This window comes from Bidens hawaiensis, unplaced genomic scaffold, assembly GCF_021521415.1.
Source record: "Bidens hawaiensis isolate Kalapana, Puna unplaced genomic scaffold, B.hawaiensis_p1.1 tig00014039_1, whole genome shotgun sequence".
Lineage (NCBI taxonomy): Eukaryota > Viridiplantae > Streptophyta > Magnoliopsida > Asterales > Asteraceae > Bidens > Bidens hawaiensis.
The window spans coordinates 514,594-658,772 of record NW_027492209.1 but is presented as its reverse complement, the minus strand read 5'-3'; the positions used below and the strand labels follow the sequence as shown (position 1 = coordinate 658,772).

Sequence of the window (144,179 nt, the reverse complement as noted above, 5' to 3'; positions counted from 1 at the left end):
TCGGCCAGGTAAGGCGCTCTTCGACCCTCGACCCCTCAATGTTGAAACCTCTGCTGGAATTCCTCTAATCGTATGTTCTGATGAGGAATCCGCAGATGGTCCTCCGTTGGTGCGGAAGAAGAAGGCTGCCGGCGGGAAGGGGAAGGAGAAGGTGGCCTCCACAGCCGATCCAGCGCCTCGGTCTGACTCGGAGACCGAGAGCGAAGAGGTGGCGGGGAATCCCGGTGGTGACAAGATCACCATTCCGGAGGCTGTGACAACTGTCACCGAAGAGCCCAGGATGACAACGGTGACCGGCGTGAAGAGGCCGGCTCCATCGGGTTCATCCCCGCCCGTCCGTACTTTCAGGCTCAAGAAAACCCGTAAGTACAAATTTCCTTCAGCTTTTATCTTCATAGCTTAATATCATTTAACACTTTTCTTTGTGCAGGCGTGGATGTTGACGCATTCCAGGGTGGAGCGCAGAGGAGTACCTCCCCGCCAATGACGGTAGGCCCGGTCAGCCTACTTGAGGCGACGACCCAGGCGGCTGCGCCTGCGCCTGCTTCCACTGGTTCAGTTGCTCACTCCGTTGAGCCGACTGTTCCAGTTGTGACGACGTCACCCGCCGGCTGTGAGTGCTATTTTTACAGCATCTTTCACCGAGCCGGCGGTAACTTTTGCTGCGGATTCCGCGGCGGCGACCGCGGCGGCTGCTACCATGCCCCCGCCATCGGCAACGACGGCCGATCCATCAGGTACGCATGGGGCTTCCCGCCAGTCTCTGCCACCTTCCCATCTGCCTGACCTCTTGGATGGATTTCCGTTGGGTTCAGGTGATGGGTTCGGCGGCTATCGGCCTGTAATTGACCCTACAGGTGCGTAGGGTTTTTTTGGCCCATTTATATATATTTTTTCTTTATCTTTTCCTAACTGCTTTATGTTTTTTGTAGTGTCGGATTCCAATGAAGTGTATGTTCCACGATGGAACATTCGCCGAGGAACAACCCTTCGCACCCCTGTGGAGTGCGTGGAGTGGGCTCGTCACGCTGCTCCTAGTGGTGCGTTGGGGGAAGCCATGGCTAGCTACCAGGAGGGTAGGCTAAGCAATGAGCTTCGGGTTCTCCTGGCCCGGATGCAGCCGCGCGTCGAGCTGCTTTGTCGTGAAAACGACAAGTTAAAAGCAGCTCGCCTTCAGGAAGTAGCTCATGCGCGGGCTGTCCGGGAGGAGAATAGGAGGCTTTCCGTCGCGGCGGCGGAAAAGGAGAAGGCGTTCAAGGCCCCTGAAGTCGAGGTTCAGGCCCGTCTCGAGGCTCGCTCCATGGCTGCCCAAGCTGTTAATGAACAGCTTCGGCTGGCTAAGGAAACTGCTAGGAACGCGACTGAAAGGGCCACCAAGGCTGAAGCTGTTGCCGAGCCTCTACGCGTGGAGAATGAAGAGCTTAAAGCCAAATTAGAGGCTCTCCAGCAGGCTCATGATGCTTTGGCGATGGAGGACGCGAAGAAGCTTCAAGAGATCCTGGACCTGAGGGGCGTGCTTGACCATACTGAGCGGAAGCTAAAGGGCGTCGAAGAGGCTGCTGCAAAGGAAGTGTTGCTTGTCAACCTTAATAAAAGTGAAGCCGAACGCGCCTGTATCCAAGCTCAAGCCGCCCTCCAAGAAGCTCTGGTTGCCAAGGAATGGCTTCTTCGAGAAGCGTTGTCTCGGGTAAGTCTAGCTTCATGTCTTCACGCTTTTCTTTATAAATAGAAAAGGTTCTGATACTTGTATTTTTTCTTTGTAGGTTGTGCATCGGGTCTTCTCAGAGAAGTCTTATGACGATGCTATGAGCGCAGCCCTCAACTCTTCTCATGAGGATGGGGAAAAGGCCGGCTTCCTGCTTGGTCTAGGGTTCGTTGAGAAAGGCATCCCGCCTTCCAACTTCCCTTTGTACGATGTGGATACTGAAGCTATTTACGACCAAGCAGTGAACCAGTATGCCGCCTTCCCGCATCCTGTGGTGGACAAGGTGAACGAAGTCGCTGCTGCTGATGATGGGCTAGCTATTCTTAAAGCCTTCCTTGAACCACCACGCTCTACTGATGGAGCGGGTCCAAGTGGAAGTGGTCCTGAAGCCTGATTCTGAAGATCCCTTTCCACCATTAGCGTAGATTTTTGCTTTTGTATAGCTATCTTTGTAATGTTTGAATTTGATGAAATAAAGATTGTGTTTGTTCTTTGCCTTGTTTATTTTACGCATGTTTCGATCTAACTTAGTAATTTCTTTAGTACTTGGATAAGTTAACTTTTTAACGTGGTAAATTATAAGTTTGTTTCGCTTCTTCTTTCATGATTGTGCGGGTATGACCGTCACTTACACTTAGTAGGATGGCTTAACTTTACTTATATCTGACCTGCGTGGAAGTTTTCCTCATCTTTTCCTTTGAAATTTTCTAAGTGTTCAGAATATGTTAACCTTTGAACGTGGTAGATGATAGGTTGAAGTTTTGCTTCCTTGTTCGTGATTGTGCGGGTAAGACCGTCACTTGCACTTACAAGGATGGCTAAACTTTACTTACATCTGACCTGCGTGTAGGTTTTCCTTATTTTTAGCGTTGTGTTTATGCGGGTTTTGCCGCCTTCCACACGTAATGACTTACTTCTTCCCCCATTTATGCGGTGAATACCGGCACCAGTGTGGGAAGTTCATTAGTATAAATGTAAGGCTATCAACACACTGTGAAAGGAGAATCATTTCCATTAGAAGTGGCTCTAGGCCTTTTCTTTACAAATTTGGAATTGATCTACATATAACATTTGCGTAATTGAGCTCCATTCCATGTTCTTGGGATGGGAGTGCCATCGAGCCTTTCGAGCCGGTATGCGCCTTTTCCCAGGACTTCTTTGATAATGTATGGCCCTTCCCAAACTGGGGCCAGCTTTCCTGGGCGTTCTTGGTTCGAAGCCTCGTTGTTACGCAGTATGTAGTCTCCTTCATTGAAGTTGCAGAGTTTTACCCGCGTGTTGTAGTACTTTTGCATTTGTCGCTTGTAGTTCTCTTCACGCACTGCGGCTAAGTCTCTGCGTTCCTCGGTTAGCATAAGATCCAACCGTCTTTCCGCATCATTGTCTTCTGGCTGAATCAAGACCCTTGGTGAGGGTAAACCAATTTCGACCAGGACCATGGCTTCAGTGCCATAAGTGAGACTGAACGGGGTTTCTCCCGTACTGGCCTTCTTCAGCGTTCTGTTTGCCCAAAGGACGTGCGGAAGCTCGTCCACCCAGCCGGATCTGTGTTCCAAGAGTCTTTTCTTTATGCCTTCGACGATGCTCTTATTTGCTCTTTCCACCTCACCATAGCCTTGCGGGTGTGCCACTGAGGTAAAGGTGTGGGTGATTTGAAGTTCTTTCAGCCATTGCTGTAGCTTCTTGTCAGCAAAGTTGGTGCCGTTATCGCTCACCAAATTCTGTGGAAGTCCAAAACGACAAATAATAAATTCCCAAATAAATTTTTTGATATGTTTCGCGGTTGTTTGGGCTAAAGGTTTTGCTTCTATCCACTTGGTGAAGTAGTCGATGGCTACCACTAGGAACTGAACATTTCCTGCTGCTGTAGGAAATGGGCCTGTCACATCGATGGCCCACTTCTGAAATGGCCATGAAGAAGTGACTGGAACAAGTTCATTCTTCGGGCGGTGCGTGTTGGGTGCGTAAAGCTGGCAAGACCTGCATTTTCTGATGTATGCCAGTGCATCCGTATGCATCCCCGGCCAAAAGTATCCCGCGTTGTTTAGCTTAGCTACAACAGCGCGGGGACCTGCGTGTACTCCACAGATGCCTTCATGTACTTCCCTTAGGAGGTAGTCAGCATCTTGTGTAACATCCCGAAATTTCAAAGGTAATATTAATTATATTACTTATTAATAGATGGGAAGTTTACTCGGGTTATCAGGAAATAAATAAAAGAATAGGAGTTGGTATGGGTCGGGCTAGTGTCGGGTAATGGAAGTGGGTTATGGACTTGGGTTAATTGAGATAGGTTAAATGAGAATGGGATTTCAGGGATATAAATACCCCCAAAATCCCAAAATATCTCATTTTCTCACCAAACTCCCTAACACACACTCCTTACACCCTCAAAACACACACATTCTAACCGATCTAGATTCGAAGCCGAGACCCGAGATTTGTTGATAGATCTGAGTTGGTAAGGTAAGAACTAATCTAACAAAGCTATTATTACTGAAAATGGTTAGGATTGGATGGGTTAACCGGACCCGAAACCCAACTGCCCAAATCGGACCCCTAAAACGTCGATTTTAGGCCGATTTGATGGTTGGGGTTTGTAGGCGCCGATCATACGGTTCCGTGGGTACCAAAATCGAGTTATTTGGCTAAGAAACGAAGGAGTTATGGGCAAACAGATCTGCAGCGCGACAACTTCGCCTGCAAGATCAAGTTCGCCTGATGAACTTCGCCTTCAAGCGTAACTTCGCCTTCAAGCGTAACTTCGCCTAAGGTATAACTTCGCCTACGGCCAAGTTCGCCTAAGGTATAACTTCGCCTGAAGCCAAGTTCGCCTAAGGTTTAACTTCGCCTGAAGCCAAGTTCGCCTAAGGTATAACTTCGCCTGAAGCCAAGTTCGCCTAAGGTATAACTTCGCCTGAAGCCAAGTTCGCCTAAGGTTTAACTTCGCCTGAAGCCAAGTTCGCCTAAGGTATAACTTCGCCTGAAGCCAAGTTCGCCTAAGGTTTAACTTCGCCTGAAGCCAAGTTCGCCTAAGGTTTAACTTCGCCTGAAGTGAAGTTCGTTTATAAAATAAATTAAAAACCTAATGGAAAATGTGTTAAGGCAGTTATCGAAAATAAAATTTTTCCAAGCTGACCTGGCAGCTTAACCCCAGCCAGGGGCTCTGCCCCTTGGACCCCGCTAGGGGCTGCCGCCCCTAGAACCCCGCTACCAGGGGCGCTGCCCCCGGACCCCCGTTCGTTGTGGGTCATATAAAGATAGAAACGCAACATAAGTAGTAGTAGCTAATTGATACGTGTAAATATTATACAGTTAGCCGTGCACAGCTCAAGAGGGGAATAACTATTAACGGAGAGCGTAACAGTATTCAGGTGAGTTTCTAGCCCCATTTATGTGTTATGTTTTCGGGGCTGTGTGCATACTCGATGTGTTGTTAATACATTTATCCTAAGTGATAAGTGTATGCCATATGTGATATATGTGATGGATATGAATGGTTGCTTGTCGGTACGCGAACGATCTTCGGATATTGCGCGTACTGTCAGGTCAAAAATAAAGGTACGAATATTATACATCGAAGATGTATGAACATTTCAAATGAATACTTGTCGGGGCGTGAACGATCTTCGGATATTGCACGTATCGACAAGAGGTATGGTTGTTAAATGACTGATGTAAAGTACGCCTAGGGTGTTCTTATGCTATGATGTAATTATTGTATATGTGAAGTAGGTGTATACAGGTACACGAATGGTATGTGAGTTCTACGTTCGACATAGTAAGTTAGGATGGCAAATCCCTCTAGCTTTTGTCGGACATAGACTCGGCTGGTGATGGCGTAGTTAAGGACTGCGGGCCTTATACGTAAAGTAGATGATAGATGTAAACGTAGTTAAGGACTGCGGGCCTTATACGTAAAGTAGATGATATATGTAAACGTAGATAGGGACGGTGGGCCTTATACGTGTTACAGATAATAGACGACAACGTAGTTAAGGACTGCGGACCTTATACGTATTATAGATAGGCATCAGCATAGGAAAGGACTGTGGACCTTATACGTGCTGTAGTTGTATTGTGGTAGCATAGGGGAGGACTGCGGACCTCATACGTGCTATGGTTTAGGTTGCAACATAGGGGAGGACTGTGGACCTTGTACGTGTTGTGGATGTAGGATGGTATAGGGAAGGACAGCGGACCTTGCACGTACCATAAAGGGTGAACATAGGTAAGGACTGCGGACCTTTGTACGTGTTCACGACCTTGAGTACAGGTATAGACGGTGAACTATGAACGTACTCTCGGTAGACTGAGGATAGTGATTGTAGATATGTATGTATGTATGGTAGCAAGTATGTAAGTAGAACAGAAGGGTAACTAGTAAAGTATGGATATGTATCTACGGATATGTATGTATGTGTATGTATTGTATGGCGTTCGATTAACTAGAACTCACTCAGCGTAGCTGACTTTTAGTATGCACGCAGGTGAGCTGATTACAGAGTTAGCATGAGGATGACACACGGCATGGATTGAACGGCTGGCATCTGAAGAAAGAAGTAAAGATGTTTTAAATATAAAGTTTTGTGTTATGGTATCAAAGAAAAGGTTTAACGTTTTGTAACAAATGATTGATGTTTTATATTCCGCGAAAAGTTTTAATAAACTCTGATTTGAAGAACTGTGTTTATGAGTAAATCCGACGCTAAAGTAGGGTTACCGGGTTCGGGGCCTTACATCTTGGTTGTCCACGCATCTTAAGAGTGGGCCAAGAAAGTTACGTCTGTAAAGGATGTCATCGATGAGTTGATAATTCAGTGCTTTACAGCGTAGTTTTCTTGCCTGTGTTTTTGACTCTGGTAGTGTACCTGCCGCAAGGTATTTTATTATTGGTGTCATCCACGTTTCTGTGCCGGTTTGGATGACACAAATTTCCTTGTGCGGGACCGAAGGTGCCTCGAGGAGTTCAATGCGGATGTCCTTTCCCAAGTGGGTGAAGGCTAATGATGCAAGCTTGCTTAACGCATCCGCAGATTTGTTTTCGCTACGCTTGACGTGTATGACTTTGCAATCGTTAAAATCGCGCATAAGGGTTTTTGCTTGTACGAGGTACAGGGCCATTGTGTCGTTCACGGCCGTGTACGTCCCGTTGATTTGATTGGCTACTAACATGGAATCCACGTGGGCTTCCAAGTGTTTCACTCCCATCTTACGCGCAATTCTCAGCCCGGCCAAGAATGCCTCATACTCGGCTTCGTTATTCGTACTTGGAAAATCTAATCGAATAGCGTAAGTGTATTCTTGGCCCGCTGGGTTGGTTAGCTTTAGCCCTGCGCCTGAACCCTCGTTATTGGCTGCCCCATCAGTGTGGAGTCGCCAGACATCATTGATGTCTTGTGCTGGAGAGGGTTGAGCCTCTTCCTGGCACTCTTTTTCCCGCGATGCAGGCACTTCTGCAATAAAGTCGGCCAGAACATGGCCTTTTATGGCTGGTCTTGGCTTATACTTTATCGCGTATTCCCCCAACTCAATTGCCCATTTGGCTAGGCGTCCCGATAACTCGGGTTTGCCTAGAACGTTTGCAAGTTTGAAGTTGGAGAGAATGGTGATTGGGTGACCCTGGAAATATCGTCTTAACCTGCGTGAAGCGTGTATAAGTGCTAAGACTAATTTTTCGAGGGTAGAGTACCGGTTTCTACGTCTGTTAGGATACGGCTGACGTAATAGATTGGCATCTGGATGCCTTTTCGTTCTACTAGCAGGACTGCCCCGGTTGCTCTATCAGTTGCGGAAAGGTATAGGATTAACTCCTCTCCCGCTTTTGGTGCTGTCAGCGTTGGGAGTTCGATCAAGCGTGACCGAATCTCCTGAAAAGCTGCTTCCGCTTCTGGTGTCCAGCGGAAGTGCGTTTTCTTTAAACAGTTCCTCAATGTTGACACGAAGGGAAACGACTTATCTGCGTGGTTTGCCAAAAAGCGATTAAGTGCCACTAGTCGTCCATTCAGTGTCTGAGCCTGTTTGATGGTAGTAGGTGATTCCATTTTGATAATGGCTTCGACCTTTTCAGGGTTCGCTCTGAAGCCATCTTTAGTGACGATGACCCCCAAGAACTTCCCTTCTTCCATTCCAAAGGCACACTTGCTCGAGTTGAGCTTCATGTTTATCTTCCTGAGCGTGTTGAAAGTTTCTTCGATGTCTTTCAACATCGCTTCTTGGTCAGGGCTTTTGATGACCAAGTCATCCATGTAGACTTCCAAGTTCCTCCCAATTTGGGCATGAAACTGGTTGTCCATCAGGCGTTGGTATGTGGACCCGGCATTCTTAAGTCCGAATGGCATCATTTGGTAACAAAATGTGCCATCGGGCGTCCGAAAAGCGGTTTTGTCCTGATCATCAACGGCCATGTGGATTTGGTGGTACCCCTTATACGCGTCCAGGAAGCATTTAAGGCGGAATGGTGCCAACGAGTCCACCTTAAGATCAATTTCAGGTAACGGATAACAATCTTTGGGGCATGCTTTGTTCAAGTCTTTGAAATCTATGCACATGCGCCATTGTTTGTTATTCTTCGGTACCATAACGGGATTTGCAACCCAAGTTTGATATCTACTAACGCGTACGATGCCTGCGTCAAGGAGTTCCTTGACTTGGGTTCTACACGCGTTAGTTTGTTCTGGCCCCATTACTCTGCGCTTTTGTACGATCGGCGTAACAGCCGGATCGCATTTGAGCTTATGCTCTGCCTTACTTCGGGGTACACCAGTCATGTCAGCTGGTGTCCACGCGAAGATGTCAGCGTTCTTTTGTAATAAGCGCTTAAGTAAGGTGCGTGTGGGATCAACAATTGTTGGGCCAATGGAGACGGCCTGGTCCGGGTACTTGCCGTTGAAGGCCCATCTTTCTGGTTCGGTGATGGTTGGTTTAGCCATCTTTGGTTTGGGTTTAGATGAGACAGATGCGATGCATACCTGGGGAATGCCGGTGATCATCGCTACACCCTCAGCAGTTGGCCATCCCATCATGCCGTGGACTGAGGATACCACGGCGTTGAATCTTGCCATCCCGTCTCTCCCGAAGAGAATGTCGTATGTGTGGTGTGGCTTCCTCATCACGACAAAGTCCACATCTTCTGTGCGGGAGTGTTTCCCATCCGTAAGAGTGACGGGGAAAGATAGGATACCCAGGGGGGTGTTTGTGCTGCCATCAAACCCTTCCATCGAGGCGCAGATCGTTTCCAGGCGTTCCTTGTCTTCGTCATCTAGCTTGTCGAAGAACTGCCTGTACATCATCGTTGACGAGGCGCCGTTGTCAGCAAGAGTGCGGGAGGTGATGTAGTGCCCCAGCTGGCTTTTGATGACGATAGGGCCTTCTTTGCTGGGTCATCCTGGCACTCGCGGGAAGCGCACCTCAGCTTCCTTCCACGCACATGGTTCTATCGTTCGCCTTTTTCTTCCTCTGATATTACCATGAACCATGTTGATGCTGATGTCAACGGGCTTCCGTCCGTTGCCTCGATACCTGTTGTCGTTCCGTCCTCCCTTCTTGATTGATGCCACCAGGTGTGCCAGTCTTCCATCCTTGACGAATGCTTCAACAATATCCTTCAAGGATGTACACTCTTCCGTACCATGACCTTTTGTCCCGTGGAAGTCACAGGATTTGCTCTGATCCGCATTAGGTCGCTGCCGGATCATTGGAGCTTTTGGCCACGGTAGCTTTTCAGTGGCAAATATCTCCGTGACGCTTTTGGTGAGTGGCGTCCACCGGTGCTTTTGGCTTGAAGGGTGTGCGTGATTTCTTCCGCCAACAAGAGGGTGAGAGCTGGATGAGGTGTCAAAGTTTACCCTTGACTGCCAGATACCTAGCTTCCTCTTTTTGTTATGCCGGGCGATCCGGACATTGTTCTCTCTTGTCCTCTGCGTGTAGAGGTGTGTACTCTGGGGAAGATCCCTTCCCAGTTGCTTCTCCGTCTCGGCAAAGTGCTTGGCCGCCGTCATGATGGCATCCCATGTTGATGGCATGCCATCCTTACCCGTCAATGTGCGGATAAGCTCCGGGTATTCGGCGCCTTGGATGAAAGCGGCGCGAACAAGATCTTCACTTATGTTGCCGAGACTTAGTTTTTTGGAGTTGAAGCGGGTGATGAAGTCTAACAAAGATTCATCCTCTTCTCTAACGCAGTTGAGGATCGTCCACTGTTCTTCAGTATATTTCCTCTGTTGGCTGAAGTGCTGGCTGAACTTGTTCTGAAAGTCCGCCCAGTCATATATGTGGTGGACCGGTAAACGATCGAACCATGCCCTGGCCACTCCAACCAGGGTCATCTGGAACATATAACACCACGTGGGCTCCGTCCAGTTACTGACGGTTGCCCCCGCAATGAATCTGTTCAAGTGGTCGTCCGGGTCGGATAGACCATCATAAGTGCCAATGTTGGACATTTGTTTGGCACTTCTCGGGGCGATTGCTTCCGCAATGTCCCTCGCGAACTTTGACTTTCCTGCATTTGTAGCAGTTGGCCTAAAGGTTTTGGAGAAGTCACGCGGGTTTCTCTCCGCATTCGTTGGTTTAAAAGCTTCCCCAAAATTCCTTTTCGGCTGGAAGTCCGTTTCCTTACGCTTCCCTTTCGCCTTATGGCGAGGGTTTGCGTCGGTATCGGATTCTTCTCTCTCCTCGTCTGAGTACTCGCACTCGCTGTTCATATTGAGCTGTTGGCGAGTACTGCCGAATTCGTCAGCCTGTTGAACTGAACGCAAGCGTTCATCCAATTCAGCTTGGAACTCTCTCTGACGTGCTTCGGCCCACGCCTTCACTTGATCTAGTGTTTGGCGAGGGGCCCTCGTTCGTTTTTCCAACTGGGCGTCAGTGAACCCCAGTGGAATATTTACTGCACTTGCCCCGGCTTGGGTAGTCGGGGTAGTGTTCGTAAGATTTGTATAACCGCCGGTGTTCCCCCCAGTTGCTGGGGTTGTGGTTACCGGGGTTTCTTGGTCGGTTACTGGCCTTGGGACCGGAGTAACGTTAACCATTTCTTCAGAAATTTTCAAAAAACTAAATTAGTTCTAGCTTTTATGCACGGATGTCGCCAATGAAGAAACACTAAGTGAACCCACGGGCAGATTATAGATAATCTGGGGGTTAAGTAATGTTTCCCACGAGGATGAGGTCCAGCAGAGAAGGTTGTTCTTCAGGGGACCTGCAAAACAGACACCGTAAGCTCGTCACTGAGAAGGGGGGGGGGGTTCCTCCTTGTGACCACCCTCCGGCGTGAGAATCAGACTAGATTGCTCTGAATATAAGTGTATATTAAGAGATTGCTAGATAAGATTGAGATATCAGATGATGTCCTTACCATTCCAAGGTGTTGGAGTATTTATAGCCGAAGGTAGGTTTCCTAGAAGGTACAGCCGGCTGAATAGTATTCCTGTTCTACCAACAGTGGACTACGCACAGGCCATGCTGGTTGGTGGATAGGCTACGGCCAACAGTAAAGGTCGGCTGTATACTGTTCCTTTACTGCCGGCTACGCACTGTTCCACCAACTGTAGGCTGCGCGCGTCCCATCGTAAGGGTTGGTGAGTAGGCAGCGGCTAATAGTGACAAATAGTACTAGAGGGTGCTCCTCTTCGTATTGTTGTCGGTGAGCTGTCACCCTGTGATTGGTTCATGGGCTGCTCTGGTCAAATTGTCTGTTCCGCCCATACCTTAGTAGGTATAGTACGAAAGACCTTCCAGAAGCATACGGACTGGCTCATTTAGGCGGGAGTATTTCCGCCTTGCTCATTCCTTCATGTGACTACTGAAGTAGCGAATGCCTTGTGCGTGTAGCCTTGCTGTTAGTGCGGGTAGCCTTCCCTGATGGCTTGTATCCGCAGCTGCGGGAACAGGCGGGGTACTTCGCCATTGGGAGGCTTTCCCTGTGGGTACAGCTGGCGTACTGCGCGTAAGGTTCTCTGAGCATGGTGGGCCCTGCTGGAGCAGTTGGTTATTGCGCAGACGTCCCTATTCAAGGTGAGTCTTGCGGGTCCAACTGGGCTCTGCTGGGACCTACCTCTTCATTTATAATATATCTATAACCCACTATTTCAACTTTTCAATCAATTCATTTGTCTTGCATGTTGTCAACTCAACTTTTCAATATCATAAATGAATCATATTAACTATTTTAGAATGTGTATATTTAATTAAAGAGAAAATTCTTGAAATAAGTGTTTATAAATTAGTTGTGACGAGTAGTTTATGATTACACACGAGTAGTTTGTAGAACCAGTTAAAACTTGCCACGTGCCCTTAAAATAACCGTAACGAGCAGGTTCACTAATCATTTACTCGTCACGACTAAATAAGTTTCATGCCTCGTAATCAACACACACGAGTGATTCATAAGTCATTTAGTCGTGACGACTAGTTTACATGGTTTACATTCCCTACACGAGTAGTTTATTAGTAGTTAACTTGCTGCGGCTAGTTTAACCTTACGATATACTCTTCGCGATTAAAGAACTTATGAATTACTCGTGAGCGTTGATTACGAGACATAAAACTTATTTAACCGTGACGAGTAAATTGTTAGTAAATCTGCTCGTTATGGTTAGTTTAAAGACACGTGTCAAGTTTTAATTGGTTATACAAACTACTCGTCACGACTAGATTATAATACCTATTTTGAGAATTTCTTACAAATGTCACTTAAAACATGAATACGTTTTCATAAACGCTTATTTTGGGAATTTTCCCTTAATTAAAAATCGACAAGCACAAACGGATGCAAGGCTACTCACAATCACACGGGTTCAAATAAGCTAGGGATGGCAAAGTATTGCGGTTTGGTGCAAACTTCATGACTCGTTTTTGACGTACCTTCTCTATAACAGACGTTGTAGAGTATCAGAAACATGTTAATACAGACCATATACATAAAAGTCTAATTCAAGCAACTTTCGAATTACACCTTGGTGTATTTGGAAAATAAGAAATAAAAAGGCATTCGAAGGCATCATGGTACTCCCCGTTTTGAGTTGGATTCCAACTAACGACCTTCCGAAAGAAGCTTAGTTCTTATCTTCATTGTCATAATTACCAAACTAGGTGTTATTTTATTACTTTCGCGACCTCCCCTTTATATAATTAATTATATACACATTATAACTATTTTAGTTTATTTTGCCTTAATGAAATTAAGACATCAATATAAAACGTTTTACATAATTTTTATGATGAAGAAATGAAGAAGTGGCCGGAGGTGCAATGAAATCCTTGAACTGAACATTTTATTCAAAAGAAGAAATGAACGTCCTTTATAATTAGGCACCATGATGCATTTTGACTAATTAACTAAAACAACTTTGTATTTTTATTAATGAAAAAGAAAAGTTTAAAATAGTTTGATGTATGAGGTTTATTATTAATTTTAATTCAGATGTAGTTCGGTTTGTGTTATATATAAAAGGATCAATATTTTCTCTTAAAAATTTATTTTAATCACATCAAGACTTCATATTATAGTTTTTATTATAGCAATTAAGTATTAGTGTAACAACTTGAATTGATACAAACCAAATTTTCGTTAACTATATTTGATTTTGCTAGTTATTTTAAAAATGTTGTGTTAAAAAAGACTCGAGTTCAAACCCCACCAACAACACTTTAGAGAGGGCTTGTGTAGATTAATGAAGGAAGACAAAGATCTTTGTGATATTCAGTTCGATCCTGAATGCGTCCGGATTTTACCACCAGTGAGCCTTCGGACGGACGAGTTTCCCAGAGCTAGAGATAACTTGAAGTCGCTTAAAGGCTTTGTACCTCTGGGTTGGACCAGCTGACGGTGACCTTTTGCTATTTGGTCATCCCGTACGAAATACCTAGACAACTCTTGCTAGCCGGTTGAGAAAAAAGAATATTTTAGAATACATAATATTAAATAATTAAGGTCTGTCGGTCAGAAGCAGAAACAAAAGGAGACGATCGAGAACTCGAGAAGGATCGAGGATCAGCACAGACATCGAAAGCCATGCTACTGATGCGCTCTACTCATGTGTAATATTTAATATTTATTTAATTACACATGCTGACATGCGTCATTTTATTTATATGTTTCTTTTTTATACATTATCCCCCCTTTTCTAGCTAAAATTGGTTATGATTTTTCAAGTTCGGTTATGAAGCTTGAAGCTGAAATATACCGGTTCCAAGTTATGTCACAGACAGTTCACAGTTGCAGTATAAATTTGAATATATGAAGTTGAAAATAGAGATATAAATTACAGAAATAGAGATATAATTTTAAAACATAAAACGTTCAAGGTTTGGTTTGCTTGCGGTAGTCGGTTGACTATTACCGAATTGTCGATTAATCATATTCACTTAACCATAATCATAATCGTCTGTTTTCTTCATTTATGGTTTAATTTGGTTAACGGTTCGATTTCGATTTCGATTATGGTCCGGTTTTTACTCACCCTTTTTAGTGTGTTTATCCTTTCTTAATTTATTTCCAATTTAGTTTGTCCTTGTAAAACAACCATTTGGATTTTACTTTTAAAATCAAACAAGGTGTATTGTACAACTTGCATACTCTTCATAAGATTACGATAACCTACCTACCGTATATATCTAGGTTAATAGGGTTTTAGATAACTTGATGAATGGTTATCAATAATACTACTGTCACATATGCGAAGGGGGTTAATTATCTAAGCTTTCAAATGAGTGTAATGTTTTAACTAATAAAAAACAATCAATTTTTAACCTTTTTAATAAAAATGTGAGTGGGGGTATTTTATTGGCTGGATTTGTAGTTGGTCCCGCCATCAAACGAATTCACCTCGTCACTTCAATGACGCTTGAGCGCGCATGACTATTGACTAGCTTTGACGCCCCTATGGCCCTATATTAGGGATGACAATGGGTCGGGTTTGGGATGGGTTTAGGTATTCCCAAACCCATACCGATTATTAAAACCCATACTAAACCCGTCGGGTTTTTATCGGGTAATTACCCGTCGGGTTTTGGGTTTTCCCATCGGGTTTCGAGTTTCCTATCGGGTTTTGATAAAATACCCGTCGGGTATACCCGGCTCAAAACCCGTCGGGTTTTGACAAAATATAACTAATCCATTATAAAGATAGTTACCATATATAGATAAAATATCTCAAATAATTGACAAAAACAAGTTTCGACAAATAATATATATGAAATATAGTATGTATATATAATATAATAAGCTATATTGGGTACATAGGGTATATAATCGGGTAAATGGGTTTATTTTACCGGCTATTCGGGTCGGGTAATCGGGTATATTATAAATCCCAAAACCGTCTCAAACCCGTGAAAAATTTTAAAACTAATACCAAACCCGTATCAAACCCTAATGGGACGGGTATTACCCATCCCATTTATGTCGGTTTTCGGGTTTTTCCATCGGGTTCGGGTTTCATTGCCATCCCTACCCTATATCTTCAAGTGTAACCCCCCCCCCCCCCCCAAAATGATGTGGACTAAGGCGGCGCACCACCTTGTATTCATAACATAGTCTAGTAGAAACTCTTTTGAATACCTGTTTTCACAACACTCATCAACACAGGACGATACACGTGTTGTATAGCCATTGTCTATCATTATTTTATTCTCTCATCAACGTGGGACAACATATTGAAGTTTATAGGTTTCTTCTTATTACCGAAGGCTATTTATAAACTTGCCATCAGGAAGTGATTGCAAAAAAAAAAAAAAAGAATATTAAGCAAGCTGTATTGCATAAGATCTAGATATATAAATTTCATCTAAAACATGTATAGGCATAAATTTTGATATAAAATTAACTCCATTAACAATACAACGAGTCGACGATGTTTCGATTATTACTAGTAACAAACCTAGAAAATAGATGGTTATTATGCTACAGTTTGTGTGATCAAATTTGGAACTATAGTCATTGAAACAAGGTTGAAAACGCTCAATCAAACTTAGCTCGAGCTAATTTGGCTCGAGTGGTTCGTATAATTTTCATGTTAAAATTGAGCTGATATTACTTATTAGCTCAAATAAACTATCCACATAAAATTCCAAAAGATGAGCCCAATAAATGTCAGGTTTTAGAGTAACTAAAATTCAAAGCCATGATCTCTCTTTTCAAGTCATTCCTTTTGAGGATGTTTTTGCTCTAATGTTGATTTCAAGATGCTACACGAGTCCACTTATATCATTCTCCATGGTTCGAGCCACTCTTTCCGAATTCCGACTCTTGTATTGAAACAAGTTGTTCTTCAAACCATAAGTTGGCTCGAGTTGTAAAAGAGATGATTTAGAGTCCAATTTTCACCTCGGTGTAGACACCTGGAATTCAAATTCGGAACCACTTGAATATAATAAAGTAAAAAACAAAATCTTCCCAGACATGCTTGCGTTTTTCACTGCGCATGACTTTCCTGTTTTAAACCGAGCTGAGTCGACTTATATAGTTTCGAGTTCGAGAATGATTTAGGCCAGGTTGAGCTCGAACACATATTGTGAATAACCCAACTTAAGGGCCCAACTAAGGGAGCCGCCGCCCTCCACCCCATGAACTGATTTCTACGGCCCATATAATTCCGGCCCACTTCTCTTCTTTATAAGCCCACCGGCCCCACCGTGTGTGTTTTTTTCTTTACACTTTTACAAATATTTAATTTAAATCTTGTCAACTTACTTAATTGAATAATTTCTATTAAATTATTAACAGAATATATGTCAGAAAACATAGTAACAAATTTGCAACATTATTATACATATATTAAATAGGAAATGATACAGGAAATGATAGTTAACTCACATAAAATAACTATTCATGAAATAGTATATATATATTAACCACTTATTTCTTGACATATTACTTTTTTTTATTTCTATAACTAACTTTTGATTTTAACACATTTTATTTTTCTCATACGTATTTTAACAGACTATGTTTTCTAAAATTTTATATATTCCATCACGAACGCTGATTTTGTTTAGGTTTTCACATGAGTTTCGTTCAAAACCGATGTAGGTAAAATATTATATATTTTTTACCTTTTTCGCAACTTAATGTTACTCTAAATTTGAATACAAACGACAACGTTTCTATGTACGCTTCGATATAAATTTGATTTAATACCGAGCTCATCCAATGGATGACCAAAACATGTGTGTCAAATATAATATATTTTTTTCTCCGGTACATTTTAGTTTTTACAAAGATAATCTTAGTTCTACATACGTTTCGATGTAAATTTTTTTTATTAAACCTGGGCCATTTTAACATGTGGACAAACTTTATAAACTTTATGTTTTATCAGTGTCTTCATTGTAATGTAAAGACTAATGTGTAACAATGCTCCCGTCGCAATGTAGAGGATCATTTACTAGTTTATTTTAATTTTCAAAACCTCAAAGATGATATTTACACTTGATAACGACTTAATTTGTTTCCGGACATCTAGTGATTTAATTGTCCTTTCATTTAGATTTGTTACTTTCAATGTAAGATGTAATTTTTAGGCAACCCTGCTGTTAAAAAAATTTAAAAATAATAAAAAAAAAATAGTTCACAAAAGATAGGTGATGGTCTTGAAATTCTAATGTGTTTTATTTATTCAATATTTCAGTTAAAGAAGCAATCTACTCTACACTTATTCAATAGTCCACTTATTTAAGTGCAACAGTCAAGGGTTTTTCTTACGGTTTCCGGTTTCCTTATGAGGAGGTCTCAGGTTCGAATCCCGGGGTTTCCTTATAGGGAGGTCTTAGATTCGAATCCCGGCTCACATGCTGAGCTCTGAAATATGGGTAGCACACTGCAAAGACATGGTTGAATCGAGAGACAACCCTTAATGGACCCCTCGGCAACCAATAGTTAAGCTTACAGGGAAAAAACACGCACGCCATGCCCTATTGGTGATCTAATCTTTTTGAAGATTATAGGCATAATGAAAACCTTTTGTTTTCTAATTTTCTTTTACAATACGAAACGCGAATACGAAAACTTACTATGTATGTATGCATGTAGGTCCAACCGTACCTCTTAACAATTAACATTCATAGAAAATTGCTATAAAACATGGGATGGTGGGATTCTATTTGTTAGCTAAAAATTGAGATAAGAGAATCAAGAGAGAAGAAGAAACCATAATCAATAGCTACCCTTCATTTACAGATCAATTCAGTAGTTATACAACGAACTCAACGAACTAACAACTCACCCAACTATTACAACTATTTACAATTTCAGTCCTTTAACTATTGAACAATGACCAAATGAACCTGGAACTTCTACTTTTATACTAACAAAGCTCCCCTGGTGAAAACATTCTTGTCCTCAAGAATGTAAAAAAAAAAGGAAATCTCAATTGAAATTCATCTTCAAACTCCCAAGTGGAATCAGCAAGAGGAACACCATGCCAATGAACTAATACTTGTGAAACCAATTTAGTACCTCTACGAGCCAATATTTTATCAATAATTGCACGAGGTTGTAACAGGAATCCGGGGCCTGCAGGTAATGGAATGGTAGGTGAATGTTGACCATGAGCTTTCTTTAATAAGGACACATGAAAAACAGGATGCATAGGAGACTCCTGAGGTAAGTCCAGCTTATAGGCTACAGCTCCAATCTTTTCCAGAATCATGAAAGGTCCATAAAACTTAGGGCCAATCTTGGACGGTTTCTGAGTTTTTAAAGAAGTTTGGACAAAAGGTCTTAACTTCAGATAGACCCAATCTCTAATGGTAAAACATCTTTCACTTCTATGTGGATCAGCATATTGTTTCATCCTATTACGAGCATCATTCAGAGTTTGTTTCAGACAAGTAATCATAGCCTCCCTATCTCTATGCAATACCTCTACAGCTTCAACCTTAGTGTCATTAGGAATGTATGGAATATGCAAAGGAGGATGATACCCATATAATGCTTCAAAAGGAGTAGTTTGAATAGAAGAGTGATAGTTGGTATTATACCACCATTCAGCCAAGCTTAACCATTTCAACCACTGCTGAGGAGTCTGCATATACATACATCTTAGATAGGTTTCCAAGCATCTGTTTAGAACCTCTAACCATCACTCTGGGGGTGATATGCAGTGGAATATGCTAACTTAATGCCCTGTAGTTTCATGAATTCTTTCCAAAACTGACTTACAAAAATTGGATCATGGTCAGACACAATGGTAAGAGGATTACCATGTAGTTTAAAGATGGTATCAAGAAAAATTTGGGCTATTTGAGGTGCAGTAAAAGGATGAGCTAGATGGGTAAAATGGGCATATTTGGTTAGTCTGTCAATAATAACCAAAATAGTGTCTTTACCCTGAATTTTTGGTAATCCGGAAATAAAGTCCATTGAAATGTCAGTGAATATATGAGTAGGGATTGGCAGAGGTTGCAATAAACCAGGAGTAGCAACGGGTTCATATTTAGCCTGTTGACACTGGTGACAATCTTTAACAAACTGATACACATCTTTAGAACATCCTTTCCAATAACAGAAATTTTGTACCTTTTTCAAAGTTGGGACATAACCTGAATGACCTCCTACCGCCGAAGAATGAAATAATTCCAAAATATCTTTCTTTAACTGGTTGTCATTGCCAATCCACAACTTATTCTTTCTTCTTAGCAGACTATCAGTCCAGGTAACATGGAGCATTGATTGTCCCTGTACCAATTTCTTAATAATGACTTGAAGGTGTGCATCATGTTCCCAAGAAGTTTTAATCCTCTGTAACAACATAGGATCAATAGTACTCATACCCAATTCAAATAAGGCCAACCCCTGCATTCTTGATAAGCCATCATCCACTAAATTTTTGGTTCCTTTTTTATACACTATATCATAAGTGTAACCCATTAATTTGGCCAACCAAGACTGTTGAAGTGGAGTAGTAATTTTCTGGGTTAATAAGAACTTTAGGCTTTTATGATCGGTTTTAATTAAGAACCTTTTCGCAATCAGGTAATGATGCCACTGCTTAACAGCCATCATAATTGCTAAGAGTTCTTTCTCATAAACTGAAAGAGGAAGCTGTCTTACAGAGAATGCCTTGCTAATAAAGGCCATGGGATGACCTTCCTGCATAAGAACCGCACCCATACCCTTGGAGGACGCATCGGTTTCAATCACAAATGTCTTTGTGAAGTTAGGAAGAGCTAGAACTGGTGCAGAAGTTAAGGCAAGTTTTAACTGATCAAATGCTTCTTGTGCAATATTAGTCCATATAAAAGATTCATCCTTTTTCAATAATTCAGTCAAAGGTCTTGCACAAATGCCAAAACTTTTGATAAACCTTCTATAATAGCCGGCTAGTCCCAAAAAAACCTCTTAATTGTTTGAGATTTTGAGGAACAGGCCATTCCTTAATGGCTAAAATTTTCTTGGGATCAGTTTGTACACCTTGGCCAGAAATTATATGACCCAAATACTCCACTGTAGCCCCCACAAATGAACACTTGGACTGCTTGGCCATTAATGGATGTTTTCTCATAAGGCTTAGAACTTGTTCAAGATCGATTACATGTTGAGACATAGTGGGACTGTACACCAATATGTCATCAAAGAAAACCAGTGTGGTTTTCCTTAATAAGGGCTTGAAGATTTCATTCATTAAAGACTGAAATGTTGCAGGAGTGTTGGTCAACCCAAACGGCATTACCATAAACTCAAACAACCCTTGGTGTGTTCTAAAGGCTGTTTTATGGATGTCCCTCTCGTCCATTCTTATTTGATGGTAGCCAGCCCTTAAGTCTAACTTAGAGAACACGGTAGCGCCCCCTAATTCATCCAATAATTCTTCAATTAATGGAATAGGGAACCTGTTTTTAACAGTAGCTTCATTAAGTTGCCTGTAATCAACACAAAATCGCCAGCTGCCATCTTTCTTTTTTACTAAGACCACTGGTGAGGCAAATGTACTCTGACTGTTCCTAATTGTACCAACATCTAATAACTCTTGAGTCAATTTTTCTAGCACATCTTTTTGACCAGCAGGATATCTATAAGCTCTTTGATTTATTGTGATGTTTTCATCTTTTAACAATATTCTATGATCACAGTTTCTTTTAGGTGGTAATGTAGTTGGTACCTCAAACATATCTTGAAACTGTTTCAATAAAGTGTCCAACTGAATGTCAGGGGTAATTTGGGAAATGGTGGTGTCATGTTGAAAAGAATCACCACCCACAGTTTGCAAGCTATATAATTGTGCAGAAGCCACCCCTTGTGCCAATAAACTTTCTAATTTCTCAGAAGAACAAAGTTGCATACCATTAGAATCTATGCCTTTTAACTCAAACATCTGATCAGCCACCTTAAATTTCATGGTCAACTCTTTGAAATTCCACATAATGTCATTGAGAGTTTGCAGCCATTGTACTCCCAAGACCATGTCATAGTTGCTCAGTGAAATCAGCATGACATCAGTGGTGAACCAGTTACCTTGCATACACCATTTAAATTTTTCACATAAATGAGTGCAGGGTAATTTGTTGCCATCAGCTATGGTGATGCTCAGTTCTTTAATAGATTTGACAGGGCATTTCATCTTAGTAGCCAGGCCACTATCTAAGAAATTATGTGTAGACCCTGAATCTATAAGGATTTGTAAGGGTTTTGTGCCAACTGACCCTTTTACTCTCATGGTAGAAAAAGAATTCATTCCCATGATAGCATTTAAAGAAATACAAGGATCTTGTAATTCTTGTCTTAAGATTTCCACAGGGTCATTATACTCCGCCTCTTCCATTTCCACTATTTCGATAGAGAACAACTGTTTATTTTTACAAATGTGAGTTGGAGTGTACTTTTCTGTACATCCAAAACACTCACCCTTAGCTCTTTTTTCTTCAATTTCTTTATGGCTTAATTTCCTAGCATTAGGGAGTTTAGACTTCAAAGATGGAGCAGGTAACAAAGGTAAATTCACACCACCACCGCTTCTATTGCCATAATCTGTGGTTCTATAATTTGGTAAAGAACTGGATGGCTTAAAAGATCTAATGGGCTGCACTAGAGACATATTATTATCATTTTGAACCCTTGCCAACATGTAAGCCTCTGGTAAAGTTCTTGGCCTAATCAACTTCACTGGATTTCCAATCTCTGGCTTAATGGCTCTTAAGAACATGCTCACAGCATATTCATCACAAATATCAACCCTAGTCAAAGCTAGATCAAACTCTTTACAAAATTCTTCAAGAGATTGATTAGTTTGTTTCAAATATGCTAAAGAACCCATAGCATACTGATTTAAGCCTAAACCAAATCTGGAAACAATAAATCCTTTGTATTCATACCACAACATTCCTTCAATACTACCACCCCTAGATCTAACAAATGATTGATGCCAAAGTAAAGCTGCATCCTCTAAATGAACTACAGCATAACGAGCCTTGAGGTTTCAGGAGTGACATCGATTTCAAAGAAGTGTTGGGCTCTGCACAGCCACCCTTCTATGTTTTCACCATTGAACTTTGGAAAATCTATCTTGGTCAGGCGATTATGGCTGTTATGGAAAGCATGTAGATGTGAATTGTCAGGTTGTTGATTCACACCAGCTCCATGGTTATGATGATTGTTGTTTTGATTATTGTTTAACGCCTGGATACTTTGGATGAGCTCGTTCATTTGATTTTCCATTTGTGTCTTCATTGAAGCAATATTCTCGGCGTTGTTCGTGATAGCCGATTCCATGCGATTCAAGACTACATCATTTTCTTGTACTCGTTGATCCATTGACATATTACGAGTGGTCATGGCTAATTGAAACAGAGTCGAATTTAGGGCAAAATTGATTGAAATTGGGGAAATTTGAATTGATCGAACAATTGATCAATTCTTGAAGAATTGAAACGAAATTGAACAGATTTTGAATGTAATGAAGATTGAAATTAATCAAGCAATGATCAACTTCAAAGAATTGAAACAGAAAGAAAGAACAGATTGAAGGATTGATGATGAAATCAAACGTATTCCAAGGAAGAACAACTTTGATACCAATTTGTTAGCTAAAAATTGAGATAAGAGAATCAAGAGAGAAGAAGAAACCACAATCAATAGCTACCCTTCATTTACAGATCAATTCAGTAGTTATACAACGAACTAACAACTCACCCAACTATTACAACTATTTACAATTTCAGTCCTTTAACTATTGAACAATGACCAAATGAACCTGGAACTTCTACTTTTATTTTATACTAACACTATTAAGGTCAAATATCATTTGATGCAATCAAGATCGGTGTCCTAAAATTCCAGGTTTACCTAACATTTGTCTACCCTTTAGGGGATGGTGGTTCATCTATATATGAAAAGGATGAACTCAAGACGCTTTCAAAACTCAATTCAAGTGGTCATGTTCTTGTCTCTAATGATCTAAGAGCTGGTTGCGAGCTATTCGAGAACAACTTGATAAAGGTTTGATTTGAGAACTTAAAATGAGCTCGAGCCTAATTTAAAGCTAACTTGATAAATGAGTCAAAGCATGACTACACTTGTGAGCCTAAATGAGCTTATTATTTATAAAAATCTAACTTGAACTTCATATAATAAATATATAATAACATGATGAAATGTATTATATGTATAACTGTGATAAAAATAACTAAATGATGCATATAATGCTATATATAAGTACATATGTACATTTAGTAGAATAGGCTTTGCGATTCAAAAGGGGATAGCGGCGCAGCTTGTTGCTCGCTCACCCATTATCCAGATGTAGTTCGGTTTGTGTTATGAGTAATTAATAAATAAATAAAAAAATATACCACATTCCTAAATATGTACATAAACAAAACATTTAAATACTTAATAAATAGTAAACGAGATCATCCCAAGCCGAGCACATAAAAATTACTCATGAGTCAAGATCGACCTTTAGTAATAAAGCTTGAAACAAGTGTAGCTCGAACTGTCGTAAGTTAAATAAGCTGAGACCAAGCTTGAAAAATTATTTATTAGTCGAACTCAAGCATTAGAAATAGAGCACGGAACAAGCTCGACTCAAACTCTCATCAGTTAAAGAAGCCAAGCTCAAGCTTAACTCGTTTATACATCTGGTTAAATAGATCATATAAAGACCAACTAAAATAGTATTAAGTTCAACGGGTCTAGAATCCCTTCAAAAGTGTATATTTAATGTTTGAACCTTCTAAAGTCTAAATTGTTTTATTAAAAATTTCAGATTTACAAGTGGAAGATTCATTTGAGAACATGTAAATATGTAATCCACATGTGAACCCATGCATTCATATTTGTTTGACATGTGATCAATGTCTTCAATCTTAGCCATTCATTTCTTGATCCAGGGAAAAAAATGTTCATTCGTTCTCAAGTAATTTTTTTCAAATAAACACTCAGTTTACTATCATAAACATAAACACTTTATTTAATTATCTTTAGTGCCTTAATTAGTAATTACCCACAACACTATCTTACAATTTTTATTTTTTTTTACATCAAACCATTTTGACATGCCCTGAAAAATTATTATCCATTTTGACACAAACCATTTTGAAATGTTACATTTTTTGTAATACAAAATTAAAATTTATAATGATAGTGCAAATCCAATTACTTGATAATATATGATTAAGGAAGGATTAGTGGGGTCAAAGAAATGAAAGAATGATTATGATTTATGAAAGGTAATGAGATAAGCAAATATGGGTTAAAATGGTTAGTCATTTCCTGATTGAAGTGGCAACATCTCCTAGATATTTCGTCGCCTTTTTATTAAGGTGGCAATAATGGCATACGTCTTCGTCTATGATGATTTAGTACAAAAAGCTACCATGATCATAATTCATACATAGGAACCGTGTCATAATATACAAGAATAGCAAACCCCCTTTTCTTTTAATTACCTTTTAATTATGTGCCTCCGTTTTGGAAAAACACCATCTGCATACACGTAATTATCTTCTATAGAAAACACCATTAGATTGTTTTTATCAACATTTAAATTACCAAACCTTGAAGAATTGAAGAATATATGCATTGAGACACGAGGTTCTTTGTTGAATTCATGAATAAAATAATAATAATTACACGTTATTCTAGTAACAACTAACAAGTTTGTTGACAAAATTGATAACTGGGGCACATCTTCATTTTGGAGCAACAAGCTAGGCTACCATATAAATGTGCAGTGTAAATAACATGTGAAACCAAAATCCCCATTAATTTTATCTTTTGAGCACTAAATCCATGTCAGAGGCACTATTCAAGAGAGATTGTCGTCATAATTATTGTCGAAGCACGAGATGAATCTGACCTGATCCATGACGATGTTTCCACGGATTTCGAGATGAACGAACCACGTCTTGATCTTCTTCTCCGGCTGGTTGGGATCTGCAATGACTTTTTGGGGGTGTGGAGGTGACCGCTAAGAAATCTCCAGGATCTCTTGTTCACAGACACAAAAATATGGTGGTGGCTCTTATTGAGAATGACCAACCCCTAATAAGGAGGTGAAGACTCCTTATATAGGGAGCCTCATGGCTACCATCATGGTACCCTAATGGGCCTAGCCCAGTTAGGGTTACCTCCACAAAACCCCCTCAGCCCAATAACATTGTATTAGTCCATATAATAAAATAAGCCAAACATAATAAATTTATGGTCGTAAAACCGGGTTTAGTACCATACCCCTACAATTATTATTGTTATTATTTTTAGTATTAGTTATAAACTTATAATATAGCTTAGTTTTAGATTACTAATGGAGATTATTAATTTTCAGTACTAGTCCTATAGTATTGCTAGTTGGTAGGCAGAAATGTTAAAATAGTAGGCAATAGTCTAGTAATTAAATTCAACGTAACAGACAGAAAGCAAATCAAGTGTGAAATTTGAATGTAACAAAGATAATATCAAGGGTTCAATATCCCTGTAAAGTGTAAACAAAAGTCATTCAAAAAAAATTATAGTTTAATCTCGGATGACTAATTGTGATTTTTAATTGTACTTGTCCTAAAGTATCACTAGTTTGTGAGGTAGAAACCTAAGAAACTTGGTTTCTATAAATAACATTTTAGTTGACCGTTCAAAAAAAGAAAGAAAAAAAAAAGAATATGTAAGAAATGCAAGGTAATTGTCTGATTAGATTCATCTAACAGATCAATTGTGAAATCTGAATTGATTAACAAAGATAAGATCATTTTATTGTTGTTATTATTATTATTATTATTAGTAGTAGTAGTAGTATTATAGCTTAATCTCATGACTAGTTGTGATTATTAATTGTCACTACTTGTCCTAAAGTATCACTAGTTAGTAGGCAGAAATGTAAGAAATATTAGGCTATTGTTGAAATAAACTGAACTTAAAAAGACAGAAAACACATCAAGTGTGAAATTTGAATTCAATGAAGATAAGATATTTTACCTTGAAATCATACTAAGCTCACACACCTCCAAACGGTAGTGAAAATGAGGCCACTCAGATTCCATTTACTGCTGAAAATGAAGGCATAAAATCCCTTTAATAGTCTCTCTTTTAACGCGTATCAAAGCATTACTAAAGCATACTGTAACTTCATCGTATCGTATTACAATTTTCAATCAGATACCACAAGTGCTCCACGCCATGTATTAACTAACGGTCAGGAAACAAATCAATATTACAGTACAGACAATTTATAGTGGGACAACTCGGGATGCTGCACTATACTTTGCTTTACCAGTTAAAAAAAAACTAGACCGTTCTTTGTGTTTTTGGAGTAGCATTGATCTCCCTTCTGATTTATATAAAAAGTTACTTGAACTTACTGACCAAACTGTTGTATCTTTATAAACAGCATTAGAGGTTGAGAGTTCAGTTCGGATAATGCAGCAGATTTAGTAGCTGTCATCTTTTATATATATATGCTCGTGTAGTCGATATATGCGTGTGTGTGTATTTAAGATAGCAAGATGTGTCGGTGGGGTAATGGGTCCAACTAATCTTTTTTAGTACGGGTCAAAACAGATTCTTAATAGAGGTTTTACACATCAAAAAGACACTTTGGGCGATATTGACCCGCTAAAGATAAAAACATAACCCAAAAATCGACTCAATCATAAGTAAATAGGGCAAAACTGTCACATGTAATTACATATTCATGTACTTAATACACCACATATCAAAATGAGATAAGCACCATGAATCCCAAAAAAATCACAAACCGATTACCCAATGTAAAAACCGCCTTTAAATCACTTTAGTCTCACTGCAATATACTATTAAGAAATGACAGTAAATTTGAAGGAATTGAAAAGGTAAATAACTTTTCTTCGGCACTAGTCATACCAATGGACATGCAAAATTTCAAATTACACTTAGTGACATTATCTTTTCACTCATAAAATCAAACCCAAATCAAATCAAAAGCTTGGTACTTGAGCAATTAGCATATATCACTTTGACTTTGCTGAATATTGCACTAAAACATTTTGTGAAAAGACCATTAATGCGTCCACTTACTGACAATAATCTATATTTCATCAATGTGATTGGTCAAACCGGGAGAATTGCCACGAGACAGATATCGACTTTGGCACTTATGTTTCATATCTAATGAAAAAATTTCATGTATATAAGTTCCATCTCCACAAATCAATTCACATAATAAAGTTTTGGTAAAACAATTAACTATGAGCACCATTATAGATATTCCAAATGAAATAAACTCTCCTGACTACAAGAAACAAAAGAAACTACATTGTGTTCATATTTTATCATCTTTTATAAAAGACCCGTGTGAGCAACATATGCAAAAAGTCATTCATAGCATCAAGGTTGGGATTGCTTTAGTTTTAGTTTCACTTCTTTATCTACTTGATCCACTTTTTGAGCAAGTCGGTGAAAATGCCATGTGGGCTATCATGACCATTGTGGTGGTATTTGAGTTCTTTGCAGGTTTGTGTGTTATCAGTTATTTAGATGCACTTATATATTTACAAACTTGTTTACCATGATAATTGATACATATGCAGGTGCTACATTAAGCAAAGGGTTACTTCGTGGACTTGGAACTATACTCGGAGGTGCATTAGGGTGTTTGGTGGGAACTTTAGCGGACGAATTAGGAAAGATCGGGAATGCAGTAGCGATTGGTGTTTTTGTGTTCATTTTTGGTAAGGATACATGTTAACATTGATATTATTGTAACCAAAATTGTCATTGGTAGCATAGCACAACAAGCGCAACATGATTTATATCACACACACACATATGTATATATGTATGTATGTCTCCGTGCGGCGTGCGTGTATAGGATCAAGATCATTTCACAACTTTCAAATAATTTAAAACTCTTAACAAGTAGTCATTTTATTTATTTTATATATTTAGTATTATTTGAGGGCAGTTTTGTCATTTATTATATGTATTTATTATCACATTTATGTAAATTGGTTATTAGTTATTGCACATAATAATTAAGCTATTAGGAACATTAACAGTATTTAGTTTATTAATGCATCTTCTAATATCTATATATATTACATACAATTAATGCATCAAATGTGCATGTGACAAATGTTTTGTGAAGTGTAGGTGCTGTCGTGACTTACTGTCGATTGATTCCAAGCATAAAAAGGAAATACGATTATGGATTCATGATCTTCATCCTTACGTTTAATCTAGTAGCGGTATCTGGTTTGCGTGCGGACAAAATTATTGAATTAGCCCGTGAACGTCTCTCAACAATTGGCATGGGTTTTGCTGTATGCGTATTCACTAGTATACTCATATTTCCAATGTGGGCTAGTGATGAACTTCATCGTTTGACATCCTCTAAGTTTGACAAACTAGCTTGTTGCATTGAAGGTAATTACAGCCACAAGAAATGAGCTTTCATAAACACTATTATTATGGTATTATTATCTGAAAACATGGTGAATTGCAGATTGCATGAAAGCTTACTTTAGTGTAGTTAGTGAACAAGAAAGCATGCCAAGAATTAGTGTCGGGGATTGTAAGTCGGTATTGCACTCCAAATCAAGTGATGAATCATTGGTAATGTCTCTTACTAATTATAGTTTATGTTTGTATGCACCTATGCTTAATTGTATAAGTAATATGATGTTTCACTTTTGAGTGTTAAGAATCAAATAATCTAGAGATATTTATAAAAAAGTTCAAATACAGCTAATCATGAGCAGCAGGGAAATGCAGACAAAAACAAAGCGAAGGTTTTCGATTTATTATATAAGATTATATAACGAAGAAACCTACACTCATTAGCTTATGTGTTGTCATACTAGACACATAAAGTGATAAAGCTTTGAAATTAAAATTCAATATTTTCATAACCGGACCAAACAGTGAACTGGGGGGCTTACCAGTTCATTGGTTGGACAGTTAAGACCGCATGGCGTCATAATTAATTTAAAAAATTTTAAATGTTACATAAAATTCAGATGCTATAAAAATTAAAATTTAAATGAAACTATGTTGTTATGTTATTTATATTTAAAAAAAAGGTATTGGTTTATTAAGTAAAAAACAAAATATGAAACATTTTTTAAGAAAAAAATTAAAGCATCAGAAAGGGTATTAAATTAATATATGTAGAAAGAAAACATTAATATTATCTTAAAATGGTTACATGTTGGTTTCTTTTAGATAGAGAAAGAGGTTAAATTTTCATTAATTGTATTTTTGTTAACTGATATACAAATCTAAGTACACAAGTTAGTTGGAAGGAACTAACTAATTCAAAGTCAAAGACTAACTAACTCATAGTCAACATATGTCATGCCGGTCAACGCACTAATATAAGTCATCAATCTTTATCACTTCTAAATATTATGAAACACTCGTACGAAAACTCCTGGTCACCTAGTGCAAGAAATATTCTAATGATCCAATCCTATTTGATTCTTAGGCAAATTTTGCAAGGTGGGAACCCTGGCATGGCAGATTTGGACTATTTTACCCTTGGGATAAATATATACAGATAGGCGAACTCATGAGAGAAATGGCTTCAATTATTATGTCAATGCAAGAGTGCCTTAAATCACCATTACAGGTTCTTAATACTCATTATCAATTTGACTTGATATATATTTAAGGCAATTAATCGAGTGATCGACTTACATTGCTACTTTCTTGTACACAGCCCTCAACACCGTTACAAAATATAATCAAAGAGCCGTGCAAAACAGTTGGGCTGTCACTCGGACTAACTATGCGTGAGCTAGGAAAAAGTATCATGAATATGCAAAAATGTCAAGCAAAGGTTATAACAGTGCCACAGTTGCAGTCCATTAAACTAGAACTTATATTCCTTTCATCTTCATCGAAGCTTAAAGGGACCGCAAATATTGAATCTATTGCAATAGCTAACTTCTTGTTTATTTTAATGGAGATTGTTGATAAAGTGGAAACGCTAGCAAAAGAAGTCGAAGCACTTGGAGAGCTTGCCGGTTTCCAACCCAATGCAAATAGCCTAAACTAATGTGTGTGTGTGTGTGTGTGTGTGTGTATAGCTTAAAAGAGACTTGTAACCTAGCTAGAAATTTTACTAGTATGATGAGGTAAGTGTCTACATTATACTTGTAGAATGTACCGACGAAAAATAACTACTTTATCGACAATAATAACAACTTTCAGGTTATAATATAATAAAAAATGACATCTTTTAAATCTGCTACTTCATGTAATGTGTTACTACAAATAGCATCATATATCTAGTCAAAATAAAGGATGAATAAATATAAAGATAAATTGTATTATTGAGCATTGTCCCACATGCATCAAGTCTATATAATATAATACAAAGGTGTATTCAGCAGTACAAAAAAAGACAAACCAAAAGAGACAATAAAAAGAAAACAAGGTGGAGAAACCAATAGATACTACATCCATATAACCATTTTTATATCTCATTTGAGATAAATCAGCAGATAAAGCATGGATTTTCTCCAAACTAAGACGATGATTATCACGGTTTTGCTAATTGGATTATGCAGTATAAGCAACGTTGCACAAAGTGTACCGAACACGAACATCACAAGTGTTCTTTGTAATTCAGGAATTTATACCAGAGGCGATCCATTTGCTATAAGCCTAGCGTATGTTCTCAATGAACTGACAACAAAGACTCCTGCTAAACAAGGTTACAACTACAAAAACATCTCTCCTTATCCTAACGCTTTTGCCTACGGTCATGCTACTTGTAATCAAAACCTCACGAGTACAGATTGCAAAAAGTGTCTTGATGCAGCAGAATTTCAGATGTTGAGCAATTGTAATGATAGGATTGGTGCTAGAGCTGTGCTTAATGATTGTTCTATTAGGTATGAACAGTATCCGTTTGACGATTAATTGTTAGTGCTTAGAAGTCAACTTGTTACCTTATTGTTGTCATGTATTGTGGCTTTAGTTCCACTTTGTTTATGTAATGTAACTGCAATTTCATTTACTAATTTTGCACATTAATGAGGTTCTAATATTTTAAAATTTTCAATTTTAAAACCTGAAATGAAATAACATAACCACAAGTTCATCTCAAAAGAAATTTTAGAGTAGAGATGGAGGTATCGGATATGAAACTCGTTTTAATCCAAAAGTTAGATGTAGATGAACTGAAGCTTACAGATGGTCCGTTGAATTTCGGCCTAATTATGAAAAATTGGTGCAGCAGGGCAATAGGAGATTGAGTTTTGTATAATTCTGTCGTCGATTTGGTCACGTCCATCGTAAATACATCAACTTATATCCTTCAGATGAATTATAAGATGGTTTTTAAAGGCGACTCGCTAAGCTGCCCGCCTAGGCTTCTCCTCAAGATAACTATCAGGATTGGTAAACACTTCAATCAAGTCAAGGAACAGACTAAATGGCAGGACATGAAGTTGATGCAAATCAATTTTCAAATTATCTTAAGATTTGGGAGTTTTGGCAAACGTCTCACAAATGCCTAAAGAAATTAAAGTTCAAATGAAGTAAGTTTGTCGTTTGAATAAAAACCAAATCTCGGAGATCATTCTACAATATTTGGTCAAAAGTAACAGATTCTAAGATCGAACGGATTCAATAATCTCTGTTGTTCCAAATCAGTAAAAACGTAAATTGTGTAACGAGTGAAGTATACAAACGATAGTTAAAATGCTGCTCCATGAGGCATGGCAACAAATAAGGCTAGCATGCCCCATGATTTCAATTGAAGGAAGAAACTATCTAATTCTAGATTCCTAAAGCTTCATAATTCATCATGAAGTTTCTACAACAATTAGATGTTCCATCGACTCGACTCATACATATTCAAGAAATCAGTAGTAAAGATAATATTATTATAAGACATTTGAAATAAATATCCAACAGAGTCAAATAAAAAGAATGTTACAACTTACAAGAATCTTTGGCACTTCCACCACATTAGCAGCTACAAATAACTTATTCAAAGGGTGGGCACAACAGAAACAAAATCACATCCAGTTATATTTTAGCTGGTACAAACTTAAGCTAGCTATTTACACGGCTGTAACCATGGTCCAGTTAGGTTAAAACACCTACCAAAAACCATCTTTTGCCATTTTCAGAAACTCACAAAGCGTGTTGGTTGGGAGCTCATTTTTACCCGCTTTCTTCTTCTTGATTTTGGTCATCTTCAACACCTTTGTACCTTTGGTCTCGGTCTCAGTTGTTGACACCAAATTGTAAAACTGTCAATAATAAAGAAAATCTATGAGCACATTTTAAAAGTAACCATATGAGTTATGACACTAATTAAGTTGAGAACATTCAAGACTAAAATTGGTAGGCCTGTAAACGAACCAAACATTAAGTGAACCATTTGGTGAGAGTTTGTTTATGTTCGTTTATTTAATAAACAAGCGAACATGAACATTTTTTTGTGTTTACTTAGTTAAACGAAGAAACATGAACACATTTCTTGTTCTTCCATTTATGTCCCTTCATTTACACTTGTTTATGTTCGTTTGATTACGTTTATTTTTGTTCGTTGGCTTACATTAAGTTCGCCCATTTATATATTCACTTAATTTTTTATACTCACTACAATTTAGTCTAGATTTAGCTAATTAATCAGGCCAACAGATCGATGTTTACATTTACTTTTAACTGATTATCGCACGGTTATGTTCGTTCACCTATGTTAAGTTATGTTCGTTTGTTTACTTTTATTAACCATTCATTTATACAATTAACAAACGAGCACAAACATTTATTAACGAGCGAACACAAGCAAGAAGCCCATGTCCGTGTTCAACTGTTTTCTCGCTTAAAGTTAAACAAACGAACTCGAACTGATAATAATTTTAGTAAAAACTTTCTGAAAAAGATCTATATTTACCTCACAAACACCATGAAGTAACAACCTATGAAACGGATCTTGTGCATACATCACAAGAACCTCCTCATTAGCTGCCTCTGATACAAAGGCACGTATGTTCACCTGAAAACAGTAAACGTATCATACACTATGATTATAAAATATATATGATTTGAATGATAGTAATAACAATAATAATAATAATATAATTATTTCAATGTAAAATACCTCATAACCATTAACGAGTTCTGGAAGAAAACTCCGGCGAAACGCCTCTCGAGTTCTGCAGTCAACCCTATGCCATGCGGTCAACGCAGCTATCTTATCAGCATCCACATTGCTTTTCTTCTTTGATGATAAACCTTTAAGTGCCTCTAGTGCACCAGCCTACATAGACAAACATTAAAAGATGAAACATTAAATACAGATATAACGAAACATAACGTGTCAGGTCTTTGTGAATTTTTTCTATAATAATGAAACCGTACCTCTTTATCCATGTCTATGTTCCTGAATTTGTCCCACTCTCACACATTTGTCATGCTAAATGCTGAAGGTTGGGCCTCATCACCTGTAAAGTGAACCATAAACGAACATCATGTTGCCAGGTAAGCAAAGAAAGAGCATAGCATGGAGATTAATATTAAATAAAGGTGTATTTAACTTTACTACACATATCCTATTATACACATATTAAAGTGTTATACCAAAAGGCGGTGGAGCAAACAACCCTCTGCGTGTCAAACGAGGTACAAGTTCCAGCAATATACGATCATTTATCCATCTACGTGTCCGTCTGTTGCTAACCTGAAAATCACAGTTTTCAGAAACAGGGATCAATCATAAAACTTACTAAAAATTACACACAACGTATATCTAACTTATGAAACTCAGATTATGTAAGTTACAATAAGAAAGGATATGAGCGAAGAGTTAAAAGCATATCATATCACATAAGTGCAAAGTATCTATCTATCTATGAAGCAACAATTTACTATACCGAAACGAGATCAACAACATCAAACTTCTATATCAGGTGCAGAAACAATCAATAACTAGTCAACAAGATGATAGATTTGCAATCAGATTAGAAATTAAAACAGTTCAAATTCATGTTATCAGTACATACAGGTTTGTTATTTAGGTCAATATATCAATTCAATCAAAGAATAAAAAATATATAAAGATCTATAAATTAAATCAAAATTACTCTGTCGTTCAAGCTCTCGAGGTGTTCGATTTTCTTCTCGAGCGCCAATCCTCGTGATTTCGCATCGCCTGCAACCGAATCGTTCAATTGAGCAATTAACGATTAAATTATTTAGGGAAAATTGTATATAATAATATACCTTTAGTGTGATCAAATTAATGATCGTGTTCGGCCTGCACAAAAACATCAGGAGTCGCCATTGATTGAGAATTGATTGAATTGTGCAAGCTGAACCTTAGGGGAATGTGAGCCCTAGAAACGACCAGAATATGCTGTGATGCGATGCGATGCGATGCAGTCGTATGCGGGATGCTTCTTGTGTGTCTATGTATTTCGGGACTCGGCCGTTTCGGTCCTCCAATTATGAAAAAATTGCAAGTTTTATAACCCTGTTAAGTAAATAAGCAGTACCTGGTTCTTACCCACTTATTTTGTCTCAGCTTATCTTCACCATATCGTTTTTTCTCTTAACTCATAAAAGTTTCTGAATACGTCACCAGAGTCGTCGTTGTACTTTACTCAACCTTTTATGTCATGTAAATAACAACGTAAATAAAATCATCTTCTTTTTTCACTTTGGAAAAAATATGGTATCGAATACGTATAACACTTGACGGATCCTGGTTGGTCTGACCTGGTGTGCCATCTGTAGTCTATCCATAGTGTTTAAAGATATGTACTTTTGTAATATTCCTTCGGAATAAAACAATGATGGGAATTTATTTCAACATTTACCATTGTTGGAATCTTAAAAAGTGTGCGTTATTACTTTGTTCTACATTTAAACCCCTTTAGTTAATTAATTGCATGAAGAAAATAAGGATGAATACACGCCGTAAGCATGATCTTGTTTTATCAAACCCATTTTATCCTGACTTGTTTTCATCATACCAAATTTTTCCTTGATTTAGAAAAGTTTATGAATCTGTTACCAAATTGGTTAGTAAAATATCATTTTTCGTCTGTTGATGATAGGGTCATAGGATAAAACTTGAATACATGCAGAGATCTCTACCTTGGTCAGAGAAGTTTTAGTGACCATCATTAGGTTTAGTGATAAGTTTTACATGGTGATCTCTATTTATTTTAGATGGAAATTAACAATCAAAACATGTCATTAATTCAATATCAAAGAGTGGTGTAAACATCCACACGAATCACTATACTTCGTTGTTTTATTGTGATAGCATCTTTCTGTAGCTTGTTTATTTATATATCTTGCAAATACTATTTGAGTTGCTATTAAAAAAAGCATAAGTTCAAACCTCTTGGTTCATGCAATATTATTGAATGTAATGTTGTCCCAAACCTACTTTAGTGTTTTAAATCATTGAATATAACACACGTTATTTTTATTTAAGATTCACTTTAGTCTTTTTAACATAATGATAACACAAGATTTTTATTAAGATTTAAAAAAATAGAGAGAGATGAAACTTAAACATATTAAAAATAAGTTTTGCTAAAAAATTTACATAACAAAGATTTATAAACTTAAAAATTCTCTCTTTAGATATTTTGAAAGAAAGAAAAGAAAGTATAATAAAGAAAAAGAAATAAATACTCCATCCGTCCCATTATAAGTGTCGTAGTTCGACTTTTCAAGTCTTTCTTTTGCAACCTTGACCGTAAATATTTTTGTCCGTGTCATATAATATTTGATGAAAATTATATCAATGTAAAATACATTTAAAACTCAATCTATTCATATATTTTACATCAAGTGTTATATAACACAAACAAAAATATTGTCGGTCAAAGTTAAACAAGAAAGACTTGAAAAATCAAATTATAACACTTATAATGGGACGGAGGGAGTAATATGTCAAATAAAAGAATAATAAGAGAACAAAGACAAATAAGCGTAAAAAGAAAATACAATGAAGAGCCACACTCAACTCCTTGTTGGCCTCGACTTTATCATGTTTAAGTGTTGAATGTTGTCTCATATGACTTGTTCCATTTCATTATATTCATCTTTTCGCTATAGAAATTATATATTTTGTGTAGTTTGGGTACCTTTTCTAAACCATACAATCAATTTCATATTAAAGCAATTCATTTTTAAAAGAACTAGATATTATTTTCCATAAAATTTGAAGTATGAATTCGGTATCTAAAGTTAGACAAAAGTCACAAAATGATTTCCTTTTATAGGTGTTGAACCGACAAGAAGGTTGGGTGAAACATCGCAATATTACAATAGTGATGTCGTTAGGGTATAACCATCGCATTTACATTTAGTATCAAAAACTATATTTTTAGTAGCAAACTTAATAGCTACCAAAGTTCCAAAGCCGTTACCAACCTTTAGTTTTACTACCAAACCTTAAAGTCAATATTGACCTTTAGTTTAGTACAAAACTTTAAAGTCACTGCCGACTTATAGTTTTGTAACACCCCGACCTGGTTAGGGCCGACGTGTCACCATTACAGATATCGTAAACAAAATTTGAAGAAGCCTAAGTCAAATTATATTCACTCAAATAATCGAACATGGAAAGTCTTTAAAAAAAATTGAACTTCATTAATCTCTCTCATCACTAACTTCCCCGAGTCCCGGATTACCTGTAAACAAAATAAGAAAAACAAAACAAGAAAATACGGCTGAGCCAAAAATTGCCCAGTAACAGAAAGAACAATAGTACATGTAAATACGGACATACGTAAAGAAAATATATATATAATGAACTGAAACTAAACTAAGTTGACACCAAAAACCGATTTGAATATAAACTCGGAACCAACACCAAATCAGAAACATAAACTTAATAAAATTCGGAGGTATGATCCGACACTTGGACAGAACATAATCAAACGCATACGGAAATATATCAGAACTATAACAGAAACACCCAGAGCCAGAAACATATAACATATAACTTGTAACATATGACATGTAACATATAACGTGTAACATATAACTGAACTAGGATCGATCCATACGCCCCTAAATGGCCAAAGTACTACCAAAGTACTAGTTAGAGACGCCGTGAACTTTTAAAACACACTGCCACGAAAAGTGTTGCTCGGGTAACAGAGTACTAAAACTAAAAACATATAACTAAATAAAATAACTGAACTCAAAAATATAATTGGCGCGTAACAAAAATCCGTACTACAAAGTAACGGATCAGAATTTATATTATAAGTAAACGAAAACAGAAACCGTATTACGAAGTAACAGAAATATAATTTATACTATGAGTGACGGAAACCAGAATCCGTACTACGAAGTAACAAGAAACAGAATCCGTACCACTACGAGAACGGTGAAAACAATATAAAGCTAAAAGAAGAAAAACACGGAATCCGTACCTTATATGATTATAAGCAAAGCAGACGGGGTCGAGTTACCCTCAAGTAATGTTAGAACCTACACTTTAATTATAATTTTATATTAGATTCCAGGGATTCATTATATGATTGGGTTGAATTCCTTTTCTTTTATTCATATTATAACATGAATTATCTACTGATGTGTAATATGAACCCAACGTTAGATTTATTATGTATTCAACTAATGAACAAGAATTTGATTTTAGTTACTGAGTTAACCTCTAACTAAAACTACCCATCCCTTTCTTTTGCAAATTAAAATAATTTTCCAATGACTTGGTGAAAAATAAGTTTATGACACTTTCGATCACAAAACTAACATATACTCACTTTTATAATCTTGAGGGATGTCCATATTTTTAAAGGAAACCATGTTTTAAAGTAACAGGAACCAAATTCATCAGGGTAATGGCCATATCTAAACACTTTAAGCATAATAATGGATTGTATTTTAACTAGCAGAAAATCAAGTCATTACCGCAATATGTGAACAGCAACTATACTTAATCAGGGTTCCGGTGGCGGCTTATCTCGGAGGAGCAAAGAGCGGAGGTTCCGGTGATTCTTGAAACCAAAGGCGACTGCTACGGTGGCGGAGGTGATGACGGCAACCGGCGGGGTTGTGGTGTTGTACAGAGAGAGATTAAGATTTAAAGTTTGATGAATCGATATCATTGGAACTTTATCGTTTATATATATTAAAAAAGTTATAAACACAATCAAATTCCTAAATAAGTGGGTTGTTTTGTTGCTCACGTTTGGAGGTTACATAGAAGTTTCACCAACTAATTTTGACGCCACCTTATTATTATACTAAATTTTGACCATGCACTTATTATCTTTATTATTTAATCACATGTTGATTAGATAATACTTATATTATATACAACGTTGGTTAGTCGACATATTTTTATTTTTATTTATTTTTTTGGTTTTACTAGTTATCGATACGTTTTATTAATTCGATATTTAATATTCTTGGCTTTCGATTTTCGTATATTACAAGTTTACTACTGAACTGCAATAATTTTCAAGATCATTTTCAACCAACTTTTAGCCATTCACACCGGTCTTATGTGTTTCAAATGTTGGCCAACCTCTTAACCCTACCACGTTGCTACCCCGGAACCCGTCATAAGTAGCGAGACACATGGGCGAATCAAGGTTTATAAAATGGTGAGAGTGATTTGACAATGAGAGTTAATGGGTTTTAAGCATTATATATGAGACCCAATATAGTGGATGCGGGTAAGGTGAGACCCGCATAGAAACCCATCGGATTACCATACATGTGAAAATGGTTCTGAAATCCGAAGGAGCAACGTAGAGTGATACATAAGCAAAATGTTGTAGTCTTTTATTAAGAGTATATATATGAATAATAAAGATAACAAGAAAACTACTAGAAAATTAATCACAATAAACTGCAAAAATAAGATAACCTATCAAGCTTTAAATTTGATTATGTTTATAATTGGTATATTTAGCTCTTATACTTGGTGTAACATAAAAAAAAAGAAAAAACAGGCCAATCAGTATAATGAAGATGATCGGGATTCGGGTGATCAGTGACCCGTTAATAATCCAAACATTTGTTAATAAAAAGTTGACAAACTTTAATATAAAATATTAATATTAATCTTGGAGGGCCCAAGTCCCAAGCTTATAAATACATCGTTTCATATTCTTATTCTTATTCTTATGAAACAAAATAATATAAATCTATCTTCATCTCAATCTCATCTCTCGTAGGGTTTGATTCTCAACAGAATTACGCGATCAAAGGTAACCAATCACTCGCACCTTTCTTTATGCTTTCTGCATTTTATAAATAATAATAATATTCCCACTTCTTTTTATCATCTTGTAACAACTTTCCGGGCTTCAAGAATCTTACACTTATCTCATTCAGATATATATTTTGTATGTTCATAGTTGATTGATCTAGCTTTATTTTGATAGTTGTTTTGCATGCTTAATGGATAAACCATTCAACTGTGATCATTAATATTGATTTTCAGGATATTTGGAAGATGGGATTCAATTCAGTTTTTAAAGTTTTACAGGAGCTTTTTCCACAGGTACTATCACTAATATTTGAAACTATTACTATATTATTATAATTAAATTGCTATGTATCTTTGTTGGAATTTTTTAAACATATACTAGATCTTTTCTAGAAATAGTAAGTGTTTAGTGTTTATACAACATACCTTTTCATGCATGACTGTTTCAGCTGCAATAAGATTGTTTATCATATTGGGATACTTCAAACATGAATAATGATATGTAAACTGGTGTTTTGACTTTTTTTTAGCTAATTAATTTATATAATTTTTTCTTAGTTTTTTAATTAAAATTGTGTGTATAACATAGTATGTATTATTTAGTAGTTTTTATAATAACTTTATATATAATAATAAATATCATATAAATGTTTAGTATATGAAGCTTGTTCTTGTTTATTAAACAAGCTTATTTTGAGGCTCGGGCTTGCTTATGCTCAGCTCAGTTCGAGTTTTAAGGCTTAAGAAGTAGTTCACGAGCGTTTATGTGCAGCTTGATTCTCGTTTCCTAAAAGCCGTGGCTTTAGAGTACCCTGATGTTGATTTAGCTGCGGAAGCAGTTCTTGTTGAGACCATGCCTGTTGTTCATGAACAACCACTTACAGTTGGTTCTTCAAGTAATAGCCAGAGTTCACTCGGTTTCGTTGATGGTAATAGCTTTGTTACAATTTATTTGTAGAAGTCTTTATTATGTTAGCTATTGTCTTTGGTATGTATTTTTGATTTGCTGGTTGTAGATAATGCCAAAGCTGGTGAAGTTGTGTCAACAACGGATCATGTAGTTGTTAATCCATTTATTCCTGAACATTTAACTGAAGATCATGCTCCAAACGTTGATGGACGCGTACTTGGTGCAACGGAAGGTAGCCTTGTCGTATATACTTTACTTAATTAAACGGTTATTTTCGTAGTTTTAAATGGTCAAGGTTATTTTGCTAATATATCATCTATTAAAATGGATATTTTTGTGATTTTGTTTTTGTTATATTCACCCTTTAATGTTTGCATGCTATGATTCAGCTTCTTCTGGTTATCTCAGTCTTTTGGATTCAAACATTTTATACTAGCCGCAGTAAAACAGTTGATTTATAAATATTTCTGCTTATTTTTTTAAGCAACCATCTTCTGTAATGCATTTTATCCGTTTAATATCACATGATCATTATATTATTTAGTTTTTTTTATTGGTATTGACACTTACAATTTTTTGTTCTAACCTGGCCTATCTATTTTGTAACTTTAGATGCTAGAAAGAGTGATGCTGAAGCTAACTATGATGGAGAAACCAATAATATTAATGCTGATACCGGGTCACCAATTGTAGTTCATGAAAATGTTTCTCTTGATGACCATGATCAAGTACATGCAAAATATGGTGGTGAAAATATCGATGACGAAACGTTACTTGTTTCAGAAAGCAACCAATTCGTAGACATTTCTGAAATGAGTTTAGCTGCAAAAGACTTCGAAAAAGATGACTCGGCAACCAACTTTGTTAATTCAGAAGATGAGTTGGTTATGAGTTCCGCGCTTACTAGATCAGAGCAAATTTGTAGCACCGAATATCTTGATGAAGTTATTGAAGATGCTAGAAATAACAAGGTAAATTTGCAACTTCATTAATTTCACATGCTTATTTAGACTGCATAAAATCTATTTTTTAAATTTATTAATTAATGAAGTATATAGTTATTTTAATAAATATCTTGTGCTCAAAAGTATAATATTTCAAATTATGTATGGTGCAGAAAATGCTTGCGTCGGCTATGAACTCAGTTATTGATTTAATGAAAGTAGTAGAATCTAAAGAGAAGGCTGCTGAACAAGCAGAGGAGGACGCCACTCGAGGTTGTTCTGATATTCTTGTCAAGGTGGACGAGGTTAAGCACGCACTTCTAAGGGCAAAAGAGGCAAATGAAATGGTTGTTCATTGTTTGTTTTAATTTGGTTTAATAGTTTTTTATCAGTATGCTTATTGTTTTGTTCTTTATTAGCATGCAGGAGAAGTTAATGCAGAGAAAGCGATTTTAGCTACTGAATTGAAAGAACTTCAGCTTCGCTTGTTTAATTTGTCGGACGAGAGAAACAAAGCGCTTGCAGTTCTTGAGGAGGTATGCTTTTTTATTTATGTTTGATTTCATGTATATGTTTGTTTTGCTTTGAGTTGGCAAAATGAGTGGTCAGGTGTTATATAGTTATATTGGTATCATGGTATGGATTGGAACTTTTGGCTAGGGTAGTGCATGGTCGGTTTTGCGCTCAAATTATACTAAAATTTGAAATTTCGGTTTTTGAGTTTTGAAAACCTTCGGTTTTGGATGTTGACATTTGGGCTCGAATTTTTAGGGTAAAACACTGGCCCAATGCATTGAATTTGGGCTTAAATGTTGTTGTTAATCAACAATTAACTGATAATTATACACGTGGGCTAAAATTTATGAGTTACACACTTAATACAATTTATTAAATTAATTAAAATTCAAAATTAAGAATCAAATTTCATAAATTTGGTTCGGTTTTTTCAGTTTTAATTACACCAAAACCGAAACCAAGCCAAAAGTCTGTTTTTATGAAAACATGAATCCAAACGATCGGTTTTGTTCACATTCAATTTTTGTTTTGGTTTTTTCGGTTTCATGCACACTACTTTCAGCTTGTAGCCCATTTTGTAAGAAATTTTAGTGTGTGGATTACATGGACAATAGTACTTTTACCATAACAACTTTTCTTGCATGTACAAAAGTAAATTTAGTGCCACTTGTTTTGTATATTGGCCAGCTAAATTTAGTTTATTCATGAAACATGAAAGGGCCGGCATGTCTTTCGTTGAGTGGTTATTTTGGTGGATCGGAGTGTACTATTTATAAATTTCTTAGCCGATTCACATTATGCAGTATTTTCTTAGCCGATTCACATCATGCAGTATTTTTGTTTGGTTGGTGTCGCCGCTAGGGAATGTTTATATTTTAGTAGCCTTAAAGTCCAATTTTTTTTTTTTGCTCAAATTTAAGTGAGCCAAAATGGGTATTCTGTTGATTATTCCACTATATAGTTATATGGTATGGGCTGGAACATTGGCTTGTTTTTGTAGCCCAATTTTTAGGAAATTAGAGTATGTGCACATGTAAAAAGTAATTTTACTAACAAAGTTACATTTTGAATAAATGACCAAGTGTATGTCCATGTATCTTTTTTCATTTTAGATGCGTAGAGCGTTAGAGGTTAGAATGGCTGCCGCTTTAGAAGAAATTGCATCGGCAGAGGAGAAAAAGTTAGAACGAGAACGATCTGCTAGAGAAGCGCTTTTGTACCAAGAAAGCCAAATGGAAAAGGTGGTTGAGGAGTCTAACAAACTCAAGCTAGAAGCCTTGGAAAATTCTAAGGTTTGTGAATTAAAGCATAAATACCATTAAAAGTATTTTTATGTTGTAGACTATGATTTTTTTAATTTGTGTTTTTTAGTTACAAGAGTTTCTCATGGACCGTGGCCATACGATTGATATCCTCCAGTAAGTCTCAATTAATGTTACGAGTAATCTTTTTAGTTAAGATAATATGAGAAAACAAACGCGAACGTGGTGTGTTTTGCAGAGGAGAGATTGCGGTCAAATGTCAGGATGTGCTACTGCTAAAAGAGAAGTTTGACAAACGAATCCCGTTATCACAAATACTTAATTCTAGCCAAACTTCATCAATCTTTGCCTCTTCAAGTTCATCTTTCGTAAGCACCACAACACCTCTTGAGGCCGAGGCAGAGGTAGAGACATACGAGACCCCAAAAAAGAATTTAGAACAATATGATTCTTATGCAATTTTTGACAATAATGGTGAAGAAAAAACTATGAATTCTGATAATGGTAAAGAAAAAAAGGTTGTTAGTGAACTTAAGGGGGTTTCGGATGATGATGAATGGGAGCTATTTGATGGTGGCTGCTGAGACGAGTGGAGGATTAGTTGTTTATTTTTTGTTTTGCTATCCTTATCGGGTTTTTATTATTAAACACGGTCTTTGTTAACGTTATTATGATGTTTACTGTCGGAGACATCGTTTCCCGTTTTTGTTTGCAAATTACCATGAAGAATGGAGGGAAAGATTTATTGGTAGTTTTGATGTTATTATGCCGTTTACCTTTTAAAATATATATGATGTGTCAAATATGATTAAAGGTATTGTAATAGAAGTGTTATAACTTTATAACTTTATTATGCTAAATGGATAAAAAATCACTGTAACTTTATAACCATATTTAACATTTGATTGTTTATAGAAAACTTTTTGGTTAAGGGTGTTTCAAGTTTACTAAACGTTGTGAAAACCCAAGTTAAAAAATTGAAGGTTTGCTCAGTGGCAAATTTAGGCCTGACACAACATGAAACTAATATTGTTTTGGGTTGTCATATCAAGCCCGTTAGTTAAACAAGTGGTGTTTTTGTTGCTCAATTTATTTAAACATGTCGTGTTTAAATTGACATGTTTAATTACAAGAGGGCAAATCCGAATCGCTTAACCAAACTGAAACCGATTATTAACCAGTATAGTACAAACTACTTTGTATACCAATTTGACAATTTGGCAAAAATTTAAAGATTTGGCTTTTGGAGTACAAACCGCTTTTATAACAATTTGGCGATTTATCAAACTGAGACAAAGATGATATAAAGATTTGGCTTTTGATTTCCAAGTTCTAAGGAACAAATCCATTAATATAGTTTAAACTAAATATAAACTGATTCTTTATACTTGCATGTGAACATGAAAATTGAAATTGACTAATCATTTGTGTACTTGCATATAATAATGTACTTGCTATGAGAATGACTAAATAGTTGTGTGTACTTGCAACGAAAATGACTAAATACTTGTGTACTTCCTATGAAAATGACTAAATGTGTGTGTACTTTCTAGAAAATGACAAAATATATGTGTAGCAACTTTTGTACAAGCAATCTTACAGAATCCAATATCATAACTGACAAACTTGTTACTTGTCCATCTTTATATCAGCATTATCAGCCATTGTTCCCATCACAAAATCCAATAACTTAAAAGTGCAAGAATAATTAAAAACACATGAACACAACATGCTTCACTCCAAATATGACCAGATTACATTCACAGCCAAACTACATAGTTTCTATTCAACTAGTTTACTATATGTTCATTTTTAATAGTTGGATCAAGGTAATAACTTGCTTCGAAAGTTTGCGTAACTGATAATCGTGGTTTAGTTGAAAAATGAAAAAATAATTATAAAACAAACCCAAAATTCAAGCTAATATTCATAACACACTCCACACATTAACAAATATTTACAAAACTAGCCAAAAATGAATAATCTAACCTACATTACTAAACCTGAATAAGATTCTATAATAAACTCTGCAGCTGCACCCATTGCACCCACCCCACCAATCTCCAACAAAGCCAAAGCCAACTCTTCCTCATCCCACTTCCTTAACCCCTTACTCAAACTCCTCAAAACCGCCACATCAACCTCACGGACCCACTTCGGCATACACGAAACCATTAAACTCACAAACCCCGACACATAAGCCCGCCAAGTTTCCTTATTACAACCAAGTGAAAACTTACCATCAAGTGCACTTGCCATGAACTCAAGATGGGCCCCGAGGATAACAGGCCGTTTTTTAGAAGCCAAAGATGACGAGTCGACACCCCACGCGAACGCACCCGAGAGGATAGTGAAGTAAGCGAGAGCATAGCCTTTGAGCATACCAATCATCCCACCTGAGTCAACTTTATTCTGGTCTGATCGATGGACTGATATGAACCACGAGGGTAACGTTTCTTTTATTAACATTTGTACTAGGTTTAACCCGCCGGTTATCCAAACGAGTGACGCACCGAGTGAAGCGGCTACTTTGATACGAGTCATGACTGAAGAAAGAGAGACTTCACCGTATCTTAAAATTGTTGTGCTTTTGGGTTTTTTTATATTTTCGATTGGGATATTAGTGGTTGTAATATCTTTGACTGATTGTATTAATAGAGAGACGATTTCCTCAGTCATGAATAAGAGGTCTCGGACACTACGATGGACTCGCAAGTAGAGGATTCCGGGAGCTACAGGTGTCATCCTGCCTAAACAACGGGACCCGAATCCGTGACCTAGTAGGCTACCTGTCAAAAAATGTTGGATGATCAGATTCTCTTGTCATTATTTTCTATGCACTACTTACAATTAAAAGTGTATTTTGTAATTTTGCAGACTACAGTTCTAACATATGATTTGTTCTGAAATAAATGTGCCCCAATATATATGTATACAGGAGAAAGATCATGTCTCCCTTCGGAAGAAAACGCGCGAGAACTCCATCTAACCATTGATTTAAATGTAGATTTTTTTTCTAAGGTTTAGAATTTAGGATTTAGTAATGGGAGAGATAACTACACAGAAGACAGTTTTTTGCAAGAACAAAAGGAACAAAATAAATCATTCATTTTTTCAATTAAAAATAAATAAATAAAACAAAAGAGAATGGTTGAAAACCAATATTTATTCATCCCTAACATTTTAAGATATATAAATAAACAAAATTCGTATACTTATGGAACCTACACATGTGGGAATCACATGTAGGTGTATTTTCTGTACATAGCCTACACATGTGTAGGTCAACGTTTAAAAATTAAAATAAAAACATAAGAACCAAATTAGTTTAATTGTTATTTATGTACATAAAATAGACATTTTTATGTAAGAAGTAAAAGTTTTTAAAACTTTTAACCATTGATAGAAAAACTAAACGAGATGATTGGTTGTTTTCGTTCTCACAATAATTTCGCCTTTTGTAATGAACCTATCCCTATATAAATATGCATGTATAAAAACGTGATGTAGTCATTTTGTAAATATATGTGTAAGTTTGTGATTTACCAACTCCGCCGGTGTTTGTGATGACAGAAGGAGAATTCAGGTTAAGAGTTGACTGGAAGCAGACTCTGAGAAGCTGGACAAAAGCATCCTTTTTGTGGTGGAATATGGCTCGGGATGCAGAGAAAACAAGATATTCGGTCCAACGTTTGGCCTTTTGGGTCCAGAGAGCGACTATGATGGGCATGCATGGCCATTTACAACATGCACCCAGGGTGGTCAATGCCGGGCCCGCCAGGTTCAGCAACGGTTCTGTTATTCTATCAACTTTGTAGGTTATTGTTAGGCTCACTAGAGCAGCTAGAGGTAAAGGAAGAGTAGCTGAAGATGTCCCACCTACAAGAAAATTAAACTATAACTGTAAATTTCACTTTTGTAAACAGGCAGAAAACTGTTTGCGGGAACCTGGCCAGGACCACTTTTGTAATCGACTATTACACATTTAGACAACCATTTAACAAATTTCTATAAATTACTTAAAACCGGTTTTTTGGTTCAGTTCAGTTTTTTTAGTTGATATCAAAACCAAAACGAAAAATCAGTTTTTTAAAAAGCATAAACCAAATGCGGTTTTTTAATTGGGTTCAGTTGCGTCGGTTATTACTAAAATTCAGTAGCAACATTAGACACTTAACGAGTTTCCAACAAGACATACCTGCAAAAAGACTTGGAACATCAACTCCTGTTGCAGCCAATATTTTATTTATATTTTGTTCCACCATGGACAAGTTTGCAGCAGGACTTGGCCAATCGGTTCCGTTCATAGATGCAGGTTTCCAGAGACCTCTTGTTGTTTCAGCTGAAAGATAACTTACAATAGTTACCATTGAAGCAGGAAGAAAGTCAGCAAGATCTTTTAGCCCTGAAATAAACATCACCATAAATTAATTTTAGGTACCAAAAACACTAAAGATAACAATAACTCTAATTGACCCATTAGTAAATGAGTTGAAATTGCCATGTCAGACAGAAAACTAACCAGTGGTGAGTTCACGGGGCGACAATCTTCCATGAGCACAGGCGGTCAATGCAGCATCAAGTGCAAACGGAACAGCTTCCAGAATTTCCCAAGCAGGAAGTTTAAGACAAAGAGTATAGTCATCAGTAACCGAACCAGATGAATTACTACTTCCAGACGTTGAAGAATTCAAACTTTTACCACCTCTCTTTATCTTTCTAAACATCGTGTTCAAAAGTGCATCAAAGATCTGGTGAACCGAAGTTCCCGGTTTGAGATCAGATAAAGTCGAAGCAATACACGCTTGATGTTGTCGGTACCAATGTTTCAACTTTGGAAAAGAATCCAAAAACACAGGACCCGCAGATGACAGGTCAGATTGTCTATATAACCTCTCTCTTTTCTTTTGTGCTTCAAGTGAATTGCGTGCCAGTAACAGGAACTCGGGTGTTAGTTGAGACCCAACAGGGGTTAAATCTCCCACATGCTCAAAAGGCGATTGATCAAACCGCCATAGTTTCAACAAAAGTGTAAATGCATTTGAGAATACAGCAAGTGGGCATAAATGTTCACCAGCTGGTAGAGTCCATGATACCGAGGGTGACCATGACCCAAAAACCTCACATATTGGCATTAACACTCCTGCAAGATGTGGGACCTACAAACGAGCATGCATGTTTAAATAACAAGAACAATGGTCCCTTTGGTTTAACCAAATTGCAAGTTTGGTTTCCAAATTCTAAAAATTGCAAACTTAGTTCAAATATTTGTGAGAGTGTTGCACGTTTAGTCACCATCATTAATCCCAGTTAGATATTAACGAAAGAGTAATGTCAAGTGCCAATTCATGTGAGGCTAACTATGTCTTTTTCAAATTTAAAACTCTAAGATAGTAGTCTTTCAAACTTTAAAACTCCTAGTGTCAACTTCATCACCTTCGGTTTTAAACCGAACCTTTGATCATCTTAAAAACCTACGCATTTTGCCTTGTGCTTGAAGATGATGTTTGTCGAATGTGATGAAGGTCAGCGCCATATCAAAGGTTCAGTTTAAAAGCCGAAGGTGATGAAGTCGACGTTAGGAGTTTTGGAGTTTGAAAGACTATCAGGGTTACAATTTTGAAAAGACACAATTGCCCTCACGTGAGTGCCACATGACATCACTTTTCCGTAAAAGCTAACTGGGATTAACAATGGGACTAAACGTGCGAACCTTTCACAAATGCTTGGAATAAGTTTGCATTTCTTACGAGTTGGGGAGCCAAACTTGCAATTTGGTCAAACCGCAGGGAACATTTGTGCAAATTTCTCTTAAACAATATACAGAAAGAGCACACGGATTGAAATTTATTTACCAAGCCATGCAAGGAAAAGATCTGAATACAGTCAATGAATGATATCCCCAGAAGAAGAACGTTTAGAACCGGAGCACAAGCTAACAAATGACTCTCGGTCCCAGAATAATCTTTTGGAATCGGAGGTGATAGCAGCTTAATGATGAAAAAACCAGTATGTTCCTGCAAAATACAGCCACAATATATTATAATAAATATATTTTAATATAGTTAACTACTGGAAATACTAATAAAATATGTGTTAAGCGTTGATGATAAAAGAAGTGTATGAAATAAAAAATATATGCATATAATAACAATAACAATTAACAAGAACAACATTAATTTTAATAAAGGGTTCAGATAAGCAAGACTCACTTGTATGTTCCAACCGCGAGTTAATGACGCGCCACATAGAATAGTAGCAGCAGAAATCTTGTCAGCATTTGAACCATCAGTTGCAATTGCATATAGTTTTTCAATTTCAGCTAAGCTTCCATCAAATTCAAGAGCTTAAATTCAGTTTCCATAGAACTGATTGATTTTAAAAAATACTAGTGATAATACACGTATACTGATTAACACGTTATAAGGACCAATACAGCATACCTTGAAGCTGGAGTTGAAACCAAAGCATGCACCATTGAAGGAGTTAAAGGGGACCCCTTCATCAATGCTGACCAGCCAGCAATCTGGCCCGTGATGGGGTGTGGTAATTGACTAGTATGCCCCTTGACATACCCGGGCCACATATATGCTGACGTGTCCAATAGCTGTCGTGCAATACAAGCTTCTACAATCAGATGTCTCAGATCACCAGCTGCAAACATTAGAAAAACATCACTTTTAATTGAAAAAAACATATAAGGTGAAGAAATCAAAACATACAAGTAAATATAAGTATAACGAAAGAGATTTACTCACAACAAGTGACTGGCATGTCATTCAAGCTTACACCATCTAGATAACCATTTCCAAAACCAAGACCCGAGAAAAAGAACATGGCTTTCGCAGCTGCTTGATTTGCTAAATTAGTTACACATGAAGGCGGGGTCAATAAGCCCTCAAAATCAGCCAATTGTTGTAGACTTGAAACTAAGTTCTTACGACAGTCTCCAAACACCTGTCTTTCACTCCTCATATGCATATTTCCGTTCTCATTTTCCTCAATAAGAGCACTCTCCTCTTGATCAACGATATTGACAATTGCAAGTGTTGTTATACATAATAATAAGACTAAAGATGTGTGGCGAGGCACGGGCCCCTCAACAGCACCCTCTCCCTATGAAATCAAGTGTGAAATAACATGTTTTAGGTTCATCCGTGTATCGTTTATACTATAAACAAACAAACATAAACGAACACAAAGACATGTGTTCATGTTCATTCGTTTAACTAAATGAACAAAAATGTTTGTTAATGTATGTTCGTTTACTAAATAAATGAACATTAACGAACATCCTGCCCAACAGTTCATGAACCTTCGGTTAACTTAGAGGCCTAGTTTACAAACAAATGTTGATTCTGGTTGTTTACAATTTATAGAAATTATATACATGTGTTTACCCTTTGAACAAGACGTAAAGCTGCGATCCACAACCCAAGAAACACATCCTGCCATGAAGCCTGAGTAATTGCTTGTTGGGCTTTTAGTAAACCTATGATAACAACTGAATTGTTTAGAAATGAACGACATTTATTTATGTTAAACTTATGACAAATTCATAATAAACTGATTATACCAGTAAGGGTTTCAGCAGCACTTGTGGTGGCCACAATTGTTCCCTCCATAAGGTCTTCAAGGAACATATCAATTGGTAGACAAATTGCTGAATGACTAGCATTATGACTTGGACCTGAAGATGAAACAAGCGATCCAAAAGCCATTACTGCATGATACTGTTGTAAAGATACTGTTTTGCATTTGTGTGACACTAGTGCGTGATTATCAGATGTTAAATGCAGAAGAGCCTCAGGAGTAATATCTTTGGAATTTCTCAAAGACATCGACTTTGTTGCCAGCAGTCTCAAATTATCAATAAAAGATCCCCAATGTACAGGCCTAAAACGAGAAATTCGCAAAAATTCATATCAGAGTTGATCAAGGTTAATCATGTGTATGCGTATAAAGAGAGGTTCATTACAAATGACTAAATTATTGCGAGAAGAAAAAGAAGAAACTTAAATCAATTATTTTTTCTATCAATGGTTAAAATTTTTTAAAACATTTACTTCTTGCATACGAATGTTATGTTATATACATAAAAAAACATTAAACTATTTTTTTCATATGTTTTTTTACTTTAAACCGTCTACCTACATATGATACGCATAACCTACAGATGTGTAGGTTTTATAAATAAACAAGTTTTGTTCATATATTTTTATAATGTTAAAAAGATGTATAAACATTGCATTTTAACCATTTTTATTTTATTTTTTGTATTTTTAAATTTTTCGAAATAGAATAATTGTTTTCTTCTTTCTCTTTTCGCAATAAAACCACAATTATCGTATATAAGCCCTACGCACTCACATATTTTGGCGCGCCAAGAAAAGGATCCTGGAAGTTACTTTATTTCGGTAAAGTTCTCCAATAATCTCAATGGCTAAAGTGGTATTACTTTTGTACAATCTGTCATTGAAATCAAGTTTCTTTGGTCCAATATTTTGATCATCAATTTCCATATCGTGTGATTTGATTGACCAAGTAAACTTCTTTTCAGGTACAAGTTCCAACAATCCTTCATCATCTAATGATGCATCAAGCAACTGCCACACCATCATGAAGATAAACTCAACTAAAATGACTCCAGGTTCACTAGAGACAATGCCAAATCTTTGGGACAGGTGAAGAGCATCATCTACAGATTTCATGATTCTGCAATTGCATTGTTAATATATGTCAATCCATCTATATCCAAACAAACCTAACCGATGCCATGTTCCATATACAATCTCAGATAACACAAGATAGAAGCTTACTTGTGAAACTTGGGAGCATTCACTTCAGAAGCCAATGGCAAAACTAGTCTTCTAAGTAGCTCCAGATAAAGCCTGTATGCAGCAGGTTGGCTTCTACGACTCGGGATTACACTATAATCATTTAACAACTTCGAGTCAGTTAAACGAAAATCTAACAAACAGATAAAAGATTATACAACATTATCCAACTCAAAATAGCGGAGACTGGAAAAGATAATTTTAAACATGACAGATTGACAACTAATTAAAAAACTTTCTCACCACAATTTAATATTTGAGTTCAAATTTGATAGCAAGTTAGCAACATCATTAAACCTTATACAAAAAGACTATGCTTTTGGATGTTTAATTTTTGCAACTATAAACTTCTGTTTCTGCTAATTAAGCATTAAAAACATCAGTAATTGATCCTAAAGCATACAACAACAACAACAAATGTACCCAGTAATTCCCACAAATAACAAAATTTATCGGTAGGGTCTAGGGAGGGTGCGATGTAGGCAAACCTTACCTCTATCCATGAGGATAGAGAGGCTGCTTCCAAAGAGACCCCGGCTCCAAAGCAAAACAGCATACAAACATTCATGTACCAGTAACAAAACAACTTGTGAACTAGTGACATAGTAAAATACAAACACATATGACATTATACAACACAAATAATACAAACTCCACCTAAAATGTAGGAGAATCTAAGCCCGTGAGATAAAGCCGACACACAAAAGTGTCATCCCTAGAAATCTTCCTTAATCATACGTCTCCGCTAACTCCTATCATGCACCGTGTAATTGTAACCAATTAATACACTACTTATCATAGGATTAATTACTAATTATGAGTCCTTAATAACTTTCTTATAAGTTTTAGCCCTAATTAAGCCCCGGTATTCTACATGTAGCTTGCAATACTTAATTCTAGTGTATTCTATTCTATACCACTCCTCTGTTCTAGTGAACTATTCATCATACAATATTACAATATAACCGCACCAAGCCACCAAAACACATACAAATTCAGCACTAAAACCTGTTAGAAAGAAGCGCGAGAACGAGCAATGGCGGAGCGAGCCTAAGCGCAATCGCTCTCTCTAAATACTTCCAAGCAATCGGCACATTATTACACCAACAGATATTCGAAACCAGCAACTTCGCCACCTCCTTCGCCGGCACCGAAACACCAGCCGCCACTAAAACCGACGATAGCTCCGCCGCCCAAACCACAGGATCCGTACCATTACTCTGAGCAGCATTCGTCATTTCCACCACTCCATCCCACACAGTCTCCATCGCCATTGTTAGGCTATATTAATATTAATAACGGTCCTAACAAACTAACTAACTGATTCGACCATGGAAGAATAATTAGAATTAGAAAACTGTTCGAATTAGTTGCAGTTGTTGAGGCCATTTATTTATAGTGAAATTATAATTAGAGGTGGTATCAAATAATAATTTGAAAATAACCACGCAACATAATATTATTCTTATATTCGCCTTGAGGGGCTCGGATATTGACGTCCTGGATATCGGGACAAGAGTTGTTTTCAAAAAGGTAATAGTTTTTGGATTATTGCATCATGGTGTGTGGTTATTTTTCTTCATGGGAGCACACGTGAGAATTTTAAAATGGGCACACTTACGATAAAGATTGTAGAGATTTATCGGATCTACTGATTATATTTTACCAAACTTTTTGTTTCTGTTTAATATAGTATATTTAATGTTTAAAGGTGTAATAGATATAGATCATAGATGTTTCTTTATAGTTCTCTCTTAGGGCTTATGCAGTTATGTGTGTAATTATGTTGTTGGAAACCTTGATGCTGTGGTAACGAGTGAGTCAAGTTGGTGGAGATATGATCATACTCGAATCGGATCAAACAAGTTGTTTTATAGAAGTGTCAAATTAATTTGGGTCATAATATAATCTGAGCAAGATGGTTCGTGAAAAAATAGGTGCATGATGAAACAAATAAATTTAAGGGAAAATACATATAATGTCTATTCTCTCTTAACAAGTCAAAATGTCAAAGAAATGTCCATGAGCTTGAGAAATTCCAAAAATCTCTACCATCAACACCATCGGACGCCTGGACATTAGTGTCACCAGACTTTTTATTCAGCCAGCCATGTTGCAACTGCTCCAAATAATAATAAGGTTGGTTTCGACATAGACATGGTCTCTGATTGTATGTTCTGACGGGAACATGTTAACACAATAGAGTCACTTCCTCGCTTGATAGCCATCAGTTCCGTTGGTTCCGGCGTTCACCAAATAATAATAAGGTTGGTTTCGACATAGACATGGTCTCTGATTGTATGTTCTGACGGGAACATGTTAACACAATAGAGTCACTTCCTCGCTTGATAGCCATCAGTTCCGTTGGTTCCGGCGTTCACCTTGACATATGTTGCAACATGGCTGGCTGAATAAAAAGTCTGGCAATAGTAAATATCCAGTCGACGGTGTTGATGGTAGATATTTTTGGAATTTCTCAAGCTCATGGACATTTCTTTGACCTGTTAAGAGAGAATATCAGATGATTTAATATAGGTATGTTAGCAATTACACTCGTTAAGATCGTGATGCGCTTAACGTTTTGATGTCAGTTTAGTTTATTAGATTTTTTTAGTATGAAGATGGTGACAGTGAAGATTGATATGGAGAAGATGAAGAGAACGTCTTTTTGGCTATTTAATTCGTGGTGGTCGTTATGACAATGTTGATAGTGATAACGGTGATGATGATAGTGGTACTAAGGGCATGTTTGGCTAAGTTTATGGAGAGTTTTTTATGACTTATGGAGGGGTAAAAAGACAAAAATGCCCCTCCATAAGTCACTATAAGTTACAAATTTATAACTTATAGTGACTTATGGAGGAACATTTTTGTCTTTTTACCCCTCTTTAAGTTATAAGGAGCTCTCCATATGTTTAGCCCAATATGCCCTAATGGTGACAGTTGATTTCTCTACTACTTATGAAAAGTAGTGTTCATGGAAGAGTTTGATAAGTACAAGAAGAATTTTAGCATAACCTTACCAAATACTTTATAATATAATATAGTGTGTGTTTTATATATATTCTTTTTTTTCATAGGTTTTTTTTTAATATATTTTTCATACTTCTATTTTATAATTAAACAATTTATATTAGTAATATAGCATCTGTTTATGGACATACAATAGCAAACAGGCATTTGGCCTAATGGATGTGTAATATATGGTCTAGACTTGGGAATAAACCCGTTTCGGACCGGACACGCTGTAACACCCTGGTTCGGAAGGGCTAACGTGTCATAATAATATGGTTTCTGAACAAAAGACATAATTTTTTATATCTACTTGTCAAAAATATAATACATTAGATAAAGCAAACTTAAAGTTAATTTACACTAGCGTTTATTAGGACACTGATGTTTTATCTCTCGCTCTTAATCCCGCCCAAAGTAACTTGTGGACCAGTATACCAAAAATATAAATAACGAAATGAGCCGAATGCTCAGTACGGAATAACAGGCTCAAAGAATTAATGTTTTAATGCAACGAAATTTAGATTGAACTTACGATAATTAATACGATGCAAAATAACTTTATTAAATAAATTAAATCGTACCATATGGATGTACTCATGAGTGAACATAAAACGTGACAATATACTGGTAGCTACTCCTGCATATTTATCACATAAGATGGCGAGTTGGCATACCCGTTATCCATCTCCTTAATATTAATCCTAAGATCGATCCATACGCCTCCTAATAGCCATATGTACCACACTTGTACTTAAGAGACGCCGTGAACTGATCTCACCGTCACGGGTGGTGCACATGTTGTCGATGCCGCAACAACATGCTCGTGGGACACTCCACGAGAAGCGGCACTCAGAGTATCGGAATACATAATCTTATTCACATAACTCATAGTAAATATAAAAACGTAACATATATCGGAACATGAGATAATGAGAATAACTAAACATAATAATATCACATGACATGAAGCTAAATCCAGTTATAATCAGAACTTGAATCCAAAGGACAGTCAAGTGGATTGATAAGCTAAAGACGTGAGGAGTTTTAAAAAAATATATAAACTCAATGGGTTTGTTATCAGTTGAATATGAAGTAACAAGGAGTGAGGGTAAGGATCCGTACCTTTAATGCTCCAAAGCGACGCCGATTTGTTTATAAGCGTTCAAAAAAATCTACATACGAGTTATATTTTTTTTAGAAATATATTTGTTGTATTTAAAGCATGTATTACTAATACTTAATTCTATAAATTCAGTTTTAAACATTTGGTGTTTTATATATGAAAATTATGTCTTCAAGTTTAAATACTTCTTAACGTTTGTGACATTTTTATAATAATCTATCTATAAACTGATTTAAGGTTCATTGTTATTTGTACAACAGTTAGTTTAAATTTGTAGTTTATGATTAGACCTCGTGGGATTTGAAGAAACGTGGATCGGCTCACTGGTAGACGATCAACTTTCCTCGGGTATGATTATGCTATTTCACCGATGGTTCTCCGGAGTATGAGTTCTTCCACCTACAAAACGAGCAGCACCGTGAACTTACCCCTCAGAAAGGGACAGAGGGGTCCTCTTTGGGGTAACCCTCCGGTGTGAGAATAAGAGTTTGTAGGAGAAGATAATAATAATCTGAGAGAGAGTAATGAATTGGAATGTATTTTCTTGCTTACTGTTCCCCCTCCTCCTTGTGGAGGTGGTGTGGTATTTATAGTGCTAGGGTTTCCAATGATTGGGCTCAGATCCCATTAGGGCCTTTTTGGCCTCCTCCTGTTGCTTTGCGCCACGTGTCCTTAGGGCACCAGGTGCTTTTTCATTGATTATTCTCTGACCCAGGTATTTCACCTGACCCATGTGCAATCACGTGGTAGCACATGGGTTTTGCTGAGTTGTCCACCTTTCATTGGTAGCTGTCAACATCAGAATATTCTTATTCCTTAAAGGATACCTTCTGGAAGGTTTGCTGACGAGCACAATCAAGGTTGTCCTTATCCTGATTTGGATAAGGACGAGGTTGATTATGTGCACGTGTGATATGCGCCTATCCTGAGGATGCGCGAAGTCTTCTCTTTATTCTCACGCGCAGATGTTTCATGCGCTGATGTGGTATGCGCAAGCATATGTAATATGCGCCGCGCGCAGATGTGATATGCGTGAGCATATATGATGCGTGAGCATGCGATATGCGCCACGCGTAGATGTGCCACGCGCAGATGTGATATGCGTGAGCATATATGGTGCGCGAGCATGTGATACGCGTGAGCATATGTGATATGCGCCATGCGCATAGGTTTTGGCTTTGTGCCTTCATAATATCTTGATTTCAAGCCTCTTGTCTATATCTTGTGGGTTGACCCGCCTCGCTCGATGTTGAGGCGGGTACATACCTCTTCAAGCCCCCCCAGTCTAATGTGTGTCTTGTCTCGCGCGAGCGAGGTAAGATAGATATTAGACTTAATAGTTTGCTCTTTTAATAGGGTTTGTCTTTTCTTTTTATTTCTCATCGTTGCGCGAAATTCTATCCTTTTGGTTGAAATGAATCGTCCATGTACGTGGTTGGTTGTTGCTGACATGCGTCAGAGATGGAGACGTGTCAGACTTTTCGTGTGCTCGAGGTGCTACAGTTGCCTTTCATGTCCCCTCACACAGTGTCAGGAACACGTGTCGCGCTCACGTTGGCCTGCACCTGCGAGTGGGGGCGCGTGAACTCTGATCAGTGCCTGTTTCGTTCCCTTTCATGTCCCCTCACACAGTGTCAGGGACACGTGTCGCGCTCGCGTTGGTCTACACCTGCGAGTGGGGGCGCGTGGACTCTGATCAGTACCTGTTTCTCTCTCCTGGGCCTATAAAAGCAAGCCCTTTGAGTTATTATTCTTCATCTTCCTTGTTATTTCAGAGCTTTTCTTTCCTTCCATTTTATTCCGATTAAGGCCTGTCTTCTGCTTCCAGATTTCCATTGTTGAAGTAACCTCTGTCTGATTCTCAGTTGTATGTCTGATAGCCCAGACACCACAATCTCCCCCAGCAAACGCCGTGTAAAGTCATTGGTGATGTCTACTTTGAAGAAGACCGGCAAGGGGAAACGGGCTGCCGAGGCCTCATCGGAGGAGGTGGGGAATGTCAAGGCGGTGAAGAGGTGGGATGAGATCCCCTGCAAATTGAGGCAGTCCGATTTTGACAGTCTCATCGCCTCTCAGGGTTTTCTCCCTGAGTATGGCTGCATGCTCCCGGCGGCCGGGCAAACGGCGGCGGATCCGCCCACCGGCTACTTCTCCCTGTACTGCCACTTTTTCACCCACTGCAACCTTCGTCTCCCGATGACAAGGTTTGTAGGTGCGCTGCTTCGATTTTATGGGATTCACATATCCCAAGTCCATCCGTTTGGACTTGTGCGCATGACTCATTTTGAGTTCATGTGCAAATCTCAGCGCGAGGAGCCCACCCCTCGGCGCTTTCAATATTTTTATAAGCCGAAAATCCAAGATTCTTGGTTCTCATTCGTTCCTCGCAGTCAGAAGGTCAAGTGCTGCACTGTTTCCTTCAAGAGCCTTCATGACTGGTCTGAGAAATTTTTCTATATTAAGGCTGGTGTGATTCCCATCCGCATGACCCTGCGCGCGATCACTTCTACGCCCGCGGATGTGAATGTTTTTAAGAACCCAACTGGCGCATGGGTTAATAAGTTGACTGCTGAACCATCCCCCGCCAAGAATATTTGCGAGGAGGCGCTGGTGGGGGTTGGCATGAGCAGGAGGTGGGCCGACAGCGCGACTGAGCCTGTTATCCAAGTTGACGGCTTGTGTAAGTTATTAACTCATTGCATTACTTCTGCGCGAATATAATTCGTTTTGCTGATATCATTTGTCTTGTTTTGTGCAGTAAGCAAGGAGTATGTCCACGCCGCCTATGATGAGCATATGGAGGGTGGCTCTGTCGCGCTGGGCGCTGGGGAAGTTGGCTTCCCCGATCGCTTCGATGACATGTTCATCCCTGTTGATCTGGGATTTTGCTTTGACAGCGACGCGCCTGGTAAGCCCTTGTACTTATGCTTATGCCTTTAGAATACCAAATTTGGTTAACATTCCTGTTGCACGTATTGTAGATGCGCTCGAGAACTACGAGCTGGAGCTCGCGGAAGAGGAGGTGGAGGAGGAAGCTGAGGTGCCCCAACTCAAGCGTAAAGCTAAGGGGAAAACTGGCGCAGGGGCCAGTAAAAAACAGAAGAAAAATGATGCCCCTGTTGCTCAGGATCCTCCTACTCAAGCGAAGGGACTTGAGAAAACCCAGGAGTTTACCTCCAAGTTTTCCTTGTCTTCTTTGCCTCAAAATGTGGGCAGACCTCCTGTCCACACAAGGTATGGTGCCGCCACCTCCTCCCTTCGCGCTGCGGAAAAGGAAAGCGGCGCTGCGCCTGCTGTTTCCTCTTCAACAGGTATACTTTGCTTATATTTTATGGTGTTATGAGCGCGATTCGGATAGAATTATTAATGAATCTTTGCTCACTCAAATGTTTATAGAGCCGGCGACCTTGGTGGATCAACCTCAGGCACAACCAGGTACCGAGGCTGCGCCGGAGGTTGCTTCGAAGTCCCCCGTTTTACCCTCAAAAAAGGGGAGAATGGACTTCATGGCGATGTTTAACTCGCGAACGGCGGTGCGCTAAGGTATGTATTGCGCTTTTATTTTCTGACTTTTTTCTTTTAGATCAAGTCATGAACCATTTCTCTTTGTTGATTTTTTCATAGGAGTCATAGCTGGCGTACAAGCTGCTGGCGGCACTGCTGGCGCCGGTGCCAGCGCCGTTGGTTCTGCTCCTGCTCCTGCAAGCACTGAATCTCCCCTCATTGGGATTACTAAGGAGCAGGAGGCTGTTTTACGCGCGGATCTCGCGGCGTCGAGACCTCCCTCACCTCCTCCTGCGCGCAGCCCTCCTCGCGAGGCTGATTTTGATTTTTCCAGGTCGCAGGAGAAAAGGCCTGTTACAGAGGAAGATGAGGAGGTCCATTTTGAAAACTCCGATGGCGGCCGCGCAAGCCCTGTAGCGCCACGAGATTTCGCGGCGCAGTCTTCTCGTGGGGCTGGCGCTGACTTTTCTGCTTGCTCCCCGCAGGTATAAGTTCGTTTTGCTCCGCTACGCGGACTTCCATATTAGTGTTTAGATGACTTAGAACATTACTTTGTGTTTGTAGGAAGCCGATCACATTTATCGCCCGAGATGGAATATTACTGAGGATAGCTCATTTCAGTCCATGGGTGTGTGTGAAGACTTCTGGGCTCATTCTGTGCCTCCAGCTGAAAGGAGGTTTCAGGAGGACCGCGCTCGCGTGGACTTGCTCAATGACCATCTTTTCGCTGGGTCGGCTTTCTTTGCTGCCTCTCAAGAGCTTCGCTATGATTACGTAAAGGTACGTGATGCTCTTGCGGAAGCCAAGCAAGAGGCTAAAGTATCTGCTTGGAATCTTTCTGATGCTCGAGAGAGAGCTGAGAAACTCCAAGCAGAGCTCAGCGAGAACCGAGCAAGTGCCAACGCTGCCTTCGTGAAGCGCGGGCATGAGCTACAGGCTGCGCGGGAGAAGCTGCAGGCGGCCGAGGCGGACGCGGCCAAGTACGCGCGGCGAGTGCGCGACTTGGAGCTGGACGCAGAGGCGCGTGACCAAGCTCTTGTGCAGTCTATCACTGAAAAATCTTCATTAGAGAGTGAGGTTGCGCGCCTGAAAAAGGAGCTAGAGGCCGCGCGGGCAGAGAATGATGAAGCCCTGGCGACGGCAGCGTCTAGCCAAGAAGCGCTCGATGCTGCGCGAGCGGAAAGGGAAGAGGCCTTGGCGGCAGCAGCGTCCGACAGAGAGGAGCTGAAACAGACCAAGGAAACTGTTGAGTTGTTAAACTCTCAGATTCCTGCTCTTGAGACGTCTGTTTCTTCCCTCGCGCAGGATCACCAATGGCTAATCTCACAGGGTATGACTCGTTGCGCTTATGCGATGAAATACTCAGACGAGTTTCAGACCCTTGTGATGGATTGCAACGCTGCCTCGCGCTTGGTGGGTCGAGCTGAAGGGTTTAAGGATGGCTGTGAATATAGCATGCTGAAGAAGAACCCATCCGACTACCCTTATCAGCTCGACGTTGTCTGCGCGGACATGGCCGAGATGGGGGAGAAGTATTTGAATACTCCCATTCCCATCCTTGCGCAGGTATTTTAACCTTAATGAGTTTACCTTGACTTATTTTCCTAGTCTTTTTGTACTCATATTTTTCCTTATGATTTGCAGATAGCCGCGCTTGCTGACCAGCCCGATCTCGGCGCGCTAAAGAAATTACTTGACGAGTGCGAAGGGGCTGGTGGCGGCGATGATGGCGCGGGGAATGCTGCCCCTGCTAGCGGCTCTGGCGTGGCCAAAGGACCCGCTCCTGACAATATTGTGATAGAAGACGACTCCATTCAGGACGAACATCTTGACTATGGTCAGTTTGGAGATGACGAGGAGCGGGCTGCGCCAGATGCTGAGGGCGGTGATGAGGAGGGCGATGAAGAGGCTGACGTCGACGTGGAGACTTGAGAAGCCCTTCATGTTTTTTTTTATTTGTAGTTTGTATCTCATCATCTTGTAAACTTGTAAACTTCAATGCTTTGGAATGAAATTTGTTTTTCCCTTATTCGCATCTTGCGCATTCCCCATTTATCTCTTTATATTGCATGTTTGCTTATTGAATATAAGATATGCTTGCACGTTGAAATAAGAACAAGGTTGTAAGGAAATTATTTTACTTAATCCTTGTCATATTGTAAGTGATTTTGCAATATCCTGACTATGTTGACACGTGCTTTGGCGTTTCATTATTCCTCTTTTGCGCGACGTTATCGCGCATTTATTATAGGGAATTATGAGTTTTTTTAGCCTTTACGTGTCAGTGTGTTACTCTGATATCCATTACAATTCCATGCGCGACCTCGACCTGAGACCTTAACAACTATGTTTTGGCATGTGCTTTGCCTTAGTTGTGCTTAGGTATTTTTATGGTCAGGCTGCGCAGCATGTAGGATGGATGTTGTGAGTGATTTGAGCTAAGGCTCACATTATTGGGCTAAGGCCCTGAGCTAAGGCTCATATTATTGGGCTAAGGCCCTGACGTTTTAGAGTTAAAACTCGTTAACGCGTTTGAGCTTGAAGCTCGCGCATGTATGTTTTACTTCGTTTTATTTTTGTTTTGATGTCAATACAATGTTGTCATATTGCTCAAAATTAATAAAGGGAAGTGTGAAACATGTATGCAAAAAGTAATAGAACACACATTAAGAGAAGATAGCGCGTATTATTATTCATAATGGCTTAAAAAGCCTTGATTACAAACTTGACAATTTTTACATGAAACATTTTCTAAGCTGTGCTGCGTTCCATGCGCGCGGGATCTTCTTTCCATTCAAATCTTTTAAAGCGTATGCGCCTTTTCCCAATTCTTCCAAGACTTGATAAGGTCCTTCCCAATTGGGGGACATCTTTCCCGGGGGTATCGCGCGGCTAGCTTCATTGTTTCGAAGGACAAAATCATTCTTCTTGAAGTGGCATTCTTTCACGCGCTGATTGTAATATTTTTCCAGTTTTTTCTTGTATTTGGCTTCACTGATGATAGCCGCCTCTCTGCGCCCTTCAAGCAAGTTGAGATCCAACCTCCTTTCGCGCTCGTTATCAATCTTGTTCATCATGAGCACTCTATGGGATGGGCATCCAATTTCTGCTGGAATCATAGCCTCCGTTCCATAGGTTAGGCTGAACGGGGATTCGCCATTGCTGGTTTTGCTTAATGTCCTGTGCGCCCACAGGACATTAGGTAGCTCGTCGACCCAAGAATGGGATTCTCCCTCCAACCTTTTCTTCAGCCCATTTAGCAAGCTTTGGTTCGCGCGCTCCACTGGGCCATTCCCCTGAGGGTGGTATACTGAAGTGAAAATTTGGTTGATGCGCAATTCCTTGAGCCAGCTGGATATCTTCCTGTCAGTGAATTGTTTGCCATTGTCGCTCACAATTTCCATGGGAAGGCTCTTAACCACGTGGTCGTGGGTTCGAGTCCCACGGATGGCGCCAATGAAGAAACGTGGATCGGCTCACTGGTAGACGATCAACTTCCCTCGGGTATGATTATGCTATTTCACCGATGGTTCTCAGGAGTATGAGTTCTTCCACCTACAAAACGAGCAGCTGCGTGAACTTACCCCTCAGAAAGGGACAGAGGGGTCCTCTTTGGGGTAACCCTCCGGTGTGAGAATAAGAGTTTGTAGGAGAAGATAATAATAATCTGAGAGAGAGTAATGAATTGGAATATATTTTCTTGCTTACTGTTCTCCCTCCTCCTTGTGGAGGTGGTGTGGTATTTATAGTGCTAGGGTTTCCAATGATTGGGCTCAGATCCCATTAGGGCCTTTTTGGCCTCCTCCTGTTGCTTTGCGCCACGTGTCCTTAGGGCACCTGGTGCTTTTTCATTAATTATTCTCTGACCCGGGTATTTCACCTGACCTATGTGCAATCACGTGGTAGCACATGGGTTTTGCTGAGTTGTCCACCTTTCATTGGTAGCTGTCAACATCAGAATATTCTTATTCCTTAAAGGATACCTTCTGGAATGTTTGCTGACGAGCACAATCAAGGTTGTCCTTATCCTGATTTGGATAAGGACGAGGTTGATTATGTGCACGTGTGATATGCGCCTATCCTGAGGATGCGCGAAGTCTTCTCTTTATTCTCACGCGCAGATGTTTCATGCGCTGATGTGGTATGCGCAAGCATATGTAATATGCGCCGCGCGCAGATGTGATATGCGTGAGCATATATGATGCGTGAGCATGCGATATGCGCCACGCGCAGATGTGCCACGCGCAGATGTGATATGCGTGAGCATATATGGTGCGCGAGCATGTGATACGCGTGAGCATATGTGATATGCGCCATGCGCATAGGTTTTTGCTTTGTGCCTTCATAATATCTTGATTTCAAGCCTCTTGTCTATATCTTGTGGGTTGACCCGCCTCGCTCGATGTTGAGGCGGGTACATACCTCTTCAGGATTCATTTGTATCATTAGTGAAGAATAATAATTTATGCCATCTCTTATGAATTAAGGGTGCAACCAACAATGTGGTCTATAATAATCCTTTTTATAAATAAGAAAAGATGACATAGAAATTTAATCCCAGTCCATATTACCTATTTACAAAACTTTCACTAATTATTTTTTTAATTATTATTATTAGTAGTAGTATTATTATTATTATTTTCTTTTTCTATCCTTTTTTTATAAAGTCATGATGGTAAAAGTTTGTATTATCCAACTACTTTAATAACCATACCAGTTTAGTAGATAATTTACTTAATGAAGTACGAGTTTCAAATTTAAAAAGAGGGTGCAACAGACGAGTGTCGAACCCAGACCAAGTGTTTAATGGAGTTTTGACTTAACAGTTTTAACTAGCTAGGCTTTCACTTGTTATTGAAATAATAACTAAAATATACCTTGATATTACTTCATCTTCATCATCGTTCGTCGGGAAAACGACCGGGTTGGCCGGAAAACCGTTTTGAGTTCTACGAGAGGTGGCAAAGTGACCGAAAGTTATTAACAAGGTGAATATAGGTAGCGTGATTATCTTGTTGATGTTTTAGTCTGTTTTTGGCTCGCCGAATATCACGAAGTATCATCGGAAAACTTGACGAAAATATATTTTAAGTAAATCTATATGTATGTGTGTATATATACAAACATGTAAGTAAACATAATATAAGTGTGCGGGATTGCCTTATATTAGAGACGAATAACGGTTTGTTGGTGAACTTTGGTTGCGTCATGACTTCGGCTTCGGGGGTTCAGAGGTGGTTGCCGGGATGGCTATAGACTGGAGAGAGTGGACAAGAGTACTATTTTGGTGTTTTGGTTCGTTTCGGTATACCGGAATGGTAAACGGCCGCTGGAGTTATTTTCTGAATGTTTAAATAAATGTATTTACAGCTAGTTTCCTTCGTAGCAAAGGTTTCGATATAAACGAACAACAAACTTGAAAGATAGCCACGTTTGTAAAACTTTGAACCACTATTGCCTTCCTTGGATAAAACAAATTTTGAATTGTGTCTATCCTAAACTTAACTCCCTCACTCTTATATGTTTATTTCTAGTTTCCTTCTTTTTTTTCTTTATTATTACGGTTACATTTAATTATAATATAACATGTAAGATAGAATGAATATACGTATATATATTAATTTGATTATTCTTATTTTAAAGTTTTAACTATATTAGTGTTTAAAATATATTTAATAAATGATTTAAAATTTTGGTTATTACACCCGTCCTGCACAACCCATGGGTACAAACCAAATCAACCAAGTCCCGGTTCCTCTAGATAAACCGTGCCAAGACCCAAAAGCGAAACCTATCCCACCTCTACCCAGTCAAAACTCAGCCCTGACCCAGCCAAAAACCATAAAACCCCGGCCAAACTGGTTGAAAACCAAACCATACCCGAAACTGATTCCTACCCGGGCGGTTCTTGACTTTGTTGACCAAACACATAACTGGTTTCAAAAAAACTTTTTTATAGTTTGTACGAAGCATAAATGCTTTTGACTGCTTAATAATATTAATTTTTACTAGTTTAAACATTAATTTTACTAGTTTAAGCATTGCATAATGAAGAAATTACTTAGAATTTGAATAACAAAAAAATTCAAAGTTGTGCATCAAATAACTAGTTAAAATTGCAAGAAAAAATACAATGCGTATTTCTAACCACCTCTAGCTTCTCTTCTAGTGGCATCGTGGAGCAACTCGATGTCAACTCCGTCAGGCGGCAATTGCACGTATCTCACTACTGATCCTCTGATGAAGCAGTTCCTGACTGAAAGCTGCAACCAAATGTAAATGACACGTTTTATATAGAACCAATTTTAAGTACACCGCCATGAAAATTGCATAAACACGTATAATTGTGCTAGTTACTAGTTAAATAAAGTTGGTGAAAGAACGACAATGGGGCGGGTATGTGGTTTGTTACATAACCACCTTTAGAATCATAATTACAACAATATGTACAAGTGTTTATGCAGTTCTCACAAACTAGTTGGATTGTTTTAAAAATTATGGCATCATTAATCAATTTCAATCATCATGGTTAAACATAAAAGAAAACCCTAAAGTTAACATCATTAAGGTCAAAAGCTAGAGGTCGCAAGTCGTGCAGGTCAGTTAACAAGAATTGGGCCAAACGGGTATCTTTGGTACACGTCAAAACGGGTCACGTTTACCACATTCGGCCCAATCCATTTTCTTGTTAATAATCACTGTGGTAAATAAGATGACATAAATAACGCCTTCCATGTAAATATGACAGCATACGGTTTTTAGCACACTATATAGATCTAAACCATTAACTGCTTCCTAGGCTTCTTAGAAAGCTATGTATTCTTATAATAACCCTACACGTATGCATTAAACATACAGCTCATTTTCGCTACTAGTACATTTGATTCTACCCGTTTAATCTGTTTGATACTTTAAACATATCACTTTCAGTTTATTCGGCTATAATATTTGTTGATTTTTTTATATAAACCAAAAGGCGAACCGAATTTGGGTAATTCAAAACCGAACCGAAAACCAAATCAGAATTCGGTTTTCTGTTCGACTGATTTAACTCAGCTGATAAAGACACTACAACCTTCTTCCCCAATTTGGAAAGAGAAACAAATCCCCAATTACAAACCCTAATTTGGGTTCAGAAAGTTCAATTTTGACCTAAATCGCAAAAAAGATAACGTAAACAAAATTAAAGAGGCGTACCATGTGAGGAAACTTGTCTTGATCAACGACTCTGGTCTTCTCGAGCTTAATATTGAGATATTGATCGACTGAATGAAGAGTCCCGCGTATCGCTAAATCGTTCTTGAGTTCCACGGTGACTTCTCTACCAACCAAATCCTTGAAGTATGAGAAGAACAACTGCAACAATAAGAACACGAGTGTAAATTCGTCATCAAATTCACATAAAATTTTGAAGATCAAAGAGAGATTGGATGGATATTTACCATTTTTTTCTAGGGTTCGTCGTTAGCTCAGATGTGTAAACCAAGGTAATTTTAAATCGAACAGCCAACAAAAGTCACCGCTAAAATACTAAATACCAAATCTATTGAATTGGGTTATTTAAATCAAACCATCAGCACCTGGGTTAAACTTACAAGTTCGTTACGGTACCGACACTAAATTCAAAAAAATAAATTAGTAGACATTCAGAATAGTAATGGCACGTGTATATCCTATTACACAAAAAAAACTGACATATTTAGAACGACATTTGTTTAGTCGGTAATACACGGACGTTACGATGGCAAGTCGATGCGAATTCAGTTCGGGGTTAGGTTCTTTACGCTTGAAAACAAAATCATAAAATAAGTTCTTTAGATTAACATATTTAAAGAAAAAAAAACTAATAGAATAAATTAAAAATAATTGTGATTCGTACCATGGATAATTATTATGATTACAACTTGTTCATAATCAAAATAATTGTTGATTTAATCAATGAAAAATTCCCAAAATAATCCTTTTTAGAAGAGAGATTCCCAAAATAATCCTTCAAAATTGAAAATTCTCAAAATGATCCCTACAAATTCGTCTTCCACGATTCCGCGTGACATTAGGAAATTCCCTGTGAGATTTCTAAAAAAACCGACGCCTATCATTGCTCCCACCTACCACGTGAATTTCCAATTCAAATCCGTCTTACACGTATTTCACATGAAAACTTACCTGATGAAAACAATCTTTATCGTGTATTAAACCCATCTGTTCTTTGTTTAATTCGGCTTGTGTGTTTATTTGTATACATTCCTAGTGACGAGCTCTGTAATTGGTTCCGTTTGGTCTAACAGTCAAGTAATTTAATATACAACCAAATACCAATTGTAAATCTAGAACTGATGTGAAGACATGTACTTGTTGCTTTTAACATTTGATACACATGTAATCATAATAAAACATTGATTATGTTTTTAAAATTGATTTAAGGGAAAATTCTAAAAAATGATCTTTTTAGGAGAGAGATTCCCAAAATAAAACACTGATACACGTAAAATTCCAGATTTTGATGCACGTAATCAACCACATTTGTTAAAACCCACGTTGAAGATAAAAACCGGCCTTGCATAAAGCATATGAAGATACAATAATATGTATAAAACTCGTCATTCATAGAGTCAGAAAACAAACAAAACGAGTCTAAACCTTTTCTCACAAATACATGAACAATAGTTAACCAAACAACGGTTAACAATTTCTACAACTAGAACAAACAAACAGGCTTTCTACAGTTACAATCTAGGTTTCACCCTTCTACCATGAACATCACTTCCATCAAATATGATCGCGTTTGGTTGAGCAGATACAGCAAGAGAATGCTCGTTGTTTCGAGCTACATGTTCCAAAAGCTCGGTCAACACATCTGGGCAACTTTCTTTCAAGTAGTCAAACCCGTCGGTCTGCATCACAGCTGATCAACACAAAAAGTTTATATTCAATTAGATGGGGATTCAAATGATTTTCATACAACGGTTATTAACCGAACGGGTTAATAGTAAACATGGTCAAAACCAGTCATGAAAAGAACCACTTTGAGGATGTCTAGAAACATAACACGTAAAGCCTATTGGGTAAAATATTTATTGACCAGAATAATTTTCAAAATAATAGAAAATTTCAGTTAAATACAACATATATATGATATAAACTCAATAAAGTTAAATTTCTATACATATTGGGGGGGGAGCCGGTCCAAAAAATACATTCTATCGACTACATGGCCATTAAAAAACAACTAGATTTTTTTTCCAAACATTAATAACTGGTTGACCGGATTTTTTAAGCAACTAAACAGTTTTCGGCTCATCGGTTCTATACAAACTAAAGCCCCTAACCGGTCCCTAACCTATGGTTTGTATTGGTTAAAAACCGATTTCTCAATAACCTGTTTTCAGTGTCATATCAGTTTGGTTGATAATCAGTTATGATTATTGTTACCGATAGGTGCAAAAAGAACTCGGTTATCAACCGAAACGACCCAACACTCAAACCGGTCACTAAGAAATCAATATCAAACTGATATCGAACAATAGGTTAGGGAGTGGTTAGTGGTTTTAATTGGTGGAATCGGTTAACCATAAATCAGTTATTTTCTCAGGTTAAAAACCGATTAACTTCTTAACGTTGGGGGGGGGGGGGGGGATCAAGTCATTTTTAACAGCTATATAACTGTTGGAATGTACTTTTTGGACGGCTTTACCCCCATGTGTTAATATAAATAAAAGAACTTTGAGATTATTTATCATATCTGGTATTTAATCAACTTTCTCTGTTATTTAATCAAAACGCTTATTTCAGTTAACAACTTAATTGGTTTTATATGTTAGGTTTTTAGACATCCTCAAACCGGTGTCATATCCATAACTAATTTTGACTATGTTGACCAATAACTGGTTTGGTTAATAACCAGTATACAAACAGACGGTTAAAAGATGTTTGCACCACCACTTACAACCTTCTATTGTTATATTCTGGCTTCAAGAATCAGATTAGTATTTAATATTTTGAAATATATTTTACTTGTACTTAATACATTTTCAAGAGAGAAACAAAGTATTCCAGAGCAATTGTAAGTCTGAGCTCATTTATAACTGTAACAAAACAGAAATAATTTACCTCTGAGATTTTCAGGCAAAGCAACGAATTTAAGACACACTGATTTTAACTGGAGACAATGGTGTTGCTCAGCCAATGCTAATGTTGTTGCAACCGTATTGATAGCAACGTCTTCACAAAGATTAGATTCACATAACATCAAAAGCCGCTCTAAACCGTACCGATCAGCAGCTGCAAGCAGATGCTGATACATTAATGTTGAAGCCCATTTTGTATTCAGGCCCGTTAACTCTTCCATATCAGGCAGTTTGTCCCAATACATAAAATGAATCAATGCCTGAAAGGAAAACAAATTTGTAAAATAGTTACAAGAACCAAAAGTTGTTTGTGTCAAGGCCAATAATAAGTTTGAAAAAATTGGTCCGTTAACTTTAATAGAGCAAACGATCAAACACATACAATTAAACAAACGGGGTAATCTTGTTCATGCTCATTCATTAAGAAACGAGTTCGTGTCCATCTGTTAATTAGTATATAAACAAAAGGTTCATAAGCGTAACAAACATAACTGAACATAGAGAACATGGATAAACGAACATAACTAATCTAACACCAATTAGAAGTAAAAGTCAACATCAATTTGGTGGACCAAAAAAACTAATACAACCAGACTGAATTCTGACAGGTGACATTTCGATTTCATAATATTATACTAAATTGTAATGGACCTAAAATTTTGTAATGAATATATGAACAAACTTATACAAACGTAAACAAAGAACATAAACAATTTTCAATGAAAGAACGAACAAAAACGAATTTAAATGAACACAGAAATGAGACATGATTTCATGTTCAGCAAAAAGTTTTGTTACGCTTGTTTATTAATTGCACGAATATAAACGAACTTGTTATTGTGCGGTTCACTGAATGTTCGGTCGTTAATCCTATCAATGTTGGCAACAATCTATTTCAGTGTTATAACTTTCATTAAACAGTTCATATATTTAAACAAACCTTAAAAACAGGGGCTTCAATGTCTTCAACTTTAATAGATTTAACATTTTGATCTTTCATCGGGCCAAAAAGTTGAGCCCTAAAAACAGGTGACCGGGCAGCAAGAACCAATTTATGGGCAGCAAATGTTTCTCCATTTACTTCAAAAGAAGCATCAGTCCACTTTCCACTTTCCAGAAGCTGCCCAAAATGCTGCCCGATATCTGATGGTGGTACATGAATAGAGTAGGATTTAGGACCCTCTGTGTGAGACTTAACTACCCCAACACAGCAATGAACTTGAAGACAATCATCCTTTAAGTAATCTGATGTTTCTAAAGCAGATCTTCTAAAAAACCGCTTGTAACCCCTGCACCATGTCACAACCAAAAATCCATAATCAGAAAGAATTGTAATTTCAAAAAATTTAATAGAGGTGTGCATAAACCCGAGACAACCAAACCGATATAATCCAACCCAACCAATAACCAATGGGTTGGTTTTGGCTATTCATATTCCAATAACCAACAAATTCAAACCGACCCACAATTAAGTAAAACCACAGTTAATCGATTTATTGAGTGGTTAAAAAATATTTCCATAACCGACAAAACCAAACCAACCCAAAGAATTTTAAATGGTAAAACACTAACACTCAAACTAATCAATCCCAAATTTCCAATAACTTATAAAGCGGTTAAAAGTTTTCAAACCCAAGCTTTGAGGCCCAATCACATTGTTTTAGGCTATTTTAGTCACCAACAAACATTCAACAACCTATTCTAGTTCACAGTCAACCGGCCCATAACAAAATTGAATCAGCATGTAAAACCAATTAACCATAACCAATGGTTGTCAACTTATTATTCTCTGATTAGCCCATAGTTCGGTTAGGGTACCCCTACAATTTACATGAAAATGGGACAGTTTTGAGTTTATTATACTACCAACTGATCAGATGGATCATATTACTAACAGTATGCAAATAATAATATTCCTTCACTATCCAAAACTAACCCTAAACAATAATAATAACAATAACAATGATAACTAGATCACCGAAAACACAACCATTGCTCACATAAAGATCAATCATTTAGCAAAACCGACTCATGTGCACCTCTACAATTGGGTTCATTACATTTCCAACAGATCAGAAAGATCATATCAACAATATACGCAAATCATAATATTCACATGAAGATGAGATAATTGGGTTCATTACATTACCAAGTACCAGCTGATCAGATGGATCATATTATTAACAGTATATGCAAATAACAATAATAACTAACATAACAATTCAAAACACAACCATCTATTAACACAAACACAAATAAAGATCATTCATTTATCAAATAACAACAACAACAATAATAATAATAATAATAATAATAATAATTACTATCTTACCACATACTACCGCGGTACTTAAGCGAATACGGTCCACTCTCCAACGCTCTTCCAAAATGACTATGAACCTTATGCCTCTCATTCCCACTCTGGTCAATCAAAGTCAACTCAAACAACGCCCTAACATCCGACCCATCACTCGCCAACGCAATAAACAACGACACATAACTAGCGTTATCCTCCGTACTCTTCCCATCCGGGTAAAAATAAACCGCCCACGAGTACCCGCCGACATTAAACGTATCAGACGCTATGTATTTACCGATCCCACTGCCTTTGGCCAACGAATACCCGGCGATCTTGAAATCATGCTCGCCGTTAACGGTTTCCGTGATCGACGTTGATGTCGTCACGGCTGACGTCGGCGATGATGATGACGGTTTTGATGGTGATATACACGCTCGGCCCATACCCGATTGATGGCCAATTGGTTTGATTTTGGTTAGGGTTTTGATGGGAAAGTGATTAGGTGTTGAAGATTGTGTGTGATCTGGATGGATTTGATGATTTGGGGGGAAATTGATGAAATCTAGGGTTTGGGTTGTTGGGGATCGATATCGATATAGATATAGAGAAATATATATTCTTTCTGTAAATGTGAATGGGGAGTAATTGTGGGGTTTAAATAGGCGATGGGTTTTCTGCTGCAAATGGAACAATTTTAATAATTACAAATTTACAACTGGCTGATTTCATTCAACTTACATAAACAAGTGGCATGGGTTAAGGAAAAAAAAAGGTAATAAGATGCAACTGGCTTGGGTTGCATCAGAATTTTACTGGTGTCATTTTCCACGTGTGTATTTACAAGGGTGTCAACTGTCAAGCGTAAACGAGTCGGGAAGAACCCAAACTCAACTAAGCTCGGGCTTATTTGTTTATTTTACGAGAGTTGGTTTGTTTCGAGTTTTACTCCTGAAACTGAGCTTGACTCGTGAGTGGTTTTTCACTTTTTGTGTCACGTATTAGTTATTGAGTATTACATAACATCTATATATTATTCAATTATTTGTATCATATTTTTGTATATACTAAACTAGTTTAGATACTCGTGTTTTACACGGGTTTAACAATTTGAATTATATAAGTAATACGAAACTCAAGATACATGAAATGTGCAATAAACATGAATACACTCAAATTACATTTGAATCATAAATCACTTCAAAATAAGCATAAAAGTCTTAATTAATACACAATTCATAGCATATTTGAAACAAAAAACCACATTCTTTAACATATATGAAAGTATGAAACAAAAAATCGCAAATACATAACGTACTTGAAACAAAAACCATAGAAGCAAATTATAACATTCATTCAAAATATTAAAACGGGTTATGACGGACATGAGTGAAATGTCGTATATAAGTATGCCTTTAGGTTTAGGACTTTAAAAGTGTATATATATATATATATATTTAAATTAAAAAATCTAAACAGGTTACTAACATGTTAACAGGTCTTTTACATGTTATGACACGAATTTTAACATATATTAAACGTGTCGACATGTTTAAAACACGAAACCTATTACGCTCAAACCCAAACCTGTTAAAACTCGTGTCGTGTTAACATGTCCGTGTCATAAATTGACAACCCTGGGTAAAATGACCAAAGAGAACATTCTTTTATAAATCAATAAGTTGTTTTCTAAAAAGTGTTTGGGATTGCTTAGTTGTGAAGTGAGGATGTATGGGTTTAATGAGAATATCAAACCCAATAAGTTTATAAGTTACAAATTCATAACTTTTCAAAAGGCTTCTTCATAAGTTAAAATTCATAAGGCCTTATGGTTTGCCAAACACCTTATACAGTTTATTAACTTTTCAAAAGGTTTATAAGTTATAAGTTGATGAAAATAAGGAATCCAAAAACAATTAATTAGTAGACACTCGGAATAGTAATGGCACGTGTATATCCTATTATACAAAAAATGACATATTTAAAACGACATTTATTTGATCGGTGAAACACGGACGTTGCGACGACAAGTCAATGTGAATTCAGTCGAGGTTAGGTTCTTTACGCTTGGAACTCAAACCATAAATAAGTTCTTCATATTAACATATTTAAAGAAAATAACCAATAGAAAAAACTATTATATATATATTAAAAAGCATATGACATACTAAAAAAATACTATTCATCAAAACTTCTCAGATGTCCTTTTTCTCTTTAACCAGCTCAGATGTCCTTCACTTCCTGCACATCGGTACATTGTACTGATTTCTTAAAATTAGTGATCTGTAATTAATTAGAACACTTTTTTTTTTGTTTTAGGTTGCTGACATTGAGCGATTTGATACCCTTAGTGATCCAAAGAGAGAGACACCATAATTTTCGCTTGAGGTAAATCAACTAAACATTAGGATACGTAGATTTTTATGAGTATTTTAACAATCATTATCTGAGTAAACCGGTGTATTTTCTAGCATCTGATAGAATGCGTTCGGTATTTGAAAGGAATAGTACAACAATTTGAATGCTCGTGCCAAGGTTAATGCCCTAGGTAACACAAAAACCATTAACTTCTTGGAAATTTATTTTCATTTTAATAAGGTTTATAGTTTGAATTTTCATAAAATGATGAGTAATCTGCATGCAAAGTCAAAGATATGTTGGTGTTGAACTTTTTACTCAACAAAAGATTATCTTGAATAAGAGGAATAGAGGCTAATTGCAATATTATCTTTTGGATTTGTGCAAATAATACAGCAAAGCCATCAAAGAGGTTTTTAAGAAACAGACATTTAAAGTTACAATAATGGCAAACTTTCACAAAGGGCCTCTGCTTCAATTGTTAGATTTGCTTGGAGGTATTTTGAAGGGAAAATCTTTGGAGCCAATAGAGACGGATTCTACCCGCAAACTGATCAATACGATAAGACTTTCTAATATTTTATATATTATATGATATACATCTCTAGACGGAATTACAGAAATTGTCTTTTATGTAACAAAATAGTTGTAATTTATCTTTAAAAGTAACATAAATTGTACTTTACGTTTCGAAATGTTACACTATTTTCTCACAGATACATGAACAATAGTTAACCAAACAACGGTTAACAATTTCTACATCTAGAACAAACAAACAAGCTTTCTACAGTCACAATCTAGGTTTCACCCTTCTACCATGAACATCACTTCCATCAAATATGATCGCGTTTGGGTGAGCAGATACGGCAAGAGAATGCTCGTTGTTTCGAGCAATATGTTCCAGAAGCTCGATCGACAGATCTGGACAACTTTCTTTCAAGTAATCAAACCCGTCTGTCTGCATCGCAGCTGATCAACACCAAAAGTTTATATTCAATTAGTTGGGGATTAAAATGATTTTCATATAATGGTTATAAACCGAACGGGATAAATTTAATATATCATATGTATGTACTTATAGTCATAATTTTATACATAAAAACAAAATATAAAATATAAAATATACAAATTATAAATTATTTATAATCATAATTGTATATCTTTATCATAATTTATATATAACACTTTTTATTATATAAAATAGTAATTACTGTTTTATAAAAAAAATAGCCTCGATTAGCTCACGAAGCCTTGTAGCTCGAGGAGTGACTCTTACGCTCGAGTTGGTGTTGCTCAGCCAATGCTAATGTTGCTGCAACCTTATTGATGGCAACATCTTCACAAAGATTAGATTCGCATAACATCAAAAGCCGCTTTAAACCGTACCGATCAGCAGCTGCAAGCAGATGCTGATACATTAATGTTGAAGCCCATTTTGTATTCAGGCCCGTTAACTCTTCCATATCAGGCAGTTTGTCCCAATACATAAAATAAAGCAACGCCTGAAAGGAAAACAAATAAAATAGTTACCAGAACAAAAAATTTTGTGTCAAAGTCAACAATAAGTTTGAAAGAATTGTTCGTTGACCTTTAATAGAACAAGCGATCGGACACAAACAATTAAAAGAACAGGGATATCTTGTTCATGTTCATTCGTTAAGAAACAAGCGTGTTCACGTTCGTCTGTTAATAGTATATAAACGAAACATCAAACGAACGTGTTCGTTTGTTAATAGTAAATAAACGAAAGGTTCATGAACGTAAACAAACATAAACGAATGAACAAAACTGAACATAGATGAACACAGATAAACGAACATAACTAAGCCAAAACCAATTATTAGAAGTAAAAGTGAGCATCAAGTTGGTGGACCTAAAAACTTAATAAAACCAGACTGAATTCTGACGGGTGACATTTCGATTTCAAAAAACTAGATTAAACTGTAATGGGCCTAAAATTTTGTAATGGATATAACGAACTTATACAAACGAAAACGCAGAACGTAAAAAAAATGAAAGAACGAACAAAAACGAATTTTAATGAACACAGAAATGAGATACATGCTCATGTTCAACAAAATTTTTTGTTCATGTTCGTTCGTTGATTAATTTTGCCAACAATCTATTTCAATTTTCTAACTTTCATAAAACAGTTAACATATTTAAAACAAACCTTGAAAACAGGGGCTTCAATGTCTTCAACTTTAATAGATTTAACATTTTGATCTTTCATCGGGCCAAAAAGTTGAGCCCTAAAAACAGGTGACCGGGCAGCAAGACCAATTTATGGGCAGCAAATGTTTCTCCGTTAACTTCACAAGAAACATCAGTCCACTTTCCACTTTTCAGAAGCTGCCCAAAATGTTGCCCGATATCTGATGGTGGTACATGAACAGAGTAGGATTTAGGACGCTCAGTGTGAGAATTAATTACCCCAACACAGCAATGAACTTGAAGACAATCATCCTTTAAGTAATCTGATGTTTCTAAAGTAGATTTTCTGAAAAACCGCTTGTAACCCCTGCACCATGTCATAACCAAAAATCCAACCCACAATTAAGTAAAATCACGGTTAACCGATTTATTGAGCGGTTAAAAAATATTTCCATAACCGATAAAACCAAACCACCCACAAATTTCAAATGGTAAAACACTAAAACTCAAACTTATCAAGCCCAAATTTCTAATAACAACTTATAAAGTGGTTACAAATTTTCAAACCCAAACTCTGAGGCCCAGTCACATTGCTTTTGGCTATTTTAGTCACCAACAAACATTTAACAGCCATTCTAGTTCACAGTTAACCGGCCCATAAACAAATCAAATCAACATGTAAAATCGATTAACCACAACCGTTGGTTATCCTTATCTGGTTAAACCATAGTTCGGTTATGGTACCCCTACAACTTACATGAAAATGAGACAGTGTTTATAATACTACCAACTGATCAGATAGATCATGTTATTAACAACAGTATGCAAACAATAGTATTCCTTCATTATCAGACACTGACCCTAAATAATAATAGCACCACCACCACCACCACCACTACCAACTGATCAGATAGATCATGTTATTAACAACAATATGCAAACAATAGTATTCCTTCATTATCAGACACTGACCCTAAATAATACCACCGCCACCACCACCACTAATACGAATAATACTAACAATAATAACAATAACAATAACAACAATAATAATAATAAAAATAATAATTACAATAACTAGGTCAACAGTACACAAATCATAATATTCCTTGCAAATAATAATATTCCTTCATTATCCAAAACTGACCCTAAATAATAACAATAACTAGGTCACCCAAAACACAACCATCACACATAAAGATCAGTCATTTAGCAAAACCGACCCGCGTGCACCGTTACAATTTACATAAAAATGAGACAATTGAGTTCATTACATTACCAACTGATCAAATAGATCATATTCACAGTACATGCAAATAATAATATTCCTTACTTCATTATCCAAAACTAACCCTAATGGGCGCGTTTGTTTCACGGAATGGAATGGAATTGGAATTGGAATTTGAAGGAATTGGATTTGGAATCTGAACATTCCAATAGAATTGAAATTGGAGGGAATTGAAATCCAATTACATTCTCAATGTGTACGTTTGACAATTGAATAGGAATCAAGAAGGTTTTTTATTGCGTTATGATTTTTTTATAATTTTTTTTGAATGTTTTTATTGGTTTTCTATTAAGATTAAAACCCCTCAAAAAAAATTCAAAATTAATAATAAAAAATTCAAAACTCAAAATATAAATTAAAAACAAAAAAAGTAAAAAAGCTAACATGTTTTGTTTGTTGTCCTCGTAAAAAAAAATTGAGATAAGATTCCAATGAATTTTCTTGAATCCCTCCACATTTTGGAAGGATTTGAAATCCCTATATTTAAAGGAATTTGAAGGAATTGAATTCCAATTCCGATTCCAATTCTTTGAACCAAACACACCAAAATGGAATTATGATTCCAATTCCAACAAAACGAACACGCCATGTCATGGGATTTTAATTCCAATTCATTTGTATTCCCACGAATTCCGTGAAACGAACACGCCATAAATAATAACAACAATAATAATAATTATTACTATTATCTTACCACATACTACCGCGGTACTTCTCTTATACGGTGCACTCTTCAAGGCTCTACCGAAATGACTATGAACCTTATGCCTCTCATTCCCACTCTGGTCAATCAAAGTCAACTCAAACAACGCCCTAACATCATACCCATCACTAGCCAACGCAATAAACAACGACACATGACTAGCGTTATCCTCTGTACTCTTCCCGTTTGGGTAAAAATAAACCGCCCACGAGTACCCGCCAACATTAAACGTATCAGACGCTATGTATTTATCGATCTCACCGCCCTTCGCTAACGAATACCCGGTGATCTTGAAATCGTGCTCGCCGTTAACGGTTTCCGTGATCGACGTTGATGTCGTCGTCGGCGAGGACGATTATGGTTTTGATGGTGATATACAAGCTCTACCCATCACCGATTGATGGCTAATTGGTTTGATTTTGGTTAGGGTTTTGAAGGAGAAGTGATATAGATATGAGTAAAGTGATGTTGTCCAAAAAGCTTGATTTTTGCATCTGGACAATCGTTGTCAATGTCGTCCAACTCGATAAATCGATAACTCCATTAACTTTTGACCGTTAAATTAGGGGCAATTATGTCTTTTTATATATTTATTATTTGAACAAAAAAAAGTCAATAAAAAACCAAAACAAAAATAATAATAATAATAATAATAATAATTATTATTATTATTATTATTATTATTATTATTATTATTATTATTATTATTATAAATTGGATGTGGCTCAATGGTAAAGCACTCACTTTACTAGTGAGAGATAGGGGGTTCAAACCTCACTATCACCAACTTATATGGGAGATATGAGGGATAACCCTGGCTTGACAAGTTCGAGTCCTGATCTCACCCAGTTATACCGGCTCCTCGCTGTCATTCCATTAGGCGGGTGTGGGGGTCGAGTTTTATCCGGTGAATCCCTCAATAGGGTGGACCGCTAGGGGCGTCGTCCGTCCGGAATAGTGGCCGACTCGGGCTACCTTTGACCAATGGGGGCCGCGTACGAAGTACCCGGCGTTACTTAGTTAGTCGTTCAAAAAAATAATTATTATTATTATTTGTTATTTAAATACATATCCATAAATAAAACCTCAAGAAGCACAATTGGTATCATCCTCCTCCTTTTCAACCCCTAGCGACCAACCTTCTTCGGCCACCACCGACCGCCCCTGCCTTCTTCGGCCAATCGATAACCACATTTTCCGGCCACTACCACCAACACCACCTCTCTTAAAAGGACTTGGGATGCACCAAGATAAAAAAACAGCGATAAAAAGGATTCATCTTCTTTATTACAGTTTAATCCTGGAATCAACTTCCACAACTACAATTTTAAAATCCGAGTACGACAGTAACAACGCATGGTCAAGACCATAGGGCTTTGAATTGGTGAATGAAAACGAACATATTGACATTAAGCTTACCTTAAAACGTGTCGGACTCGATGGCTGGCGATCATGGCCGAAAACTTGCGGCGGCGGACAAAAGTCGATAACATGGTACAAGTGAGGTGTGTCTTGAAACGAGTGTGGAGAGTCGGTATTTACAGGCTCAAACTCGATTTCTCGTTTTCCCTAACTCCCGCTCGATTTATGTAGCAATAATTATACATTTGAATGTTCAAATAAGTTTCATTTGGTTCAAATTCAAGTTTTTAGTCAAGAGGTGTAGTTAGTTGATTTCGATTAGAGCGTTTAAGGCTCGCCGAAGTTGCGGGACAGTGCCAGAGATGGTGTCAGAAAGATGAGGCCCGGGTGACAAAAAGGAGACAAAACATTTCATGTTAACCCATTTAACTTTGTAAAACATTTCTTGTTACCCCAAGGGTCCAGATGCAAAAAAAAATATTTTGGACGAAACTCGCAAAACCGACTAAACCTCAGGGACGATTTTGACACTTTACTTTATAGATATAGATATATTGTTTCTGTAGATGTGAATGGAGAGTAATTATGGGGTTTATACAGGCGATGGGTTTTCTGTTGCAAATGAAACGAAATTAATAATTACGATTTGGCTGATTTCATTCAACGTTTTTAAACAAGTGGCTTGGGTTGCATAAGATTTTAGTTTACTGGTGTCACTTTTCATGTGTGTATTTACAGGGGTGTAACAAGTCGAGTCGGAGTTGGACTTGTGTAGACTTCGGCTTAGTTTATTGGGAAAATTCTTAAAATAGACCTATTTTGAGAAGAGGTTCCAAAAATGTCCCCCAAATTTTAGAATTCCAAAAATGTCCCCCTCTAACTCATCTCTGACGATGCGTTAGGAATAATATCTTTAACACATCGTCAAATATGTGTTAGAGTTCCTAACGCATCGTCTGAGATGAGATAGACTTCCTAACGCATCGGCAAAGATGCGTTAAGACTTCTTAACGCATCGTCAACGGCGTGTTAGTCTCTTGTTTGTTATTTTTAATATTATATTAATATAACTATTTATAATTATATTTGTTTTTTATAACTTTTAATATATAAAATTTTATATTATTTCAAATATACCGATAAAACATGCTTATTTTTATCTACGGACCGACATAAATTTACCTAAACTCGAGTCATGTCAAATTAATATTGAAATATTCAATAAAATTTGACCCGCACGGTTTTAAATAAAATTTATGCCAACATATAGATAAAAACAAGCATTTTTTATTGGTATATTCGAAATGCTATAAAACTTTATATACTAAAAGTTATAAAATCACAAAAACAAGTAGTATTAGTTATATTAATATAATATTAAAAAAAACAAACAAGAGACTAACACATCGTTGACGATGCGTTAAAAAGACTAACACATCTTTGCTGATGTGTTAGGAAGTCTAACTCATCTCCGACGATGCGTTAGGAAGTCTAACGCATCTTTGACGATGTGTTAAAGATAGACTTCCTAACACATCGTCTGAGATGAGTTAGAGGGGGCATTTTTGGAATTCTAAAATTTTGGGGACATTTTTGGAACCTCTTCCCAAATAGGTCTATTTTGAGAATTTTCCCTTAGTTTGTTTAACTTACGAGAGGTTGGTTTGTTTCGAGTTCTATATCTGAAAGACTGAAACCGAACTTAGCTTGTGAGTGGTTTTTTAGATCGATGTTAACTTGGGTTGTTTATTACTTATTAATTTTATACATAAAAATACAAATATTTAAAGTTGAAAAAGAGATAACTTATTAATAGTTAAGGTGAATAGGTTGTGATTAATAAATGATAGACAACTAAGATAAAACTAGACTTTAATAATAAACAATCTATTTAAATAAAAGAAACTTTATTCATAAGGTAAATGATGTAAAAGATAAATAGTTCAAATAGGAAATAATCCAATGCCATAAAGAGACGTTACAATACGTAATTAGGAAACAGACGAGATAAATTAGGATGGATAAAGAAAACGGCAAAAGTCTTGCATGTGTTGCAGGCGGTCTAACATAGGTTAAACTACGAACAAATGAAACTGTTTGTATCTTAAACTAACTGACTTGCTTCGATTTAACGATTCAATTGTTTTCAACAATTTATAAACATTATGGTCATTCATATGGATAGGCAAATGGAACTAGGTATCAAGTTTTTCAGTACCGGTATAAAGTTTTTAAGAAAATCAGGCAAAGTACCGGTCGGTACTTGTATTTACCGAAATTTTGCATACGGTACCGACACCAAATCAAACACCTTCGGTACCGGTATCAAGTTTTTGGGATTTCCAAGATCGGGAAATTTGGCATCATCTCTGGTTGTTAGCTGTTAGTGTCATTTATGTTCCAAAAGGGCTAAATCCACAAACATCAAGTTAGTAGAAGGAGCATCTCCCCCATAAAATTAGCGACCACCTACACGTAGCGACAAACGACAAGTTGCACCAATTGTGTCTGTCGTCATTCATTCAAAGGCGGACTTACCTGCCACACAACTGAATGAATTCTTCAACAAATCCCACCTCCATTATAATAATTGTATTATTATAATAATTGGATTAATCCTCAACGCCGTGATCTTTCTAGAGAATCGGAATCCACAACCTCATTGAATTACAAACAAAATAGATGTAGCCATTTGTGACCCACACACACAGTCGACTCAAGAAACAAGATTTAATATCATATCTTCTGTTATCTGTTTCTCCCGCTTATCATCATATCATATTTAAACCCTTATCTTTATGGCTTCTAATGGGTATCTTCCTACCCTCATATTTGGTCCTGAACAAGGCTTCAATAGATTACCCAAGGTGACTAATTCATTCATTGTTTGTCTAAACTGGCTATGTTGAATTTGTTCGATTATTATTCAAATCTCAACTGCGTATGTTGGTTTTGTTCTATTAGTCTTCAAATTTCAACTGGGTATGTTGAATTTGTTCGAATTTCAATGGGTATGCTGAATTTGTTCGATTATTAATCAAATCTAAACTGGGTATGTTGAATTTGTTTGATTGTTGTTCGAATTTTAACTGGGTATGTTGGTTTTGTTCGATTTGACTTCAAATTTCAGTTGGGTATGTTGATTTTGTTCAGTTATTCTTCATATTTCAATCGGGTGTATTGGTTTTGCTGAATTATTCTACAAATTTCAGCTGGGCATGCTGATTTCGCTCAATTATTCTTCAAATTTGAGTTGGGTGTGTTGAATATGTTCGATTATTATTCAAAATTTAGTTGGAGGTTATGTTGATACAACCAATGTTTTAAAAATCGGTTTTTTACTCATACCGGATTGGATTAAAATATGATATCGGTTTTTTACTCATACCGGTTTTTTACTCATACATGTTGAAAAGCTTACGTTGTAATTTGATATAATTGCAACTTCAACTAAAATATATGTAAGGCCCCGTTCCCGGTAGCCCTACTTTAGCGTCGGATTTACTCATAAACACAGTTCTTACAAATCAGAGTTCATTAAAACTTTCGCGGAATATAAAAACTTTCATGAAACGTTACAGCAATCCAAAACTTGCCTTAACTAAACATTCTTGTCTTTCAAAATAAATGTCAATTACATTAAAACATCTTGAGTCTTCAGATGCCAGTCTCATATTCGCCCACCATGTGCCTGCTCAAGCTAGCTGTCTCATTCTACTCACCTGCGTGCATACTAAAAGTCAGCTACGCTGAGCGAGTTCTAGTTAATCGGACGCCATACAATACATACACATACATACATATCCGAAGATACATACCCATACTTAACTAGTTACCCTTCTGTTCTACATACATACTTACTACCATACATACATACATATCTACAATCACTAACCTCAGTCACCGAGAGTACGTTCATAGTCCGCCGTCTATACCTGTACTCAAGGTCGTGAACACGTAAAAGGTCCGCAGTCCTTACCTATGTTCACCATTCATGGTACGTGCAAGGTCCGCGATCCTTCCCTATACCATCCCACTTCCACAACACGTACAAGGTCCACAGTCCTTCCCTATGTTGCAACCTAATTCATAGCACGTACGAGGTCCGCAGTCATCCCCTATGCTACCACAGCACGTATAAGGTCCACAGTCCTTCCCTATGCTGATGCCTATCTATAATACGTATAAGGTCCGCAGTCCTTAACTACGTTGTCGTCTATTATCTGTAACACGTATAAGGCCCACCGTCCCTATCTACGTTTACATCTATCATCTACATTACGTATAAGACCCGCAGTCCTTAACTACGCCATCACCAGCCGAGTCTATGTCCGACAGAAGCTAGAGGGATTTGTCATCCTAACTTACTATGTCGAACGTAGAACTCACGTACCATTCGTGTACCTGTATACACATACTTCACATATACAATAATTACATTATAGTATAAGAACACTCTAGGCGTTCTTTACATCCTTCATTTAACAACCACACCCCTTGTCGTTACGTGCAATATCCGAAGATCGTTCACGCCCCGACAAGTATTCATTTGTAATATTCATACATCTTCGATATATAATATTCGCACCTTTATTTTTAACCTGACAGTACGCGCAATATCCGAAGATCGTTCGCGTACCGACAAGCAATCATTCATATCCATCACATATATCACATATGGCATACACTTATCACTTAGGATAAATGTATTAACAACACATCGAGTATGCACACAGCCCCGAAAACATAACAAGGAATGGGGCTAGAAACTCACCTGAACTCTGCTTCTTCCTCCGATAGTTGTAAATCCCTTCTTTAACTGAGCTCGGCTGACTGTATAAGTTACACGTATCAATACTCGCCTGATCTAATCTGGTGGCCTAGTATTAGCTTACTTTTACTTATCGTTTTTAATCTATTTTCGAACTTAGCTTTAGGCGAGGTTGTCATCAGGCGAACTTAGCTTTAGGCGAGGTTGTCATCAGGCGAACTTAGCTTTAGGCGAGGTTGTCATCAGGCGAACTTAGCTTTAGGTGAGGTTGTCATCAGGCGAACTTAGCTTTATGCGAAGTTAACCTTAGGCGAACTTAGCTTTGCAGGCGAAGTTAACCTTAGGCGAACTTAGCTTTGCAGGCGAAGTTCATCAGGCGAACTTAGCTTGCAGGCGAAGTTGTCGGCTGCAGCTACTGTTCGTTCTTAAATCCTTCGTTTCTTAACCAAATAACTCGATTTAGGTATCCACGGAATCGTTTGACCAGCGCCTACAAACCCCAACCATCAAATCGACCTACCATCGATGTTTAAAGGGTGCGATTTAGGCATATAGGTTACGGGTTCTTTTATCAATCAATTAACCCCTCAAATCATAACCATTTTCAGTAAGTGTAGCTTTGTTGGATTCGTTTTTACCATACAAACACAGATATATCATTTCTATACTAATCCAAACCTAAACGAACAAGTTCTCGATATAAACGTACCGTAAATGAGTCAAACTACGAACACGAGCTGGTCTTGTTGCTTTGGTTCGTCACGACGATCTAGCACCAACAAGCTCGGGTCCTCGCCTTTGGATCTTGGTTCGGGTTGTGTGTGTTTTGGAGTGTGTAGAGATTAGGATGGATAATGGATGGAATGGAAAGGATTGGGGTTTAAGGGGGTATTTATACTCTCTTAAGCCCATGGGCCGAAGGCCCATATTTCCTTTTGGTCCATATCTAATCCCATCTAATTATCCTACTAAGTCTTCATATTATGTTGTTCCACTAACTCGTTTATTTCACCCGACAAAATAATATATTAAATATTACTTTTAGAAATTTCGGGATGTTACAATATAACTCAAAAGCATATGGTTTGATAATAAAATATAATCTAAAAGTTAAATCGTTATAACAAAATAATACAAAAGCACTTGTTTTTCAAAAAATAATACAAGAATATACGTGTTTCAATATTAATCGCTAGGTTAAAAGTAATTTTAAAAAAAAAAGGCCGCAAAATATCAAAAATCTTTTGGGCTATAAACAGATTTGACTGTTTAAACTGGAATTTTTGAAAAAAAACTGCCGGTTTGATGTTCTAGCAAACCGTCCAAAAAAATCGGGCTCAAAATACCGGCCTAATATGTGAAACCCGGTATTACTGGTTCAACCGGCCGGTACGACCCGGTATTTAAAACACGGGATTCAACTGTTTTGTTTGTGTTGATTTTACTGCTTTTGACTTTTATTTAATTCAATTTTGCATTGGTTTGACTTGATGAATATTTCACTTTTTGATTGAATTTTTGCATTATTGTGTAAAATTGTTAGATTTGTTGAATTAGGGTAGGATTAGATATTAAGATTGTGGTTTATATAGTTTTTGTTAGGTAATTTGGATGTTTTGTTATGACTTATCTATCTATACTATATATAATACACCAAACAAAGACAAATTAAGACACTCATTTTTAAGTAATTTACAACATTTAAAGCATGAGGTACATGTGTTAGTAAGGGTAAACTTGTCTTTTAAACACAATCCATTCAACTTACAAGTTTGGTCCCTCATCTTTAACCATATTATGTTTTTAATTTAACTTGTAAACTAACTTCTCACCCGTGATTTTTAAACGACTATAGCTTTTTCATACGTTAATATTTTTATAAACAAATTGCACCGTAAAAACGAGCATTTTATTCTCTTTAATTTGGATATGATATTGTTGTAATTTTTTTTTCATTTTAAATAAATTAATATGTTACGTAAGGGTGTTCAGTGTCGTTTTGATGGTTTTTAAGTAAAACTTGTGAGTCCAACCGTTAATACTGATATTTTGTTGTCCAAAACCAAACTCAACCATTGAAAGTTGAAACCGAATCGTTACTAACGGCCTGGTTCCAGTTTGGTTTCACAGTTTAAACTTTAATAATAAATTTAGTTTAAAATAATTAATAATTTAAACGCACCACCAATTTTAACTAAAAACCAACATAATATGATACTTGAGACGATCATTATAAATAAAAAATGATAATTTTAGCCACAAAAATGATAAATATTAATGGAAGATCTAGGATGTGAAATAATAACAACAAAGATTACAGAATCATATTACAATTAGGTTAATTTACAGTTTTTTCTGGTTTCATATGGCCGGTTACTGATATAAACCGTGAACCAACCGTTCACTACGTTTTGAAAATTTTGAAACCGACCAACAAACCGAAAGTAAAAAAGAAAAAGAAAAACGAAGTCAAACCAATGACCGATTTAAATGATTTCAAGGTTTTAACCGAACCATAAACACTTATATTTGTACGTGATTAACAAGTTCAAACACTCGCTGCATCGCGCAGGCACCCGTCTAGTATTAGTTTACACACTTCACTTTCATATTAGCTAGGGGTGCAAATGAGCCGAGCTGCTCGCGAGCTACTCGAGATCGGCTCGTTAAAAAGCTCGTTCGAGCCGAGCTTTATCGAGCCCGAGCCCGAGCTCAAGCCTAAAAATAAGCTCGTTTAATAAACGAGCCCGAGCCCGAGCTTTACTTATCGAGCTCGAGCCAGCCCGCTAGCCTAATTGAGCCTGCTAATTATATAATTATTTTAAAATATATATTTAATAGTTATTAATTAATAAGTATAATGTTATGAAAAAATAAATAAATATAATTAAATAATATATATTCGTTTATACATAAAATTATAATAGAAAAATATATAAAATATTATAATTATATAAAAAAATAATTGATAAATGGTAAATGAGCCGAGCCTGAGCCGAGCTCGAGCATCAAAATCCATTCACGAGCCGAGCTCGAGCTCGAGCTCTGTGTAAGTTAAACGAGCCGAGCTCGAGCCTAGTCGAGCTCGGGCTCGGCTCGTTTGCACCCCTAGTATTAGCAATTAATTAAATGCATACATAATTATGACTTGAGTTGTTCTATCAAAGTTGGATTTGAGTTCCTGTAAACTCGAAGTCAACGCCTCTTTATGTTTCAAGATTATATTTTTACTTGAATTCAAACTTGATGGATTAGACACGATTGGACTGAGATCGCTTAATAAGCACTCGGGTCACTTGCAGCCATACCATTTGGATATACTTGTGTGAAAAAAAACATTTAATTTATGGGAAATGAATGAATTATTGTCTTAGGGAACCATATAATTCGTAACATGTCAAAAGAAGTTAAACTTAACATGGTTATTTTTCATGGTTGATTGTTTTCCGAAGGAAAAATCATTTTTACAAAATATGTTTTTAATTTGTATATTTGCAAGAACAATGGTTTTATATGCCCAAAAAAACCTGTATGATGGTTTTAAAAGTTTTCAATATATCATTGTTACTAAATGCATGTATTTACCATTTTGCCATTTAAATTCTTCAATGTTATGTCCTTATTGCAGGACTCTCAACATATTTTGCCTATTCATGGTTTACGCGATGATGTAATACGTTCAAGTCCCCTCAATATGAGCCCGCAACAGAATGTTGGCCCATGGAAGCCGATAAACGAGTTATTTGATAATAAACAAATTGTCATGGTTAACCCGACTATTCCAAAGCCTGCACTCATCGACATCCAAGGTTCACCAATCTCTCTCTTTTTGAAATTCATTATGTTATTGTTGCAACATTAAATCTTAGTAATCGGTTTCTAGTGTGTTTGTAAGCTACTTTTACTTAGATTATCTGATTATTAGTTTACAATTTTATATTAGCTGCAACAAAACCAATGTCAAATGGTAGAGTAAAATTACTTATGTATTATTTCTTTATAAAATTCAAAAAACTGGATGATTAGTGTTTGGATTATTACAGCCACGGTGTAAACGAGCAGAACCGAGCCAAGCTGAACCGGAGCTTGTTTATTATTTAATTGTGTTATTGATCTACAATTATTTTATATTGTATTAATAACTATAGTTTCTGTATATAACATAATATATGTTATTTACTTAGTTTTATCCTAATTTAAATATAATAATGATTAGTAGCAACATAAATGTTTAACATAATATATGTTATTGGTCTTTACTTCTGAAAAATCACACGAATGGTCCCTTCTATTTTGGAAGCATAACGCGAATGATTCTTTGGAATGGATGGCGTTAGTTTTCCCGAAAAGTGTATGTGAATTGACCAAACTACCTTAATCATTAGAGAACTAATAATAAAAACTAAGCCCCTAGACTTAGCATGTCAGTAACAATAATCTTATAATTTCACAACTGTTTTTTAACAGATTATTGCCCGAACTCGACACATTTCAACTTCAAATTTCCAATGTCGGGTTTAATTGAAGTGGAGAAAGATGGGCTGGATCTATTATCACTTTCGGGCGTAACGGGCCTTCAATCCATGAAGACAGATTGCAAGCCATATATTCCTGATATTGTTCACATGGATTCTCAGCTTATATATCAAAATCTAGAACTTGATTCCCGGAAGCCATTAATCGATTTTGTTGGTGATTTGGTTCGAAATTCTGAAATTACAATTGATGAAGATGGTCATGTGTCATTGACCGGCACTAAAACCGAGATGAAGGACATACTTTCGATTCTTTCTGAGTTTTATTTGTCAAAGAACTCGACTACTTGGAGGAAGTCGTTGGTTCCCCATTTTAATAGGTATGTATGCCCATGTGAATGGCAAAGTGAGCCCGTTGGGTAGAGGTATAAACGAGTCGAGCTCAAGTTTGACTAGGCTCTGGCTCTGGCTCGGCTCGTTTTACCAGCGAGAGCTCGAGCCCAATTCGTTTCGATCTCTAATTCTAAAACTCGCCCTCGGATCTTTTATTATTTATAGTTAATTAATAAATATTTATAATTAAATTTTAATATATATTTTAAGTATATAAAATATATATGAGTTTTAGAATATGGTTCCTGTGGTTTGCCCAGGTCATGGTTTTCGTCCCTAAAGTGATGGAGATTAACTTTTCTGTTAAAATGTTCAATAAATTACCAGAATACCCTTAGTCTGAAAAGGTAAAAAAAAGATTAAAAAAATACACAATTGTTTATGTGATTCATAAGTTTTGTAAAGAAATAAGCTCTACTTCTAAAGCTCGAGGTCGGTTTGTTTGTCATAAACAGACTGGATTATGGATCAGCATGGGAGCTTGAAACCGTGATCGTTGCTCCTCTGAAGAGGTATGTCTATTTATTTTATATCATAATATGTGTTGACCAGTCAATTAGACCCGTAACGTCATTATGCAATTTTTTGACTTATAAGAGGTCAAATGGGCTGTTCCTCAAACTAAACGCATGTTACTTTGTCAAAATTTGTGTTGACCAGTCAGTTTAACCCATAACAATATTGTCTAACAAAGTCCCGAGAAAGTCAACAACAAAGAAGAAAGGGTCCCGTCACAAGACGACAATCCAACACAGAACCAACAACATTCAAGCCTGTGAAAGCCTACTATCAGTAATATACGACAAAGACCGAAACGGGAAATCAGCAATTCCCGTGTTAAAGAAATCGGGCCCCGAGCTACCGAGTCTCCTAACTCAGTTCTCAGCCAGCATTGCAGGAACAGGAATCGCGGTTCTATTTTCGGTTGTGTGTAAATTAGCTAGTGGCAGAGTGCCATTTTGTTCATCAAAACTCCTCAACACGGGCCTCGGGCTGGGCCTCGTGTGGCTTTCGTGGGCCGTGAACGGGCTGAGGGATACGATCATGATGATTAATAGGAATTCAAGCAAGAAAAAGGGTTTGAAAGATGAAGAAATTGGATAAAAGTGTGAAGGAAATATACTTTAGAGCTGCAACAATATTGGCAGTGTTGGTGTTAAGGCTTGCTTAAAGAAGAAATAGTGAGCTCATGTGAAGATATATATATATATATATATATGATGGTGTATATCAATTGGGGTAAAATAGGGGAATTGATGATTAAGCAACTTTGGTCATCTGATTTGGATTTTAGAGTTGATCTTTGTTTGATCAAGTTTTGCATAAAATTTAATATGTGGATGTGTAAATTGCAACAACAATTTTGCGAATCACTGTATTATATTGTGTCGTCGTCTCGACGGGTGTTCATTGGGCTAGATTTTGTGTTATTCGAATTTGAAAATCCGAATGCAAGCCTATTTCAGTTAGAAATCGAAAAATTGATTTGAATTCAGATAGATTTGAACAATACGAATTGTGAGAAAATAATCAACGGAAACAGAAAAAAGTTAATATATTTGATTATTTAAAAAGTAATACAAATTGAATTTGATTTTCCGAGTCGAACCAGATGATTATTACAAATTTGAATTGATACGAAACCCAAATTTATGCAAGTTATTTACGTTAAATGTAAATAGGATGTCAACCATGCCAAGTTGACGGGTTGAAGTTGAACACAACTAATACATTTATTCGTATCGTGTTTCTGAAAGCTGGTTCAGTTAATTCTGCTAGCTTGATGTGGTCCAATTTAATCGATAATTCAAGAGTTAATTACTAAGTCTGTGTACGACTGCCTCCCCTTTTGGTTGATTAAAAAAATATAAAAAACAAAAGCAAAATCTTATAAGCAAAAACAATCAAACAAACTCCAATTCATAATTAAATAACTCAAATCCCCCTTTCTCTCAATGTGGCTAGATGCATATATATCCGCCGACCCTTCGACCTCTGCATACTTACGATGTTACACATATTCCGTCTAGAGCTAGAGAAATTTAGCATTCAACAACTCAGGCTCGATAAACACCCTACTCTAGTTGATAGAGAGGTTTACAAAGTCCACTAACAACCCAACTACCCAAGAGAGATTTACAAAGTCAATTGATGAATGCTGGTTTTTTCTCAGTTGCTGCAAAAAAAATGTCTGTAACATGGTTGGGGTTGTTCTGCAATGTTCTGGTGGTTGGACAGTTAAACAAGATAAGAGATAGACTAGTCACGTTGGTTTTATTTTGTGCACTAAATAAACTGGACCATTGTTTTTTTCAATTGATTCAATTTAGCTAGGGCTCAGCTATTCAACATTTCAAACATGTAATGCAAACAAGTTGCACTATGTTATTAACAAAAGGAACTTATTATTTTAACTATTACTTTTCGCTTTATAGGTAAAAAACTTGCAAATCAAACCCAAATTAACAAATAACAGGTGGATTGTTAACTTGCTATACCATACAAATAATCCAAAATAATTAATCAAGGCTGTAGTTGCATAGTGAAACTGCTGTTAGACAAAGACAACAAATAAATGTTGCAAAATTATGTTTCTTACCTGTTCCTGATAACCAAGTGGAGACAAATTTCAAAAAATTAAATAAAAAGCGGCACGTTTATCAGCTTATCACCTTTGAAACTACCCCTGCACCAACTGTCCGACCTCCTTCCCTAAGGGCAAATCTTTGTCCTATAAACCAAACATCAATACGTTTAAGTGCCATTTTTTTTTATAAAAATCAGCTCTGTAAAATTCAACAAGATAGCATAAAAACAATATTTATCAATTATCTCGTATAAGAATAAAGAAACGAACCTGGTTCAAGAACAACAGGGGTAATAAGTTCAAAAGCAGCAGTGACATTGTCTCCGGGCATAACCATTTTAACATCTTCAGGTAACTCCACTTTCCCAGTAACATCAGCAGTCCTCAAATAGAACTGAGGTCTGTAATTTGAGAAAAAGGCTGTGTGACGCCCGCCTTCATCCTTTGTCAAAACATATATTTCTGCCTCAAATTTGGTGTATGTTTTTACACTATTAGGTTTCGCAATGACCTGTTTAAAACCATCAAACAAACCGATATCAACATGCATTTATATTTATATAATACACACACACACATGTTCATTACAGAACCAAAGTTTAAGTACAGAACCGCAGTAACCTCAACAAATGTGCCTACCGTTGTAAACAAGACGAGACAATCCACGGTGAGTACGGGCTAGGCGCGTATACAAACCAGAACTAGCCGTCTCGCCTCGTTTATCTCAACAAGTTAAAACATAGAGCTCACTGCTCGGTTCATCAAAAGTTCAAGCTATCACGTGGCTCGTCGTGCATGCTCTTTTGTTTTCCGGATTTTGTTCTTTAACATGTGACAGTAATGCAGCTTCTTTTTTGTATTTTTAAACTTGCCCAGTTGGACCCATTGAAAATAATATGTAGTCTTAATCAACCCATGGGTCTGTATTAAAAGTTCAAATACACCCATTTTATATGTTTAGGTTACAATTGCCAGGTCAAACAAACAAAAAAATATGGTTTTAGCAATGAATACCATTTCTAAAACAGCTTGTTTTGACCCATACCCATTTCTGACGTGAACCAAAACAAGCATTTGACTCAAACCAAAACGACTATATTTAACCAAAACTCGTTCTGACCCGTTACCCTACACAACCCGACCTAACCGTTTTGCCAAGAATAGGATGATAAACCATAAGCCAAATTAACATAGAAGCTCAATAAGGGATGCAGAATTAAGTTGTAGCTTGAACAATTTTTAATTACCTGTCCCCGCTGGATATCAGTCCTACTTATGCCACGTAAAAGGAGACCAACGTTATCACCAGCCTGGCAAATAAAGAAAAAAAATATACAATTAGTGTCACATGGAACCTTGGTAAGAAAAAGAATTATCAAAGAACAAACAATCACTTACTTCTCCATGATCTAAACTCTTCTTGAACATCTCAACACCAGTAACTGTTGTTTTTTTAGAACCCTGAAACAAAAACAAAATAAAAAGAAATTTATATTAAGCCATCACTAACACATGCATGATTATTCACAACCAAAGGCAACAAATGATACATTTTACCTGCATTAACCCCATAATCTCAACTTCCTCACCAACTTTAATTGTCCCTTGTTCAACACGTCCAGTGGCCACAGTGCCACGTCCCTTGAACGAGAGAGAAAAAGCAAAAATGTTACAACTTACAAGGTATATCAACTGATTTGGTTGAAACTTGAATTAAATAAAACTTTTTTTAATCAATAATACAAATTGTGGCGGTTGGCAGGTTGACGTGTTAAATTGCTAAACCCAAACATAAACCATATTCGTGTCAAAAACCATCGACCCTAGCACGCGCACTGAAAATCGCGTAACACACTTATCTAAATGAGTTGGCTGATAACAATCAAGTAATAAACATGTTAAACGATTTGGCAGTTTGTAGCAATGTGAGTAAGACAGATCATCAAAAAAGTTGAGTGGGTCAACCTTAACACACACACACACAATTAAAAGTGTGCAACCCATTTAGGGTCGGCAGGTAATAATCAAGTCGTCAACGTGTTAATAGGTTTCTGGTCTGTAAAAAATGGGCTGGACGGATCATAAACGACTTAGTTGGTCACCTTGCTTAATTAAATAAGTTCAACAGGTCAACCAAGCACGATTTGTTTTAACTAGACAGATCAACACGAACAAAGCGCGTTTATTAAATTAGTTGGATATGACAATCCAAAACCTTATTATTTTCTTGCTTTGTTCATGCTGTGTTGAAAATTAACACACAAAACATCCTAGATACTATTTATTAAATTAAAAAGATAATGCTGTTACAATAATACTTGTAATCATATTTGACACAGCTAACTATTATCAAATTTGAAAACTGGTAGACAAAACTGTTTCTGGGCAACCAAGCCCAACGAGGCCCAATTAACTACCCACTTTAATAAGGCCTCTTTATGATCATTGAAACATATATGTGCAATGTTGTTTCTTATGTTTATTATGATTTAAAAAAATTATACGGTGCTTTAAATAGATAAAAACTTAATAACATAAAATATCATAGTTTGAAATCAATGTAAATACCGCAATTGAGAAAACATCTTCAATCGGCATTAAAAATGCCTTCTCTTTTTGCCTTTCAGGCGTAGGTATGTAATCATCTACAGCTTCCATCAATTTCAAAATAGCATTCTTTCCAAGTTCATCGTTAGTGCCCTGTAATGCTGACAAGGCAGAACCTCGTACGATGGGAATTTCATCCCCTGGAAACTTATAAAAGCTAAGAAGCTCTGCCATTATCACAAACATATATTATGTTTATATGAAATATATCAAAACCGTCATAAAATAATAAAGTGAACCCTAAATGTGAATAAGTATAAAAGGGACGACGATTAACATTTACCTCGAAGCTCTAGCTCAACGAGTTCTAGTAACTCAGGATCATCAACCGCGTCACATTTGTTCAAAAAGCACACAAGTGATGGCACACCCACCTGTACAGTGACATGGACATTGATTCTAACTTTTTGAAACTTCAAATTAATATTATGCAAAAAGGATACATCAAAATTATCTGAAGCTACCCAATCTCTCAACAATCATAAATTTTTAGCGTTTAAATAAACTGAAAAAGTGATCCTGGCTCTGATCATTTAAAGATTAAATGATAAATTTTGGTTAAATCAACTTCATACCAGCTGCAACAAACTGATAATTTAGAATTAAAAAAAATAAAAAAAATACTGGTTTATTTATGGTATAAACATTTTATCCGCATATCTCTTAACAGTTCTTACTTAGATAAAAAATTTATACAGTAGATAAGAAATAAGATATTAATATATTTGATATACGGATAACAATCTAAAAAATGCCCCTCTGGTCCTTTTCTCATTATTTACTTTAATAATCAAATTTGTAAGCACAATTTTAAACAAAAGAATACGTCTTAAAAGTAATTATCTACCTGATTATTCAATAACACACAACGAGTTTTAAAATATAGGTCTAAACACCCCCTAAAAGTCCTAGTTTGGTATCCTCATCCGACAATTTTCCCCATGTTCATATAGAACAAGACTATCATACGGATGCCAAAAAGCTATATAAAATAGAAGCTTAAACACAAATGACTATTAACCATTTAAAAAAATTTATTTCTTTATGAAACAAAAACATTCACCCGGCATAAATTTATCATCTGCCGCAATACAAAATTCAAAAAGTATAACCAGGTGAAACCGAAACAAACCTGACGTGCAAGAAGAATGTGTTCCTTAGTTTGGGGCATGGGCCCATCGGGTGCAGAGACAACTAGAATTCCACCATCCATTTGAGCAGCTCCAGTGATCATGTTCTATATAATATAGCAAATTATAAGAAACACGACAACTAAACAAAGCCATATATGTGAAAAACTCACATGACTAAACAAACAAAACTGGTTAAATATAAACCCAACTAAAAAACAAGATGGTCAACTGAGTTACGAAAAGTTCAGCTACGTAACTATTAGGGCAATTTGAGTTTCGTCCCATTCAATAAACACCTAGTTGTTAGTTTCCCAGTAGCTATTAGTTAAAGGTTAAAAATCATTCATCATAGCATAACTTGTAACATAAACCATCTTGTACCAATAAAGTTATAAAACTAGTATATAATAAATGTCTTACTTTAACATAATCAGCATGTCCTGGACAGTCGACATGGGCATAATGCCTTTTAGCAGTTTCGTATTCAACATGAGCCTGCATAACCAAACAACGAATAAAAAATAAATAACAACGTATAACATTAATTAAATAAGCTGAAAATAAAATAGAATGATACTAAACCGTTGCAATTGTGATTCCTCTCTTTTTCTCTTCAGGAGCCTTATCAATTTCATCAAAGGCTATAGCCTTAGCCTTCCCTTCATCCGCCAACACCTAAAAGAAACACAAAAAATTAAAAAAACTACATTTACTCCATGAATAAAAACAGAACTTATATCAAAGAATAAGAATACATGAACTATATGGCAAAATCAAGCAATCAAACCTTTGTAATTGCAGCAGTCAATGTAGTCTTTCCATGATCTACGTGTCCAATTGTTCCGACATTAACATGAGGCTTACTGTCATTAATAAAATACAACAAATATTCAATAACAATTTGATTAACTTCCTACAAAATTACTCAACTTATAGATATAGTTTGAACAAACAATAGCTTCAGTGTTTATAATGTACTATGATTTTATAACTGGTGGAGCAAAACTTAGTGTATTCATCATTAATACTCATTTCAAGCGTCAATAAATCAAAACCTAGTTAAATACTACCTCTATTCCATGTATTAATCAAATTAATCTCTAAGCTTAAACCTAACAAGTCTAACATCACATGTCAACATGAAATCAGCCAGATAATTATTGATTATAGAGCGTAATCATTCAACTAATCAGATTGAAATCAAACGAATAGATAATGAATACATTATATTTACAATTTAAATCAACGTAAAACCTAATTGTGTTAATTAATATAAACAAACACATTATCCGTAAAAAGAGCTTACGTTCTGGTGAAAGTGGCCATGGATCTCCACCACGGATTAGAACTAGCCACGGCGTTATCATTTCCGGAAATCGAATCAGTGATTGGAATAATACCATAAGTAGATATGACGGATCCTCGAAGACCAGAGCGTAATTGGGGAGATAGTTTGAATAATCGGCTCGAATTAGAGTTTCTAAAAGCAACAGACGCCATTGATGGAATGGAAGAGATCAAGGGGGTTTTCGTGGGTTTTACCAAGGAATAATCGATCACTTGTGACTGTAGCAGGGTTAAGGGTTTTGTTTCGGCGTATTGAAATGAAATCATATGGGCTGGGCTTGTTTATGGGCTTTTAAGGCTTGGGTAGTGTTTGATATGTAGGAACGAGATAGGGGTGAGCGCATTTCGATCTGGGCCGAAAAAAACTGAAACCCGACCCTAAAATAGACCGAAACCAAACCGAATCTGTTTATATTGGTCAGTGATCAGTCCCTGGTTCTTCAAATTTTCGGTTTCGGTTTCGGTCTCGGTCTCGGTCTTTGTCTTGAAAAATCCAAGGTGGCCCGACCCGACCCGACTGGACTGAAACCTGTAAAACGCAGCTTTGTATGCTTATGAACACAAGTAGGTGGAGATGAAGAAGATGGAGTGGAGTGAGGGTACAACCCAATAACATATACAACGGTTAATAGCTTGCTTTCTTGAAAAAACTAAAATGTACTTTAGATATGAAAAGCTGCAGAAGACCTGCAATAAAGTATGTATTATAAAGTGAACACGACTTTATTACCACCCTCTTATTCCAATGCATTTAAAATCACATATTTTACACATTAATAACAATTAATAAATTACTTACCTTTGTTTTTCACTGCAATAACATTTAATGTTGCTGCAAAATCCATTAACATTACTCTTAAAAAATGATTATTGTTTACACATGTCTTCGTATTAACATTACTTCTCTATGAACTTTACTCGATCTCACCAAGTCCATCCAAGTTTTTGAAATTTCAAACCATGATGGTCACCACTTACCTTTCATCCCCAGCCATGTAAAACACAATCTAATATCTCTAAGGAACGATGTAGTTGAGGAATCCAACAAAGGCGATGCGGTTGAGGAAGGTTGTGTGCTTGTCATCCTCGTACTTCTCTCTATAAAACCTTCAGAAGATGTATTTGAAACACATCCACATGGTTTCTACAAGTTAGACAACAACAATTCATACCTACAAAAGAGAGCTATATACGGTCTCGGTTATGTTGCAGAGGGACCGATGAACCGACCACATGTAGGACCGAACCCGATTATCCCTATCTGGTCCAACTTCGGTCTTCATAATCAGTATACTTCGGTCCTCGGGTCGGGTATGTAAGATTAAATATATAATTATATATATTTCTATATGGTCATTTTAATCATTTATATTATAATGGATCAAAATATTAATTATACCTTATTATATATTAGTTTGGTAATTGTTGATGTACCATATTACCCTTACTAACTAATAAAGGGTTTTCCCTTGGGTGTATATATCAAGAGATAAACATTAACATTATAACCTAATCACACACAAATAACAATTTTATGTGCCTCCTCTCTCCTAAACCGGGTTCCTCTCAAGAACCCTAACACCATCCTTAACTATACATCCTACAGGGGAACTCGACCAAGCTGACAACCATGTCGTCTACATCCTTCTATGTTGCGGTTATTACTCTCCACGCTGTAACAGGTTCATAAGTTTAATATTTATAATGAATTATATTGCTTACATGAAGAACTGATCAACAGGGTCGGGTTTCTCTCGGGTCGGGTTTTGAACTTTGCACACCCCTAGAACGAGATGTGAAATAGAATGGACCAATGTTAAGGAATGCAAAATAATGTGTTTGGTACTTTGGTTGGTAAATGAAATGGAATGATTCGTTACGTAGTTCATTCTGTTCCCTCTAAAATACCTCAAATTCATTCCATCCACCCCTTGTTTTTTTTAGCCCATCAATCACCCTACATCACCTCCACCACTCTCTCACCACTACCGCAACCGCCACCCACCACCGTCGCAATCATCACTGCCGGTCCGCTATCACCACTACCACCGCCCGCCATCACCACACCACGTGTCACCACCAACCACAATTACTGACTGCCACCACTAACCACCGCCAATCACCGCCACTCGCCACCAATTTTATTTTATTCATTCGTCTTTTCTTGCCTTAGAAGCAACACAAAGTATTGATCCATTCTCATGTGAACCAAAAAAGACAATGGAATGTTAATGATCAATTTCATTTCATTAAAATTAACTCGTCCATTATATTCTCACCTTCATTCCATGGTTTGTAACTGGACTTTGGCAATTCGTTCTCACCAATCAATCTTTGGCATGTGATTGAAATCAATCCTGTAAGAATGTAATATGAAACACTGTGAGTAGTGATGCATAGACTGGTTATTTCAAAACCTGATGGTTCCGATAACTCTACAATGGAATACAATCTATCATTCGGTTTTAGGGTCTATATAACATGTGTTTTTGAATTATTAGATTAAACAAAAAAAAGAAAAACATTGCTAAGCCTACTCATTCTCCATGTTTTTTTATGGTTATACTTTCCCATAATTGATGAATCTTCATTTCTTTTACTTAAATCTATTTTGTTTCACATATAAGTATATCATACCTTTAATTATTTTTTAATAACTTAATATATTCTCTTGTTATGTCAACTCAACAAGTTTTAAGTTTTTTTATTTTGTTTTTAAAACGTGTTTATCTATTTTGTATAAACCAGTTCAGGTTCAAATATGTTCGGGCTGGTCAACAAAAAGTTAAAACCGGGTTGAGTACAAACAGTTCAGTTACTTACCAGGTTACTATGATACTATCGGTTTCTTGATTGTTTTGGACGGCTTTTGACTTGTTAAAATAAGTTTAACCGGTTTGAGACATGTTTCAATGGCAAGAATTACAAACTGTTTATTAGTTCCAAACCTATTTCTAAGATTATCAACTTCGATTTGGGTTGCCGGTTCAGTTTAGAAACCTTTTTTTTTTGCACCTCTATTGCCAGTACTTTCTCTCTCTTCTATGTGCAGTAGTTACGTGTTTCATGTCACGTTAAAATAAATCTTCTTTATTTGATTCATTTTGTTATCATAATCATGACAACCTAATCATAAAACACTACACACCTTTTGGCCTAGTCAGAAACGTAAGGACATAAACACAAGTACACAACAGAAAAGGGACCAATGCTGACTACAAAGAATCCGATACAAAGTTTTAAAAGGAGAACGTTTTGTTGGGTTGCTTCTTTCTTATTTTTCACCAAAAAAATCTTATTATTATTACTACCCAAAACCAACTATTTTTTTGTTTATGAAAAATAACATGTCTTTTTAAGCGTTTGCCTCACTCTCTTTCGGTCTTTCTACAACTACTTATATAATTCTCATAGTTCTTTACTTAAAATTTGGTTTAAATTACATAAAAAAAATATGTGATAAAAATCTGAATACTATGAACGTTTAATACATAGGAAACCACTAGTAAAAGTGTCCGCGCGTTGCGGCTGGGACTCGGCAGGAATTTGGTCGATAGTTGTTCAGTTCGTTATGGTACCCCTATTTGCTATAGTTAAATTTAGATTCGATGCAGTTTATGCGAAAATGCATATATACACCCAATTATATATCATTAGCAAGAAATGAATTAAACACAATTATGTATTTAAGGTTTTTTTTAAATCAACGAACGTAACTGAGGTAGTTGACACAAAGATGCATAGACACACAAGATTGTATGATGAATCAAAATACAAAGGTTTTTTTTTTAATATAACTTATTGTTATATATACTAACATGCATAAACTAAGAAACATTTCTTTCTTCAGGAATTTCATATTCACTTTTTATAACATAGCAGCTTCTTACAGATTATACCCTCTGCAATGCTATTACAACATTGCAAATTCACTCATCACAATGAAATAATTCCCATTCCCAATACCCATTTTTTATCACATAAACCGATGAATCACCACGAGCCAAACCACGAGAACATGACCGAGCCCTACCAGGATGATCATAAACTGAATTCCCATGATCTAATGGCAAACTGTTGTGTTTTCTGAGCATCGTTTGTCATAAACGGGTAAGTTTTTTTGGGGCCGGGGTTCGGGTTTCAATAGACGGAGGAGGCTCGTCTCCATCTGGGATCACGTAGCTATATTGAACGGGCAATGGGTTTGACCCGTGTTTGTAGTCTGGGTGAAATGGCTGTTGGTTTTGGTACTGGTAGTTAGGTTGTTTCTTTTTGAAACCCGGGAAGATATTTGACAAGATATCTAAGAATGATGACGTGGCGTTGGCCGCAAGTTTCCCGAGAGATGCAATGAAACCTTCTTGTTTTTTTGGCTCGTTTTCTGACGGGATCAGTGGCGGCCTTAGTGATGTTCTCTGGTATGGCGGTGTTGGAGCAATGTTTGGTTTCATTATTGTATGAGGTTCATCCTGCAAGAAATATATCATTAGCATTTAGACATAATGATGTTTTTAGCATCAAAGTCAGTGTGTTGACCTTTGAAATCAAACATAGATAGTTTCAACTTAAAAAATGACATGATTTTTCAAACTTAAAGAGATCGAATGCTACGTATACCAACTTTATAACAGGTAACAAAAACAAGAAGATATTGGTGGCAAATAATCAAAAAAATCAAACAAAAATTGACATTTGAATAATGCTATATCTGACCCCAAAAAAATCAAGAACCCAGGACTTACCGTTTGAATGGAAATCATGCTACCAACTCTGCGTTGCAGCAACGCAAGTGTGTAACCAAAAAAGGCTTCTGCAACCAAAACTGCAATCCCTGCAAATGTCTACTAAATTATTAGTTAAAAAAGACAGTTTTGTTATTTTAAAGAAAAAACAATTCAAGACAATTTAATAACCGTTTCAGGGTTAATAATTTCTCGTTAAATTAAACCCTTTTAAACGTTCAATTTCGACGCATAGCCCGCTAATAAAACCAAACATTTACACGTTACGGGGATCATTTTAACTCATTAATAACGAATATTGATGTGGCCCGTAACCTTTTAATAATACCAAATTTATACCCGTTACTGGGATAAATTTCACCAGTTAATAAAAAAATATTACCCATTTCCAGGTTTCTTTTACTCGTTAATAAAAACATTTTGAACCGTTCGGTACCAATACGTAACTCGTTAACAATACCAGGTCTTTAAACGTTACCGGGATAAATTTAACCCTATAATAACAAAAAACATTTTGGCCCGTAGCCGAGATAATTCTGACCCGTTAATAATAAAAAAAATATATATTACCTGTCATCGGCTAAATTTTTACTCGTTAATAAAAACCTTTTGACCTGTTTTTGAGAAACACGGTTTCGATCCACAGGATACCAAACCCTTTGGCCCGGTCAAAGTGCATGGTCAACCATGTATTTGAACATTGACTATGGCTCGAACCACCTTTAAAACCACATAAACATGTTATAAAATGACAGCCAAAACAAAATACAAATTAAACAATGAATGACGCCCGTGTTTTTTCTCTTACCTGGTTCCCGTCTTTTTTGGTTTTCTTCCTTTATCACAAATACACATTCAATCCCGATACTGAAACTGATTGCAGCCATGTGTGCCCAATTTCCCACCTCCCACAATTGTTGTCACACCTATAATACCAGAACAAAAATAATAATAATAATAACAATAATAATAATAATAATAATCACTTTACTTGGTAAAAACAGTGCACTTGTGAGTTTAAATTACCTTTGTACCCTTACAGCTTGTATGACATGTTCCCAACCTCCCCTTTTCTTTTTAAGTATTTGTTGACGCATCTGTACATTGAAATTTGCTGCATCATCTTTGTTTTCATCAGCCGAGTCAGCAACTGAATTCTTGGGTAAGTCTTCCTTCCGGCCCGTTGCCTAGCAAACACTTTTAATCGGTGCCACTTCAAGATTCCTATATTTGTAATATGCGAGTATGCGACGACGATTTAAAACATTTAAAAATATTATAAGTAGATTTCAACGTTTGCCAAAAAGTCATGCCTTTTAAAAAAGTCTATTTTCCAAAGGATCAACTTCCACAGAAAGGCATAATGGTAATTATATGAAAATCTCATTCATAGTCTAGTCACAAACCTTTGACCAAGAGAAATTAAAAGAGTTCTTGTTGACAACATAAAGAGCAAGCTTACGGGACTTGCCTTTCGGGTGGTTCATTTTAGCTTCTCTAATCCTCCCGTCTACATGTCCGGAATACCCGTCAGCTAGCCCGAGCCCAGAACCGATATAATCACAGAAGACCTTATATCAGTTTAAAACCCTAATTTGAAACTCGTCTGCAAGCAAAAACAGACTCCAAATCAATCAAGTCGCATGTAACAACAGTATTACAGTATGAAGTTAACAGATCAGAAACGTAAAAGTCGATAGGTCTGGGGTTTTTTTAATTCCAAAAACTGACATAATTGTTACATTCCTTATCAACAACAATATGTTTTTTATTTGGTTACCATAGGCATGCCTTCCTATATAGATTGGTGTCTTCCACCCCTGAAATTAATGCAAGAGAAAGAATTAGGCTTCCGCCAAGCATCCATGGTATATGTTGAGGGTGGGAATTACATATTACCTGTAATGGAACCATCCTTTGAACATTCTTGCACGAAAAACCTTCCCTAACATCAACAATGTCTAATTAGTTGGAAATTTTCACCAACTATAAAACTTATATACTGAAAGTGGTAAAAGGAAGTTGTATGTGAACAAAATTGAATCAATTGTATCTAAACCCTAACTCCTCCAAATCCGAATAAACTCAACAAAATCATTAGGATGACCAAACTGAAAGCAATATTACTGATACAAATAAATGGAGACAATTGAGGTCGAAAGCTGAAGGGATTAAATATTATTGAAGCTATAACTGAAAGCAATTATTGGTTAGCGTTAGAAAATTGAAGGTAGACAATTGAATAGGTGAGAATTGAATATAATTATTAATATTGAATCACTAGCCGTAAGAGAGGATTAAATGTTGCCGGACAATTGATTTGAACTGGACGAATTCATGGAGTATCATCGCCGACGGTGAGCATACACAGCTTATGGCGGTGTCGTTTTGGTGTTGCTTCCATTGATTGGCCTTCTTTGGTCGTTGTTTTGGCAATTGAGTAACAGAACCTGAATATAAGTTTGAACGGCGATGAGGAATTTAGGTCAAGATATATGTGTGTGTCTTGAAACAGAATGGATATGAATGGGTGAAGCCTAACTGCCTTAGCAAGCAGATTAAGGATAATCTTAGTATTAAGCAGATGTTTCCCACGAGATTAGGTCCGGCAAAGATGGTTATTCTTTTCAACCTGTAAAACAGACACTGTAAGCTCGTCACTAAGAAAGGGGGGGTTCCTCCTTGTGACCACCCTCCGGCATGAGAATCAGACTAGATTGCTCTGAATATAAGTGTATATTGAGAGAAATAGCTAGAGAGAAGATGATGATACAGTTCCAAGGTGTTGGAGTATTTATAGCCGAAGGTAGGTTCCCAAGTAGGTACGGCCAGCTGTATATAATATTCCTTTTCCACCAACTATGGGCTACGTTCGTGCCACGATGAGAGTTGGTGGGTAGATAGCGGCTGATAGCGACATTTTGTACTGGAGCGTGCTCCTCCTCGTACTATTGTCGGTGAGCTGTCACCCTGTGATTGGTTCATGGGTCGCTTTTATCAGATCTTGTCTATTTGTCCATACCTTGGTAGGTATAGTACAAAAGATCTTCTGGAAGCGTACGGACTGGCTCTTTTGGGCGGGAATATTCCCGCCCTGCTCATTCCTTCTTCAGGTGACATTACTGAAGTATAAGAGTTAGTGCCTTATGCGTGTAGCCTTACTGTTAGTGCGGGTAGCCTTCCTTCTTGGCTTGTACCCACAGCTGCGGGAACAGGCAGGGTACTGTACCAAGGGAGGCTTTCCTGCGGGGACAGCTGGCTTACTACGTGTAAGGTCTTCATCTCTCTGAGCATGGTGGGTCTTGCGGATCCAGTTGGTCTTTGCGCAGACGTACCTCTTCAAGGTGAGTCTTGCGGATCCAACTGGACTTTGCGGGGACCTACCTCTTCAAGTCCCCCCAGTCCATTGTTCTTCTCATGAGTTTTTAATAAGTGAGGTGAACTTTTGGACTTTAAGCAAGGGGTTTTGAAAAGGGGGTTTTCGTTTTTTAAGGTTTTCCGTGGGGATTCTTCCCGCAATTTTCCTAATGTCACTTGCAGAAGTTCCTGACTTTTCTGCCTGATCTTTGGGTATGATGCGGGTAGGTGTGTAACCTCTTCGCAAGTCGGGAGCGTTGAATTTCACTTGTGTAGATTCTCCACGGGGTATTGGTAGTTTTAGACATAGTGATCAGTTATGTTAAACAACCAATTCCACCTTGAAGCTTCAAACAATCTAGTTCTCAACGTTCCCGCCATGCGGGGGTGTTATTTCCCTTTCCGCAAGCATGACCCATAAGATCCATCTTGGGTTCAATTCCCTACAAGTGCTGAGTATGTGAAGGGTTTCGCCTTGACACTGTACCCGCACTTGTCTTATGGTTTCTTGTTTTCCAAGGTATCTTCTTGGCTTCAATTCCCTGCAAGTGCTAAGTATGTGAAGGGTTTCGCCTTGACAATGTACCCGCACTTGTCTTATGGTTTCTCGCTTTCCAAGGTAAGGGGGTATATTCCCTCTTATTTTTGAATCTTTTTGAATCTTTTTGGAATTCGGAGAGTTGGTGAAAGGATAAGGACAGTCCAAACGGTTGAAGGGACGTTGGCGTCTTCTGACGGTTTCAGGACGTGCAGGAAGTTATGACGACGTGACAGCATGTGGTCAATCAGGACGCTTTTTCAGGCGCGTGGGCGCGAGTTTCATGACACGCGCCATTCCGACACCTGTTGCCAGCTTACTTTATCCACACGTGTCGCCGTGTCATTGCGCCTGCGCTTTCTCTCTCATCCGCATTAAATTCATCGCATTCATTACGATGAGTATATAAGGGGGGAGAGCGTGTATCTCGTCCCATACCTTCACTTCACCTTTCTTTTCCTTTTAAGCGATTTCCGGCGAATACTCATCTTTTCCGGCGAGCATTCTCCTGAAACCGCTTTCTTTCATAAAGATTTAAAAAATGTCTTCTTCTACTCATGACCCCGAGGTTAACGTCGAGGAGTCCGACGTTTACCTCGAGAACCCGACGTCCACGTCCAATAAGGACGATAAGAGTACTGCTGGCGAGTGCCAGTGTACTCTTTCTGTCGATGTATACCATTACATCGTCAAGAAGTTCATGCTGGAGCCGTATGAGCCAGAGTTCCCGGAGGCCAACCAGACCGTATACGACGCCCCTAAGGGCAAGATGGGGGTCTACGCTTCGTTCTTCCTATATGGGAATCTAAGATTCCCATTAACGAAGTTCGTGTACCGTGTTCTGAAGAAACACGGTGTTCACTTGACGGAGGTGCACCCAATGGGTGTGCCGTATTTTGGGTATCGAGCCTCGCGTCGACCGCCTGATGACCTTCTACACTTGGAGGTGCATCCAGGGTTGGTATACCCTTGTTACTCGAATCAAGGGTTTGAAGATTTGCGCTACTGAGCGTAGTCTTCGTTCTTGGAAGCGGGAGTTTTTCTACATTTCCGCTCGCGTCGTCCCCATCGCGATGACGTTCAAGAATGGGAGGGCACTTCCTAACCTTCACGCCTCCAACTACCAGGAGACGGAATGGTTCACCAAGATCTCCCAGATTCAGACTCCGGTTTATCGCTTCGCGGAGTCTGGGATGGTGATGCTTGGGATGAGCCGCGTGTGGAAGGATGCCGGGTCCGGGACGCCGCAAATACCCATCGTTCTCGAATACGGTTTGAACTATCTTCCTTTTGGTACCCGTCTTTTGTGTTGGTTTAGGGTTTTCCTTCTAACATTTTTATTGTTTTTCATTTCAGAGGGGAACGACTTACAGTTGCTCTTGCACCCGCGGGAGACTGGTGGTCCCGCACAGTTGGGTACTCGTGATCTCGATGAGAACGAGTTGCCCATTTTGGAGCAGACCGCGAATAGATTTGTAGAGGTCTACCCGCCAGGCCACGAGATTTTAAGCGCCACTCGGCCAGGTAAGGAGTTCTTTAATCCTCGTCCTCTTCATGCTCAAACTTCTGCTGGAATTCCTCTGATCTTGTCATCTTCTGATGAGGGATCCGCAGATGGGCCTTTTATGGTGAGGAAGAAGAAGGCGGCCGGCGTAAAGGGCAAGACGAAGGTTGCTACCTTCGTTGACCAGGGGAATCAGTCTGATTCCGAGACTGAAAGTGAGGAGGTGGGGGGGAACCTTGGTGGTGGTGACGAGGTTATTGTCTCAGAGGTTGAGACAACGGCTGTCACTTCTAAGCCGCCAAGCGTTGCGAAGATAACAGGCGTGAAGAGGCCAGTTTCATCGGGTCCATCTCCGCCTGTCAGGGCTTTCAAAATCAAGAAAACCAGTAAGTATACTTTTTGTGTACCTTTTCCGCATTTCCTTCCGCTTTTGTTTTTTATCTTTGGTTTTTCTTTATGCAAGAGTGGACTTATCTGCTTTCGAGAGCGATGTGGGAGGAAGCGGTTCAGGACTCATGACGATAGGTTTGGTCAACCTATCCGAGGCGATGACCCAGGCGGCTGGGCCTGTTTCTGGTACTGGTTCAGTTGCTCATACTGTTGAAGCAACTGTTCCGGTTATGGCGTCATCTGTCATGGCTGCTGTGCCGACGATGGCGTCCAGTTTCGTTGCTGCGTTGAGCAGTTCAACTTCTCCGTCGCCGTCAGTGCCATCTTTACTACATCATTTACCGGACCGGCGGTGACTTTTTCCACGAGCTCATCTGGGGCGGCTACCACGGTTATGAGTTCATCTCAAATAAGTTCATCTCCGATGGTCTCTACCTCAATGGCTTCTGCAGTGTCACATTCGGCGTCAGCGACTACCTCGTCCTTGGCCGGTTCTTCAGGTATGTTTGGAGTTGGGGCCTCTAGACTTACCTCTGTTGATGAGGGGGTCCAATCTTTGCCTCATTCCCATCTCCTTGACCTCTTGGATGGATATCCTTTAGGTTCGGGTGATGGGTTTAGCGGCTATCGGCCTGTTATCGACCCTACAGGTGCGTGGGGTTACCTTGGCCTGTTATCCATTCTTGTCATTTTTTCCTAACTGTTTTTTGTTTTCGCAGTTTCGGATTCCAATGAGGTTTATGCTCCAAGGTGGAATATCCGCCGAGGAACAACTCTCCGGACTGCCGCAGACTGCGTCGACTGGGCGCGCCATGCCGCTCCAAGTGGTGCATTGGGGGAGGCGATGGTTAGATACCAGGAAGGCCACTTGTCCACTGAGCTCCGAATCCTTCTCGCCCGGATGCAGCCGCGTGTCGATTTACATTGTCGTGAAAACGACAAGTTAAAGACTGCGCGTAGCTTGGAGGGGGCTCAGGTGCGATCGCTGCGGGAGGAGAACAAGAAGCTTGCCGCCACCGCTGCGAAGAAAGAGAAGGCCTTCAAGGATCTTGAGGCCGAAATTCAACCTAGGCATGAGGCCCGTTCCAAGGCTACCCAAGCTATTAACAAACAGCTTAGGTTGGCTAAGGAAACTGCTCGTAATGCAACTGAAAGGGCCACCAAAGCTGAAGCCGTTGCTGAGCCTCTGCGCGCTGAGAATGAATAATTAAGAGCTAAACTGGAGAAGCTTCAGCAGGCTCATGAGGCTTTGGCTTTGGAAGATGCCAAGAAGCTACAGGAGCTCTTGGATCAGAAGGGTGTGCTTGATCGCACTGAGCGCAAGCTTAAAAGCGTTGAGGAGGCTGCTGCCAAGGCAATGCTGCTCGCCAACTTAAACAAGAATGAGGCTGAACGCGCACGCAATCAAGCTCACGCTACCCTTCAAGAGGCTCTGTCCAATAAGGACTGGCTTCTACGAGAAGCGTTGCCGCAGGTACGCATAGCTCCATAACTCTTTGCTTTTTGCTCTTTTTCTTTATACTTAGAAAAGTTTTTTTTTTTTTTTTTTGTGTAGGTTGTGCATCAGATTTTCGCGAACACATCCTATGATGATGCCATGAGTGCAGCCCTCAACGCTTCTCATGAGGATGGAGAGAAGGCTGGTTTCTTGCTTGGTCTAGGATTTGAAGAGAAAGGCATCCCGCTTTCCAAATTTCCTCTACATGATGTTGATACTGAAGCTGCCTACGACAAAGCTGTGAACCAGTATGCTGCTTTCTCTCATCCGGTTGTGGAGAAGGTGAACGAAGTTGCTGCTGCTGATGACGGGCTAGCTGTTCTCAAATCTTTCCTTGAACAGCTGCAACCAACTGATGGTGCGGGTTCAAGTGGGTTTGGAGGGAGTGATCCCGAAGCCTGAATCTTGAGATTCCTCCCAGCCGTTAGGATAGATTTGTATTTTTTGTAGGCGGGTAGATACCTGGCCATTTTGTAATGTTTGAACAGCTATTAATGTGAATATAAATGTTTTGTTAACGCCTTGCCTTGTAAACATTATATGATTTGTTCATGCATATTTTAGTTTAACTTAGCAATTTTTTAAGTGTTTTGAATAAGTTAACCTTTCGACGCGTGTCAGATAATAGGTTAATGTTCTGTTTCCTCTATCATGATTGTGCGGGTAGGACCGTCACTTTCACTTAGTAGGATGACCAAACTTCATCTATGTCTAACCTGCGTGAAGGTTTTCCTCATCTTCCCCTTAGAAATTTTTGTTGTTTTTGTGTTTAAGCGGGTTGGGCCACTTTTCACACGCAACGACTTACATCCTCCCTCACTTATTTATGCGGTGAATACCGGCATATCAGTGTGGTCAGTTCATAAGTATAAAGGCAAGGCTATCAACATCAATGTGATAAGGATAATCATTTCCATTAGAAGTGGCTCTAGGCCTTTTCTTTACAAGTTTGGAATTGATCTACATGTAACATCTGCGTAATTGAGCTCCATTCCATGTTCTTGGGATGGGGGTGCCATCGAGCCTTTCGAGCCGGTATGTGCCCTTTCCCAGAACTTCTTTAATAATGTATGGCCCTTCCCAGACCGGGGCCAGCTTTCCTGGGCGCTCCTGGTTTGAAGCCTCGTTGTTACGCAGTATGTAGTCTCCGACATTGAAGTTGCAGAATTTCACCCGCGTGTTGTAGTACTTTTGCATTTGTCGCTTGTAGTTCTCTTCACGCGTTGCGGCTAAGTCTCTGCGCTCTTCGGTTAGCATAAGGTCTAACCGTCTTTCCGCATCATTGTCTTCTGGTTGAGTCATGACCCTTGGAGAGGGTAGACCGATCTCGACTGGAACCATGGCTTCAGTGCCATAGGTGAGGCTGAACGGGGTTTCGCCTGTGCTTGCCTTTTTCTGCGTTCTGTTTGCCCAAAGAACGTGTGGAACTTCGTCCACCCAGCCGGATCTATGCTCCAAGAGTCTTTTCTTTATGCCGTCGACGATGCTTTTGTTTGCTCTTTCCACCTCACCATTACCCTGCGGGTGTGCCACTGAGGTAAAGGTGTGGGTGATTTGAAGCTCTTTCAGCCACTTTTGTAGCTTCTGGTCAGCAAAGTTGGTGCCGTTATCGCTCACCAAATTCTGTGGAAGTCCAAAACGACAAATAATAAATTCCCAAATAAAATTTTTGATATGTTTTGCGGTTGTTTGGGCTAGGGTTTTGCTTCTATCCACTTGGTGAAGTAGTCGATGGCTACCACTAGGAACTGAACGTTCCCTGCTGCTGTGGGAAATGGGCCTGTCACATCGATGGCCCACTTCTGGAATGGCCATGAAAAAGTGACTGGAACAAGTTCGTTCTTCGGGCGATGCGTGTTGGGTGCGTAGAGCTGGCAGGATCTACATTTTCTGATGTAGGCCAGCGCATCCGTATGCATCTCCGGCCAAAAGTATCCCGCGTTGTTTAGCTTAGCTACAACTGCGCGTGGACCTGCGTGTACTCCACAGATGCCTTCGTGTACTTCCCTTAGGAGGTAGTCAGCATCTTGGTCGTCAACGCATCTGAGGAGTGGGCCAAGAAAATTATGCCTGTAAAGTATGTCATCAACAAGTTGATAGTTCAGTGATTTACAGCGTATCTTTCTTGCCTGTGTCTTTGACTCTGGTAGTACACCCGCTGCAAGGTAATTTATGATTGGTGTCATCCATGTTTCCGTGCCGGTTTGGATGACACAAATTTCCTTGTGCGGGACTGATGGTGCTCCAAGAAGTTCAACGCGGATGTCCTTTCCCAAGTGGGTGAAGGCTAACGATGCAAGCTTGCTTAACGCATCCGCAGATTTGTTTTCGCTTCACTTGATTGCACAACTTTGCAGTCGTTGAAATCGCGCATAAGGGTTTTTGCTTGTGCGAGGTATAGGGCCATTGTGTCGTTCACGGCCGTGTACGTCCCGTTAATCTGGCTGGCTACTAGCATAGAATCCACGTGGGCTTCCAAGTTTTTCACCCCCATCTTACGCGCAATTCTTAATCCGGCCAAGAATGCTTCGTACTCCGCTTCGTTATTCGTACTTGGGAAGTCCAGCCGAATAGCGTAAGTGTATTCTTGGCCTGCTGGGTTAGTTAGTTTCAACCCTGCGCCTGAACCTTCGTTGTTGGCTGCTCCATCAGTATAGAGTCGCCAGACATCGTTAATGTCTTGTGCTGGAGAGGGTTGAGCCTTTTCCTGGCACTCTTTTTCCCGCGATGCGGGGACTTCGGCAATAAAGTCGGCCAAGGCCTGGCCTTTTATGGCTGGTCTTGGCTTGTACTTTATCGCGTATTCCCCCAACTCAATTGCCCATTTGGCTAGGCGCCCCGACAATTTGGGTTTGCCTAGAACGTTTGCAAGTTTGAAGTTGGTAAGAATGGTGATTTGGTGACCTTGGAAATATCGTCTTAGCCTGCGTGAAGCCTGTACAAGCGCTAAGACTAATTTTTCCAGGGTAGAGTACCGGGTTTCCACGTCTGTTAAGACGCGGCTTACATAGTAGATGGGCATCTGGATGCCTTTTCGTTCTACTAGTAAGACTGCCCCGGTTGCTCTGTCTGTGGCGGAGAGGTAGAGAATTAATTCCTCCCCCACTTCTGGTGCTGTGAGCGTTGGGAGTTCGATCAAGCGTGACCGAATCTCTTGAAAAGCTGCTTCCGCTTCTGGTGTCCAGCGGAAGTGCGTTTTCTTCAAGCAATTTCTCAATGTTGACACGAATGGGAACGGCCTATCCGCATGGTTTGCCAAAAAGCGGTTAAGTGCGACTAGTCGTCCATTCAGTGTCTGAGCCTGTTTGACGGTAGTAGGTGATTCCATTTTCATAATGGCTTCGACCTTTTCAGGGTTCGCTCTGAAGCCATCTTTGGTAACGATGACTCCTAAGAACTTCCCTTCTTCCATCCCAAAGGAACACTTGCTCGGGTTGAGCTTCATGTTTATTTTTCTGAGCGTGTTGAAAGTTTCTTCGATGTCTTTCAACATCGGCTCTGGCTCGAGGCTTTTGATGACCAAGTCATCCATGTAAACTTCCAAGTTCCTCCCGATTTGGGCATAAAACTCTTTGTCCATCAGGCGTTGGTATGTGGATCCGGCATTCTTTAGTCCGAATGACATCATTTGGTAACAAAATGTGCCATCGGGCGTTCGAAATGCGGTTTTATCCTGATCGTCAACGGCCATGTGGATTTGATGGTACCCTTTATACGCATCAAGGAAGCATTTAAGGCGAAACGGTGCTAATGAATCTACCTTAAGGTCAATTTCGGGTAACGGGTAACAATCCTTGGGGCATGCTTTGTTTAGGTCTTTAAAATCTATGCACATGCGCCATTGTTTGTTGGATTTCGGTACCATGACGGGATTTTCAACCCATGTTTGATATTTACTAACGCGTACGATGCCTGCGTCAAGGAGTTCCTTGACTTGGGTTCTACACGCGTTAGCCTACTCGGCACCCATTACGCGACGCTTTTGTATGACCGGCGCAAACGCCGGGTCACACTTGAGCTTATGCTCAGCCTTACTTCGAGGTACACCAGTCATGTCAGCTGGTGTCCACGCGAAGATGTCGGCATTTTTTTGCAACAAGCGTTTGAGTAAGGTGCGTGTGGGATTAGTGATCGTTGGGCCAATGGTAACAGCCTGGTCAGGGTATTTGCCATTGAAGGCCCATTCTTCTGGCTCAGAGGTTGTTGGTTTAGCCATCTTTGGTTTGGGTTTAGATGAGACAGATGCGATGCATACCTGGGGAATACCCGTGATCATCGCGACGCCCTCAGCTGTTGGCCATCCCATCATACCATGGACCGAAGACACCACGGCATTAAATCTTGCCATCCCATCTCTCCCGAAGAGAATGTCGTATGTGTGGTGTGGCTTCCTCATTACAACGAAGTCCACGTCTTCTGTGCGGGAGTACTTCCCGTCCGTGAGAGTGACGGGGAAAGATAGGATACCCAAGGGGGTGTTTGTGCTGCCGTCAAATCCTTCCATCGAGGCGTAAACCGTTTCTAGGCGTTCTTTGTCTTCGTCGTCTAGCTTGTCGAAGAATTGCCTATACATGACCGTTGACGAAGCGCCGTTATCAGCAAGAGTGCGGGAGGTGATGTAGTGCCCCAGCTGGCTTTTGATGACTATGGGGCCTTCTTTGTTGGGCCCTCCTAGCACACGCGGGAAGCGCACTTCAGCTTCCTTCCACGCACTTGGCTCTGTTGTTCGTCGTTTTCTTCCTCTGACGTTGCCATGAACCATGTGAATGCTGATGTCGACGGGCTTTCGTCCATTGCCCTTGTACCGATTGTCATTCCTCCCTCCGTTCTTGATTGACGCCACGAGGTGTGTAAGTTTCCCATCTTTGACGAATGTTTCGACGATATCCTTCAAAGATGTGCATTCCTCCGTGGTGTGGCCTTTTGTCCCGTGGAAGTCACAGGATTTGCTCTGATCAGCGTTATGACGCTGTCGGATTATTGGAGCCTTTGGCCATGGGAGCTTCTCGGTGGCAAATATCTCGGTGACGCTTTTGGTGAGTGGCGTCCATCTGGGATTCCGGTTCGACGAGTGCATGTTGTCCCTTCCGCCTAAGAGAGGGCTAGAGCTGGATGAGGTGTCAAAGTTTATCCTTGACTGCCAAATACCAAGCTTCCTCTTTTTATTTTGTCGGGCGGTACGAACGTTATTTTCTCTTGTTCTCTGCGTGTAGAGGTTTGTGCTCTGGGGAAGATTTCTACCCAGTTGATTCTCCGTTTCGGCAAAGCGTTTAGCTGTCGTCATGATGGCATCCCACGTGGATGGCATGCCATCTTTACCTGTCAACGTGCGGATAAGCTCTGGGTACTCAGTGCCCTGGATAAAAGCGGCGCGAACAAGATCTTCGCTTATAGTGCCCAGACTTAGCTTCTTTGAGTTGAAGCGAGTGATGAAGTCTAGCAAATATTCGTCTTCCTCTCGGATGCAGTTGAGGATCGTCCATTGCTCTTCAGTATATTTTGTTTGTTGACTGAAGTGCTGGCTGAACTTGTACTGGAAGTCTGCCCAATCATAGATGTGGTGGACCGGTAGACGATCAAACCACGCTCTGGCTGCCCCCACGAGCGTCATCTGGAACATGTAACACCATGTGGGTTCCGTCCAATTACTGACGGTTGCCCCCGCTATAAATCTGTTCAAGTGATCGTCCGGGTCAGATATGCCATCGTAAGTGCCTATGTTGGACATCTGTTTGGCACTCTTTGGAGCGATTGCTTCCGCAATGTCCCTTGCAAATTTGGACGTTCCCGCATTCGCAACAGTTGGTCTGAAAGTTTTGGAGAAGTCACGTGGGTTTCCCCCCGTGTTATTTGGTTTGAAGGTTCCCTCGAAATTTCTTCTCGAGTGGAAGTCTGCTTCTTTACGCTTCCTTTTCGCCTTATGACGAGGGTTTGCGTCACTGTCAGATTCTTCCCAATCTACATCATCCAAATACTCGCAATCATTGCTCATGTTGAGCTGTTGTCGAGTGCTTCCGAATTCATCATTGGCCTGTTGGAGTGAACGTAAACGTTCGTCCAACTCGGCTTGGAATTCTTTCTGACGTGCTTCCGCCCAAGCTTTAACTTGATCTAGTGTTTGTCGGGGAAGCCTCGTCTGTTGTTTCTCCACCTGGGTATCAATGAATCCCAGGGGATGATTGTTTACTGCACTTGCCCCGGCTCGGGTAACCGGGGTAGTGTTCGTAAAAATCGTGTATTCACCGGTGTTCCCCCGGTAGCTGGGGTTGTGGTTACTGGAGTTTCTTGGTCACTCGGTGGCTTTGGCATCGGAGTAACCTTAACCATCTTTCCAGAAGTTTGAAAAAACTGAGAAAAAGAATAATTAGTTCTAGCTTAATGCACGGATGGCGCCAATGAAGAAACACTAAGTGACCCCGGCAGATTAAGGATAATCTTAGGGTTAAGTAGATGTTTCCCACGAGGGTTAGGTCCGGCAAAGATGGTTATTCTTCTCAACCTGCAAAACAGACACCGTAAGCTCGTCACTGAGAGGGGGGGGGGGGGGTTCCTCCTTGTGACCACCCTCCGGCGTGAGAATCAGACTAGATTGCTCTGAATATAAGTGTATATTGAGAGAAATAGCTAGAGAGAAGATGATGATACCGTTCCAAGGTGTTGGAGTATTTATAGCCGAATGTAGGTTTCCAAGTAGGTACGGCCAGCTGTATATAATATTCCTTTTCCACCAACTATGGGCTACGTTCGTGCCACGATGGGAGTTGATGGGTAGGCAGCGGCTGATAGCGACATTTTGTACTGGAGCGTGCTCCTCCTCGTACTATTGTCGGTGAGCTGTCACCCTGTGATTGGTTCATGGGTCGCTTTTATCAGATCTTGTCTATTTGTCCATACCTTGGTAGGTATAGTACAAAAGATCTTCTGGAAGCGTACGGACTGGCTCTTTTGGGCGGGAATATTCCCGCCCTGCTCATTCCTTCTTCAGGTGACATTACTGAAGTATAAGAGTTAGTGCCTTATGCGTGTAGCCTTACTGTTAGTGCGGGTAGCCTTCCTTCTTGGCTTGTACCCACAGCTGCGGGAACAGGCAGGGTACTGTACCAAGGGAGGCTTTCCTGCGGGGACAGCTGGCTTACTGCGTGTAAGGTCTTCATCTCTCTGAGCATGGTGGGTCCTGCGGATCCAGTTGGTCTTTGCGCAGACGTACCTCTTCAATGTGAGTCTTGCGGATCCAACTGGACTTTGCGGGGACCTACCTCTTCAATGGGCGACCATTAATTGATATTAAGCATATGGGGAGCATGAACGTGGAAGGATGCCAGGCCTTCAATGACAATTAAAACAACGGCGTCTCATGTGGATAGATGAAGGGTTGCCTATCTCCATTATAATGTAATATAGATATAGATAAACACTATAACCCATAACGGCCATAGCGTAGAGGGCATTTGTCCTAGCGTAGTGGTTCCAAGGTATTGATATAAGGTTTTGTCTTTTAATGTGAAAGTTCTCCTCCGAGGAAAGAAAAAAAAAACTAAACCCTATTAATGACTAATAATAATTAGAGTTGCCAATTATTCTGTTTATATTAGGCTAAAAGAATGATAAAAATTGCATAAACTATTCACCTTTAACAGCAAGAAACCCATTAATTAACATTATTCCATCTTTAGACTTTGCTAGCCACAACTGGAATCCAATTCCATGTCTTAGTAAGTTACTAATAGTAACCATACCCATAAACATTACTTCAAGAATTAAGATCGTCACCAATTAGCCAATTCAAGAATCTTATTCCACCTGCAACCATATAATTAAACAAACGGTCGTTTTCGCTTCGTGTTACACGACACTTAGAGGAATACATTCCCTAATCAATTCAATTATTAAACGAATTAGAAGTGTGTGATCGGAATGATTCTTGGGAACTTTTATCTGACATTGTTTATATATTGTTGCTTGCATTTGAAGGGTACGTTATATAATAAAACTCATAAGCCATTCACTTGATAAATAACCATGCAGCCTTTAAACAACTTAAACAATGATCATCATATGGGGAAAAACCAAACGAGCCCAACGAGTTCTTGCATAAAGATGTGTTGTGGTAGATCATCTAAACCTCGGGTTCCAAACCCTCAACTAGCGGCTAGGTACGAGATCCAAATCGAGCATGCTCATGTTTCTCCCCATGATGCAAAACCTGTTAAAAACGTTCGGTTTCCTTCAACAAATATCATGAAGAAAGACCATACTAGTGGTGGAAAAAAGTTGGCAGATCAGAAGACATTTGGTGAGTCGAAATTTGATAGTTTTATTCGCCACACGAAGGCGAAATTAAATGCTCCTTCTAATGTTCATGTTGTGAAAAAGGTCAGTAGGCATGATACTTTGAGTGAGAGGGTGTCGAATTATATTGACCGCACGAAACTTAAGTTTAGAGCAACGTCTAGTATGGGTGCTCACGGGAAATCTGTGTAGTTTGAGTGAGATCGTTGATCAAAGTTAACTATGCCAAATAAGGTGAAGTTGTTGTGTTATTGGTTTGATTTTATATATTTATCGTTTTACGTGTGTTTATAGTACATATAAGTTTATTCAATAAATCAAAGCAACTCGATTGATGATCGAGCCCTTTTATATGTAGACGTTTGCATATAGTCTAAAGTTGTTAGTTTGGCTGGCTAATTCCGAAAAGCGAACTATGTGTTTGCTTATTTGGTAGTGTTGGCAAAAGTAGACCCAAGACGTCTTTTTTCCAAGGTCAGTTTTGTTAATGCTCACATGTCTCTTGCAACTAAAATTTATCATTAATTATGATACTTAAATGTTGATTGACATTGAAAGATAGGCATATATATATAACATGATTGTGAAAGATGTCGTACTCACGAAACATAAAATTGGAACTTAAGAAGGTGATGTGTATCGACGTTTTGCATAGATCGATGTGTGTGATGTTGTAAAATGCGATTGTGATTTTTTTTTACGGAGAACCTGAATTATATGAGAAAGAGTTAAATTATATTAAAAATAGTTCCAATTACAATAAAGAGGCAGATAAGCGGGCAACAAGTTGCGCCGCTACCCCCTTTTGAATGGCAAAACCGATCCCACTGAAAACAAAGTTATCGTTCTTCGGCGTCGATGAGTTATTGTGCACGACCCGCTGAACTCTTTTTAGAAACGCAACAGCATCGGGGGCAAGAGACCCAAATGTGTCAAAAGCAAAAGGAATGAAGGCGTCTTGATTCTCCACACACGCCTTCTCGTGCTTAGCAATTTTTCTTGCTTCTGCCTTTAGCACGGCATGCCTAGCAACAAACTCGGTGTCCCTAAGGCCCACAATAGGGGACACCCCAGTAAGGTCCACACAAGCATGCTTCCCCCCGCCCATCCAAACACAAGAATGTCCGCTAGTCGGAGAGTAGACATTCCTTCACGTTGTGATTGGGTTGTTTCCTTCGTAAGTTACATGTAATGAAAATGGTTTAGGATATGCGTTTTAAAAGTAATTATATGACTTTTGTAAGAATTTGGTTTAGGAGATGTCAAAAAATCCAGCTTTTGTTCACTTCTTGGTCAACACTCAAAACGGATAGATATATTTGGCATAGTAATGAACAACGTTCAAGAATATATATAGGGCAAATTCATGATTAATTTTACTAAAGTTGATAACTTCCATCTAAATATCCACCAAAGTCTACCAATGGTTGGGTGCTTCATAAAGAGGTTTTTGCAGTTTATCCTACTACCATTAGTAGTGGTATAGAACTATAGAAGCGTTGATGCCTTTCGATTAACCTTAATTAGTGCTTATCATACGACAATTGAATATGTATCTCTTTCGGTATATCTTCACGAATATCAATCAAAATTTCTTATATTTGTAAGAAATTTGTCAGACCAAGATCGGTGACACCTCTACGACAAGCCAAAATCTTCGTTTTGAGGATTTTTAGTACCAACACTGGGAGCTTTTGGTACGAATACTGAAGTAGCATGACAAGATTTTATAACGTTTTTTTTCAACAAAAAGTCTTAAAAGATGGTTTCATATGTTGCAACAATATTTAGCTATAATTTCCCTTTAAATTTCAAAGGTCTTGCAACTTTTTAAATGGCTCAAATGTAGTTAATATATATATATATATATATATATATATATATATTTTCTAATTCTTAATTATGGCATAAATGAAATTTCTTAAAGGTTGATATAAGACAACAATATTGAAGAGTTGTGTTTTATGCTGCATTGAACTAGTCTAGGACTTATGTGTATTGCAAAGTTGTAAAATGGGTTTGGGCTTTGGTTCGTGATTGGGTTAAAGGTTCCATACATTGGTCACTTGATCTCGGTCAAGGGTCTTTTGGACTTTGGAGTACCCATGCAATCATAAGAGCAATTTGGAGGAACGTGGTTACTTGTTGGATGACTTGGCCACTTGGGATGCAAGAAATGATATAATTTAACAATAAGCCTTTCTCGGTTATTAATGTCATAAACAATATCTAAACTATTTTTCTTATGGGCGAAGCATATTACCAAGCGGTAAATATTGAGTGAGAGAAGTGGTGTTTGTTTAACTTTGTCATCTTTCTCATGTAACTGTCTTGCTTGTATTGCATTTATGTATTTTGTTTGTCTCCTTTATGTTCCTTCAACGCTTAGGTTACTTGCTTTTTGTGAGTTCTCTAGATTTTTTTTAATATATTGGCCTTTAAAAAAAGAAACCAACATGAGAACAAAATAATTGTCGTTTTGCTTTAATCAACAATAGTAATGTAATGAGAGTTTGTATGTAATAACGTGGGAGTGTTAATTATAGGATTGTCACTATGTTTAATAACATGTGAATGGCGAATATATATTTTATACTTTTTTTTTACGGTTATTTAGATCACTAATGGGTTGTTAACTAACCTGATCATCCCTATGCCCTGAGTAACCTAGAGACTACTATGAGAAAATGCACCATATGTGAGAAAACCCATAATCCAACCTGGAACTTTCTAATTTTTTTTTGTCACGGTCGGGAGGTGACCCAATATCTCTCCATTTATTAATGAAGCATGGTATCTCACCTCAATCACTTAGGATAGTTATTATTTGACTATTATAGAGTTTAGTAGCTCAAAATTTATAATAAAGTATTTCTTTTTTTTAAGAAAAAAAACTTTATTACCTTCAATGTTTAAAAACAATGTAATTATACCCTCAAGTGAAAAGTTATCTAAAAGTCATATATATATTTTTTATAAAATTTGTTTTAAAAGAACATGTTGCACCCTAATGTCATTTTGTTAAATGGCAGCACGTTTTGGCTTAAAAAGAAGTTTCATACTGATGGGGATGTTATTTATTTACCTCTTAAATATTGCATAATTTGATTTTTTATTTTTATTTTATGTTGTGGAATGAATAACTATATCATAAACAATGGGATAATTATTCAACTTAGCAGAAGCCACGAGAGTTGTTCAATGGAATCATGATGGGCATGACACATGAGGTTCAAGTCAACGCTTTCTTTGGGGCATCAAAAAGGCCAATTGCATGCAACTATATTCATATATATATTTTTATTTTTATAACATTTTAATGAAATTGGTAAAGAAAAAAAGAAACTCTTATAAGTGAAATTTGTCGTCAAATCACATATCTCGGGTCAGGTCACATGATCTATCTATTCTAATAAAAGTCTATCACTTTTGCCACTTGTCAATATTATAGCCCTCCTCACCTATTTTCAACCAATTTTCATATATGGTCTTTATATTTTAAGTTATTTCAATATATTACATTAAAATTATAGGTGTATTCCAACTAAATTCGTTACTACATATAATAAGTATTATCCATATGGATTAAAAAGAGACGATTAGTCATTAGTGTTTATTATGGTTCATATTCAAAATAATAAACAATAAACACTCGATTCATAATATGGGGAATGAGAACAATCAACTTAGACTAAATTTTAGCCTTTATTACCTAAAATACATATGATTTTAAAACTAAAAGTTTTCAGGTTGACCCGAAACCTAGAATTCGGACCCAAGAATCAACCCGAATTACTTCGGTTCAGGTTCTGGTTAGTATTTTCTTGGGTTCGAGTTTCTCGGGTCGAGTTAGTTTGGGTTCAGGTACGGGTAAAAGTTACAGCCCTACTTTCAACGATTATATATAAGAATCACTACATTCACTTTATGCAACTTAAAATCTTATGATATTTTATGTGTATGAATATTTTTTTATTAGTATCATAGATATATATTATCATTTATCTAGAGTTGGTATGTACTTGGATAACCTTTTTTTGTCACACGGTTAACTATATATGGCTATATCAAGAGTTATAAGCAGGCCTATATGTTACTTTATTAATAGCTACAAGCAGACATGAAATAAAGATTTTGAATTTGATAAATAATGTATATCAGCTAATACAATCACAAATGTAGTGTAAAAGGAAGTTTTTACCTATTTGTAACATATTTGTGTAATCTTATTATGTAATTTATGTAATTTTAATTTAATTATAATTGTATTAACAATATATAATCAATTTCTTGAATGTATTTCAATTAATAATCAAAGTTTAAATTTTCAACAATGTTCTAAGGTTGAATTTTTGGTCGAAATAACTTTTCATTGGTAAATATAAACTCAAATTTAATTGAGTCGGAATCATATGATGAATGTACATGCTATAGTATATTTGAGATGTAACATATCCACATAAGTTCATTTGATTTAATATTCTCAATAGAATAACGTTGATGGATGAATGAATTGTTCATCACTCTTTTTATATATTCTTCTTCAACATAAAAGGGGTTGCTTTTGCCATTATTGATCACAAAGAAGAACCTTCTCTTTTATCTTTTACATTCTTTCTAAGAAACTTTTGATTTCTAGTCACTTTAGCATATGAATTTATTCCAAAGAGAAATGAGTATATGCTTCAAACAAAAAAATAAAATAAAAATTGAATTGACTCTTTTTTTGATATAGTTAGTTAATTACCATTTTCCTCTTCATGAAACGTATGATTTAAAAAATATGTATATGCAAGATTGGCACAATTAATTAATAGTTACATGCTTAATTATTGGTGGAGTGTTTTGAATATGCAATTATTTTCTTATGGGAATTTAGAATTAGCATATTACCGAAAATTGTAAGGTGTCACGACAAATATTATACAAAAGCAATATAATTTTGTATTGTTATAAACATACATTGGGTTGTTATTTAGACACGAATACATTATCTTACATTATCTGATATCTCATTATCTTATCTTCTCTAGCAATCTCTTAATATACACTTATATTCAAGAGCAATCTAGTCTGATTCTCACGCCGGAGGGTGGTCACAAGGAGGTACCCCCACTTCTCAGTGACGAGCTCACGGTGTCTGTTTTGCAGGTCATCAGAAGAACCATCTTTGCCGGACCTAACCCCTCGTGGGAAACATCTATTTAACCCCCAGATTATCCGTAGTCTGCCCGGAGTCAATTTGTGATTCTTCATTGGCGCCATCCGTGCATAAAAGCTAGAACTAATTCTCTCAGTTTTTTCAAAACCTCCGAAAAGATGGTTAACGTTACTCCGGTCCCCAGGCCAGGGAGTAACCAAGAAACCCTGGTAACCACAACCCCAGCTACTGGGGGGAACACAGACGAATACACACATTTTACGAACACTACCCCGGTTACCCAAGCTGGGGCAAGTGCAGTAAATTTTACGAACACTACCCCGGTTATCCGAGCCGGGGCAAGTGCAGTAAACAATCCTCCCCTGGGATTCATTGATACCCAGGTGGAAAGACAACAGACGAGGCCCCCCCGCCAAACACTTGAACAAGTTAAAGCGTGGGCGGAAAAACGTCAAAGGGAATTCCAAGCTGAGTTGGATGAACGCTTACGTTCACTCCAACAGGCTGACGAATTCGGAAGCACTCGACAACAGCTCAACATGAGAAATGAGTGCGAGTACTTGGACGATGATTCGGAGGAATCCGACACCGACGTAAACCCTCGCCATAAGGCGAAAGGGAAGCGTAAGGAAACGGACTTCCAACCGAGAAGGCATTTCGGAGAAACCTATAAACCAAGGAATGCGGCGGGAAACCCGCGGGACTTCTCCAAAACCTTCAGACCAACCGCTGCAAATGCGGGAACCTCCAAGTTTGCAAGGGACATTGCGGAAGCAATCGCCCTAAGAAGTGCCAAACAGATGTCCAACATCGGCACCTATGATGGTATATCCGACCCAGACGATCATTTGAACAGATTCATAGCGGGGACAACCGTCAGCAACTGGACAGAACCCACGTGGTGTTATATGTTCCAGATGACGTTGGTCGGAGCAGCCAGAGCGTGGTTCGACCGTCTACCGGTCCACCACATCTACGATTGGGCAGACTTCCAACAGAAGTTCAGCCAACACTTCAGTCAACAAAGAAAGTACACTGAAGAGCAATGGACAATCCTCAACTGCATCCGAGAGGAAGATGAGTCTTTACTAGACTTCATCACGCGCTTCAATTCAAAGAAGCTAAGTCTGGGCAGTATTAGCGAAGATCTTGTTCGCGCTGCTTTCATCCAGGGCGCGAAAGACCCAGAGCTCATCCGCACCTTACCGGGTAAAGATGGCATGCCATCCACATGGGATGCCATCATGACAGCAGCTAAACGCTTCACGGAAACGGAAAAGCAACTGGGTAGAGATCTTCCCCAAAGCACAAACCTCTACACCCAGAAAACAAGAGAAAACAATGTCCTTACCGCCCGACTAAACAAAAAGAGGAAGCTAGGTATTTGGCAGTCAAGGGTAAACTTCGACACCTCATCCGGCTCGCACCCTCGGTTAGGCGGAAAGGACAACAGGCAGTCGTCGAACCGGAACCCCCGGTGGACGCCGCTCACCAAAAGCGTCACCGAGATTTTCGACACCGAGAGGCTCCCATGGCCAAAGGCTCCAATAATCCGAGAGCGTCACAACGCTGATCAGAGCAAATTCTGTGACTTCCACAGGACAACAGGCCACACCACCGACGAATGCATAGACTTGAAGGACATCATCGAGACATTCGTCAAAAATGGAGAACTCGCACACCTCGTGGCGTAAAGGATGCTGAGCAGGCCAACGCGTGTAGAATCCCAGGTGGGAAAAACACTAAAATGCAGCTACAATGTTGGAGACTACATACTGCGTAAACAACGAGATTCCGAACCAAGTGCATATCGGCTCGATGGCACCCCCATCCAAACAACATGGAAGGGAGCTCAATTACACAGTCTGCATGTAGATCAATTCCAAACTTGTAAAAGAAAAGGCCCAGAGCCACTTCTAATGGAAATGATTCTCCTTATCACATTGACGCTGATAATCTTACATTTATACTTATGAACTTTCCACACTGATATGCCGGTCTTCACCGCATACATAAGTGGGGAAGTAAGTCGTTGCGTGTGGAAGGCGGCAAAACCCGCATAAACACAAAAAACGGCCAACCTTCACGCAGTGGGTCATCCCACTAAATGAAAGTGCCGGTCCTACCCGCACAAATCATGATAGAGGAAACCGAACTAACCTATTGACAACCGCGCGTCGAACGGTTAATTTATTCAAAACACTGATATGCCGGTCTTCACCGCATAAATAAGTGTGAAGAAGTCGTTGCGTGTGGAAGGCGGCAAAACCCGCATAAACACAAAAAACGGCAAACCTTCACGCAGGTCAGTCATAGGTGAGGTTCGGTCATCCCACTAAATGAAAGTGCCGGTCCTACCCGCACAATCATCATAGAGGAAACTGAACGTTAACCTATTGACAACTGCGCGTCAAACGGTTAATTTATTCAAAACACTGATGCCGGTATTCACCGCATAAATGTGAAAAGTCGTTGCGTGTGGAAGGGGGCAAAACCCGCATAAACACAAAAAACGGCAAGAATTTCTAAGGAAAAGATGAGGAAAACCTTCACGCAGGTCAGTCTAAACACAAAAAACGGCAAGAATTTCTAAGGAAAAGATGAGGAAAACCTTCACGCAGGTCAGTCATAGGTAAAGTTTGGTCATCCTACTAAATGCAAGTGACGGTCTTACCCGCACAATCATGATAGAGGAAACTGAACATTAACCTATTGACAACCGCGCGTCGAAAGGTTAACTTATTCAGAACACTTAGAAAATCTCTTAAGGAAAAATTGAGGAAAACCTCCACGCAGGTCAGATATGGGTAAAGTTTAGCCATCCTACTAAGTGAAAGTGACGGTCTTACCCGCACAACACGAAAGAGGAAGCAAAACTTTAACCTATTATCTGCCACGTTGAAAGGTTAACTTATCCAAAGTACTTAAGAAATTGCTAAGTTAAACTAAAGTATGCACAAGCGAATCATATATTGTTTATGCGGCAAAACAAGTGCCAAATTAAACTATAATATGCATGAGCAAGTCGTATAACGTTTATAAAGCAAGAGTGACGGTCCTACCCGCACAAAAGATTTATATTCCATAAAAATTCAACTTTTACAATGGCCGGGTATCTACCCGCCTACAAGAATATAAATCTATACAAAGACGTAAATCTATCCTAACAGTGGGAAAGGATTTAAAAGATCAAGCTTCAGGGCCACTCCCTCCAAACCCACTTGTACCCGCACCATCAGTTGGCTGTGGCGGTTCAAGGAAGGTCTTGAGAATGGTTAGCCCATCATCAGCAGCAGCAACTTCGTTCTCCTTCTCCACCACCGGGTGCGGGAAGGCGGCATACTGGTTCACTGCTTGGTCATATACAGCTTCAGTATCCACATCATATAAAGGGAAGTTGGAAGGCGGGATGCCCTTCTCAACGAACCCTAGACCAAGCAGGAAGCCAGCCTTTTCCCCATCCTCATGAGAAGCGTTGAGGGCTGCGCTCATGGCATCGTCATATGATGTGTCCGTGAAGACCCGATGCACAACCTACAACACAAAAATACAAGTATCAAAACCTTTTCTAAGTACAAAGAAAAGCGTAAAGACATTATGAAGCTATGCATACCTGCGACAACGCTTCTCGTAAAAGCCATTTCTTGGTAACCAGAGCCTCCTGGAGGGCAGCTTGAGCTTCATTACGGGCGCGTTCGGCTTCGTTCTTTGTAAGGTTGGCAAGCAACACATCTTTGGCTGCAGCCTCTTCGACGCCCTTTAGCTTACGCTCAGTGTGGTCAAGCACCCCCCTCTGGTCCAAGATCTCTTGGAGCTTCTTGGCATCTTCCATGGCCAAGGCATCATGAGCCTGCTGGAGCCTCTCTAATTTGGCTTTGAGCTCCTCATTCTCAGTGCGTAGAGGCTGAGCAACAGCTTCAGCCTTGGTGGTCCAATCATATTTTGTTTGTTGACTGAAGTGCTGGCTGAACTTGTACTGGAAGTCTGCCCAATCATAGATGTGGTGGACCGGTAGACGATCAAACCACGCTCTGGCTGCCCCCACGAGCGTCATCTGGAACATGTAACACCATGTGGGTTCCGTCCAATTACTGACGGTTGCCCCCGCTATAAATCTGTTCAAGTGATCGTCCGGGTCAGATATGCCATCGTAAGTGCCTATGTTGGACATCTGTTTGGCACTCTTTGGAGCGATTGCTTCCGCAATGTCCCTTGCAAATTTGGACGTTCCCGCATTCGCAACAGTTGGTCTGAAAGTTTTGGAGAAGTCACGTGGGTTTCCCCCCGTGTTATTTGGTTTGAAGGTTCCCTCGAAATTTCTTCTCGAGTGGAAGTCTGCTTCTTTACGCTTCCTTTTCGCCTTATGACGAGGGTTTGCGTCACTGTCAGATTCTTCCCAATCTTCATCATCCAAATACTCCCAATCATTGCTCATGTTGAGCTGTTGTCGAGTGCTTCCGAATTCATCATTGGCCTGTTGGAGTGAACGTAAACGTTCGTCCAACTCGGCTTGGAATTCTTTCTGACGTGCTTCCGCCCAAGCTTTAACTTGATCTAGTGTTTGTCGGGGAAGCCTCGTCTGTTGTTTCTCCACCTGGGTATCAATGAATCCCAGGGGATGATTGTTTACTGCACTTGCCCCGGCTCGGGTAACCGGGGTAGTGTTCGTAAAAATCGTGTATTCACCGGTGTTCCCCCGGTAGCTGGGGTTGTGGTTACTGGAGTTTCTTGGTCACTCGGTGGCTTTGGCATCGGAGTAACCTTAACCATCTTTCCAGAAGTTTGAAAAAACTGAGAAAAAGAATAATTAGTTCTAGCTTAATGCACGGATGGCGCCAATGAAGAAACACTAAGTGACCCCGGCAGATTAAGGATAATCTTAGGGTTAAGTAGATGTTTCCCACGAGGGTTAGGTCCGGCAAAGATGGTTATTCTTCTCAACCTGCAAAACAGACACCGTAAGCTCGTCACTGAGAGGGGGGGGGGGGTTCCTCCTTGTGACCACCCTCCGGCGTGAGAATCAGACTAGATTGCTCTGAATATAAGTGTATATTGAGAGAAATAGCTAGAGAGAAGATGATGATACCGTTCCAAGGTGTTGGAGTATTTATAGCCGAATGTAGGTTTCCAAGTAGGTACGGCCAGCTGTATATAATATTCCTTTTCCACCAACTATGGGCTACGTTCGTGCCACGATGGGAGTTGATGGGTAGGCAGCGGCTGATAGCGACATTTTGTACTGGAGCGTGCTCCTCCTCGTACTATTGTCGGTGAGCTGTCACCCTGTGATTGGTTCATGGGTCGCTTTTATCAGATCTTGTCTATTTGTCCATACCTTGGTAGGTATAGTACAAAAGATCTTCTGGAAGCGTACGGACTGGCTCTTTTGGGCGGGAATATTCCCGCCCTGCTCATTCCTTCTTCAGGTGACATTACTGAAGTATAAGAGTTAGTGCCTTATGCGTGTAGCCTTACTGTTAGTGCGGGTAGCCTTCCTTCTTGGCTTGTACCCACAGCTGCGGGAACAGGCAGGGTACTGTACCAAGGGAGGCTTTCCTGCGGGGACAGCTGGCTTACTGCGTGTAAGGTCTTCATCTCTCTGAGCATGGTGGGTCCTGCGGATCCAGTTGGTCTTTGCGCAGACGTACCTCTTCAATGTGAGTCTTGCGGATCCAACTGGACTTTGCGGGGACCTACCTCTTCAATGGGCGACCATTAATTGATATTAAGCATATGGGGAGCATGAACGTGGAAGGATGCCAGGCCTTCAATGACAATTAAAACAACGGCGTCTCATGTGGATAGATGAAGGGTTGCCTATCTCCATTATAATGTAATATAGATATAGATAAACACTATAACCCATAACGGCCATAGCGTAGAGGGCATTTGTCCTAGCGTAGTGGTTCCAAGGTATTGATATAAGGTTTTGTCTTTTAATGTGAAAGTTCTCCTCCGAGGAAAGAAAAAAAAAACTAAACCCTATTAATGACTAATAATAATTAGAGTTGCCAATTATTCTGTTTATATTAGGCTAAAAGAATGATAAAAATTGCATAAACTATTCACCTTTAACAGCAAGAAACCCATTAATTAACATTATTCCATCTTTAGACTTTGCTAGCCACAACTGGAATCCAATTCCATGTCTTAGTAAGTTACTAATAGTAACCATACCCATAAACATTACTTCAAGAATTAAGATCGTCACCAATTAGCCAATTCAAGAATCTTATTCCACCTGCAACCATATAATTAAACAAACGGTCGTTTTCGCTTCGTGTTACACGACACTTAGAGGAATACATTCCCTAATCAATTCAATTATTAAACGAATTAGAAGTGTGTGATCGGAATGATTCTTGGGAACTTTTATCTGACATTGTTTATATATTGTTGCTTGCATTTGAAGGGTACGTTATATAATAAAACTCATAAGCCATTCACTTGATAAATAACCATGCAGCCTTTAAACAACTTAAACAATGATCATCATATGGGGAAAAACCAAACGAGCCCAACGAGTTCTTGCATAAAGATGTGTTGTGGTAGATCATCTAAACCTCGGGTTCCAAACCCTCAACTAGCGGCTAGGTACGAGATCCAAATCGAGCATGCTCATGTTTCTCCCCATGATGCAAAACCTGTTAAAAACGTTCGGTTTCCTTCAACAAATATCATGAAGAAAGACCATACTAGTGGTGGAAAAAAGTTGGCAGATCAGAAGACATTTGGTGAGTCGAAATTTGATAGTTTTATTCGCCACACGAAGGCGAAATTAAATGCTCCTTCTAATGTTCATGTTGTGAAAAAGGTCAGTAGGCATGATACTTTGAGTGAGAGGGTGTCGAATTATATTGACCGGACGAAACTTAAGTTTAGAGCAACGTCTAGTATGGGTGCTCACGGGAAATCTGTGTAGTTTGAGTGAGATCGTTGATCAAAGTTAACTATGCCAAATAAGGTGAAGTTGTTGTGTTATTGGTTTGATTTTATATATTTATCGTTTTACGTGTGTTTATAGTACATATAAGTTTATTCAATAAATCAAAGCAACTCGATTGATGATCGAGCCCTTTTATATGTAGACGTTTGCATATAGTCTAAAGTTGTTAGTTTGGCTGGCTAATTCCGAAAAGCGAACTATGTGTTTGCTTATTTGGTAGTGTTGGCAAAAGTAGACCCAAGACGTCTTTTTTCCAAGGTCAGTTTTGTTAATGCTCACATGTCTCTTGCAACTAAAATTTATCATTAATTATGATACTTAAATGTTGATTGACATTGAAAGATAGGCATATATATATAACATGATTGTGAAAGATGTCGTACTCACGAAACATAAAATTGGAACTTAAGAAGGTGATGTGTATCGACGTTTTGCATAGATCGATGTGTGTGATGTTGTAAAATGCGATTGTGATTTTTTTTTACGGAGAACCTGAATTATATGAGAAAGAGTTAAATTATATTAAAAATAGTTCCAATTACAATAAAGAGGCAGATAAGCGGGCAACAAGTTGCGCCGCTACCCCCTTTTGAATGGCAAAACCGATCCCACTGAAAACAAAGTTATCGTTCTTCGGCGTCGATGAGTTATTGTGCACGACCCGCTGAACTCTTTTTAGAAACGCAACAGCATCGGGGGCAAGAGACCCAAATGTGTCAAAAGCAAAAGGAATGAAGGCGTCTTGATTCTCCACACACGCCTTCTCGTGCTTAGCAATTTTTCTTGCTTCTGCCTTTAGCACGGCATGCCTAGCAACAAACTCGGTGTCCCTAAGGCCCACAATAGGGGACACCCCAGTAAGGTCCACACAAGCATGCTTCCCCCCGCCCATCCAAACACAAGAATGTCCGCTAGTCGGAGAGTAGACATTCCTTCACGTTGTGATTGGGTTGTTTCCTTCGTAAGTTACATGTAATGAAAATGGTTTAGGATATGCGTTTTAAAAGTAATTATATGACTTTTGTAAGAATTTGGTTTAGGAGATGTCAAAAAATCCAGCTTTTGTTCACTTCTTGGTCAACACTCAAAACGGATAGATATATTTGGCATAGTAATGAACAACGTTCAAGAATATATATAGGGCAAATTCATGATTAATTTTACTAAAGTTGATAACTTCCATCTAAATATCCACCAAAGTCTACCAATGGTTGGGTGCTTCATAAAGAGGTTTTTGCAGTTTATCCTACTACCATTAGTAGTGGTATAGAACTATAGAAGCGTTGATGCCTTTCGATTAACCTTAATTAGTGCTTATCATACGACAATTGAATATGTATCTCTTTCGGTATATCTTCACGAATATCAATCAAAATTTCTTATATTTGTAAGAAATTTGTCAGACCAAGATCGGTGACACCTCTACGACAAGCCAAAATCTTCGTTTTGAGGATTTTTAGTACCAACACTGGGAGCTTTTGGTACGAATACTGAAGTAGCATGACAAGATTTTATAACGTTTTTTTTCAACAAAAAGTCTTAAAAGATGGTTTCATATGTTGCAACAATATTTAGCTATAATTTCCCTTTAAATTTCAAAGGTCTTGCAACTTTTTAAATGGCTCAAATGTAGTTAATATATATATATATATATATATATATATTTTCTAATTCTTAATTATGGCATAAATGAAATTTCTTAAAGGTTGATATAAGACAACAATATTGAAGAGTTGTGTTTTATGCTGCATTGAACTAGTCTAGGACTTATGTGTATTGCAAAGTTGTAAAATGGGTTTGGGCTTTGGTTCGTGATTGGGTTAAAGGTTCCATACATTGGTCACTTGATCTCGGTCAAGGGTCTTTTGGACTTTGGAGTACCCATGCAATCATAAGAGCAATTTGGAGGAACGTGGTTACTTGTTGGATGACTTGGCCACTTGGGATGCAAGAAATGATATAATTTAACAATAAGCCTTTCTCGGTTATTAATGTCATAAACAATATCTAAACTATTTTTCTTATGGGCGAAGCATATTACCAAGCGGTAAATATTGAGTGAGAGAAGTGGTGTTTGTTTAACTTTGTCATCTTTCTCATGTAACTGTCTTGCTTGTATTGCATTTATGTATTTTGTTTGTCTCCGTTATGTTCCTTCAACGCTTAGGTTACTTGCTTTTTGTGAGTTCTCTAGATTTTTTTTAATATATTGGCCTTTAAAAAAAGAAACCAACATGAGAACAAAATAATTGTCGTTTTGCTTTAATCAACAATAGTAATGTAATGAGAGTTTGTATGTAATAACGTGGGAGTGTTAATTATAGGATTGTCACTATGTTTAATAACATGTGAATGGCGAATATATATTTTATACTTTTTTTTTACGGTTATTTAGATCACTAATGGGTTGTTAACTAACCTGATCATCCCTATGCCCTGAGTAACCTAGAGACTACTATGAGAAAATGCACCATATGTGAGAAAACCCATAATCCAACCTGGAACTTTCTAATTTTTTTTTGTCACGGTCGGGAGGTGACCCAATATCTCTCCATTTATTAATGAAGCATGGTATCTCACCTCAATCACTTAGGATAGTTATTATTTGACTATTATAGAGTTTAGTAGCTCAAAATTTATAATAAAGTATTTCTTTTTTTTAAGAAAAAAAACTTTATTACCTTCAATGTTTAAAAACAATGTAATTATACCCTCAAGTGAAAAGTTATCTAAAAGTCATATATATATTTTTTATAAAATTTGTTTTAAAAGAACATGTTGCACCCTAATGTCATTTTGTTAAATGGCAGCACGTTTTGGCTTAAAAAGAAGTTTCATACTGATGGGGATGTTATTTATTTACCTCTTAAATATTGCATAATTTGATTTTTTATTTTTATTTTATGTTGTGGAATGAATAACTATATCATAAACAATGGGATAATTATTCAACTTAGCAGAAGCCACGAGAGTTGTTCAATGGAATCATGATGGGCATGACACATGAGGTTCAAGTCAACGCTTTCTTTGGGGCATCAAAAAGGCCAATTGCATGCAACTATATTCATATATATATTTTTATTTTTATAACATTTTAATGAAATTGGTAAAGAAAAAAAGAAACTCTTATAAGTGAAATTTGTCGTCAAATCACATACATGATCTATCTATTCTAATAAAAGTCTATCACTTTTGCCACTTGTCAATATTATAGCCCTCCTCACCTATTTTCAACCAATTTTCATATATGGTCTTTATATTTTAAGTTATTTCAATATATTACATTAAAATTATAGGTGTATTCCAACTAAATTCGTTACTACATATAATAAGTATTATCCATATGGATTAAAAAGAGACGATTAGTCATTAGTGTTTATTATGGTTCATATTCAAAATAATAAACAATAAACACTCGATTCATAATATGGGGAATGAGAACAATCAACTTAGACTAAATTTTAGCCTTTATTACCTAAAATACATATGATTTTAAAACTAAAAGTTTTCAGGTTGACCCGAAACCTAGAATTCGGACCCAAGAATCAACCCGAATTACTTCGGTTCAGGTTCTGGTTAGTATTTTCTTGGGTTCGAGTTTCTCGGGTCGAGTTAGTTTGGGTTCAGGTACGGGTAAAAGTTACAGCCCTACTTTCAACGATTATATATAAGAATCACTACATTCACTTTATGCAACTTAAAATCTTATGATATTTTATGTGTATGAATATTTTTTTATTAGTATCATAGATATATATTATCATTTATCTAGAGTTGGTATGTACTTGGATAACCTTTTTTTGTCACACGGTTAACTATATATGGCTATATCAAGAGTTATAAGCAGGCCTATATGTTACTTTATTAATAGCTACAAGCAGACATGAAATAAAAATTTTGAATTTGATAAATAATGTATATCAGCTAATACAATCACAAATGTAGTGTAAAAGGAAGTTTTTACCTATTTGTAACATATTTGTGTAATCTTATTATGTAATTTATGTAATTTTAATTTAATTATAATTGTATTAACAATATATAATCAATTTCTTGAATGTATTTCAATTAATAATCAAAGTTTAGATTTTCAACAATGTTCTAAGGTTGAATTTTTGGTCGAAATAACTTTTCATTGGTAAATATAAACTCAAATTTAATTGAGTCGGAATCATATGATGAATGTACATGCTATAGTATATTTGAGATGTAACATATCCACATAAGTTCATTTGATTTAATATTCTCAATAGAATAACGTTGATGGATGAATGAATTGTTCATCACTCTTTTTATATATTCTTCTTCAACATAAAAGGGGTTGCTTTTGCCATTATTGATCACAAAGAAGAACCTTCTCTTTTATCTTTTACATTCTTTCTAAGAAACTTTTGATTTCTAGTCACTTTAGCATATGAATTTATTCCAAAGAGAAATGAGTATATGCTTCAAACAAAAAAATAAAATAAAAATTGAATTGACTCTTTTTTTGATATAGTTAGTTAATTACCATTTTCCTCTTCATGAAACGTATGATTTAAAAAATATGTATATGCAAGATTGGCACAATTAATTAATAGTTACATGCTTAATTATTGGTGGAGTGTTTTGAATATGCAATTATTTTCTTATGGGAATTTAGAATTAGCATATTACCGAAAATAGTAAGGTGTCACGACAAATATTATACAAAAGCAATAAAATTTTGTATTGTTATAAACATACATTGGGTTGTTATTTAGACACAAATACATTATCTTACATTATCTGATATCTCATTATCTTATCTTCTCTAGCAATCTCTTAATATACACTTATATTCAAGAGCAATCTAGTCTGATTCTCACGCCGGAGGGTGGTCACAAGGAGGTACCCCCACTTCTCAGTGACGAGCTCACGGTGTCTGTTTTGCAGGTCATCAGAAGAACCATCTTTGCCGGACCTAACCCCTCGTGGGAAACATCTATTTAACCCCCAGATTATCCGTAGTCTGCCCGGAGTCAATTTGTGATTCTTCATTGGCGCCATCCGTGCATAAAAGCTAGAACTAATTCTCTCAGTTTTTTCAAAACCTCCGAAAAGATGGTTAACGTTACTCCGGTCCCCAGGCCAGGGAGTAACCAAGAAACCCTGGTAACCACAACCCCAGCTACTGGGGGGAACACAGACGAATACACACATTTTACGAACACTACCCCGGTTACCCAAGCTGGGGCAAGTGCAGTAAATTTTACGAACACTACCCCGGTTATCCGAGCCGGGGCAAGTGCAGTAAACAATCCTCCCCTGGGATTCATTGATACCCAGGTGGAAAGACAACAGACGAGGCCCCCCCGCCAAACACTTGAACAAGTTAAAGCGTGGGCGGAAAAACGTCAAAGGGAATTCCAAGCTGAGTTGGATGAACGCTTACGTTCACTCCAACAGGCTGACGAATTCGGAAGCACTCGACAACAGCTCAACATGAGAAATGAGTGCGAGTACTTGGACGATGATTCGGAGGAATCCGACACCGACGTAAACCCTCGCCATAAGGCGAAAGGGAAGCGTAAGGAAACGGACTTCCAATCGAGAAGGCATTTCGGAGAAACCTATAAACCAAGGAATGCGGCGGGAAACCCGCGTGACTTCTCCAAAACCTTCAGACCAACCGCTGCAAATGCGGGAACCTCCAAGTTTGCAAGGGACATTGCGGAAGCAATCGCCCTAAGAAGTGCCAAACAGATGTCCAACATCGGCACCTATGATGGTATATCCGACCCAGACGATCATTTGAACAGATTCATAGCGGGGACAACCGTCAGCAACTGGACAGAACCCACGTGGTGTTATATGTTCCAGATGACGTTGGTCGGAGCAGCCAGAGCGTGGTTCGACCGTCTACCGGTCCACCACATCTACGATTGGGCAGACTTCCAACAGAAGTTCAGCCAACACTTCAGTCAACAAAGAAAGTACACTGAAGAGCAATGGACAATCCTCAACTGCATCCGAGAGGAAGATGAGTCTTTACTAGACTTCATCACGCGCTTCAATTCAAAGAAGCTAAGTCTGGGCAGTATTAGCGAAGATCTTGTTCGCGCTGCTTTCATCCAGGGCGCGAAAGACCCAGAGCTCATCCGCACCTTACCGGGTAAAGATGGCATGCCATCCACATGGGATGCCATCATGACAGCAGCTAAACGCTTCACGGAAACGGAAAAGCAACTGGGTAGAGATCTTCCCCAAAGCACAAACCTCTACACCCAGAAAACAAGAGAAAACAATGTCCTTACCGCCCGACTAAACAAAAAGAGGAAGCTAGGTATTTGGCAGTCAAGGGTAAACTTCGACACCTCATCCGGCTCGCACCCTAGGTTAGGCGGAAAGGACAACAGGCAGTCGTCGAACCGGAACCCCCGGTGGACGCCGCTCACCAAAAGCGTCACCGAGATTTTCGACACCGAGAGGCTCCCATGGCCAAAGGCTCCAATAATCCGAGAGCGTCACAACGCTGATCAGAGCAAATTCTGTGACTTCCACAGGACAACAGGCCACACCACCGACGAATGCATAGACTTGAAGGACATCATCGAGACATTCGTCAAAAATGGAGAACTCGCACACCTCGTGGCGTAAAGGATGCTGAGCAGGCCAACGCGTGTAGAATCCCAGGTGGGAAAAACACTAAAATGCAGCTACAATGTTGGAGACTACATACTGCGTAAACAACGAGATTCCGAACCAAGTGCATATCGGCTCGATGGCACCCCCATCCAAACAACATGGAAGGGAGCTCAATTACACAGTCTGCATGTAGATCAATTCCAAACTTGTAAAAGAAAAGGCCCAGAGCCACTTCTAATGGAAATGATTCTCCTTATCACATTGACGCTGATAATCTTACATTTATACTTATGAACTTTCCACACTGATATGCCGGTCTTCACCGCATACATAAGTGGGGAAGTAAGTCGTTGCGTGTGGAAGGCGGCAAAACCCGCATAAACACAAAAAACGGCCAACCTTCACGCAGTGGGTCATCCCACTAAATGAAAGTGCCGGTCCTACCCGCACAAATCATGATAGAGGAAACCGAACTAACCTATTGACAACCGCGCGTCGAACGGTTAATTTATTCAAAACACTGATATGCCGGTCTTCACCGCATAAATAAGTGTGAAGAAGTCGTTGCGTGTGGAAGGCGGCAAAACCCGCATAAACACAAAAAACGGCAAACCTTCACGCAGGTCAGTCATAGGTGAGGTTCGGTCATCCCACTAAATGAAAGTGCCGGTCCTACCCGCACAATCATCATAGAGGAAACTGAACGTTAACCTATTGACAACTGCGCGTCAAACGGTTAATTTATTCAAAACACTGATGCCGGTATTCACCGCATAAATGTGAAAAGTCGTTGCGTGTGGAAGGGGGCAAAACCCGCATAAACACAAAAAACGGCAAGAATTTCTAAGGAAAAGATGAGGAAAACCTTCACGCAGGTCAGTCTAAACACAAAAAACGGCAAGAATTTCTAAGGAAAAGATGAGGAAAACCTTCACGCAGGTCAGTCATAGGTAAAGTTTGGTCATCCTACTAAATGCAAGTGACGGTCTTACCCGCACAATCATGATAGAGGAAACTGAACATTAACCTATTGACAACCGCGCGTCGAAAGGTTAACTTATTCAGAACACTTAGAAAATCTCTTAAGGAAAAATTGAGGAAAACCTCCACGCAGGTCAGATATGGGTAAAGTTTAGCCATCCTACTAAGTGAAAGTGACGGTCTTACCCGCACAACACGAAAGAGGAAGCAAAACTTTAACCTATTATCTGCCACGTTGAAAGGTTAACTTATCCAAAGTACTTAAGAAATTGCTAAGTTAAACTAAAGTATGCACAAGCGAATCATATATTGTTTATGCGGCAAAACAAGTGCCAAATTAAACTATAATATGCATGAGCAAGTCGTATAACGTTTATAAAGCAAGAGTGACGGTCCTACCCGCACAAAAGATTTATATTCCATAAAAATTCAACTTTTACAATGGCCGGGTATCTACCCGCCTACAAGAATATAAATCTATACAAAGACGTAAATCTATCCTAACAGTGGGAAAGGATTTAAAAGATCAAGCTTCAGGGCCACTCCCTCCAAACCCACTTGTACCCGCACCATCAGTTGGCTGTGGCGGTTCAAGGAAGGTCTTGAGAATGGTTAGCCCATCATCATCAGCAGCAACTTCGTTCTCCTTCTCCACCACCGGGTGCGGGAAGGCGGCATACTGGTTCACTGCTTGGTCATATACAGCTTCAGTATCCACATCATATAAAGGGAAGTTGGAAGGCGGGATGCCCTTCTCAACGAACCCTAGACCAAGCAGGAAGCCAGCCTTTTCCCCATCCTCATGAGAAGCGTTGAGGGCTGCGCTCATGGCATCGTCATATGATGTGTCCGTGAAGACCCGATGCACAACCTACAACACAAAAATACAAGTATCAAAACCTTTTCTAAGTACAAAGAAAAGCGTAAAGACATTATGAAGCTATGCATACCTGCGACAACGCTTCTCGTAAAAGCCATTTCTTGGTAACCAGAGCCTCCTGGAGGGCAGCTTGAGCTTCATTACGGGCGCGTTCGGCTTCGTTCTTTGTAAGGTTGGCAAGCAACACATCTTTGGCTGCAGCCTCTTCGACGCCCTTTAGCTTACGCTCAGTGTGGTCAAGCACCCCCCTCTGGTCCAAGATCTCTTGGAGCTTCTTGGCATCTTCCATGGCCAAGGCATCATGAGCCTGCTGGAGCCTCTCTAATTTGGCTTTGAGCTCCTCATTCTCAGTGCGTAGAGGCTCAGCAACAGCTTCAGCCTTGGTGGTCCTCTCAGTTGCGTTCCGTGCAGTTTCTTTAGCCAATCGAAGCTGTTCATTAACAGCTTGGGTAGCCTTGGAACGGGCCTCGAGACGGGCCTGAACTTCAACCTCGAGGGCCTTGAAGGCCTTCTCCTTCTCCGCAGCAACGGCGGAGAGTCTCCTGTTCTCCTCCCGGATAGCCCGCGCCTGAGCTACTTCTTGGATACTAACCGCCTTTAACTTGTCGTTTTCACGACAAAGCAGCTCGACGCGCGGCTGCATCCGGGCAAGGAGAATTCGAAGCTCGTTTGTCAGCCTACCCTCTTGGTAGCTCGACATAGCTTCTCCCAGTGCACCACTGGGGGCGGCGTGGTGCGCCCACTCGACGCAATCCACAGCCGTTCGAAGGGTGGTTCCCCGGCGGATGTTCCACCGCGGAACAAACACCTCATTCGAATCCGACACTGCAAAAACAAAAAGCAGTTAGGAAAAGATGATAAAAAACAAAAATATATATAAAAAGGCCAAAATAACCCTACGCACCTGTAGGGTCGACAGTAGGCCGGTAGCCGCCAAACCCATCACCCGAACCTAACGGATATCCATTCAAGAGGTCAGGCAGATGGGAAGGAGGCAGAGATTGGCTTGAAGCCCCGAACATACCTGCTGAACCGGCCGGGGACGAGGTAGTCGGCGGCGCCGGAGGCACGGTCGAAGCCGCTGCGGTAGAGACCATCGGTGGTGAACTCACTGGAGGTGAACTCACAACCGTGGCCGCCGCTGCGGAAGAACCCGCAGAAAAACTCACCGCCGGCTCAGTGAAGGACGCCGTGAATATGGCACTGACAGCCGGCGGAGATGATGTTACAGTTGGAACAGTTGCCTCAACTGAGTGAGCAACTGAACCAACACTTGAAGCAGGCGTAGTCGCCTGGATCATCGCCTCGGGTAGGTTGACCAAACCTACCGTCATGGGTCCAGAGGTGCTCCTCCCCGCTCCACCCTGGAATGCAGTTGCATCCACGCCTGCATGAAGACAAGATAGTTAAATATAATGGCGGAAGGATATGCAGTTAAAGTAAATGAAAATTATACTTACGAGTTCTCTTCAGCTTGAAGGTTCTGATAGGCGGGGACGAACCCGATGAAGCCGGCCTCTTCACGCCGCTCACCGTCGTACTAGGCTGCCCGGAGGTGACAGCTGTCTCAACCTCCGGAACAGTGGTCTCGTCATCACCAGGGTTCCCCGCCACCTCTTCACTCTCGGTCTCTGACTCTGACCGATTCCCCTGATCGGCAGTAGAGGCAACCTTCGCCTTACCCTTCCCGCCAGCAGCCTTCTTCTTCCGCGTGAAGAAATGACCATCTGCGGATTCCTCATCAGAAGATGACAAAATTAGAGGAATTCCAGCAGAGGTTTGAGCATTGACAGGGCGAGGGTTAAATAACTCCTTACCTGGCCGCGTGGCGCTCGGAATCGGGTGGCCCGGCGGGTAGACCTCCACAAACCGATCCGCGGTTTGCTCCAAGATGGGCAACTCGTTCTCATCAAGAGCACGGGTACCCATTCGAGCGGGACCACCAGCTTCCCGCGGATGCAGGAGCGATTGTAGGTCGTTTCCCTCTGAAACAAAAAGAGAAACAGTTAGAAGAAAAACCCTAAATCAGCAAAGAAGACAGAGCGTACCGTAAGGGATAGAGTTCAAACCGTATTCAAGGACGATGAGAATCTGTAGCGCCTCCGCCCCAGCATCCTTCCACACCCGGCTCATCCCGAGCATCACCATCCCGGACTCCGCAAAGCGGTAAACCGGAGACTGGACCCGGGAAATCTTGGAGAACCATTCCGCCTCCTCGTAGTTGAAGGCGTGAAGGTTCGGGAGAGCTCTCCCGTTCTTGAACGTCATCGCTATGGGGACGACGCGAGCGGAGATATAGAAGAACTCCCGCTTCCAAGACCGAAGACTGCGCTCGGTAGCGCAGATCTTCAAACCCTTGATCCGAGTGACCAAGGTATACCACCCCTGGATGCACCTCCAGGAATAGAAGGTTATCAGGCGGTCGACATGGGGCTCCACGCCCAGAATGAGGCACACCCATTCAAAATGGCGAATCTTGGCGATCGCCATTGGGTGTACCTCCGTCAGATGTACACCGTGTCTCTCCAAAGCACAGTACACAAACTTCGTCAATGGGAACCTGAGATTCCCATAGATGAAGAATGCAGCATACACCCCTATTTTGCCCTTGGGGGCATCGTACACCGTCTGGTGTGGCTCAGGAAACTCAGGCTCGAAAGGCTCGAGCATGAACTTCCTGACGATGTACTGATACTGGTCGTCGGGAAGAGCACACTGGCACTCGCCAGCAGTACTCTTATCGTCCCTATCAGAAGTGGACGTCGGGTTCTCGGAATACACGTCCGACTCTTCAGCAGTAACTTCAAGATCATGAGAAGACATGTTTTGAATGTAAAGAACGATTTCAGGAGAATGCTCGACAGAAAAGTTAGAGTATTCGCCGGAAATCGTTTAGAAGAAGAAGAGAGGTGAAACTGTGAGTTGAGATGCATCCTCTCCTCCCTTTATATACTCATCGCAATGAATGCGATGAATTTAATGCGGAAGAGAGAGGAAAGCGCAGGTGCAATGAAACTATGACACGTGGAATATGCAAGCTGGCAACAACTGTTGACAAGACGCGTGCCGTAAACTTCGCGGCCACGCGCCCGAAAACTCGCGCCCACGCGCCTGAAAAAGCGTCTGGAATGACCATATACTGTCACGTCGCCATAACTTCCTGCACGTCCTGACACTGTCAGAAGAAACCGTCGGACGACGTTTCAACAGTTTGGACTGTTTTTATCCTTTCACCAACTCTTTAAATTTCAAAAAGATTCAAAAAGATTCAAAAAAGATTCAAAAGTAAGCGGGATTATACCCCTTACCTTGGCAACCAAGTAACTATAAGACAGGTGCGAGTACAGTGTTAAGGCAAAACCCTTCACATACTTAGCACCTGCAGGGAATTGAAGCCAAGAATACCTCGGCAACCAAGTAACTATAAGACGGGTGCGGGTACAGTGTCAAGGCAAAACCCTTCACATACTTAGCACCCGCAGGGAATTGAAGCCAGGAATACCTTGGAAGTAAAGTAACTATAAGACGAGTGCGGGTACAGTGTCAAGGCGAAATCCTTCACATACCTAGCACTCCGCAGGGAATTGAAACCAAGAAGGATCTTCTGGGCCATGCTTGCGGAAACGGGAATAACATTCCCGCATAGCGGGAACGTCGAGAACTAGATTGTTTGAAGCTCCAAGATGGAATTGGTTGTTTAAACATAATTGATCACTATGTTCAAAACTACCAAAACCTCATGGAGAATCTACACGAGTGGAACTCAACGCTCCTGACTTGTGAGGAGGTTACAGACCTACCCGCATCATACCCAAAGATCAAGCAGAAAAGTCGGGAATTTCTGCATGTGACATTAGGACTTCCGCGGGAAGAATCCCCATGGAAAACCTTAAAACTAAACCCTTTTCAAAACCCTTTGCTTAAGTCCAAAAGTTCACCTTACTTATTAACAATTCATGAGAAGAACATTGGACTGGGGGGACTTGAAGAGGTAGGTCCCAGCAGAGCCCAGTTGGACCCGCAAGACTCACCTCAAAGAGGGACGTCTGCGCAGTTGAAACCGCAAGACTCACCTTCAACAGGGACGTCTGCGCAAAGGCTAAACTCGCAAGACTCACCTTGAAGAGAGACGTCTGCGCAGAAACCAACTGGATCCGCAGGACCCACCATGCTCAGAGACGTGACGTCCTTACGCGCTGTACGCAAGCTGTTCCCGCAGGAAAAGCCTCCCAATGAAAGTTATTAATAAACTTATGGTTTGCTGATAAACTATTTCACAAATAAATGAAATGTTATAACACGATTAAAAAGTTATATGGGTTTGATGAGAATCAAGACTCGTTTATTTTTTTTACTATAAAAAAATTGTTTATTAATTATAAATAATATATATATTTTTCTAAATAAATCATATATTAATTTTTAGTATATCCATACTTTATAGGATTTTTATATCAAATATTTGGTGAGATTAGTTTTTAATTTATTGAGATGTTATAACCCGTTTATAAATATATGGGTTTGACAAGACTCATACCCATGAATTTGGGTCAAATGCATGAGGATCCTCCATTTAAAAATCAAGCAAATCTGGTAACTCCAAAAAAAGGGGGAGCGACCACATCGCGACACATAGGATTTTTATGTTTTCGTTTATATATATTATAGATTATTAATATTAATAATTCTATATCTGCTAATTAACTTACATATAATATGATCATACATGTCAATAATGCAAGGATTCAAATATTATAAATATTGATTATATAAAAACATACATGACATACTTCATTGTTGATTGTATAAAAAAATATTATGGCGTGTTCTTCCATTTCTCGTTTTTGTTAATAAATCGTTGTTCAAAAGTTTTCTTCTTTTTAACAATTATACAATCATAACAATAAAAAATGCTTCTCAAATGACTGTGCACATGTTAAGCCCTTAACTTTTGAAGGATACGTTATGCCATTCATCTTTAGAGCTAGTAATAGCTATATGAAAAAACATGGATTCACACTCGAATGTGATGGAAAAACCGAAACTTTTGAGGTGGGTATTTGGGCATGGGACAAGGTATGAGATTGGCTCTAAAATATTTGTAGGTATGAGATAAGGTGATACCTGATTTAATTATCCAAATGTTTAACCAAACCATCTACCCTAAAATTATTAATTTTATTTTCCATTAACCCTAGTCTAGTGAAAATAAACTTTCCTTTTGGAAATTTATTTGATAATATTATTTACATGTTTATTATGATATGAACATTAACATAACCTTTTGGATTTATATCATAATAAATTTGTACATATTTTAGTTCCTTTAGCTCCACCATATTACACGATGCTTGCAATTAAACCACAATCAACTCTAAAAAACTTAAATAATTATTATCTTTCTGAAGAGGTAGGTCTCAGCATAGCCCAGTTGGACCCGCAAGACTCACCTTAAAGAGGGACGTCTGCGCAGTTGAAACCGCAAGACTCACATTCAACAGGGACGTCTGCGCAAAGGCTAAACTCGCAAGACTCACCTTGAAGAGAGACGTCTGCGCAGAAACCAACTGGATCCGCAGGACCCACCATGCTCAGAGACGTGACGTCCTTACGCGCTGTACGCAAGCTGTTCCCGCAGGAAAAGCCTCCCAATGGTCGACGTACTCCGCCTGTTCCCGCAGTAACGGATACTAGCCATCAGGGAAGGCTACCCGCGCAGCAAGGCTACACGCACAAGGCACTTAACTCTTAAATAATTCAGTAATGTCACCTGAAGGAGTGAGCAAGCCGGGAACACTCCCGCCCAAAGCCGGGAATACTCCCGCCCAAATGAGCCAGTCCGTACGCTACTGGAGGACCTTTTGTACTGTACCTGACGAGGTATGGACAAAAGGTCTGACCAAAGCAGCGACAGCTCACTGTGACAAAGGAATAGTACACAGCCGGCCTGGTCACTATCAGCCGCTGCCTACTCACCAACCCCTGTCACTATCAGCCGCTGCCTACTCACCAACCTGTCGTAGCACGTGCATAGCCTGCAGTTGGTGGAAAAGGAATAGTACACAGCCGGCCTGGTCACTATCAGCCGCTGCCTACCCACCAACTACCAGCATGGCATGTGCGTAGCCCACAGTTGGCAGAACAGGAATACTATTCAGCCGGCTGTATCTTCTTGGAAACCTACCTTCGGCTATAAATACTCCAACACCTTGGAATGGTAGGGACATGACATT

General features: G+C 38.6%; 9 protein-coding genes and 2 pseudogenes across 15 annotated transcripts; 4 read left to right on the top strand and 7 right to left on the bottom strand.

The window, feature by feature from the left end:
- The first annotated feature begins 27,475 nt into the window (after positions 1-27,475).
- Positions 27,476-30,168, top strand: LOC143545851 (aluminum-activated malate transporter 13-like). Its single transcript, XM_077037659.1, has 5 exons — positions 27,476-27,623; positions 27,701-27,841; positions 28,263-28,535; positions 28,615-28,724; positions 29,830-30,168. The coding sequence occupies exons 1-5, from the start codon at positions 27,476-27,478 to the stop codon at positions 30,166-30,168; spliced, it is 1,011 nt and encodes a 336-aa protein (XP_076893774.1).
- Positions 30,169-30,623: 455 nt separating this feature from the next.
- Positions 30,624-31,037, top strand: LOC143545849 (antifungal protein ginkbilobin-like protein). The gene has a single exon (XM_077037658.1). The coding sequence runs from the start codon at positions 30,624-30,626 to the stop codon at positions 31,035-31,037; it is 414 nt and encodes a 137-aa protein (XP_076893773.1).
- A 963-nt stretch (positions 31,038-32,000) lies between these two features.
- On the bottom strand, positions 32,001-34,683 carry LOC143545843 (uncharacterized; annotated as a pseudogene). Its single transcript, XR_013137507.1, has 7 exons — positions 34,356-34,683; positions 34,217-34,284; positions 33,714-33,813; positions 33,495-33,577; positions 33,235-33,393; positions 33,028-33,129; positions 32,001-32,377 (listed from the first exon to the last, which is right to left on the bottom strand). The product of XR_013137507.1 is annotated as an uncharacterized LOC143545843 (transcript).
- Positions 34,684-39,291: 4,608 nt separating this feature from the next.
- Positions 39,292-43,682, top strand: LOC143545816 (uncharacterized). Of its 2 annotated transcripts, XM_077037628.1 has the most exons (10): positions 39,292-39,340; positions 39,577-39,636; positions 40,115-40,271; positions 40,359-40,484; positions 40,865-41,223; positions 41,370-41,543; positions 41,616-41,732; positions 42,825-43,004; positions 43,084-43,130; positions 43,213-43,682. In XM_077037628.1, the coding sequence occupies exons 2-10, from the start codon at positions 39,589-39,591 to the stop codon at positions 43,556-43,558; spliced, it is 1,554 nt and encodes a 517-aa protein (XP_076893743.1). In that variant the 5' UTR covers positions 39,292-39,340; positions 39,577-39,588; the 3' UTR covers positions 43,559-43,682. The 2 variants fall into 2 exon arrangements, with proteins under 2 accessions (XP_076893743.1, XP_076893744.1); XM_077037629.1 differs by lacking the exon at positions 39,292-39,340 and having other exon boundaries at positions 39,494-39,636.
- A 1,024-nt stretch (positions 43,683-44,706) lies between these two features.
- Positions 44,707-53,155, bottom strand: LOC143545842 (mediator of RNA polymerase II transcription subunit 33A-like). 2 transcript variants are annotated; one of them, XM_077037651.1, is made up of 13 exons: positions 52,820-53,155; positions 51,794-51,904; positions 51,345-51,689; positions 50,551-50,870; positions 50,375-50,466; positions 49,733-50,090; positions 49,418-49,628; positions 49,187-49,301; positions 48,830-48,991; positions 47,497-48,133; positions 47,173-47,379; positions 46,521-46,853; positions 44,707-45,763 (listed from the first exon to the last, which is right to left on the bottom strand). In XM_077037651.1, the coding sequence occupies exons 1-13, from the start codon at positions 53,083-53,085 to the stop codon at positions 44,964-44,966; spliced, it is 3,957 nt and encodes a 1,318-aa protein (XP_076893766.1). In that variant the 5' UTR covers positions 53,086-53,155; the 3' UTR covers positions 44,707-44,963. The 2 variants fall into 2 exon arrangements, with proteins under 2 accessions (XP_076893766.1, XP_076893767.1); XM_077037652.1 differs by lacking the exons at positions 51,794-51,904; positions 52,820-53,155 and having other exon boundaries at positions 44,710-45,763; positions 51,383-51,512.
- A 12,322-nt stretch (positions 53,156-65,477) lies between these two features.
- Positions 65,478-66,987, bottom strand: LOC143545841 (sm-like protein LSM2). Its single transcript, XM_077037650.1, has 3 exons — positions 66,896-66,987; positions 66,651-66,809; positions 65,478-65,716 (listed from the first exon to the last, which is right to left on the bottom strand). Exons 1-3 carry the CDS (start codon positions 66,896-66,898, stop codon positions 65,597-65,599), a joined length of 282 nt encoding a protein of 93 aa, XP_076893765.1. The 5' UTR covers positions 66,899-66,987; the 3' UTR covers positions 65,478-65,596.
- A 1,032-nt stretch (positions 66,988-68,019) lies between these two features.
- LOC143545839 (BTB/POZ and MATH domain-containing protein 1-like) lies at positions 68,020-72,371 on the bottom strand. The gene is made up of 4 exons (XM_077037649.1): positions 71,913-72,371; positions 70,521-70,869; positions 69,564-69,840; positions 68,020-68,358 (listed from the first exon to the last, which is right to left on the bottom strand). The coding sequence occupies exons 1-4, from the start codon at positions 72,320-72,322 to the stop codon at positions 68,180-68,182; spliced, it is 1,215 nt and encodes a 404-aa protein (XP_076893764.1). The 5' UTR covers positions 72,323-72,371; the 3' UTR covers positions 68,020-68,179.
- A 1,390-nt stretch (positions 72,372-73,761) lies between these two features.
- LOC143545838 (BTB/POZ and MATH domain-containing protein 2-like) lies at positions 73,762-78,911 on the bottom strand (annotated as a pseudogene). Its single transcript, XR_013137506.1, has 4 exons — positions 78,371-78,911; positions 76,408-76,755; positions 75,466-75,736; positions 73,762-75,203 (listed from the first exon to the last, which is right to left on the bottom strand). The product of XR_013137506.1 is annotated as a BTB/POZ and MATH domain-containing protein 2-like (transcript).
- Positions 78,912-82,469: 3,558 nt separating this feature from the next.
- On the top strand, positions 82,470-90,752 carry LOC143545815 (uncharacterized). The gene is made up of 5 exons (XM_077037627.1): positions 82,470-82,608; positions 88,141-88,321; positions 88,980-89,367; positions 89,836-89,892; positions 90,075-90,752. Exons 1-5 carry the CDS (start codon positions 82,540-82,542, stop codon positions 90,157-90,159), a joined length of 780 nt encoding a protein of 259 aa, XP_076893742.1. The 5' UTR covers positions 82,470-82,539; the 3' UTR covers positions 90,160-90,752.
- Positions 90,753-91,869: 1,117 nt separating this feature from the next.
- Positions 91,870-97,249, bottom strand: LOC143545837 (elongation factor Tu, mitochondrial-like). Its single transcript, XM_077037648.1, has 12 exons — positions 97,014-97,249; positions 96,495-96,570; positions 96,290-96,382; positions 96,128-96,202; positions 95,707-95,811; positions 94,858-94,948; positions 94,536-94,741; positions 93,525-93,608; positions 93,366-93,428; positions 93,215-93,277; positions 92,238-92,478; positions 91,870-92,111 (listed from the first exon to the last, which is right to left on the bottom strand). The coding sequence occupies exons 1-12, from the start codon at positions 97,205-97,207 to the stop codon at positions 92,041-92,043; spliced, it is 1,362 nt and encodes a 453-aa protein (XP_076893763.1). The 5' UTR covers positions 97,208-97,249; the 3' UTR covers positions 91,870-92,040.
- A 3,658-nt stretch (positions 97,250-100,907) lies between these two features.
- LOC143545836 (uncharacterized) lies at positions 100,908-103,991 on the bottom strand. Of its 3 annotated transcripts, none has more exons than XR_013137505.1 (5): positions 103,696-103,991; positions 102,823-103,020; positions 102,367-102,722; positions 101,797-101,895; positions 100,908-101,523 (listed from the first exon to the last, which is right to left on the bottom strand). XR_013137505.1 is itself a non-coding variant. In XM_077037646.1 (5 exons), the coding sequence occupies exons 3-5, from the start codon at positions 102,371-102,373 to the stop codon at positions 101,155-101,157; spliced, it is 465 nt and encodes a 154-aa protein (XP_076893761.1). In that variant the 5' UTR covers positions 102,374-102,722; positions 102,823-103,020; positions 103,696-103,991; the 3' UTR covers positions 100,908-101,154. The 3 variants fall into 3 exon arrangements, 2 of the variants coding, with proteins under 2 accessions (XP_076893761.1, XP_076893762.1); XM_077037646.1 differs by having other exon boundaries at positions 101,797-101,885; XM_077037647.1 differs by having other exon boundaries at positions 101,797-101,876.
- Positions 103,992-144,179: the final 40,188 nt, after the last annotated feature.

Excerpts from the sequence above, each read along its gene's own strand:
- LOC143545836 (XM_077037646.1), bottom strand. Across the intron at positions 101,524-101,796 it reads GCATGATTTCCATTCAAACG|GATGAACCTCATACAATAAT; the intron begins GTAAGTCCTGGG and ends TATTTCTTGCAG.
- LOC143545816 (XM_077037628.1), top strand. The coding sequence starts at position 39,589 with ATGGGATTCAATTCAGTTTTTAAAGTTTTACAGGAGCTTTTTCCACAG. Across the intron at positions 39,637-40,114 it reads TACAGGAGCTTTTTCCACAG|CTTGATTCTCGTTTCCTAAA; the intron begins GTACTATCACTA and ends GTTTATGTGCAG. Across the intron at positions 40,485-40,864 it reads CGTACTTGGTGCAACGGAAG|ATGCTAGAAAGAGTGATGCT; the intron begins GTAGCCTTGTCG and ends TTGTAACTTTAG.
- LOC143545839 (XM_077037649.1), bottom strand. The coding sequence starts at position 72,322 with ATGGGCCGAGCGTGTATATCACCATCAAAACCGTCATCATCATCGCCG. Across the intron at positions 70,870-71,912 it reads AAGTACCGCGGTAGTATGTG|GGGTTACAAGCGGTTTTTTA; the intron begins GTAAGATAGTAA and ends GACATGGTGCAG. Across the intron at positions 68,359-69,563 it reads TTTGCCTGAAAATCTCAGAG|CTGTGATGCAGACCGACGGG; the intron begins GTAAATTATTTC and ends TGTGTTGATCAG.
- LOC143545849 (XM_077037658.1), top strand. The coding sequence starts at position 30,624 with ATGGATTTTCTCCAAACTAAGACGATGATTATCACGGTTTTGCTAATT.
- LOC143545837 (XM_077037648.1), bottom strand. The coding sequence starts at position 97,207 with ATGGCGTCTGTTGCTTTTAGAAACTCTAATTCGAGCCGATTATTCAAA. Across the intron at positions 94,742-94,857 it reads CGTTGAGCTAGAGCTTCGAG|AGCTTCTTAGCTTTTATAAG; the intron begins GTAAATGTTAAT and ends TGATAATGGCAG. Across the intron at positions 92,112-92,237 it reads CCCTGTTGTTCTTGAACCAG|GACAAAGATTTGCCCTTAGG; the intron begins GTTCGTTTCTTT and ends TTTGGTTTATAG.
- LOC143545815 (XM_077037627.1), top strand. The coding sequence starts at position 82,540 with ATGGCTTCTAATGGGTATCTTCCTACCCTCATATTTGGTCCTGAACAA. Across the intron at positions 82,609-88,140 it reads GCTTCAATAGATTACCCAAG|GACTCTCAACATATTTTGCC; the intron begins GTGACTAATTCA and ends TCCTTATTGCAG. Across the intron at positions 88,322-88,979 it reads TGCACTCATCGACATCCAAG|ATTATTGCCCGAACTCGACA; the intron begins GTTCACCAATCT and ends GTTTTTTAACAG.
- LOC143545851 (XM_077037659.1), top strand. The coding sequence starts at position 27,476 with ATGCAAAAAGTCATTCATAGCATCAAGGTTGGGATTGCTTTAGTTTTA. Across the intron at positions 27,842-28,262 it reads TGTTTTTGTGTTCATTTTTG|GTGCTGTCGTGACTTACTGT; the intron begins GTAAGGATACAT and ends TGTGAAGTGTAG. Across the intron at positions 28,536-28,614 it reads ACTAGCTTGTTGCATTGAAG|ATTGCATGAAAGCTTACTTT; the intron begins GTAATTACAGCC and ends GGTGAATTGCAG.
- LOC143545841 (XM_077037650.1), bottom strand. Across the intron at positions 65,717-66,650 it reads AAGACAAGTTTCCTCACATG|CTTTCAGTCAGGAACTGCTT; the intron begins GTACGCCTCTTT and ends ATTTGGTTGCAG.
- LOC143545842 (XM_077037651.1), bottom strand. The coding sequence starts at position 53,085 with ATGGCGATGGAGACTGTGTGGGATGGAGTGGTGGAAATGACGAATGCT. Across the intron at positions 49,302-49,417 it reads GTTTCAACTCCAGCTTCAAG|CTTAGCTGAAATTGAAAAAC; the intron begins GTATGCTGTATT and ends ATTTGATGGAAG. Across the intron at positions 46,854-47,172 it reads TGTTCCAAGTCTTTTTGCAG|GTGGGACATCTTCAGCTACT; the intron begins GTATGTCTTGTT and ends ATTTTCTTGTAG.